Genomic DNA, 121,896 nt, shown 5'->3' on the forward strand with positions numbered 1-121,896 from the left:
CTCTGCTGAGCTAGACCTCGCCTCCCGACGGTGTAGACCTGTGGGGCCCCTCCCCACATGTAGCAACAACGCACACCTCGGGCCAAGGGCCCACATACCCACAAACTGTAACACCTATATTATTCACTTAACCTAGGTCTTTGGAAGAATTATTTAAGAAGGAAACATCCTAGGGGTAGAGGGGAGAGTAGGAGGAATAAACAGCCTCTCTTTTGATCTGTAGCTCTACCTGGATTTTATTATTTCCTTGTTTCAATACCCTTTGCTGTGCAATTGATTACACACCATACCCAAGTGTATCACAACAGCTGACTCCTCCCCGGTACTGTCTAAAATCTTATCTAGGTGGTGTGTGAGGCTCAATACATCACACCAGGCAAGAAAATTATCAAGTGATCCTCACACCCACTGGTCACCCACCTATCTACATTCTTAATTATGGAATCACCAATTATAATAGCAGTCCTATCTGTGACAGAGTGAGGTCCCACTTTCAACCCATAATACAGAAATACATGCAGAAACATAGGGCCAGACTCAAGAAAAGGGAATGCAGGGTGAGGCTCCAACACAAAAGACCAGTAGAATCTAAGGCACTGAGGCTGTATCTAGGAGCAATCTGATCACCTAGTTAACCCTCCTGAAGCAGCAGACAAGGAATTAGGGCCCATCCAATCCTGGGATAAGCCCTTCCTTGAAACCAAGGCTTATAAACCCCTACAGCAGCAGGTCGAGCTCTCTATGGAGGTGGATCTGACATTATCACAGACCTACACACAGGAAAACTGTGAGATGGACATTGACTAAGGTCAGTCTTTTGAAGAACTTGGTTATCTGGGAATGAGAGTAATTCCCGGGCAAACTGTTATATACCCCCAAGCATAGGAGTGTGTTTGAGTTTTTGTTTTCTTTTTCTTTCCTGTTAAGCTGGAATTGAGGAAAAGTTGTTATACAGCCTCTGGCCTGGTATAAACAATTTGTGGGGGAGAGTGTTGTTCTGGGCATCTTCCCAGTAACAGTAGCTGGGAGTTCACAATGTGATCCAGGATCAGGACCTTTTCCTTGTCCTGTTTTGTTAGTGTGCGTTTTGACTGGACAAATTCTCCCCTGGAAGTGGGAGGGGAACACTATCTCTTCTTATGCATGTGGTCTTGTGCTGCGGTGACTGTACAGAAGACAATTTAGCCTTCTTGTGTTTTTTCCTTTTCTTTGCTCGTCCTGTTTTTTTTCCCCTATTTGGAGCAGGGCTAGAGCTGCCACGATTTACACAAACAACCACTGTGCTATCAAACCAGGACATTCGGTTAAGATGAAATGAGACACTACTGGATACTGAGAGCACTCGTATCTGCTAACAGATACCCCTACGCTCCTGAGGCCTTCCGACACTACCCATCCTTCCTGGGATATGGAAACATATCCTCGGTGTGAGAGGATAAGACTTTACCAAGAAAGCAGATCCTAGCTATAGGATCATTTCCTGCCATACCAAGCTGATTGTGTCCTTCTAGGTGACCTTGGTAATCCAAAGCAGCACAAGGGCTTCTAGAATGGAATTGGGAATGCTCTACTATGTCTCTGAAGGTCTCCTCTATATACCTCTCTGTCTGCCTCAGCTCCTCTAGGTCTGTCAATCTGGCCTCCAGAGATCAGACTCGTTCTCTGAGGGCCAGGAGCTCTTTGCACCAGATGCACACATACAACCTCTCACCAATGATAGATAATCAATACATGTGGCACTTGGTGCAAAAGACAACCTCTCACTGTTGGACTTCTGTCTGCATCTTAATTTTTGTTGTTAAAATTTGTTAAACTATTTAAGGAGTGAGTATGTCTAAATCTAAGGGTTTTTCAATTTTAAATTAAATTCCTTTGTAAACCTAAGGTTTTTAAATTTGGTTAATGTTTTTAAATGTATTTGTCTTTTAAATCTGAGATTTTAAAATTTGATTATTAGTTGTCTAATAGTTTGTGAATGATCAGGAGTAGGACTAAAATTAATCAATCACTAAAATCAAGGTTAATTGTACATTATTCTAAATAACTAATTGACTCTTATTTTGAAGATTTTCCTTCTAATGGTAGTATGCAACATCCTGTTTACTTTTTCCTTCTGTTTGGTTTTAAGGTGACCAGTAGGGATGTGAATCGTTTTTTTACCGATTTAAAATATCGTCCGATATATTTTAAATCGTCAAAAATCGTTAGGGCCACGATACAATACCAATTCCCCCGATTTATCGTCAAAAAATCGTAAATCGGGGGAAGGGGGAGGGCAGGAAAACCGGCACACTAAAACACCCTAAACCCACCCCCGACCCTTTAAATTAAATCCCCCACCCTCCCGAACCCCCCCCCCCAAATGCCTTAACTTACCTGGGGGTCCAGCGGCACACTAAAACACGGCACACTAAAACCCCCTAAAACCCACCCCGACCCTTTAAATTAAATCCCCCCCCTCCCGAACCCCCCCCCAATGCCTTAAATTACCTGGGGGTCCGTAGCGGCGGTCCATAGCTTAAATTACCTCCGTAGCGGTGGTCCGTAGCTAAATCGGGGGAAGGGGGAGAGCAGGAAAACCGGCACACTAAATCGTGTCATCTTCAGCCGGCGCCATTTTGCAAAATGGCCGCCGCAAAATGGCGGCGGCCATAGACCAAATGGCGCCTGCAGGAGGTCGTTCAGCGGGGGTCAGGAACCCTCGCTGAACGACCTCCTGCAGTCGATCTCCTGCCGGCGCCATTTTCCGTACGGAAAACGATTCGCGGCAGGAAATCGCTCCTTGACCCCCGCTGGACCCCCAGGAACTTCTGGCCAGCTTGGGGGGGCCTCCTGACCCCCACAAGACTTGCCAAAAGTCCAGCAGGGGTCCGGAACGACCTCCTGCGTCGAATCGTTTTGGTCTATGGCCGCCGCCATTTTGCGGCGGCCATTTTGCAAAATGGTGCCGGCTGAAGACTACACGATTTAGTGTGCCAGTTTTCCTGCTCTCCCCCTTCCCCCGATTTAGCTACGGACCGCCGCTATGGAGGTAATTTAAGCTATGGACCGCCGCTACGGACCCCCAGGTAATTTAAGGCATTTGGGGGGGGTTCGGGAGGGTGGGGGATTTAATTTAAAGGGTCGGGGTGGGTTTTAGGGGGTTTTAGTGTGCCATGTTTTAGTGTGCCGCTGGACCCCCAGGTAATTTAAGGCATTTGGGGGGGGTTCGGGAGGGTGGGGGATTTAATTTATAGGGTCGGGGGTGGGTTTTAGGGGGTTTTAGTGTGCCGGCTCACGATTTTAACAATTTTCACGATACTTTACACACCCATACGGCAACAATACGATTCCCTCCCTCTCCCAGCCGAAATCGATCGTTAAGACGATCGAGGACACAATTCACATCTCTAGTGACCAGTCTAATTCATCTTGAGTGTTTTAAGATGAATGTATCTTTCTATACCTTTTGTCCCTTACAGGGTAATAATCTATATATATATATATATACTGTACAGCAATAAACACGACTAAGGTGGATGGTAGATAGAGAGGAGAGAAAATCAAATTAGTGACTACTTGCCCAGAAACTAATGCTCTCACCTTCTGAGATCTATTAAATGACCTTTGCAAATTCACAATTATAAAACTTACTATCAAATGCTAACCTTAAACTAGCTCACAGAATTCAATGTTTATTTTCCCAGCAAAAACACAATTATACAATTTACAATTAAATGCTTATCTTAATCTAGCACACAGTAAACACAGCCAATAATAGTTTAAACCTCTAACAAATATTTTGTTTGAAAGATTTAAGCTTTCTTTCCCAGCTGTCCGGCTTACCACCAACAGATAATGGTTCTGCTGTCAGCACTCCCTCAGGACTGAGGTTTACTTGATTCTTGCCTTCCTACATATCTGTGCTTCTGAGGCAATTACTTCAAACAAAAATACTTCAAACCTATCTCTTCTGAGGGATTCACACTGCAAGTAGTTTAACAATTGACCCTCTCCGCTAATCTCCCTTCTTGTTCCTAGCAATGTGTGCCCTTAACACCTTTTCATATCAAACGCTAGCGACTGCTTGCTGAGGAACCAGGGCTCTCACCGTCTCAGATCAAGAAAGTGATTTTTGCACATCAGTGGGGATGCGTATTAATACAGTATTAGAATCAGTGGCAACATAGATGCAATTGAATTTTCTGAAGTTCAATGCAAGAGAGGACAGGGATTTTTTTTAGGTAGTATCTTCTCCTTTGCCTGAGGAGTTTTCTACGATACGGTCTGGTGAAGCTCAGGTCAGTCTGTCTACCAAAGTAAGAAATTTGGAAGTCATTCTCCATCCTAAATTATCTATGGAAAGTCAGATTAGGGCAGTCACTGAGAAGGCTTTTCTCAGGATTGCAGTTACTCAAGCAGCTTTGACCATACCTTCAAGCTCAGGGTTTGTGAACTGTCATGCAGGCAGTTGTGTTATCCCACTTAGACTTCTGCAATTCTATTTATGCAAATCTTCCAGAAGGACACTGGGAAGATTGCAAATATTGCAAAATGCTGCTGTAAGGAATTTAACAGACAGCAGCTGGTGGGAGCGACCCTCTCCATAGTTAAAGGTTCTTCATTGGTTCCGATTTAAGATACTGCCCTTTACCGTTCATGCTCTTACAGGGTTCAAGCCCAGCTATCTGGCATTCAAAAGTAATTTGTTACATGCTATTTTCTATCCAGGAAGTACGGTTGGAGGGGTGCTTTGTTAAAAACCATTTGTAAAGTCAGAACCAGTAGAGGTCCTTTACTGGATTGGCTCCTATTCTATGGAATTCATTGTCTGGGGCTATTAGGAATATTCTGAATTATCTTAGTTGTCCAGTTCAGCTGAAGTCTGAACTGGGAGTAAAACATAAGAACTGCCATACTGGAACAGAATAAGGGTCCATCCAGCCCAGTATTCTGTTAAACAGTTGCCAATCCTGGTCACAAATACCTGATAGGATCCCAGATAGTTGATAGATCCTATGCTGCTAACGCTCAGGGATAAGTAGAGGCTTTTCCCAAGTCTGCCTGGATAATAATAGTTTAAGTACTTTTCCTTTAAGAACTTATCCATACTTTCTTTATTTTTTTTACTTTATTTTTATTATGCATTTTAATTATCTATGTGGCCAGCCCCTCCAGTCCACCACTAGATGTCCCTAGATCCTAGTCAGATATTTTAACTCTCATGAGCCTTCCATCCTTCTTGCCCTCCTCCCCCTTTGGAGAGCTGGGATTGGTTACTTTTGCATTTGGAACTCAGTCATTTTGTGATTCAGAGTTTGATTAGTTCAGGACAGACACAAGGCAGTACAGATGTCTGTTTTCTCCTTCCTGGTGAGGCCTTCCTATCTCATCAGGCTTTTACTTCTTGAAGAGGACCCACACTGTGCACTCCCTGCCAGAGGCTCTCTCTGTTCTTAGCTGCAGTAAGAGAGACGCTTTGCCGGAACCCTTTCGGGACTCCTGTGAGCCCATTCACTCCCTGAATGTGGCAAGCACCTGTGACAGGCTTGGTAGCATGAGACAATTGATGGCCAGAAGAAACCTATTTTGAAAGGGAGTGTGTTTAAAATGTGCTCTTTTGGGGAAGGCCATCCTTGCTGGCCAGATCCAAAGGGTAGGGGCTGAAGATCAGTGAGCCCATTCACCCCATGAATGTGGCAGGCACCTGTGACAGCAAAACACAACCCAAGCAAGCTTTTGGAATCAAAGAAGTATTTTTCCTCTTTTGTTGGAGGAGGTTATTTAACCACCCCTTCTCACTGGGAGCCAGGTTGGAATAGAAGCTTCCTGATCCTAAAGACGTTTCAACCCAAGGAGTCACCATCTAAACCATTTAAGGGAGACAAGTAAGATCTGGAGAGGCCATTTGGATCTCCACCTATATGAGACCACGACACAGGGTTGGGTGTTCGAGAATGATCTGGAGACTCAGGTAGGACTTTGTTTATTCTGTGTTAAAAGGGGAACCCTGTTATAAGAATGCTGATAGGCCACTGGGAGAGCTTTTGTTCACATTTTCATCATCATGGGAAGCTCAGTTCAGATTGTTGCAGCAAAAGACACTTACCCAGATGGAATACCCATATCTGTCCCAAATTCATCTGAACTTCATATTTATGGATAAAATAGACTTTAACAAATCAGTAAACTTATTATTTAATACCTAGTGCCACCTTGTCCTGCTTGGTTTGTCCCAGCATCTCCCTCCAAGGGACGCCGCACCTCTCACCCCACCCAGGGATCATCACACCACTGTCTGGACCATAAACAAAAGATTTTACCCATAAAAAGAATCCATCTCTGGGAGATACAGTGCAAACCAAGGGAGAAACCCTAGCCAAAGCAGCCCAGAAGAATACATTAGTTTATGTGCCCTGGGACTTAAAATGCCCCATTAAGAGTTACATTATCCGGAGTTAATTAACTCTGGTGCATTCACCCTAGTGGTCGGCATCAGCAGACAAGAAGAGGATTACACAGGAGCAGCTGCAAGTCCTGGGCTCCAGGCCTGAGTCCAGTCCGAGGCAGAGGCTCAGGTGGCAGTACCCAACTTCCAAGCCAGGCCCAGGTGTCCGGCCTGGGCCAAGGCCCCTGTGTTGGGACTTGGCCTCTAGGCCGGGCCATGGCATCGGGCCTGAGCATCAGCTGAAGCCCCAAAGTTGGGAGCCGATCTCCAGGCCAGATTACATCATCAGGCCTGGGTCCGGACCTAGGATCTGGGTCAGGTTATGGCGTCGGGCCTGGGTCTGGGCGAGGCAAAGACACTGGGACCTGACTTCCTGGTTGGATCGCAGCTTCGGGCCTGCTTCTGGGCCAAGGCCCCAGCATTGGGACCCTGCCTCTGGGTCAGGTCGCTGCTTTGGGCCTGGGTCTGGGCAAGGCAAAGACACTGGGACCTGGCTTCCTGGTTGGATCGCAGCTTCGGGCCTGCTTCTGGGCCAAGGCCCCAGCATTGGGACCCTGCCTCTGGGTCAGGTCGCTGCTTTGGGCCTGGGTCTGGGCAAGGCAAAGACACTGGGACCTGGCTTCCTGGCTCAAGCACAGCTTTGGGCCTGCTTCTGGGCCAAGGCCCCAGCATTGGGACCCTGCCTCTAGGTCAGGTCGCAGCTTCGGGCCTGGGTCTGGGCGAGGCAAAGACACTGGGACCTGACTTCCTGGTTGGATCGCAGCTTCGGGCCTGCTTCTGGGCCAAGGCCCCAGCATTGGGACCCTGCCTCTGGGTCAGGTCGCTGCTTTGGGCCTGGGTCTGGGCAAGGCAAAGACACTGGGACCTGGCTTCCTGGTTGGATCGCAGCTTCGGGCCTGCTTCTGGGCCAAGGCCCCAGCATTGGGACCCTGCCTCTGGGTCAGGTCGCTGCTTTGGGCCTGGGTCTGGGCAAGGCAAAGACATTGGGACCTGGCTTCCTGGCTCAAGCACAGCTTCGGGCCTGCTTCTGGGCCAAGGCCCCAGCGACGGGACCCTGCCTTTGGGTCAGGTCACGGTGTTGGATCTGGGTCTGGGTCAAGACCCAGCCTTGCCATCAAATACTCAACAGATCAGTTGAGTATTTGATGGAGTATTTTTGGGTCTCAGCCGAAGCCCCGGCGTCAGGCTGCACTAGGCTGAGACCCTGCATCAAGCTCGAGCCTAGGGCGCGACCCCTGCTTTGGGCTTTGGCCTATGCCCTAGGCAAGGTCCCAGTTTCGGGCTTAGGCTTAAGCCCGATGCATTCTTTTCAAACACATGCAATGAATAAAGTTCATTTCATTCAGAGGGAGGCTCCTGATTCTTTTGGGGGGGGCCCCAAATGAAAGAAATTGCCCTTATTCATCGTATTTTTTTAAATTAATTTGAAACAAATGCACATTCCTACTGTTTTTGAGGAATTGCTCGAATTGCACAGGGCCACAGAATGTATATTTATTTTTATGCCAAACTAATGTGACATTTGCATGGGAACCTTAGCAAAACTTTGGCACCCAATGCAAGTACTTCATTTTGAAGAAAAGGTTTACGTCTTTGCTGGGTAGCCCTGGATACATTAGGAAATATAGCCACCCTGTGACCAAGAAAAGACCTCTCTCTAAGTAGAACAATTGTTTTTAAGTGTCCAGTTTTTGGTCAGCTTCTGAGCCAAAAATTACAAGTAAAGCAGCAGTACCCAAAGGAGAAACCCTTGAGAATCTTGAGAAAGAGGGAGGTTGCTATCTCCAGTGGTGAAATCATTCCCTGCTGAAGTATCTGACACGACGTTTGGCGTCACGGCATGTGACGTCACGTCTTGAGCGGCCCAATTTCACGCACAAGGGCCGCTTTCGCCCGTGCGATGCGTCCATCTTCGCGGGCAGCTGGAGGCAGGGGAGCCGCGGTTGTCTTCGCCGATGTCTGTCTCCGGAGGGGGGCTGCAAAAAAAGTAAGTCGCTTCATTGCTTTACACTGCCAGTCCTCTCTCCCCTCCTCCTGAAGCAAGCCTGCTTTTCGCGCCTTGCTCCGGGAGGAGGGGAGAAAGGACTGGCAATCCCGAGCGTAGGATTGCCCGTCCTCTCTCCCCTCTCTCGCTACTTTTTTTTTTTTTGCTTTTTCGATTTTTTCCGCTTTCGTTGCTTGCTTCTGGAGGAGGGGAGAGAGGACGGGCAATCCCGAGCGTCGGAGAACCGTCCACTTCCTGGTACCTGTCATTTCAAATGTCATTTGAAATGACATTTGAAATGACAGATACCAGCGTGTCCGTGAAGCATTAGGCCAGCGCACCCAGGATACTGTATAGCGCTCTATACAGTAAAATGGGTTGCGCGGGCCTAACGCTTCACGGACGCTTCTTAGATGCAGCTTGCATTTGCAAGCTATTTACATACAGTATCGAGCGGTAGGTGAGCTGGACTGTGCGTGCGGCAACCGCGGGTGCGCCCGGCACTAACGCAGCTCTTCCTACCGCTCCTTTCTGTATCGGCCTGTAAGGAACTAAAGCTCTCTTAACAGGGAGATGCAAAAAGAAGGAATAATCTCCAAAGATTATTCAACATAAATTTTTTTTAACACTTCCAAAGCAAAACTGAAATATCAGAATGAAAACTTAAAAATCGCAGATAAATCGAAGAGAAGAATGTTCCCTGTTCTCTATTTTGCGATGAAGAATCTCATTGTCCCTTATCAAAGCTAAAGAGGAATTTTCTAAAGTAGTAAAATAAAACTTCAGATTAGCTATCTTACTCCTAGATTTATCAAAATGCTATAAATATAGCAGAAGTAGCACCCGCAATAAAAAAGGGGCATGGTTAGGGAAATTTCCTAGCTCGCCATCGCGTAGCTATTTTTCTCCGCATCACGTAGCTATTTTTTGCATCGCAAGCAACATTATCACGTTGCGCACTACGTCAGTGTGCTCCATGGTGCATCAGCATGTTCTGCAATGCGTTGCACGTCATTAACATGGTGTGCACTAGTAGTCGCGTCTTGCATTGTAGGGACAGGCACAGGAGGGGAAGGAGGATGACAGGCTAGGGTTAGAGAGAGAGGGCAGAGGGGAAGGGAGTTTGCAGGCTAGGGACAGAAGGGGAGATGGGAGTGGGTGTAAGGACACCTCTCCGGAAAGGGAAGTGGCACTCCGACAACAGGATGCCCTCAGCTGAGGGCTCTCAAATTCTGCATCGAGGAAGGGTCAGATCTGGCACAGCATTTTACAGGCAATATCCAGGTGGAGTGGTGTCAAGTGCAGTGCTGAGCAGGTGGCCCACAGATTTTTATATTCCACTTGTCACACTTTTTTTCAGCACTTCAAAGCAGATTACATTCAGACACTGTAGGCATTTCCCTATCCCCAGAGTGCTTACAATCTAACAGGCTGATTCAGTAAAGTCCGCGGGAGAGCGGGTGCACAGGCCACTCGCCTGTGCACACAATGCAGTATTTAAATTAGGTCCGGCGGTAGAAATGGGCAAAAGGAGGCGCTAGGGACACTAGCGCATCCCTAGCGCCTCCTTTTGGCCTGGAGCGGCAGCTGTCAGCGGGTTTGACAGCTGACGCTCAATTTTGCCGGCGTCGGTTCTCGAGCCCGCTGACAGCTACGGGCTCGGAAACTGGACACCGGCAAAATTGAGCGTCTGGTTTTCGACCCGACAGCCGCCGGCCAACTTCAAATTTTTTTATTTTTTTTTTACTTTTTTTACCCTTCAAGACCTCCGACTTAATATCGCCAAGATATTAAGTCGGAGGGTGCACAGAAAAGCAGTTTTTACTGCTTTTCTGTGCACTTTCCCAGTGCCCGAAGAAATTAGCGCCTACCTTTGGGTAGGCGCCAATTTCTGAAAGTAAAATGTACGGCTTGGCTGCACATTTTACTTACTGAATCGCGTGGGCATACCTAATAGGGCCCTCAACATGCATTTGCATGTTGAGGGCGCTATTAGGTTCGGCGCGTTGGAAGCACGTTTTCCGCCCCTTACTGAATAAGGGGTAAGGGAAAACACGCGTCCAATGACAGGTTAACAGTGTGCTCCATCGGAGCGCACTGTACTGTATCAGCCTGTAAGTTTGTACCTGAGATAATGGAGGGTAAAGTGACTTACCCAAGGTCACAAGGAGTGACAGTGGGTTCAAGACCCCTCATCTTCTGCTTTGTAGCCCACTGTTCTAACCACTAGGCTACTCCTCCACTGGCTCTGGTGCGCGTGGTGTCTAGCTGCTCAGCTATGCTGAACAAGTACTTCTGGCAGACTGGCGGAGGAGCCCCATGCCCAATAGTGCTCACACCCATGGAAGAGCGCCTCATCCAGCGGCTGGAACCAGATTTGTTCAAAGGCATAGCTGAGCAGCACCAGAGCCGGTAAGTTCACCTCAACTGTTAATGGCAAGGGTGCTACATTTGTGCACATAATTTGGCATAATGTGCTCACGTTGTTTAAGATGTAATGATAGCCAATAGGAGGTGGAGATGATGAGCAGTATACGCTAGAAGTGATTAACCATAAGTAGAAATGGTATAGCGCTGGAGAATCACGGATCCTTGTGGTGAGTTAATCAAAAAACTGAGAACTTAAGGCAGGCGATTCTACCTTTCATTCAGGGATACGTAAAGCAAGGTTTCGGTCCCCCGACATGGGCCGTGTTTTGCCACAAGGGCTGCGTCGAGAGGGACAGAGGCCCAGAGGACACTGATGTTAATAGAGTAAAAAATTTGATTCAGTAAATCGGTCAGAGGAAACGCCAAAGGATTGAAAACAGGCGCCTAGCGGAGAGTTATTCAAGTAAACTGCTTCCAAGTGGCCACAACCAGTGGGGGCCCAATCGGTGGTGGGGCTATGCAACCAGCATAGTGCAGCTACAACAAATAAGTTCCCTCTTCCATTGTCAAGATATATCACCTATGACCTTGCAATGGGCCTTCTCTCTAGCTCTGGGCCCAAATGCTCTCATGACATCACTCTTTTTTCAGAGGCCTACTTGAACGCTTACTAAATTCCAAAGTTTGGTTCTTCAGTAGTAAGCTGGAAGGTGCAGCTACAGGGGCCAGGGCCAGAGAGTACATCCTGAACATGTCAAGCTTGTGTGGTATAACTTTACCTTGGCTTTCCTTACTTGTTTCCTCAGTCTAGTAAAAATGCTATATGTCCTCAACCCTTTGTATGGTTCACACTACACCAAATGGATCAGCAACTTGCAGGCTGCAGGAACATGGTGCCATCTGTCATGTGACAACTGAGGAGGGGTGAGGGAATTGTGTCATGTACAGAATGGGCACAGGCAAAGAGCAGATGGTCTAGAGGGCTGCAGCTGCTGCTGTTTGGGACAAGGCAGAATGGCACAGACCGGCTGCCACCCCCGTACTGACCTCACCTGTGGATCCATCTAATACCTGTTAGTACTATAATAAAACTCTCCACTTTTTGGTAATATCTGTTAGTAACATAGTAACATAGCAATGATGGCAGAAAAAGACCAAAATGGTCCATCTAGTCTGCCCAGCAAGCTTCCCAAGGTAGTAACTGCTGCACGGTGCAGGTTACCCCCTCATTTCTGTTAAGGGTAGTAACCGCTGCTCCGTGCCCGTTAAGCTTTTTTATTTATTCCCATCCTCTAGCCTTTAGGGATCCACAGTGTTTATCCCATGCCCCTTTGAAATCTTTCACAGTTTTAGCCTTCACCACTTCCTCTGGAAGGGCATTCCAGGCATCCACCACCCTCTCATTGAAGAAATATTTCCTGACATTGGTTCTAAGTCTTCCTCCCTACAGTTTCAATTTGTGACCCCTGGTTCTACTAAATTGTTTCCAATGGAAAAGGTTTGTTGATGACCATGGATCATTAAAACCATTCAAGTACCTGAAGGCCTGCATCATATCACCCCTGCTCCTCCTCTCCTCCAGGGTATACATATTCAGGTTCTTCAACCTCTCCTCATAAGTCATTCGATGGAGACCACCCACCATTTTGGTCGCCCTTCTCTGGATTGCCTCCATCCTGTCTCTGTCTCCTTTGAAATACGGTCTCCAGAACTGAACACAGTACTCCAGGTAAAGCCTCTCCAAGCACCTGTACAAGAGGATTATCACTTCCCTTTTCTTACTAGATATTCCTTTATGCAGCCTAGCATTCTTCTGGCTTTGGCTATCGCCATGTAGGGATGTACAGCAGGGACGGATTCGTCCCATTCGGTATTCATATTTGTGGGGAGCCAAATCCGTTGCATCCATTCTCGGGGGACCCCGATCCGTTCATTAGTTATGAATGTATTCGTTTCCCAAAAAAAAAACCCATCCCAACCCTTTAAATTTAATTAACTACAACCCCCCACCCTACTGACCCCCCCAAGACTTACCAAAAGTCCCTGGTGGTCCAGCAGGGGTCCTGGTGTGATCTCCTGCACTCAGGCTGTTGGCTGCCGGTATTCAAAATGGTGCCGATAGCCTTTGCCCTTATTATGTCACAGGGGCTACCGGTGCCATTGGTCGGCCCCTGTCACATGGTAGGAGCAATGGATGGCCGGCGCCAAAAGATCTTCATTCAAAAATTGGAAGAAGTCTCCAACAGAAGAAAATAGGATAATGCATAAGCGTTGGCAAGTTAAATGTAAGACATTGATAAGACAGGCTAAGAGAGAATTTGAAAAGAAGTTGGCTGCAGAGGCAAAAACTCACAGTAAAAACTTTTTTAAATATATCCGAAGCAGAAAGCCTGTGAGGGAGTCAGTTGGACCGTTAGATGATCGAGGGGTTAAAGGGGCTCTTAGGGAAGATAAGGCCATTGCAGAAAGACTAAATGAATTCTTTGCCTCTGTGTTTACTAATGAGGATGTTGGGGAGATACCAGTTCCGGAGATGGTTTTCAGGGGTGATGACTCAGACGAACTGAACGAAATCACTGTGAACCTGGAAGATGTAGTAGGCCAGATTGACAAACTGAAGAGTAGTAAATCACCTGGACCGGATGGTATACACCCCAGAGTTCTGAAGGAACTAAAAAATGAAATTTCAGACCTATTAGTAAAAATTTGTAACTTATCATTAAAATCATCCATTGTACCTGAAGACTGGAGGACAGCAAATGTAACCCCAATATTTAAAAAGGGCTCCAGGGGCGATCCGGGAAACTACAGACCGGTTAGCCTGACTTCAGTGCCAGGAAAAATAGTGGAAAGTGTTCTAAACATCAAAATCACAGAACATATAGAAAGACATGGTTTAATGGAACAAAGTCAGCATGGCTTTACCCAGGGCAAGTCTTGCCTCACAAATCTGCTTCACTTTTTTGAAGGAGTTAATAAACATGTGGATAAAGGTGAACCAATAGATATAGTATACTTGGATTTTCAGAAGGCGTTTTACAAAGTTCCTCATGAGAGGCTTCTAGGAAAAGTAAAACTTCATGGGATAGGTGGCGATGTCCTTTCGTGGATTGCAAACTGGCTAAAAGACAGGAAACAGAGAGAAGGATTAAATGGGCAATTTTCTCAGTGGAAGGGAGTGGACAGTGGAGTGCCTCAGGGATCTGTATTGGGACCCTTACTTTTCAATATATTTATAAATGATCTGGAAAGAAATACAACGAGTGAGATAATCAAATTTGCAGATGACACAAAATTGTTCAGAGTAGTTAAATCACAAGCAGATTGCGATAAATTGCAGGAAGACCTTGTGAAACTGGAAAATTGGGCATCCAAATGGCAGATGAAATTTAATGTGGATAAGTGCAAGGTGATGCATATAGGGAAAAATAACCCATGCTATAATTACACAATGTTGGGTTCCATATTAGGTGCTACAACCCAAGAAAGAGATCTAGGTGTCATAGTGGATAACACATTGAAATCGTCGGTACAGTGTGCTGCAGCAGTCAAAAAAGCAAACAGAATGTTGGGAATTATTAGAAAGGGAATTGTGAATAAAACGGAAAATGTCATAATGCCTCTGTATTGCTCCATGGTGAGACCGCACCTTGAATACTGTGTACAATTCTGGTCGCCGCATCTCAAAAAAGATATAATTGCGATGGAGAAGGTACAGAGAAGGGCTACCAAAATGATAAGGGGAATGGAACAACTCCCTATGAGGAAAGACTAAAGAGGTTAGGACTTTTCAGCTTGGAGAAGAGACGACTGAGGGGGGATATGATAGAGGTGTTTAAAATCATGAGAGGTCTAGAACGGGTAGATGTGAATCGGTTATTTACTCTTTCGGATAGTAGAAAGACTAGGGGGCACTCCATGAAGTTAGCATGGGGCACATTTAAAACTAATCGGAGAAAGTTCTTTTTTACTCAACGCACAATTAAACTCTGGAATTTGTTGCCAGAGGATGTGGTTAGTGCAGTTAGTATAGCTGTGTTTAAAAAAGGATTGGATAAGTTCTTGGCGGAGAAGTCCATTACCTGCAATTAAGTTCACTTAGAGAATAGCCACTGCCATTAGCAATGGTTACATGGAATAGACTTAGTTTTTGGGTACTTGCCAGGTTCTTATGGCCTGGATTGGCCACTGTTGGAAACAGGATGCTGGGCTTGATGGACCCTTGGTCTGACCCAGTATGGCATTTTCTTATGTTCTTATGTTTTTAGTGAATGGCTACTTCTAAGCACCTTGGGAACCCCAATAGCAAACACCTGGTTACCCTGGGGAAGGGAAGAACAGCCCTTAGGAGGACTGTCATCCCAGAAAATGCTAAGGAAAGTGACCCTAGGGCAGACTGTTGCCCCGAAGCCTCTCATTTCTGTTCTATGTAGCTGTAGCACCAGACCATCTGTCTGCACATCAGCTGAGGAAGAGACCACACTGAGGAACTGTGACAGCATCACAGCCTTATACAGAGAAGGGGCTCAATGATGAGCTTTTGGTCTCTGCTGCCATCTGCTGGCCGGAGGATAATCCACTTGCACAGATTCGTTTGGCAGGATGATCAGGAAATAATAAACATAATAAATAATAAACATCAAGAAAACCAAATTAATCATCCTAGACAAAAAAGTCAATGACTCACCCATTCAAAACAGAAAACCCCAAAACACTAATCTCTCCTGTAAAACATGCTAGAAACCTAGGAATCACCATAGACAAAGGATTATCATACAAAACCCACATAACAAATAAAATAAAAGAAGGATATCACAAATTACTTACACTCAGACTTCTTAAGCCTTTCCTTCCACAGAATGATTTCAGAACAGTCCTGCAACTACTAATATTTTCCAGCATAGACTATTGCAATACCCTACTCCTCGGCCTACCATTTGCTACCATCCGTCCACTCCAAATACTACAGAACGCAGCCGCCAGAATTCTATCTGGAACTAAGAAACGCGAACATATTTATCCAACCCTCATCTCTTTACATTGGCTCCCAATAAAATACAGAATTGACTACAACGTTTTAAAAATCCTCCACAAAATAATCACAGGACAGCAAAACTACTGGCTAAGCAAACACATTGAACTACACACTCCTAAAAGGAACCTTCACTCAACGAATAAAGGACTCCTCAAAATCCCTCACGTTAAAACCACTCATCTGATCTCAACCCATGGCAGAGCTGTATCCATCGCCAGCCCTGCACTATGGAACTCTTTACCATCCAATTTAAGAACACAATTAAAAACCAGAACGTTTAAAAAAAAGAGTTAAAAACCTGGCTATTCACCAGAGCCTACTCAGATGCTCTCAAACATCAACACCAACAGTCTCCCACCCAATATAACATCAAGAAAACAGAGATACCATCGTGTCCACCCATATACTCTCATCAGAACCACTAAACCCACTATACACTGTTCAAGAACCTTTTTTATCTTTCAGTATGTATTAACCAACACTTATTGATGCTTTTATTTTACCCAACTTTTTTCATCTTATATACTCACTGTAGAAACCCTGATGTAACTTTGTCTACCTATTAAGATTACTGTAAATCGTTATGATGGCGAAACCGAATGACAGTCTACAAAACATGATAGATAGATAAATAAATAAATAAATAAAGGGGGCTTTACCTAAAAATTGCTAAACCTTGCCCCTGTGCCCTTAAATCAGTTTCTCAAACTGTGGGTCACAAAACTTTCAGCTGGGGAAGTCACAAATGCCTCAAATGGCATTCTTCAGGCAGCAGCAGCATTAGTAATGGAAGTCAGAGTGGAGCCTGTGAGCCAGCACGTGCTCACACGCCCTGCAGTAGACTGCCCTTGCATGACTTCCTGTGATAATAGGAAGCACTGCACGAGGAGGCATCAAGTCCACTGGGGGGGCTTGCAAGCTTGCACTAGTCCAAAGGTCCCATGCTGACTATTGTTAGTAATGATGTTGTCGCTTGCAGATCAATTGGGCTTGGGACCAGCCATGAGGGGAGGAGAGGGAAGGGCTAAGTGTGCATGGCCAGGGGAGAATGACTCCCATGGCTCCTTGCTTCTCACCCACCACTGAACCTACCCAAGAGAAAAATGCTGCCCCTGTCATCAGCCTGCCCTCTCTTCCCACCAGTTATCATCCACCTTTGGCTCAGGACCCAAACAAAAATGTTGCCGCTAACCATGTGTAGGGAGGGGGGGCTGTAGAAGGGAGGGATGAGAGGCAGGAAGGGTTTGAAGGTTAGATAAGGTAGAGAGGGATTGATTATGGAAGATGAGTGTGGAGAATGTGGAGAAGGGATGGAGGGGAGGAGAGGAGGCTGGGAAGGGAGAGAGGAGAAGGAGGATGAGAGTGAGGAGGGAATTGGGTGAGAGAAAGGATGATAAAGGAGCAGCTAGGGGTCACAAGAAAGTCTTGGGTTAAGAGAGAATCATCTGGGGATGCAAAAAGTGCTGGAGGAGGTGAGAGTGAGGGAACGGTCTTGGGAGAGAGGAGCAGAGTTCAAGAGAGTGGGTACGCTCAGGGCCAGTGCAAGAGTATTTGATACCTTAGGCAAACCTTTGGAATGCACCCCCATTTCATAACTTACCTATTGGCAACAGCTCCAGCACAGCGCTTCCTCTTAATTTTGTATTTCTATTCTAACTTTCATAACACTCAAAGCAGATTACACTCCGGTACTGTCAATGTTCCCTATCCCCAAAGGATTTACTACCAGCAGCAGTGGCTCCAGCACAGCGCTCTGTTCTTTGGCAGTATTGGCTTTGGCACAATACTCCTCTAGGCATTGTCCTGACAGGTTTTTGCTGTCCCCAAATTTTGGAGCTCTAGGCAACCACCTACTTTGCCTAATGGAAACAAGGCATGATTGGTACTGGGTACCCTGGAGGGGAAGAGGCTGAAAAGAGGTCCTCTGGGGGGAGGGGAATGAGAGAGGGGATCACCTGGAGTGCAGGAGAGTGAGGAGTGATGCTAGAGGGAGACCACAACCCTGTTTTGGTTTTGCCTCTGGGAGTCATATGAATTTTCAAGGGCTAACATTGGGACACCCTGGCTAAAAGTTTGGGATGCCTTATTTTAAGGGGTCTGTTCACAGAGTACTGCTGCGCCAATTAAGCAGTACTTGTAAGCAAGCACTGCCGGGATATATTGCAAATGTGAAAAGTCCCCACCGCCTGCCACTGTTCCTACACCACTGACAGACACCGTCATTCCGTTTTTGGAATAGGACCACAACGCCCCACCCTTCTTCCTGAGCCTAGGCTTGAAGGATAAAGCCGACCCTGTTCCATGACCATTTCATTTGCAACCACCAATAGCCATGGAGTGCCTGTCCCGCAGCCTCCCTTCCCTCCAGCAGCTTGATCCTTACTCCTTCCCTGCCGCGCCCCCTACGGCGGCAGGAACGCCCTCAATCCCAGGAGGTCGGCGCGCGCGCCCGCCCAGGCAACGCTCCTGTGCACGCGTTTCCCAGCAGCGGACAGCGCTGCGCGCGCCCGGAGGGTGGCGCCATTGCTGGGCCTGGGAGCTCGCGGCCTGACGGCGCAGCGCTCGTGGATTGTCGTTGTCGTCGCCGTATCCGTTGGGGTCGAGCGGAGAAGAAGTAAGGGGCCGAGGGGAAAGAGAGGAAGCTTACGGAGAGGAGTTGAGTCCCGCAGTGCAACTGAGTACCGGCGCCATGCTGTAAGTTTTAGGTGCCCTGCGGCCGCCGCCTCCTCCTCCTCCTGCTCCCGGGCTGGTTGGCCAGCCCAAATAATCGGGAAGAGAGGGTTTTCCAGGTCTGGCCTAAATGTTTGTATACATTAACGTACAGAAAAAATGTTGGCAGCTTTTCTTAGTCAAATAATGGTTTAGCAAGAACTGGGCATTTTCGTATTCTCCTGTACTCTTGACACCCGTGCAGCTCATATATTTTCTAATGGTAAAATGTCATTTACTATTTACATGGTTGTTGCAGCTTTTAACCTGCCACTTCTGATGTTTAATATGGTTTTCTAATTGTTTTTAAGGACCTTGAGCGTAAGTCGGTAAGCTGCAAAGAAGACTGTTACCTGCAGCATGAGGGGTGTTCTGAAGAGTCGGCGATCTGAGTCTCTTCTCATAGCCAGAGTATCCTCTGAAAATGGCACAAGGATGAACATATGTGTCCGGGCAAAAATCACATCCCCATAGTTGTGGTCCTTGTTCACCTTGTGCTGAAGGCCTATCATGCTACTGAGGAGAATGGGAGCGTTGGAACTCTTTGTCTTTTGCGGCTTAGCCTTTTCCCATGTCCAGGGACACAGTCAGTTCACATGTGAACCGATCATGGTTCCCAGATGTATGGGCATGGCCTACAACATGACATTTTTTCCCAATATGATGGACCATTATGACCAATACATTGCTGCTGTCAGACTGGAGGTAAGTGGTTTTCTCGCTAACACTTGTTGCAACCAGAAGATCTGCACCAGTCATTTAAATGGCTTTTAGGCATGCACTCACTACAGATGTATAATGCTGTTTCATGTAACTGTGGAGGGAAAATAACACATTAATGCTATGTTATAAGGGTTTGGAGGAATAATAGTACCCTTTAAACAAATCCAGAAGTTTGTGTTTTTCTGTATTTGTGGAGTAACATTTATAAGAAAATACTCATCCGGGGGCAATGTAATAAACCACTCAATCATCCATGTTATTTGACACTGATCTTTGCCCAGGTTTTTCTGTGCTCACCCTATTCATGTATGTAATACAGATTTTAATGCCAACAAAACATGCAAAAATCAGTAAAAACACACAGTTGGTTTAGCACGAGCCCATGCAATTACCATGTAAACAAAGCAGTTAACTATAAGTAATGCAGAGAGCCCTATTAGCTGAGAGAACTGTTAGTGTCTGTCTTTTTTGGCTGTTTTTAGTGCCTGTATCAGGGCAGGAGTAAAAGTTAAAGCACATGTCTGAAGTACACAAAACACTCCAGGAATAAGCCTTGCCAAATGTAAATAATTCTGAATGCATATTTGAGTGCATATACCTGAGAATAAACCATGCCAACTGTAATTGTACATTTTCCAGAATGTCTGTGTATCTGAAGCTGAAACAATATTGCAGAACAGTAACTTGAGATTGAAATGAGATTTGAGAGATATGTACTTATCTAATTCAAGAGCATTTTACCGGAAAATTTATAATGTTTTGCAGACTGATATCTTTTATTGGTAAGAGTAATCATTTTGGCTCATGTCACATTACACAGCCAATAAAGGAACTCTCAAGCATTTTCTACATTAGTGTGGATTTCTACATAAGGGCTTTCATGTGGGTTTTGGTGTGTATCTTTTACCTAGCGTGGATTTTTAGCACAGGTCTTATTTGTATACTTTTATTTTATTACATCCTGCAGCGCCGCACTTATAACACAAATCGACACAAAATATAATGCCAATTTTAGTGCGGATTTTATTACATTGACTCTTTCTTTTTTTTTTTTTTTTTTTTTTTAAGCAACACCAGTAGGATCCAGGCTACTGGGGCTACTCTCTAATATTCCTGATACAGACAAGTAATATAAGACCTGCAAGATACTTTCAGGCTGATGCAATAATCTATATGTTAAGGCACCATGCACTGCATTTCAGCGCACAGCTACAAACAATTTTTTTTGACTCCTGATGCAGTAAGCTAATGATATGCTAATGCATCTAGAGTTAAAAAAAAATAGATTGGAAAATGTGCATTCAGCATAAGCTGAATGCACGTTTTACTCAAGGAAAGGGGTGCTTTCTTTGAAACATGTATCGCTGAGAGAGAGAGACTACTTATCTGGCTAAATGGCAACTTAGCCGGATAAATCTATATTTATCTGACTAAGTGGCAGCAGTTGCTGTCATTTAGCTAGATAAGTATGGACTTAACCGGCTATTTGGCCAGTTAGCCACTGCCACTTAGATAAATCCATACTTATCCTGCTATCTGGCCAGAGCAGGAAAACCTTTATTGTTTTCCCCTGTCCCTTTGTTTAAAGTGCCAGCGCAGCAATGCTGGAAACATTACTCTACCTCAGACCAGAAGTAAAGTTTCCAGCTTTAACAAAACCTGGATTAGGGCCAGCGTACCTCTCTGCCTCAGAGAATACTGTTTAATGCTCTCATTTGCATGGGATTTCCATGCAGGGGCACTAAGCAATACTCACATTTTGAATAAACATTTGGTGAGCATAAAACTCATTGCTGTATCACCAGTAAGGGATATGCTCACAAAATGTGTGCTGAAATGCAGGTAAAGCTGTGCATTCAGCAAACGCACCTTTCTGCATCAGCCTGTGAGGTAAGGGTACAGTCTTAAAAAAATTGTCATCTAAAACTCTGTTTAGATCTGGGAATTTGCCTTTAGTGGGTGAGTGTTATCATTTATAATTTCAAATCATGATAGTCAAGAAGAATTGGATGGTGTGTCAAGGGGAATGGCAAACTCTGAGACTGAGGACTGACATTTCCACAACTCCCCCCTTCCACTTTCCCCCAAAAGTTTACTTTGACCAGATTATTGCAGTCTGGGATTTGTTGGTCAGTCAGCCCTGCTCTAGTGAAAAAAAATTCCCAGAATTGGGGCAGGGTTTTGGATCATAAATTTTCCTCCCTATTTTTTATACTGTTTCCCTGAACTTTGCAAAAGGAGAAATAGTCTGTCAAAAAATTAGTGAAAAAAACAAAATCTGAAAGATGAATGTCTGGTTTTTGCCATATTTGGTGAAGTAGAGAAAAGGAACATTTGAATTGAATAGGAGTCTCATTAATGTATGTTACAGCCTCCAGTCTTCTTGTAAATAGCATTTGTGCTCCTTCAAAGTGCAAGTATAAAGAAGTTTGCAGTATTTATCATATGTCGTTGGTGTGACACCAGGATCCCAGAAGCAGGCAGAGCTCTGGAGTCCCAGTGCATAAATGAGACAATGGTGCAGGGAAGAGGGATTTAGATTTGGTAGGAACTGGGCAACATTTTGGGGAAGGGGGGGCGGGGAGGCTTTTCCAAAAGATGGGCTTCCCTTTAAGGTGGAACCAGGTTGCTGGCACTAACCTTTAAAAAGGAGATTTACTAGCTTTTAAACTAGGTGATGGGGGGAAAGCCGACAGTTGCTCAGGAGCACACATCAGGGAAGTTAAGGCTTCCCGATAGAGAGGTTGCAGTAAATGCAAAAGTGGCCCAGGTGCTGTTAAGTAATGAGATAGACGGAGTTGAAAGAATCCAAATTACCCTTCTCAACTAATAAGCAAACAAAAAACGTACTTTCAAATGTCTGTATACAAATGCTAGAAATCTAAAATATAATATGGGAGAGTTAAGAATGTATTGCCCTGAATGAAGATGTAGATATAATTGGCATCTCAGAGACTTGGTGGAAGGAGGATAACCAATGGGTCAGTGTGATAGGGTTCAAATTATATCTCAGTGTTAGAATGGATCAAATTGGTGGAGGGGTGTCACAATATATTAAAGAGGGCATTAAGTCAAACAGGATAAAGGTTCTTAAGAAACAAAATGCACTGTAGAATCTTTATGAATAGAAATTCCATGTTAAAAGGGGGATAAAATAGCATTAACATAAGATTTGCTGTATTGGGTCAGACTAAAGGTCCATCAAGCCCAGTATCTGGTTTCCAACAGTGGCCAATCCAGATCACAAGGGGTAGGTAGATTCCATGTTGCTTATCCCAGGGATAAGAAATTGATTTCTGCAACTCCAACTTAATAATGTTTTATGAACTTTTCCTCCAGGAGCTTGTCCAAACTTTTTCTAAATGCAGCTATACAACTAGCTTTCACCATACCCTCAGGCAAAGAATTCCAGAGTTTATGCGTTCAGTAAAAATAAAAGTATTAGCTTAAAATGTATCATTTTTATATGCTTTGAAAGAGTAAACAACTAACTAAAATTTATTCATTCTACTCCACTCATTATTTTATAGTCCTCTATTGTATCTCTCCTCAGCCGTCTCTTCTCCAGTTTGAAGAGTCCTGACCTCTTTAGTCTTTCCTCATAGGGGAATCGTTCCATCCTCTTTATCATTTTGGTTGCCCTTCTCTATACCTTTTCTAATTCTGCTCTATCATTTTTTGAGATGCGATAACCAGAACTGCACACAATACGCAAGATGAGGTCGCACCATGGAGCAATATAGAAGCACTATGATATTCTCTGTTTTATTCTCCATTCCTTTCTTAATAAGTCTTTGTATTCGATTTGCTTTTTTGGCTGCACACTGCACACTGAGCAGAAGATTTCAACGTGTTATGTGCCTAGATCCTTTTCCTGAATGGTAAACCCCTAATGTGGAATCTTCCATTGGGAGTGAATTACCTTCTGCCTGGCAAGAATGAATAGGCACAGAATGAAATGCTAACAGAAATTGGGGAAGCTAACAAAATCACCAGCATACTGATAAAGGGGGATTTCAATTACCCCATTATTGACTGGGTAAATGGGACATATTAAGGAGTTGAAGTTTTTAGATGAAATAAATGACTGCTTCATAGAGTAGCTGGTACAAGAATCAATAAGAGGGGGAACTATTTTAGTGTGAAAGGTAATGGTTTTGGGGCCACTTGGCAATATTGAATGTAACATGATCAAATTTGACTTAACTGGAGGAAGGAAATTAAAATAAGGAAAACGGTTAGGAAAAATCTGAAAGGAGCAACTGCCAAGATTAAGAGTTAACAGTAGGCATGGACCTTGTTTAAAAATATATAATTTTGAAGCCCAGACCAGATTCAGTACATGCATCACAAAAGTTGGAAAGAAGGCTAAACGATTATGTGCATGGTTAAAAGGTAAGGTGAGAGAGGTTATTATAGCTAAAAGAACATTTTTTTCAAAAAAATGTGAAAGGGATCTGAATGAAGAAAACAGTATAAGCACTGGCAAACATTGGTAAGAAAGGCAAAGAGAGAATTTGAAAAGATGCATGCCAGGAAGTTGAAACTCATAATAAAAACGTTTTCAGGTACATTTAAAGCAAAATGTCTGCGAGGAAGGCAGTTGGACCATTAAATGATCAAGGGGTAAATGGGGCACTTAGGGAAGACAAGGCCATAGCAGCAAGACTAAACTAATTCTTTACTTCAGTCATTACTGAGAGAGACATAAAGGAGATACTCATGCCAAAAATGATTTTTAAAGGTGACAGTTGAGAGGAACTGAAACAAATCTCAGTGAACCTGGAAATAGGGCAGATTGACAAATTAAAGTGAGGCAAATCACCTGAATTAGATGGCATACATCCCAGAGTGTTGAAAGAACCGAAAAATGAAATTGCAGGCATACTGTTAGTCATTTGTAAACTATCTTTAGAATCATCTATAGTAGCTGAAGATTGGAGGGTTGCCAACATAATGCCTGTTTTTAAAAAGGGTTCCAGGGGTGATCAAGGAAACGTCGGGCTCACTGTTCTCTAATTAGTGCTGGACAAAATGGTAGAAATTATAAATAGAGAACAAAATTACTAAATATATAGATGGCCATAATTTACTTAACATAGTAAAGATGGCAGAAAAAGACCAAATGGACCAACCAGTCTGCCCAATAAGTTTCTTAAGGTAGTAGCTACTGCTCTGTGCAGGTTATCCCCAAGCCTTATGTTAAGGGTAGTAATAATAACAATCAAAACCAAGCAACTGATATACCTATAACAAAATTACTGCTAGTAACATTTTTTTACAGGGTGAGCCATCTTCTTGATAATTCAGACAATGCTGCTTGAATGTGCATTGCTTTTGGATTTGGCAGTAGAAGCAGTCCTGATCTTTTCCCCTAAAGTCAGGGTCCAGCGTTTGCAATCATCTGAATCTAGTTCCTCTTTTTTTCTCTCTGCTATTGAAGTGAAGAGTGATATTGCATTTGCGTCAAAATCATGAAAGCTAATTAGTTAAAGATAGCAATCCTCATGCCTTTTGTTAGGGGTAGTAGCTGCCTCTCCATGCAGGTTACTCCCATGCACTTTTTTTTTTCTTCATTTCCACCTCTAGACTTTAGAGATCCACAGTATTTATCCAATGCCCTCTTCAATTCATTCACCATTTTCAACTTCACATCTTCCAGAAGCACTTGTCAGGCATCCACCAACCTCTTCGTGAAGAAATATTTCCTGATGAAGGGCCGTGTGGCTATAACCAAAATGAATGTTCTCCCGCGGTTATTATATTTATTCCAATCCTTACCAGTTCCGATTCCGCCAGAGTTATTAAAGCAATGGCAGAGTAAGTTGCTGGGTTTTTTGTGGAAAAGGAGGCCACCTAGGGTGCCTCGTAGGGTGTTATACCAAACCAAGATGGAAGGTGGTCTTGGAGTGCCTAATCTTACCTGGTACTATGTGGCAGTGCAGCTGCGTCCCTTGATAATTTGGCATCAGTCCGACGCTCCTAAACACTGGGCGATAATAGAGCAATCCCAAATTCCAGTGATGCCTTTAGCAGCCATGGCGTGGCAGGATCCCAAGTCTTGGCGACCCACGAGCCACATGCTACCTACCACTAGGCATACGCTAAATATATGGAAACTTTGGAGGTTTAAACTAGTGGGTGATAAGTCCTGTTATTATCTTACACACCTGTTCCATAATACTACTTTCCAGCCGGGACTACCTCTATCCTCCTTCACCCTATGGAAAACTAAAAAAATTATCAAATTCGAAGATGTATGGAGTGGAGAGGGAATCCTATCCTTTGAATCGCTTAGAGATAAATATTCCATACCCCCTACTGAGTACCTGGCCTACTTACAGCTCTGGCATTTTTGCCACAGTGTTCAGGTTAAGGAACACTTATTGAAGGGGAAATCATTGTTTGAAGGCTATTGTTCTGTTCCAAACCAGTATAAAGGTTTTATTGCTAAAGTATATAAGTTGTTGAATGCGAAACTCTCAGATGTTGCTACACATATATTGGCTTGGAAGAAGGACTTACCCAGAGAGTATTCGGACTCCGACTGGGAGGCTCTCTTTGGATACCTGAGTAAAGCCTCCATCTCCTCGGCACTGGTGGAAAATGGATTCAAACAGCTGTACCGCTGGTATCTCACACCGGAACGCATGGCCAAAATTTCAAAGAGCACGTCTAATCTATGTTGGAGAGGGTGTGCCTCTATAGGAACCTATATTCATATGTGGTGGTCGGGAGACTGCATAAAACCCTTATGGACACAGATTGAGGAACATTTATCCAAGATATTGCATACCCCGATCCACCTACAATTGGACACAGCCCTACTGAATGCGCCAGACGGTGCGCAACCCCACACTCATCATGCACTGGTAGTCCAGGCCTGTATTGCGACACGGCTGGAAATAGCAAAGGAATGGAAGGCACGACAGAGTCCGACCCTGGCCGCTGTCCTGTTACGACTGGACAATGTCTGTACATTAAGTCGACTAACAGCAGCAAAACATCATACCTTACAACGTTTTCAGAAGACATGGGCGCCCCATCTTCACTGGCTTAATCGACTAATTACTTAATTGACAATGCTTCCATCATTACCACTTTCCCGCTAAAGGATCTGATGCTACGCTCCCGCTTCTACCGATACTCACTGATACTCATAAGGATAAATTCGAACACGATAACATTCAGTATAAGTAGTCGTGAATGGGACTTTTATTGATCATCTCTCATTGCTTTTCATACCTATTGGGGACATGGGTGACTTTTGCTCTCCAGCTGTGTATACCTTTTGGGGATGGGGGGAGGGTGGGATGAGAGGGGGGGGAAAAAAACTTACAAAAGTTTGTGTTTTCACACAGTGTTATGTGCTTAAATATCTTTAATTGTATTTGAATTCTTGTCAATAAAGTTATAAATATAAAAAAAAGAAATATTTCCTGATGTTGGTTCTGAGTCATCCCCTATGGAGTTTCTTTTTGTGACCCCTAGTTCTATTATTTGCTTTCCAACAGAAAAGGTTTGAAGAGTATACATCATTAAAACATTTCAGGTATCTGAAGGTCTGTATCATATCTCCCCTGCACCTCCTCTCTTCTAGGATACACATATTTAGGTCCTTTAGCCTCCTCATAAGTCTTCTGATAAAGACCCCACCCCATTTTGGTCACCCTCATCAAGTAAGGCCACATCAGAGAACCATCACGGTCTGCAAGAGGAAGCTGCCAAACTACTCATCTTCTATCCAGCGAGTTCCCAGCAGTCAGCTGAATCGGAGCTTGTACTCCCAATACATCCTCATGCCCAAAAGATTGAGAGGACTCCGCCCAATCTTGGCCTTATGAGTTCTCAGCAAATTCCTGAAAAGGGAAAAATTCAAGATGACATCTCAAGTCCATCCTTCCCTTTCTACAACCCAACGATTGGATGTGTTTGCTGGACCTCAAGGATGCGTACTCTCACATCCCAATGCACCATTCCTCCTGGCATTACCTGTGTTTTCAAGTCAACAAGCGTCACTTCCAGTACAAGGTGCTCCCATTTGGTCTCTCGTCTGCCTTGAGTCTTCACCAAGTGTCTAGCCGTAGCAGTGGCCCATCTCAGGAAGCAGGGGATCCAGTTGTTCCCTTACCTCGACGACTGGTTGATAGTGGCACCGCCACTGGCAACTCTTCAGCGCAGCTTAGAAGCAACGATCCAATGCCTGGAGGGGCTTGGCTGGGTTATCAATTATGAGAAGTCCAGTCTTCAGCCAACCCAGAAACTGCAGTTCATGGGGGCCCGTAGAAATACTGCACAGGGCAGAGCATTCCTTCCGGCGGACAGGACCTGCATGCTGCACACCCTGGCCATTCAATTGAGAGACTAGCTACACCTCGGCCCTCCAGATCTTAACCCTGCTGGGCCAAATGGCAGCAGCCATCTATGTGGTGCTGCATACCAGTTTACACATTCGGTGAATGCAGTTAGGGCTAAAGGCGCAACGGACACAGCTCTCACATCCACTGTCCTGGTGAGTAAGTCTGACCAGGAGCATGAGAGCAGCTTTTTCAGTCGGTGCTCCACTTCACCCTCCGACTCATCAGCTGATGCTCACTAGAGACTCCTCAAACAAAGGGTGGGGAGCCCATTTGGATCAAGTACGGACTCAAGGACTCTGGTCCAGCTGGGAGAGAGTCCAACAGGTAAACCTCCTAGAGCTCCAAGCAATTGGGAATGCCATACACATGTTCAAGGATCCTATAAGGAAGAACCGTCATGGTTCACACAGACAATCAGGTCGCGATGTCCTACATAAACAAGGAAGAAGGGTCCATTTCCTGGATGTTGTGCAAGAAAGCGGTGTGCATCCTGGAATGGGCGGAGGAGTCTTCTTCAGATGACCTACCTGCTCCAAAACAGACAAGCTAAGCAGGATCTTTCATCCACATGAATGGGAATTTCGCCAGGACATGGCGGAAGACCTCTTCCAAGCTTGGAGCCTTCCCCACATGGATCTGTTCACTACAGAACGCAACAGGAAGGTACAGGCATTCTGCTCTGTCTACCCCAGCAAGAAGCAACTCGCGCAGAACGCATTTTTCATATCATGGATGGGGAGGGCTTCTCTATGCTAAACCCCCGGTCCCGCTCATCTCAAGAACAATACAGAAATGTATCATGGACGTTGCTGACCTCATCCTGAAAGCTACAGCTTGGCCCAGACAGCTGTGATACACACATCTAGAGCATCTTTCCATCCAACCACCTATTCTTCTCGGCCACAATGCCAATCTGCTGATGCAGGACGGCAGCACCCTTCTTCATCCCATGCACTCTTTGCTGCGTCTCATAGCATGGAGGTTGAAAGGACAGTATTAAGTCACCTATACTTGTTTTCGGAGATTAAGGAGGTCCTGGTGTCATCCAGGAAATCTTCTACCAGAAGGAACTATCAGGGCACGTGGCTTAGATACTCTGCTTGGTGCGACATCAAGGGTATACGCCCCTTCTCCTGCTAACCGGAACTCCTTTTAGAGTACCTCCATTCCCTTTATCAAGAAGGACTGGCGACAGCGTTGGTGAGGGTACACATCACTGCCATTGCAGCCTACCATCATCCCTACAATGGTCTACCGGTGTCCAAGCACCTACTAGTCTCCCGGTTCATGAAGGGCAATTTTAAAGCTGCAATCACCCATTCACAGGCCACCTGTTTCGTGGGACCTCAACCTAGTTCTGAAACAGCTGACGCTTGCCCCTTCGAACCTCTGGAAAGTAGTCATATGAGATATCAATCTTGGAAAGTTCTGTTTTTGGTCGCAAGAAGAGTCAGCGAGTTGCAGGCTGGTTCACTATTCACCATACCTTGAATTTCATCATGACAAGGTGACTTTGCGGACACACCCCTCATTCTTACCTAAGGTAGTTTAGGCTTTACACATCAACCAAATCATTACCCTGCCAACCTTCTTTCCGAAGCCACCACAGATACGAGGGTGAAAGGCGGTTCCACAGGCTGGACTGCAAGTGAGCCTTGGCCTATTATAAGCGTAGAACATACTCCGAATCTAGAACTTCACAACTATTTGTTTCCTTCAACCCGAATGCCCCAGGTCTGCCAGTCTCCAAGACGACTCTCTTGACTTGGATTTCGCAGTGCATTCAGTTCTGTTACAATAGAAGATCAGAGACCCTAACCAGTTTTCCAAAGGCCCATCAGGTGAGAGTGATGGCAGCGTTGGTAGCTCACCTACGGGAGGTTCCTATAATGGACATATGTAAAGCCATTTCGTGGTCCTCACTCCATACTTTAATTTCCCATCAACCAGCAAGCCGATGCGGTGATGGGCAGATCCATACTCCAATCAGGTATCGTAAATGGTGTTTTCCGTAGATAGTGGGATGAATTAGCCATGCTGACCTGCCACTGTCCCAGAACATCTCCACTTCACACTTTGTAGACATGCTTTGGAATAGACTGAGGAGAAAATGGAGCAGTGCAGGAAAGGACGCACAGCCGCACACAGAGCAAAGCTCTGTCATCTTTGAGAAGCTCCACCTAGCCGCCCCGGAGGGATGTTCCCAGACAGCATGACTAATTCATCCTACTATCTATGGAAGATGCTGTTTACGGAAAGCAAACTTGCTTTTATGTGCAAAAAATCATGGAAAAGGTAGTATTGAAAAATATTGAACTCAAAAAGTCAAGCATACTCATCATTGATACAGTGATGTAGCCATGGGTGGGCCATGGCCCACCCACTTTGGGCTCAGACCGACCCAACCAGGACCGTCTGACCCGGAAGAGGGCCGGAGCAGCAATGCTGTCGCGGGATCCCATCCCCGTGGCAGCGGAAGTAGGAGTTTGGCTTTGCCTAATGAAAAGCCCCTTTGTGTGTAGATGTGAGAATGGGAGCCTGAATGTGTGTGTGTGGGGGGGGGGAAGGATTAGAATGGGAGCCCGAGGGGTGTGTATGTGAATGAGAATGGGAGCCTGAGTGTGCATCTGTGTGTATACAAGAATGGGAACCTAGGTGTACATTTCTGTATGTATAAGAATGGGAATCTGTGTGTGTGAGAATAGGAGTCAGGGGGAACAGAATGAGAGCTTGTTGTGGTAGAGCATGTTAGAGTTTGTATGTGTGTGTATATGTAGAGAATGTGAGTGTGAGAAATTGTGTTTGTGAGGGAGTCTGTGAGAGAAATCATGAGCCTGTGTATAGGGGGTGTCTGTGTGTGTGTGAGGGAAGTAGGAGAAGAAACAGAGCGAGAAGAGAGATCCTAAAAAGGAATGAGAAAATAACCAACAAGGGGAATGTGGGAAAAAGACTAGGACCAACTGATTAGAAAAATATAAAGATCAGATGACAAAGGTAAAAAAAATATATATTTTGGGATTCTAGCAATTGGAATATGACATTTTTGGGAATATGCATTTCTTATTTTTCTGTATTTTGCTTTTTCTTCAGTATTCCACTGTTCAGAGTCTAGTTTCTCAGACTTTCTATTTTATTTTGTCTGCATGTTTATGTTAGTAATTTGTAGTCTTATTTTTATCAGGTCAATTCAGTAAAAGTCGCAGGTGAGCGGGTTTGACAGCCGACGCTCAATTTTTCCGACGTCGGTTCTTGAGCCCGTTGACTGCTACGGGTTCGGAAAACGGACGCCGGCTAAATTGAGCATCCGTCTACCAACCCGCGGGCTGCCGGGCGATTTAAATTTTTTAATTATTTATTTTAAATTTTGGGGCCTCCGACTTAATATCGCTATGAGAGTAAGTCGGAGGGTGTACAGAAAAGCATTTTTTTCTGTTTTTCTGTACACTTCCCCGGTGCTGGCCAAAACTAGTATCGTGCAGTAATAACTAATAGGGCCATCAACATGCATTTGCATGTTGCAGACGCTATTAGTTTCGGGGGGGTTGGACGCACGTTTTTGACGCGCTATTACCCCTTACTGTAAGAGGGGTAAAGTTAGCGCGTCAAAACCGGGCTAACAATGCGCTCCACCGGAGTGCACTATACTGTATCGGCCAGTATATTAGGTAAGGGTCGGTCTCTGTTTTGCCTGTGTGTGTCTGAAATGGCAAGGTTCTAGATGTCGGGGTTGTTTTTTTTTTTTGGCAGGAGTTATTGTTACTTCACAAAATGTTTAGCAGTGGAGGGATATTTTTGCTGAGGTGACACCAGAATTTGAATTTTTTTTTCATGTTAGTTGTAATGTGAATTGTCCTAGCTCTGCTCTGCACCTTTTCTAATGATTAATTTGTATTTTATTGTAGTTATGATGATTTCTGGCTTTCTGCATTGATTTTTTGTTTATTTCATGATTGGATCCATTTTGTTTTCTTTGCTTTTTACATGATATACTTATGCATTTATAAACTACTATTTATTTAAAACTTTTTATAAACCGACATTCATATGCATATCACATCGGTTTACAAGCAACAAGGAGCATAATAAATTGAGAAATATATAAATTAATACAGATTAATAAGGAATTTTTAATGCTGGTAAGGGCTTGAAATAATTGAGGTAAAATGTTTGTTTCACACATGATGCATAATGGCTGTTGCAAGCTACTTAGAAAGCCACTGTAGGGTGCACTATATAGCATTATTTATCAATAAGAATACAACTAGTAGGTCTCAGACCTGCATGCCTACAGCCCACCTAGGTTAACCTTGTGCCCGCCCAGAAAGTCAGTTCTGGCTACGCCACTGCATTAATGTACCAATTGCAAAGTTCTGTATATCTCTTGATGTGCTGTTCGTACTAGTCCATGGTAGTGTTTTTATTTTATTTGGAATTGTTTTAGTTTATTTAATACTATTGTAACTTGTAATTTGAATGGGAGTTATTTTATTTTGATATATTTTATTTTTGGGCAATGTATATTAGGCTTTTAATTCTGTAGCTAATTTTACATTTCTTGAAGAACTATTTTTAGGATTTATTTATGAATTGTTTAAAAACATTTGTAAACCGGCTCGAAGTTATTGCAAAAGTTTCGGTATATAACAATGGTTAAATTAAATAAATGTGAAACAAATGCACAGTTCTCTGCATCTTGATGTGAGATCTAAGTCTACTTAAAAAATGATGTAAAATCTCATTAAGCTCATTTACCTAAGAATATTTTGCGATGTGCCCATAACTGACTTACATTCTAACTATCCAGTTCTTTGCATATATCTTTAAGTGCTTTTATTCTATATATCAGCCACAGTTTTCTGAATCCCTCTGTGACTTATGTTAAATCTACCAACTGCGCAGTTTCTGCATGCTTCTTGTTATGCTATTATCTCAAAAGCAGTGTCCCATTTGCAAAGTTCTTGGCTTTGGGAATGCTTCCTAACAGATTTGTAGATGGGGTGATGGGGTTCTTACGTTACATGGTTGAGTTCATGCTATACACTTCAATGTGATTTTGCCACTTGTTTCAACATGCTTCACTTGTTGCAAACATAATACTACTACTATTTATCATCTTTAAAGTGTTATTAGACACATACAGTGCTGTACAAACACATAAGAGACTCTAAGCTCCATGGAGCAGGGACTATCTAGTCAAGACCAAACATACATGACAAACAAAAACATAGGGGAACAGCTTGAAAGGCACCTATGTTTGTGTGTGTATATGGTCTTAGAAAGGACTGTAGTGCTTATGGAAGATAATTGGAGCCTGTAAACTATTGGCAGGCATCTCATCCCTCAAGCACTCCCCTCAGCATTTTGGTGCAAGGGAAAACTGAAGCAGTATCCAAATGGTGTTTCTCTTAATGTACTTCTCTAGTACATCATGAGAACAGTGCAGTTGGGAGACTGTTTCTTACAAGAGACACAGAACTGTGCAGTTGGGATCTGTGACGTAGTGGGGAGGGGGGTCCAAAGCTGCCGGGCTGTAGGGGGCATCCAGGAGCCTCTTTTTGTATTATTTCTCAGCTGCACGCAGGTTGAAGGCACGAAGAGGCTGTTTTAAATGTCTGCTGTTTCTGTGACTTTAAGTACTTCTACCAGGAGGATGGTGATGGTGGTGAGGAGGGAGGGGGCGGCACAAGGGAGACAACACAAATGTATTGGCCCCTGGACGCCAGAGACCCTTGCTACATCACTGATTTGGGATGTGTGATAAATAGAATCGATTTTGTGTAGGAGTATTTCATCAAAAGAATTGTGCAGGTGGGCCATTGCTTGTGAGATAATAGCATATCAAGAGACACGTGAAGCACTGTGAAGTTGGGATGACTTCTGCGATGTTTCCTCAGGGGGAGATCAATTTTCAAAGCAAATTTTAGACATGTAAAAAGCGTTTTACCCAGGTTCATCAGGTATCTGAAAATTTCTCTTCCTCAGTGTGGCTAAAAATGTACATGTATCCAGAAATCAGGAAAATACCAGTATCAAGCATCAATCGAAATAAATTAGCTGGTATAACTAATAAACAAATTAATGTTGCTATTATTCAAACTCAATCGTGGGAAGACTTATGTGACTGAAAAATTAATTTAAAATTCTCTCTATATTGAGTAATTTTCTCCTATATTATATTTGTTTATATATAAGAGAGGAAAAGACCTCAGCACTGGTTCCAACTATGTATTTCACGAAGTCTAACACCAGTTGTTACAATCGTAGATCTGCAAAAACCTTTTTTTTTTTTTTTTTTTTAACTATAAAATCTGTTTTATTTTGTTAAATCCTTGGAAAACATCTTCAAGAATCTGCACTGTCCTCTGTATAAAGCCAAATATATATAGACCTACGATAAACACACAAAATCTCTCTCTCTCTCTCTCTGTGAGAGAGAGAGATTGTGTGTTTGTGAGGAAAGACTTATATTTGGTTTTTACTGGAAAAGCAGTATTGTTTCTCCAGATACCTGCTGTCACAATTGTGGAATAGTTGTGTGAGTAATTGACTCTTGTTACTGTATGCTCATGATGTATCCTTTGGCAGCTAGCTTGCAGGCTTCTTTTGTTCAGTGTGCAGAAAGGTTAGTTACCCCTTGCAGTGTAATCCCACATTGTTTGTGCATACCTCTCTCTGCTGTATGGCACACACATCTCTTTTTATTTTGGATTCTGAATGTGAACAAAGACAAATACTGTTCAGTCACATCAGGCTTCTGAGATCTTTTAAGTGCTGTTGCTAAATAGGATATCTGTATCTTTTAACTTGAGTAACGTTCTTTACACAGAGCAAGCAAATCTGCTCCTGAGGTTTGTTTGTTCACCCACGCAGGAATGTAGATGGTTCACTTTCCCTTGAGTCATACTATGGAAGCACTCAGCCATGCAGATCACTTCTGCTGTGTAATAAGTTGTAGAAACTACCGTAGTGCACTATTGAAATGGAAAAGAGATTTTAAACTCCTACATACAACATGAAAAACAGAATAGATGGAAACCCTAATAGCATTTAATGTAGTTTGAATTATATACAGAATTTGCATATTCACTCTAAAATAGTGTTAAAGTTTATTCATCCTTTCAACATTCTGTGCTGTATGGCGAAGAGGAAAATATTCCATTTTGATGTCCAAAAAATAAATGAATAAGTATTAGAATTTTATTTTATTAAGTGGATTTATAATCTCCAGTTGTTTTTGCATTTTTGATGCTTTGAATGCCGTTTGGTCCATCTGTCCATTCAGCGATGTGTGTTTGTAATTTCATAGTGGAACATGAAACCTCGCTGAATGTTGGTGGTAGACAGGGATGGCAGAACCCATGTGTGTTTTTTGTTTTTTTTTAATTCGTTTAGTTAATTTTAATATTAACATATCTGAAAGATCTTTACATTCAAGAATCACTTCCATAAGAAATAAAGGAAACAATGCGATACACTCAAATGCAAAATCAATGGAAACAGACCACAAAGAAGGGGGGCATTATCAAAATAAAATAAATGTACAATTACTACGGTATGTACCCAACAGATATATCTTATCAATTTAAGCTGCCAAATCTAACTATCATGGGTTTTAACTATCAGCTTGTGGTACCTCTCTATTTGATAAGAAAACTTCCAGCTTACTAAAATCATAAAAGGCATGTTTGTTGCCATTCAACCTAGCATGACACTTACAGGAAAAATGTAAATCAAACATGTTTTTTTTTTAAATTCGTTTTTGTTTTTTTAATGGCTGCTGTGGCCTACTGGACGTTTGTTGGCATCATCTTGCAAGTTTACTGATCATCTGGCCACCTAGTGATGGCAGTATGAGGTGAAATGTATTTTATACTTGCAAACAGGCACTATGTGGTGTCTTATGTCTTTAGGTAAGATATGTGTTGTGTACACTGTTAAGAATAAGGAGTCTAAACATAGACACATGGGTCCTTCATCTATGCTGTAGATTTGGAGGAGGAGATAGGAGATTGGGGTAGTGTGATATAAGAGTGGTAATTGTCGGGGTTTTTTTTTAAAATAGTTTAATAAATTAAAGAAAATTGTCCTGTCAGGTAAATGGGCTAACAATATATTAAACAATGAATAAAGACAAATTCACAGGCCAATCTACCTTATAAATGGGCTTTGACAGACGGCCCGCAAATGCGCAGTAGAGAGCAGCTCTACTGCGCATGCGCGGGCGAGCATGTCGGCCAGAGTTTGCCTGTTGACAAAAATGGCGCTGGGAGGACCCGTAGCAGCGGCGGCGCACGCGCCATCCGAAAGGGTTGCGAATGAGCTGGGAGAGGAGGGGAGTGACTGAGGGGAGGGGGAGGGAGGAGAGAGTGAGATGAGAAGGAGTGGGAGGGGGAAGTGGGGGGGGGGGGGAGGTGGAAGGGAGAATGAAGGGGGGGAGAATGAGGGGAAGGGGAAAGGGAGAATGAGGGGGAGGTGGAAGGGAGAGAAGGGGGAGGGAGAATGAGGGGGGGGAGGTAGGAGAGGGAGAATGAGGGGAAGGAAATGGACCGAAAAAAAAATTAATGTAGCCCGTTGTTACGGGCTTAACGGCTAGTGTTACTATAAAATCACAATATACGGTATATACAAAATCTCAGTGTAGCAGACTTGAATAAGTAATTCACTGCATTTCATGTTCCTGTCATCATTAAATATGTTGTCTATTACATTCAAATTCACTTGTACATGTGTCTGCTATATTAAGAACTATTTTATATATACTCTTTACTGTTTTAAATTGTTTTACAAGCAAATGCAGACTATATAGGGTCTTTTGAATTAAGAGTGACTTGAATGAGTCAGTCACATTGAGAATTATTGTATGCATGTAATTAGAATTGCTCTCAGAGTTTGCTGTACGTTATTTAATATATGTCTGCCACTTATTCAGTAGGATCATTTCCTTTGTTAAATGTTCTTGACTGTAAGTAGTATGGAATGCATTATGTCCCTGTTGATTTCCATCTGCGTCCTTTTGCACTTTATGCGCATTGGAGGTTATTTTGAAAAAGGATTTACGTGCGTAAAAGTGACATATATCATAGCAGTTTTCAAAAGGCTCATTTACTCATGTAAAACCTTTTGAAAATGACTTTCATTAAGTTTTGCAGCATCTGAGAAAAAAGGCACCTGTGTAAAGAACATCTTTGAAAAGAATTTTGTATTCCATGGAGTACACCTTCCTTTTCTAATCTCGTTTGATTTATTAAATCAGTTCAAAAAGACTTTGTTGAGGCCAGCCCGGTAGATCAGTGACAGTGCTGCGCATTTGCCGGATGGAAGAACTGGTTTTAATTCCTAGACCTGTGTGTTTTTTTGTTTTGTTTTTTTTTTTGATCCATGGGTTGCCTGGGGTTGGGGATGCCACAGAGTCAGAATTCACGGTCTGGGGGAAGGGTAGAGTTTTGGGCATTACTCAGTGGCAACACCTAGAGATCAAACTTCTCATCTATGTTAGCCAGAGAGCTGCAGTTTGTGACCTTTTGGAAAGGACTGTTGCTATGAGGGGTGGGCTGATTTGGAAAGGAAATGTAAAAATAGAGGAAATTTCCTGGCATTTTTTGTGCGTGAATGTTCATGGCGCCATATCCCAACAGAGGCCCAAGTTCATTTGAGCTGGAATTCTAAAGGATGATCAGGAAACCAAGTACCAAAAAGAAACGTGTTACCTCAGTCTCTTGATGATTTCACATTGATATTTGTATTTTCTCCCTGTTCTGATTTGCAGGCATGTACAGATTTATTGTTTATTGGACAGTAATTTTAATCCTCCTACTTTGGATGATCATGACACAATTATTGTACATATTTCTCAATCTCGGCGAAAGGCCAAAAAAGGATTTCACTCAGCTCAAGGATCATACCGTACACTTGAACTGAACTCAGAATGGTTTGACCCCCACATCCCAATCTCCTCATCTTTTCCTCATCTCCTGAGGTTTAACCTGTTGCAAGCTATTTCAGAACCAGCCTTTCATCTCCACACTAAGCAGGGTGTTATGGTTTTGAGGTGTTGGAGTGGATTCTTGGGTACTGTGGTGATGGCCACTCCCATGGGGAGGAGCCCCGTGAGGAACCACAGTACTAGGCTAGACTCTAGACTCGCAAACACTGAGATTTGTCTTTTATTGTACAGCAGAATGATACCACCAGAGGTGGCAGTAGTGAGGTGATCCAGAGGTAGCAGTCCAGGGGCCCTCAGCAGAGGAGGCCTGTCTCGCAATGATAGTATAGGGCATGCAGGTTCCCAGTGCTGATCTGTAGATGAGACAGACTGACAATGTTAGATTACTCACTAAGTTGGTAGTTGTATAGATGGAGATCCCAGCAGGCAGAAGTAGTTGAATACAGGCACCGAGGCAGGGAGAGCAGGCCCTCGAGGAGCGATTAGCCTGATCCTGATGGGCACCTGAAAGAAAGTAAAGGGCCTCCAAGGAGCGAGTACCCAGGTTAGAGAATTACCCCAAAGGGCAGAGAGCTTCCAGCGGCAGCAAGGAAGCGGCAGAGTAGCTTAGACCGGAAAAGTCCAATCCTTGCTAACTCGATTTGTTAGCAAACGAAGGGCAGGGTAGATACCCGGATGGCGTGACGTCACTCAAAGGGGATGCCCCCGAGGTTCCTGCCATGATGTGGATAAAGACGTGGGTGGCGTGCGCACCCTATGAGGCCCTCAAGAGAAACATGGCATGAGGCTGTTCCGGGGACGCTGGAGAGAGCGGCATGCAGACGCGGTGGTAGCCATCTTCCCAAGGCTAGCGGGGAGAGCAAAGAAAGGTGAGGCACCGGGGTCGAAGCCATCTGAGACCGGAAGCAACATAGGGGAACCCTCTGCCTCCTTAAGCTTAGTCTCCAACACACCCAGCTGCCTTCTCTCTGTTCTGATTTGTGTTTGTGTGGGACAGAAGTGGAGACTAAATACTGCTGAGAAGTGAGTGACTGGGGCAGCATCAGGAGCTGAAGCCTTCATGATGGTGTTACTGTTTACAAGTTCCAAACCTGCTAAGTTCAACCATTTTTTTTTCTGTTTATAGTCCTCTGTACCGTATTATAAAATTCATTTGTTTTCTGCTGGGACATTAGAAATCTCTGAATGCTTTTCAGTAGGGCTGTTGGAAAAATGCCACTGGAAAATTTGTGGAGCCATTTCACTCCTGCAGTCTTTTTTTGAGATCAATGGGAGGAGCAACCTAGCGAGAGAGAAATGGAGAGCTGAGTGGGACAGGGAGAACCAGCGGGGGGGGGGGGGGGGGGGGGGGGGGGGGGGGCGGGGAGTGAGATGGTGAAAAGAAAAGAGGTGAAGGAAAGAGGGGTAAGATCCTAGGTGTGAGTGGATGGAGTGCAGAAGTGATTTAAGGGATAGATTTACAGGTAGGGAAGAAAGAAATGGTAGCAAATGAAAAGATTGATGTCAGAGAGTGGGGTATCAAAAGACACGATGAAGACAGGCAAGAGAATAAAGGTAAAATGGCAAGGAGAGCTTGGGGGAAAAAAGAGTTTAAAACAGGCAAGAAGAAAAATTGAAAAAAGAGACTGGAACCAACATGATTAGAAAAACTACACCCAGTCAACAAAGATAGAGAAATAAATTCATTTTCAATTTGATTGGAATATTTAATGCTAGAGTAAACTAGATTCTCTGAAACACAATTCAAATTCAACGGCCTGGATGTATCTCCAACATAGAATTTACATGTTGGAAATAATTTGGTTTTGTTGGCCGATTTGATTTTCTCTGGTGCATAATTAATTCTCTTGCATTTGGGACATCCCTGCCAGCCCTGAGGCTTTTCTGTTAGGCCCAAAAAATATTTTTGGTAACAAAACTTTAAAAGAATGCCCTTCAGGTATATTTTGAAAAATAGATTACTATATGGGGACTTCCTCCTCCCAGAATAATTGAACTTCTCGCTCTCCCTACTAGCGCCACAAGCGTTTCAGGTTCACTAACCAGAAATCTGGTAACCGTACCCTCCCCTCTTCCAGCTGCCAAGAGAGCAGCACCTCTTTCCTGTATGGGCCTCCTCGGCCCGCTCTGACCTGACATCTGAATGTGAGGGTCGTCGTAATCATCAGAACGTGCGGGCCTTGTATCATATTGAGGCGAACACAGGTGAAAAAAAGTGCTGTTCCCCCCTCTCCTGTCGATGGGAAGGAGGGGGGGGGTGAAGACTGTGTGCAGAAAATGGGTTGCTGCGCCACGCGGACTGAGCAAACTCGAAAGTGTGCCATGAAATAAGACTTGAGAAGCCCTGCTCTACATGGTAGGTGAGAGTCATTGAAGGCACTAATTAACACCTCAGACTGCTGTAAGAGGAGAAAGGAAAAATGTCTGTTGGAAAGGTTTGCCAGACTCATTAAAACTGCAGATGCATGACAGTGCATTTCAGTATAGCTAACTTCTGATAGATTTATGCTGAATTTTTTTTTTTTTTTTTAAGGGTATATTGACTTAGAAATAAACTGTTTGAAATAAATGAAAAGAGACTTTAAGGCCATCAGGGTAATTTGTTCTCCATACATGTTCTTCCCAGACACCCACAAACACGAAACAATCGTATCACTGGTCAATAATTCATGAAAATCAATCTAGCCAAGTATATGTAGGCCCCTCACTCTGAGGGTCTGTCAAAACATACAGACTCCTAAATAGGTATGGGGCCACCTTGCTTTAATTATAACATCATTGAAACTTTTTTTGAAATTTTTTGCCTTTTTTCTAAAATGGCAAGCAGGCTAAACAATGGTCAGCATTCAATCACCGCTTTTTATAACGCAAAGGTTTCAAAAGATACGAGAGGAACCATCAATACTCATCTGTTCCCATATTTTGGTTGGTCTCCCTCTCCCCGACACGCGCGTGTTTCGAACCCGAAGTTCTGCCTCAGGGGGATATCCTTCTGTATCTGTTAATAAACGATTTGCCCAGCTTCAAAGTCGCGATTTGCTTCCTTCATTTTCTTCTTGCTCCTTATAATTTCTTGGCATCTTTTGAAGTGTCTTAATTTTTCAGCGGCTGCGTCCCGCCGCCCTTGTATTTAAATGGCATCCCGCTGAAAGTGAGACTCTTATAACCTGGACCGGAACTTACGTCATCACAAACAGTTTCCCTTCACGTCCAAGGTGCCTTATCCATCTATACGATCCTCAAAGAATGTTCCCATTCAATCACATCACGTATTCACGATTCTTAATGTTAATGCTCCACGGAGCATTTATTTATATAGCACAACGGGCGTTAGTTCTACTCAATCCTCGTCTCAAAATTAGAGATCGGGTCTGGCAGGCAACTAAGTGTCCTCTATCACGTCCGCTTATGACGTCACCGGGTATTGTCACAAGAGTCCTTACTCTTCAGAGTATTAGTCTTCATCAGGATTGTCCTAAATCTCCGGGCCATGCCTGTTGCCCTTCTATTTAAAATGCAATGTTTTGATAGCCCTCCTTCATTTGGGATATTAGCTTCGAAAACTCTAACTACACAACTTTTATAGGATAAGCACACCATTATCACTCCAGAGTTTTTCAATCACTATAAACTGCACATCCTTTTAGGAGAAAACTGGCATAGGTTATCAGTAGGAACCGGCGGGGTCTAAATCAAGGAATACCAGTTTATCTTTTCATTAAAACCTGCCGGATCTATTGTGTTTAGCCAGTAAATCCAAAACTGTTCCCGCATATTTAAGCGGGCTTGAATATCCCCACCTCGTGGGCCACAATGCACCTGTTCCACAACTAGCCATTTCAAATCAACAAACTTATGTTGAGCATTAATGCAATGCTGTACCAATGGCGCCGTAATTTTCCCAGTTTTGATACAACTTCTGTGCTCTATGAGCCTGGTTCTGATCTTCCGTTTGGTACGGCCAATATACAGCAAATTGCATGGGCACTGTATAGCATATATGACTTTCTCTGATTCACAATCTGTGAGTGTATTTAATTTCAGAACCTTGTCTGAATTTGGTACTTGCCACTGGTTACCTTTCCAAGCCAGGGTGCACATATCACAGTGGCCACACTCACGGTGGCCACCTGTTAGCAGGGGTGGACTGGTAGATGTAAAGGTGGATTTTACCACCATGTCTCTAATATTTTGACCCCTGAAAAATGCGAATCTTGGTCCTGTGTGAAAAATCGAATGTAAAGTCAGTATATGCCAGTGTGACCTGATAATGTTCATGACTATGTTGGCTTGTTTGCAGTGTTGAAGGGTGCATGTGGTCTTCTGTGAGAGAGGACGTTGTTGATACTGTAGCAGTAAGGATCTATTTGCGTATAGCGCCCTCTTGTAAGCTTTTTTCACAATTGTGTTAGGGTACCCGCGCTGGGCGAATCTCGCTATTAAATCTGGTGCTTGTGCCTTAAACTCAGCTATTGATGAGCAAATACGTCGCAACCGCAAAAACTGGGAAATAGGAAGTCCATTCTTCAAGCCCAAGGGGTGATCACTGGAATATCTTAGATAGTTGTTTTGATCTATTTTCTTCCTGTATAAGGTGGTTTTTATGCGGTCCTCGTCACGTTGGATCAAAATATCCAAGAAAGCAATGGATTGTTGGTCTATATGTGCTGTAAATTGTAAATTGTTATCGATTGTATTAATCCATGATAGAAACAATTGCAATTTAGCTTCCGATGCCCCCCAGATGCAAAATATATCATCTATGTACCTCCCAGACACCCAACACCTTCCTGCTGTTGCTGCTGTTTGGATTTTTAAAGGTTCTGTGCGCTAATGTTGAGGGCAGGCAATTGGAGAGAACATTTATACTAAGCTTTAGGAGGTAAGGCAGTCTAAAATGTGATCAGATAAGCTTACTAACCAAAGAGAAAACAGCAACAGAAGTTTTAAAAAGTGAAAAAATTGATTACTCTGAAAAATGTAGAATTTGCGCTTTTTTTTGTTTTGTTTTTTGTTTTGTTTTGTTTTTTGCATCTTTCCAAAGACAGTGAGATTTATGCAATCATCTTGTGTATGTCTCTGTTTCCCTTTAATAACTTTCGTATTCGTTGTCCTACCCACAACAGATTGTATGGGCAGGTCTGGCGGGGACATGATTCTCACGAATACTCCATGAATATGCATTTACAAACTCCTAATACGTTTTTTTGCATTTTGCGGCACTAAATATCAGGGAGTCCACAAAGACCATGAAAGGGTATTTTTGAAGCAATCCACATATTCTGTGAATACATATACGTGATTGTCACCCCTAAATGGCTTTTTGATTTGACATCCAATCTGCACTAGATTTTCTGGACGTGTCAGGATCACGCCGAGTCTATTCTGCAGATCTACATATTCCACAAATACACCCTTCAAAGTTATGGCACATGCATTTTTGGTTTTATGTCCAATCCACAACTCCCTTTCAGAAAACATGAGGGTTCTGCAAGAACCATGACAGGGGAATTTTGGGGGGAGGATCTGCATATTCTACAAATAAGTGCACTCAGTGACACTTCCTAATAACTTTTGGTTTTCTGTCCAATTCACACCAAATTTGCTGGATATTTCATGGGGTCTATGAAGATCATGAGAGGGGTATTTTTGCCAATACCCTGTATTCCATGAATACACATGCAGTTATGCTACTTTTAGTTTTTGCATCTGATCCACACCAAATTGTTTGCAAGTGTCGGGGGCCAAAAGGAGTTGGACATGGTTATTTTTTTCTGTATCCACGAATGTGCACACCCGAAAGGCTCAGTTAACTCTATGTGGAACTTCTAGTGTAAAAATGGCATTAGATATCTTGTGGTTTCACTGTATTTGGATAGTTCACATCATAACTATTTTCCTAACACATTAATGGGAAAGTGCAATCACATATTTTTTCAAGATTTAAGTAGCTGGTTGACTACCTTTGAATCTGTGTTCTTTAAAACTTTTTGTATTTTTGATTTGCTAGGGTTTGTCCAGGGTTAGTGCTTTTGGAGCAATTTCCTATTTTATTGTGCATTGCCATCTTAGTTTCATTGTGTTTGCTGTTGCTTGTATTGCTGGGTAAAAGTGATATCACGGTGCTCTGGGAGTTCATGCACGTTTGTTTTGCTGTATTGGAGAAGCTTACTGCAGGAAAAAAAAGATTGTAATATGCTTTAGGTAGGCAGTCGGGTTTCCTTTCGGAGACTCCAGTATACAGATTTGTTCTCCAGCTTTGCACTTTGCAGTGCACCTAGTATTATATATGTAGTAATGGGCAATTTTTGCATCCATCTAGGAAGATGTACGTGTTTGGCTAGACATTGTTTAAAAGGAATAAGAGTTAAGGAATGGATCTACCCTTTGGGATCTGCCGAATACTTCTAAGTAGCCCAGATTAGCCACCATCAGAGACATTCTGCTGGGTTTTTTGGACTTTTTGTCTGACCTACCGGTAGCATGGCACTTTTTATGTCATTTTATAATTTGACAGTAATTTTCAGTGTTTAGCTGGTTTATCTTTTAGTAAAGTTTTTGCCTTAGGTAAGGTAAAATGAAAACTTCAAAAAGGACATTCAGTTTGAAATGGTAATGCATCAGTAGTGCCATTCTCTACTTAGAGAAGAAACATTGTGTGAATCCGGGGTAGCCAAAAGAAAGCAGACTTTGTGAGGGATTAGGTTGAAAGGTAAGATTGTAGTGTAAAGATTTTGGCAGTTTAAAGACCAAGCCATACATCAAATGATTTTAATATATATTATTGGCCCAGTTACACTGTTTTTCTTACCGATTTTTTTTTTTCACTGTTTTTCAAATTCATAGCACTGCAGAATCACAAATACAAGCCTTAAAAATAGCAAGGAGGACTGAGCTTTTTAAAAGTAAATGTAAAAAACACAATTTTGGTTTGCAGGCTAGTTAGGGAGAATCAGAAAAGTTGAAGGAGCAGGATCACAGCAAGAGGAGCTTAGACAATAACACAAGTGTACTTTTCAGATTGTCGGAGCATTAAATATTAAGTCCAGTTCCTCATTGTCACTGCCAGACCAGTCCAGACAAGTGGGATTTATCCCTCTTACTAGCAGATAGAGGTTTTTTGTTCTGACATCACGCCCTATATAGCCTGGTACAGCAGGGAAGGCATCGGTAGTCTTTTTTGCCTCCAGCTAATGTTAGGTTGTCTGGTCCAGCAGGAAGTAGGAATCAAAACCTCCAGGAGCAAAAGTTTGATGTCTCCCTTAGGTGTCCAGGGCTAAGTCAGGGGTCTTCCTTAGAGTGACTGCCAGGATGAGATAGTCTTCCTCTCCCGGGGCACTCATTGGGCTGAGCTCTCCTGCATTTCCCATGCTAGCTAAAGTGCTGCAGCAGCACTTTTAAAACAAACAAAAAAAAAAGAATGCCATCACACCTGGGGCCTACCCCTGAGAAGGAAGGAGGCTAGGCCTGACTTCCTCCAGTGGCCAGCCTCCCCTGCAGAAGCTTGTCACGGGGGAGGCTGATTGGAGGGTAAGCAGAATGGATTTAATTTGCTAGGGCCTTATATTCCCTTAGCGTCCCTTTTACTCCATGCTCCTCTAATGATTCAACTGACTCTCTGACTTGGACTTGTTTATGTTCTTGAAAAAGATTTTGTTTTTGCTTCTTTGGCAAGTTACTCCTCAAATTTTCTCTTGACTTGTGTTAATGTTTTATATTTAGTGCTTAATGTTCTTTTCTGTTTTCCTTATTAGTATTTAATTTCTGTTTTTTTTGAAGGATGCCTTTTTGTCTTTAACATTCTGCTTCATAGCACCATACTGCCAGATGTTTGGTCAACTTTCTACCCTTTTCAACTTGTGGAATATATTTAGGGTTTCTGATTTTTTTGTTACAACCAATAAACCCCAATACAACACCCCCCATGTCAAAATTGGGTTTATTGGTTCTTGTTACGAATATATAAACCCACCAGTCACCTCGGATCACAAGAAAGGGGTTGTCCTGAAGTGCCTACCGTACAAGCAGCAAGACTGTCAACTGCTAGAGATTGTGCTTTTTTCAGTGGTGGCACCTGCCATGTGGAATACCATATCTGCAACTTTGAGACTTGTGGAGTGCTCTGAAACATTTAAATCAGCACTAAGAGCTTTTCTGATGAACCAAGCATTTATTAAATAATGCCCTAATTTGAAGATCTAGTTTCCTAGTCAGACCTTGGATACTTAAATTGTCTAATACTTTGTCTGTGAAGTTATGCTGTGTATGTTTATGGTAATTTTATGTATGTGTTATTTTGTAAATCGCTTAGGGCGTGTGCATGAAGCGATCAAGACATTTTAGTAAACAAACTGATGCTACCCTAATCTTCAACTTCCGGTGCTCTGCAGTCCTTTTTATTTACAGCAACTGAGGCTGGTCCAAGGCTCGATTGCAGCCTTAGCAGCAGCATCCTTTGCAGAGGCACGGACTGGGGACTGAGCTAGGAGGTAGCAGGGCCACCGCAAGTCCTGGTAGTGTAGTGGCTACATTAGCTCACTCCCCAGTCCGTGTCTCTTCAAAGGATGTTGCAGCTGCTGTTGTGATTGGATCTTAGATTGGCCCCAGCAATTGGAGAAAAGATCTGTTGGTTTGGGGGTTGTGCTTGGGGGAGGGGGGTGGTAATGAGCATAGGGGCTGTGCTGGATGTGTGAGGGGGAAGTTATGAAGAGTGTTTAGTGGGAGGGGGGGATGAAAGAGTGCTGTGACTGTACAGAACTGTGCTGGTATTATTGAGGGAGGGAGGGGAACTGGGAAAACATTTTAAGTAGGGCTTCTAATAGTTTACAGAATGTATCATTAATTTGAAATGACTGAAAAAGTAACCCAGTAAATGTTAGCGCAATGAAAAAACACCAATTATATGTATATTCTAAAACATGGAAATTTACATTTTTATAAATTCCTAAAATCAGAAACTCTATATTTTATCAGGGCTTCCAATATAGTATTTTTAAATACTTTCCAAACCTCAAATAGACTTAAGTCCTTGAAGCTTTTAGTTTCCTTTGTACAAATTCTATGATTTTATCATGGTCTTAAAGTTAATTGGTACTGTAGTGATTTTATTTATCATTCTCCTTCTGGTAATTATGTCAAATTTGATTGTATTGTGATCATTGTTTCCAGTGGCTTCATCATTGTTATTCTTGCATTAGGTCCTGTGTACCACTGAAAACAAGATTTAAAATAGCTCTAGGAGCAGTTGCCTCAAAGAAGCAGCCATTTATGGTATTTCGAAATTTGACCTCCATAGAATGCCCTGAGGAGATATTCACCCAGTAGGTATTAGGATAAAAGAGGAAGATATACAGGTTTCTTATAAGAGTGTACTTGGAAGTTCTTTTTAATCAAGCTGGTAACGCCCAAGATAACTGAGGCTATTTTTCCTTTCCTGCTACATTTTCCTAATCTCTGGTTGCATCTCATGGTACTGCATAATCTTTTGATTCTGTACTTATTACACTTTTTTGATTTTCAGAGAATAAACATGAGCTGCTTACACTTTTTTGATTTATTATCCTCACATTGTGCTTCTCGTACTATTTTTACAATGTGCTCCTGTCGACTTCTCCTTCTTCCGCCCCGATTGAGGAAACGTCATCCCCTGTAAATAGTTACCCAGTTTCCATTTGTTCATGTGTTTTTCTTGTATGCATCGTTTAACTGTTCTATGTAATGACACTGCCAAAAAGTTTTAAGTTATCTGTAAACCGACACGATGTGCAAACGGTTGTTGGTATATAAAAACCTACAAATAAATAAATAAACAAACAGTGGATTTCTGCAACTCTGCCATTAATAATGGTTAATGGACATTTCCTCCAGAAACATGTCCAAACCTTTTTTAAATGAAGATACACTAATAGCTTTCACCACATCCTCTGGCAACAAATTCTAGAGCTTAATTATGTGCTGTGTAAAAAAAATTTCTCTTATTTTAAATGTATTACCTAGTAACTTCATTGTGTGTCCCCTGGTCTTTGTACTTTTCGAAAGAGAAACATGATTAACATTTATTCATTCCATTCAACTCATTTTATAGACCTCTATCATATCTCCCCTCAGTCACCTCCAAACTGAAGAGTCCTAACCTCTTTAGACTTTCTTCATAGAGGAATTGTTCCATCCCCTTTATCGTTTTGGTTGCCCTTCTGTGTACCTTTTCTAATTCTGCTATATCTTTTTTGAGATATGGTGACCAGAACAGTAACATGGTATTCAAGATGAGGTCGCACCATGGAATGATACAGAGGCATTATGAGATTCTCTGTTTTATTCTCCATTCCTTTACTAATAATCCCTAGCATTCTCTTTGCTTTCTTGGCTATTACTGCACACTGAGCAGAAGATTTCAATTTATTCTCAACAATGACACCTAGATTCTTTTCCTGAGTGGAAACTTCTAATCCTAATGTGGAACCTTGCATTACATAAGTGCATCACTTTGCACTTGTCCACATTAAATTTCATTTGCCATTTGTGTTACATTGGCAACTCTCCAGTCTTCAGGTACCATAAATGATGATACTGATAGTTTACAAATTTCCAATAGCAGGTCCACAATTTCATTTCTTAGTTCTTTTAGCATTCTGGGATGTATACCATCTGGTCCAGGTGATTTGCTACTCTTTAGTTTGTCAATTTGCCCTAGTACATCTTCCAGGTTCACTGAGATTTGATTAATTTCCTCTGAATCATCACCTTTTAATATCATTTTTGGCATGGGTATATCTCTTAGTTCTTCCTCAGTGAATACCAAAGCAAAGAATTCTGCTATGACTTGTCATCCTTAAGTGCCCCCTTTACTTCTTGATCATCTAGTTGTCTAATTGATTCCCTTGCAGGATTTTTACCTGGAATGTACTTGAAAAAGTTTTTATTATGCGTGTTTGCTTCCACGTCAAGCTTCTTTGCCTTCCTTATCAATGCTTTGCATCTTACTTGCCAGTGCTTATGCTGTTTCCTGTTTTCTTCATTTGGATCCAATTTCCATTTCTTGAAAGATGTTCCTTTAGATAGTATAGTCTCTTTCACCTCACGTTTTAACCCAACTGTTAGTCGTTTAGCCTTCTTTCCACCTTTTCTAATGCGTGGAATCCAAGATGGTATTTTTAAATAACATCCATACCTGGGCTAAACTCTTAACCTTTATAGTCACTTCTTCAAGTTTTTTCCTTACCATTTTCCTCATTTTAGCATAGTCACCTTTTTGAAAGTTAAATGCTACCACAGTACATTTCTTTTTTGCCTTTTTCCCTTAGGGTGTGAATTTCTTTTGTGAATTCTTAGTTTCATTTTCCTGAATTGCCCTGCTGAGGGACAGCCTTGCTTGTACATTTCCTCTTTTTTTTTTGTTTTTTTTTTGTTTGTTTTTGGAGAAAAGAGCTCTGAGGTTCAGCTTCATGGAGACCTGGATAAATAGAGTTGGAAATAGAATACCTTAAACCTGTTCTTGGTCCAGAGTTTTGAAGATTTTTGTTGCTTGCGAGGGAAGATTTTTCCACCCTTCCTTTCTCTCATTTATTTTCCCCTTTTTGTAAGATTTTTGTCTTTGAGTGAGAACCCTAGGGCCCAGAGTCTCAGTTCTATTTTGGGATCCAGAGGTGTATAGTCTTTCACTCAAAACCCCCCCCCAAAACCCTGAGGAATAGCTGTATCGTCAAGGAGAAAAGGATTCCTATCCATTGCTAGCGAGAAGATCATTTTCTAAGACTTTCCATTGTGGTCCCAGGTGAGACATATTGTGAAAGAGAGGAGCCAAATCCGTAGCATACTTGAAGCAGACTGAAGGGAAAGAGAATGTTGAAGACCACTGGAGAGATATGAGGTAATTGGGATTTTTCATTCAATTAAGTAATGGGGGACAACTAATCTGACTATTTCACAGTGGGAAGAATCTGATATAAATTTGAGAAATTGAGAGAAGGCTTACACTCTCTCTTCAAATTGATTAATAGTTAAAGTGAAGGAGCTGAATCATTAAGGAATTGGCTATTACAAATTCTAAAGACTTTGATTGGAAGAATGAGGTCACAAATGTATTACTGTATTTTTCACTCCATAAGACGCACTTTTTTTTCCCCAAAAGTGGGGGGAAAATGTCCATGCGTCTTATAGAGCGAATAAAAAAACCCCAACTAACTACAACCCCTCCCCCCCCTCCCCCAAGACTTGCCAAAAGTCCCTGGTGGTCCAGTGGGGGTCCGGGAGCGATCTCCTGCACTCGGGCTGTCTGCTGCCAGTATTCAAAATGGCGCCGATAGCCTTTGCCCTTACTATGTCACAAGGGCTACCAGTGCCATTGGTCGGCCCCTGTCACATGGGGCCATGTATTGCTCCTACCATGTGACAGGGGCTGACCAATGACACTGGTAGACCCTGTGATATAGAAAGGGCAAAGGCTATCGGCGCCATTTTGAATACTGGCAGCCGACGGCCCAAGTGCAGGAGATCGCTCCCGAACCCCTGCTGGACCACCTGGGACTTTTGGCAAGTCTTGGGGGGGTCAGGAGGGTGGGTGGTTGTAGTTAATTAAATTTAAAGGGTTGGGATGGGGTTTTGGGGTTTTTTTTTTGTTTTTCCAACAAAGAGAATGATAAAAGTTTTCTGATCCCGGAGTGGACAGAAATGGCCCTTCCCAGACCCGAAAATGAAATGGGGACAAAAAAAAACATTTTATGCCCTCCCTTATTTGTTCCATAAGACGCTCAGACGCCCGGGAACAGAGCTGGTTTAGCACACCATTTTTATTTTTTTTTATTTATTTTTTTTTTAATTTTCCCGCTCTGAATCCTAGGTGCGTCTTATGGTCAGGTGCGTCTTATGAAGCGAAAAATACGGTAATTTCAACTTGTAAATCAATTGGATTTAACACCAAAATTTTTGTAAACACCATTTTCACCCATTTGATCAACTATCAGTAAAAGAAGTTAGAAACCATTCAGCTTCCACTTTGTTTATTGCTGTCATACTGGCCGATACAGTAAAAGTCGCGGGAGAGCAGACAATTCTGTATTCAAATGAGGGCCCACGGCAAAAAGAGGTGCTAGGGACACCAGTGCGTCTCTAGCACCTCTTTTTGGACAGGAGCAGCGGCTGTCAGCAGGTTTGACAGCCGATGCTCAATTTTGCTGCGTCTGTTCTCAAACCCGCTGACAGCCACGGGTTCGGAAACCGGACGCCGGCAAAATTGAGCGTCCGGTTTTCAACCCGCGAGCCAATTTCAATTTTTTTTTTTTTAACTTTTTTTTAACTTTCGGGACCTCCTTAATATTGCCATGATGTTAAGTCAGAGGGTGCACAGAAAAGCAGTTTTTACTGCTTTTCTGTGCACTTTCCCAGTGCCCAGAGAAACTAACGCCTACCTTTTGGGTAGGCGCTAATTTCTGAAAGTAAAATGTGCGGCCTGGCTGCACATTTTGCTTTCTGAATCGCGCGGGAATACCTAACAGGGCCATCAATGTGCATTTGCATGTTGCAGGTGCTATTAGGTTCGGGGGGATTGGATGCGCGTTTTCGACGTGCTATTACCCCTTACTGAATAAGGGGTAAAGTTAGCGTGTCAAACTCTCGTCCAATCGCGGGTACTGTATCGGCCTGATAGTCTTTAGAAGATTATTTGTGCTATATGCCAAGGGACCTATGGGGCCGTATAGCTGTGATATATGCAAAAGAGCCTTGAAACTAAGCTTCCCACCCCCCACAGGAGCCCTGGACCACTCAGAAGTATAAGCCATCCTAGAGAACTGTTCCATGTAGGGGCAAATCCTTGATTGTGTGACTTTGGGTCCAGTATCCGGGTTTTATCACACCCAGAAGTGTTACATAAAAGTTCATATGAACTTTTCAAACTTTCTGCAAAAACAGGCCTACATGGTCTCAAGGTTCATGTGTTATAGCATCTTGGAACCATTCTAATGTTGGTCTAGTAAAAGATACCACAACCTGGAGAGAATCCAGTTTTCTGCAGGAGCAGTGCAGCTCTGAACTGTACAGTACTATATCATAAATTATAAAATGAATTGAAACAATTGACAGCCAGTTTTTCTAGCCCTGTTTGTGCAGTATATGCAAAGAGAGAGATATTTATAAGTATCAGATTACCTTGTATGTGACAGAAGTGAATAGGTGACCTTGTACAATAAGACTGAGTCATGGCGTTAGACTCTCAGGAAGAAAGGAGCCATAGTTTCTGTAGCCAGCAGTGTTTTAAACAACAGTAGATCTCATATAAAATTTTGTATGGTGTGTCAGCTTTCTGTACATCCATTGTCTAAGTTTCCTTTAAGAGAAATAACTCAAGGTTTAAAACAATGTTTGAAAAAAAGTGTAGGGTGGGGAAAAGGCAAGCACTGCATGAAAAGCTTGTTATGAAAAGGACCTTACAAACATTGACATCAAAGTTTCATACAATAAAGAAACGTGTAACTTCAAGTACCTGATTTTGAAAAGCATTTATATGCATAGAACACACACATGGGCTTTTTAAAAAAAAAAATTTGCCTTGGGGTTGTCCTCTTAAAAGTAAGCACGTAAACTATTTTGCACCTACTGTTTTCTTTTTGCTCACTCGAAAGAGGCATTCCTGAGAGCAGAGTTGGGGCAGGGGGGGGAATCATTTATGCACTTCCTTGCAATTTTTGAACATAGGTGCATAAATGTACATGCATGCTTTTATGCCTGCTCGTGCCGTGCTGGGTTCCATTCCATCCGCTAATTTCCAAAGCAGACTTAAGCATGCAAGCCCACTTTGAAATTCGGGGCTAAAGTCTGCACGTAGTTGCTATACATGGACGTCAGCCCTGCACGGGCAGTTATAAAATTGTCCTGAAAAGTTAAAGGGGTGTCCGATACCAGTGTTATGCTATGCCATGTAGCTGTTCCTCAGTATCAATCATTTACCCCTTAAGTGAATAATTATTTTCTAATTATCTGCATACAGAAAACGTGACCAAAAATGTTCATCACAAAACAAATTCAAACAAAAGTCTTAAGGAAAGATTAGCAGGCCAATACAGAACTGTGCGCTCGGCCGTGATTTTCCGACCAGTATCTATTACCCCTTATACTGTAAAGGGGTAAAAGCGTGTCGAAAACACACGGCCAACCCCCCCCCCCCGAAAACTAATAGCACTCATCACATGCAAATGAATGTTGATTAGCCTATTAGTTAGTCACTCGGAATGCTAAAATTAAAATTTGCAGCCAAGTCGGGGGCAGGCGTTTAAATTCTAAGCAACCCGGAAAAGTGTACAGAAAAGCAGAAAATACTGCTTTTCTGTTCACCCTCCGACTTAGTATCCTAGCGATATTAAGCCGGAGGAACCAAAAGTTTAAAAAAGAAATCTGCCCACCAGTCAGGGGTTTAGAAAAATGGACGCTCAATTTTACCGGCATCCGTTTTCCTAGCCCGTCAACAGGTTTGGAAACCAACGCCGGTAATAAGAGAGTCTGTTGTCGGGACTCGCTGACAATCACCTGTTTGCTAATAAGGAGGAGTAGGGACTCGTTGTGGTCCCTAGCGCCTCCTTATTAGCACGACACCTCATTTAAATAGAGACTCGTGTGTCAGGAGAGTGGATGCTCAACATGTAGCTTCCTTGAAGGATAGGACCAGAACGTTCAATACTCCTCTGGTGAGCTGTGATAATGTGATGGGTTTTCTGGCTGCGGCAACACACGTAAAATTCCCATATAATTCACTAAACTGTGGAACTCGAGTACTGCACAGGAAACAACTTGTGATTAAAATATTATGGGAATGTTCTGTTTTACCAAGGGTTTATAAACAAGCCCCAAAGAGAGAAATCCTGGAGCTCAAAACTCCTCTAGTGAAAAAGGAATCCTGACTTCGGCAGATGTGTTTAAAGTTATGTACCTCAGGCACTAGGATGAGCTTTTCGCCTTTCTTGTTGGCAGTAAATTACTGGGGGCCATCCTGGTCCGAGAAATTGGAGTTCAAGACAAGCGTTCTCCTCTGGGATAGCTTCCAGTATCACACATTTATATGTAGGACATGTTGAGCTGTAGCTTAATTCTAAGCTATATAAAGTTGAATTTTAAGACCTGCAAGCGGGAGTACATGTATGCACGTGGACATGGCAATTTAAAACATGCCCACGTGCGCACGGTTTTACATTAATGCGCATCCGCGTGCAAATGCCGCCTCGATCGCGCAAATTGGGGGGAGGGGGGGATTTTAGTAGATAAGCGTGCCGACATCATTACCTGTTTCCCCAGTTGGCCCCAGTAAAGGAGAGGACTTCCTAAACCCCCTAGCTTAACTTGCCTGTCTTTTTACCCTATTAGCCCCGACCCTTAAATCCCCGCTGACTAGCCTAGTATTTTTTTGTTTGTTTCATGACTCACATGCCGGCCACAGCAGAAGTAAAATTAGACAGATAGGGACCCCAGCGCACTGATGTGCGTAAATACTTGCGGGCTGGTTTCATTCGTATTTCCTGGAATGTCCATGGCCCTGCCTCTTTTATGGAAAAAATTGTACCTGCGTACCGGGCGTAATGCGCATACCCGGGCACCTCTTAAAATCCGTGCAGCACTCGCTGGGCCAATATACGCACGTATCTCCCGGCTTTGGTGTGTCTAGGGCTTTTAAATTCACCCTGGAAGAAGGCCCTTTTCCTTACTTAAATATTTTCTGCCGTACTCCTTATTTTTCCACTTTAAGTAGTTGTGGGGTTTTGTCCTTTTTTTATTTTCTGAAAGGCTGCTGTTCTTATTATCTATACCCAAAGGGTTTGAATTTGACCCAAATTTGCACATCTTTGAAACCTGCGAAGCAGTACTGCTAGTCAAGGATTTAACTGTAGTTACTGTCCATTTGTGTACCTTTTTGTAAACATTTATAATTCATTTACCTTAAAGTACAAAGACATCTGTCACAAGTAAATCGTTCAGTTGACTCGTGCTTGGATCATTAAGAGGAGCTGGGCATGAGCTGGGTATATACTGTCTCTGAGCTCATTAAGGGCTCCCATTAAAACAACGTAAATATCATTAGGGAAGGTTGGTGGAATATGATCCGCTTTATAGGAGAGGAGGAGGAATGGGGGGATTTCTCAATTATATAGGAGGATAACATCACCTCAATTATATAGGAGGATAACATCACCTCCTCCTCCTCTGTCGGGGCTCCCGAGGCCCAATCGGGGCAAGAGCCCGCTCGTTCCCACCGCGAGCCGTGCAGAGGAGGCCACCGAATCAAACGAAAGCAAAACTAAAAAAAAAAACAGAACGGAAAACAGAAAAAAAAGCCGAAGGAAGCTCCTGCTCTGAGCACACCCGGTGAGTCAGCCGCGCCCCTCCAAAGGCATTAGGCCAATCAGAAGGCGGCACTAAGCCCTTTATATCGCGGCGACTCCCGCCGGCAGCCCTCTCCTCCTCGTCGAACTCCGGCACCCGCTTACCTCCTCCTCCTCTGTCGGGGCTCCCGAGGCCCAATCGGGGCAAGAGCCCGCTCGTTCCCACCGCGAGCCGTGCAGAGGAGGCCACCGAATCAAACGAATGCAAAACTAAAAAAAAACAGAACGGAAAACAGAACGGAAAACAGAAAAAAAAGCCGAAGGAAGCTCCTGCTCTGAGCACACCCGGTGAGTCAGCCGCGCCCCTCCAAAGGCATTAGGCCAATCAGAAGGCGGCACTAAGCCCTTTAAATCGCGGCGACTACCACCGGGCGTCGCGCTCCCGAAGGGGCGCGACCTAAGGGGCCTGCCCCTTAGCGAGCCCCTTGGAGAGACCCAGGAGCCAGAACTAAGGCCCGTGCAGCAATATACTTGCCCTCACTTTGGTAGCTCATCAACCAGCACGCAGACAAACTTCAGCAGCACTCAACCAGCACGCAGACAAACTTCAGCAGCATTCAACCAGCACGCAGACAAACTTCAGCAGCATTCAACCAGCACGCAGACAAACCTCAGCAGCATTCAACCAGCACGCAGACAAACTTCAGCAGCATTCAACCAGCACGCAGACAAACTTCAGCAGCATTCAACTAGCACCAAACCAGCTCACTACAACGTACATCCAACTCTTATCTGACCTTCAACAGCATTCATCCAACACCAATCCAACCCACAACAGCATTCATACTGCCATTACATCCCTGTTATCTATAACAAGCCTTCATTCAACCGACAATGCTCTACCGCCCAAGCTCCTACAAATCCCTCATCCCAATCATGATTTCCCCTACCACACAGTTTCTAGGTCTCACCTTATTTACCATCTTCCTATTTAACGCACAATCACTTACCAACAAAACTTTAATACTTAATGACCTACTGCTGGACTCAACACCGGATTTTTGCGCCATAACAGAAACTTGGCTCAACCCCACTGACATCGCACTCATTAACCAACTACCAACACAGATCTACGACTTCTTCTCTATCCCAAGACAAAAAAAAAGAGGAGGGGGTATCTTTCTAGCTGCCAAAAAATCCCTGAGGTTCACACTCTATCCTATCAACACAAATACCAAATTAGAACTAGGATTGTTCAAATCAGAAGATCTGCAAATCCTTCTAGTCTACGCCCCTCCAGGCCTTCTAGAATCAGACACCTCTCCCATTCTAGAAACTATAACTTTACACCTAAACCTTGACTCCCCAGCTATAATCTTGGGCGACTTCAACTTACATGTTGACAAAGTTCCCCTTTCAACGAACTGCGAAGCCTTCCTCACCGCAATGTCCGCTATGGGTTTCAAACAACAAATCAACAAACCCACTCACAAAGCAGGACACACTCTCGATCTCTTCTTTACAAACGCCGGCATTTCTCAAACAACTCAACCTGAATGTCAACAAGTCCCATGGTCAGACCACTCCTTAATCTCCACCAGCTTTTCCCTACCACAACCAGATCTCAAACCTGACACAAGACCCTCCTTTCTCTACAGAAAAACATGTAACTCTGAACTCCTCAGCAAAGTTTTAGCCCCAGAACTACCGTCCATCGATGTTTCTACACCGAATTCCGCTCTTCAATCTTGGTCCAAAATAACAAAATCAGTAGCAAACACTCTTTGCCCACTGACCACCAAAAAACACTCTACAAAAGCATCCAAAAGACAACCCTGGTTTAATGATGAACTGCGAAATCTCAAACAACTACTTCGGCAGAAAGAAAGAAAATGGCGCAAAGCCCCCTCACCGGCCTCAGTCTCTGACTACAAACGTACACTCCACCAATACAAAAACAGTATACAGAAAACAAAAAGAGACTTCTATGCCCGTCAGGTTCATCACCTCATCTTTGACTCAAAAGCTTTATTCGCCTTCGTCTCTAATCTCACTAAACCTATCACTCCGGATATACCACCAGAACTTTCTCAGACCAAAGCAGACGAACTGGCTCTTCATTTCAGCAAAAAAATCTCTGACCTCATCAATCAATTGCCACCAACCACTAGCTCTCAAGATTTCACACACATTCTCCCTAACAAAGATATCCAACTTAACGCATTCGAACCCATCACTGTCACAGAAATACAATCGGTGTTGAAGAAAATGAAACCTTCATCACACCCCTTCGATCAAATTCCTTCCAAAATGCTACTTCTCATTCCTGATACTATATCAAAATCACTAGCCGAAATTATAAACTGTTCACTGTCCCAGGGTATCTACCCAGATGAACTAAAAACAGCTTCAATCAAACCCCTCTTAAAAAAACCGAATCTAAATCCAAGCGATCCCAATAACTTCCGCCCTATTTCCAACCTTCCATTCATAGCCAAAATAATGGAAAAATTGGTGAATACACAACTCTCCAACTACTTGGAAGATCACGGAATTCTATCTCCAAACCAATATGGCTTTCGTAAAGCTGCAAGCACAGAAACATTACTTCTTTCACTCTCAGACTTCCTCCTCGCCGGAATAGACAAAGGCAAAGCATTTTTACTAATCCTCCTCGACTTCTTGGCGGCCTTTGACACCGTCAACCATCACCTCCTTCTAAAACAACTAGCTAATATCGGAGTTACAGATACTTCACTAACATGGTTCAAAACCTTCCTGGAAAACAGAGGATATAGGGTTAAAATTCATAATACAGAATCACAATATCACCCCTCCACCAGAGGGGTGCCACAAGGTTCATCCCTTTCACCCACTCTATTCAATGTATACCTGCTACCTCTTTGTCAACTATTAACAAAATTAAAACTGAAACACTTCCTCTTCGCTGACGACGTACAGATTGTGATCCCTATAAAAGAATCTATCAAGATAACAATGGAATACTGGGATAGTTGCCTATTAGAAATCAAACACCTCCTTAACAGCCTTAACCTAATCCTTAATGCGTCGAAAACGGAATATCTCCTTATAGCACCTGAAAACAACAACACACTTTCAAAGCCTCCAACCATTCTACAAACCACACATGTAAGAGATCTAGGAGCCATCTTAGACAACCGTCTTAGCCTCAAACCATTCATTAACAAAACTACCAAAGACTGCTTCCACAAATTACATATTCTGAAAAGAATAAAGCCACTTTTCCACGCGCATGACTTTAGATCAATCCTACAAGCAATAATCTTCTCCAAACTAGATTATTGCAATTCTTTACTACTAGGCCTCCCAGCTTCCTACACCAAACCTCTACAAATGGTACAGAACACTGCAGCCAGAATCCTCACAAACTCCAGGAGAATTGACCACATCTCCCCCATCCTCAAAGACCTTCATTGGTTACCGATCCACTTCAGAATTATGTACAAAACCATCATGATTATCTACAAAAACATCCATCAACACACTCAACTCGACCTACAAATCCCTTTTAAAAAACACACATCTGCCAGACCCATCAGGGAACACTACAAAGAATCACTACAGGTTCCACATGCCAAAACCTACCACCACAAATCCTACAGTTCAAGAGCTCTCTCATCTGCAGGTCCAATCCTTTGGAACTCCATCCCCCCGGACTTAAGACAAGAACCATGCGCTCTAACTTTTAGGAAAAGACTAAAAACTTGGCTTTTTAAAAAAGCATTCCCAGATCTGGATTAAATTCTCCACCCATCAGCATAAACACAAAAGTTAGTGAACTGTAACAAAAACCCACTAACTTCACACGCAGTGACAACAACATATTATTATACTTCACTACAATTCATATTTGGTCAATCTTTCCTACCCATCTATATTTTATAATTTTATACATATTTATTAATTGATACAGTTGGCTAAAATGTTAATATTCTTTCTTTAATTTCCTCCCCTTTCAGATCCTAGTTATTTTTCCTTGTTTTTTGTAACTTCCTCACATCCTAAATATTGTTACAATGTTTTTATTTGTTAAGTTTCTTATTATATTTGATGTCGAATTGGGAAATGTTTCTACCATGTTACTCTCTGCAGTTATTCACATTGTTAATTGTAAACCGGGTTGATGTGATTCATATCATGAAACTCGGTATAATAAAAATAATAAATAAATAAAGTGGGGTGTTGAAATGTGTGAAGAAAGGGAATGGGGAAGATTTGCGATTAGACAGAGGAATGTGAGGTAGAGGAGGTGAATATTTAGCTAAAAAAAAAAGTCAGATCTGTGTGGGAAAAGAGGGTCAGAACGAAAGTGTACTCAAGGATGCAAAATCATGGGCTGACCCGCTGACTCAGTTGCTGTGCTGTGCAAGGGAGACTTGGATTCAATTCCCAAGCCCAGATTTTGGTCTTTGGGCGGTTGCAACTGAGGCAGAAGTTTATAGCCTCTGGAGGGAGGAGAGAGTCTCAGGTTTCGTACAATAGTGACATATGTTGGCCAGACTCTCTATATGCATGTGCACCAGGTTTTGGAAGGAGTAATGGTTTGTGGTCTCTGGTTAAGGACTGTCATTGTGATGACTGAGATAGATGGTGGAATTTCTAGAATACAGGAGAGGACCCTCAATAGTTGTGAATGAAAGCTCATGGTCAGTAGCTACATGTAAGACCTGCTTCCAGTTTGAGCTGAAAGCCCAAAGGAGCAGGAGGAAAACATAAGAACATAAGTTGCCATACTAGGTCATACCAAGGGTTCATCAAGCCCAGTATCCTGTCTCCAACAATGGCCAATCCAAGTCACAAGTACCTGCAAGCACTCAGACATTAAATAGATCCCATGCTACTAATGCTGGCAAAAAACATTGGCTATTCCATATTTTTATTATTTTTTTTATTTAACAATTTTTATATACCGGCATTCGTAGGACACATCATGTCGGTTCACATTTAACTGAGAAAGGAAATTACTTATGGATTACTTTATGGACTTCTCCTCCAGGAACTTATTCAAACCTTTTTTTAAGCCCAGCTATATTAGTTGCACTGCTGAAAATAAATTAAAAAAATTAACCCCTTGCCCACAAAATAAAACAGATAAAGTTGAAACATTCTTTTCAATCCAGTTATGATCTTTTTGGAAAAATGAGAGGTTTTTGTATTGTTGTAAATCTAGTATCTTGACTTCATTAGATTATTTTCTATTGACCCAGATGGGCCATTGCTGGGCTCGATGGACCTTTAGTTTTAACCTAGCATGGCACTTACTATTTTTTGAAGTCAGTACATTTTTTGTGTAGCCAGTTTCTCATGTTTTTCTGTTTTATATGCTTTAAAAGAATTCTTCCAGTATCACTACTGGTAGGTCAGAGAGGAAGTGGTTGGTCTGGGAGAAGTGCTGTGGTTTGTGGGTTTGCTATCGTGCGTCTGTGGTGGTTCATCTTACATAGGTTTGTTGGGACTTGCCCACAAAGCTGAAAGTAAATCATTAATGTAATTTGTATACCTTTGGTGTTTGGGCTGTGTGCAAAAAATACTCCTGTACTACCTGTTATATCTTCTAAATAGGAATTTTCTTTTTCAGTTTTTATTTTATTTTGCCCAGGAAATTATCATTGTTCATTACAACAAGAACAAAATCAGGAGAAATTGATGGGGAAAAAAAGACTCATTTTTTTAGGTAAATGCCATTTTTTTGTTCTTGTTGTAATAAACACTGAGAAATTCGTAGGGAAAATAAAAAGTGAAAACAAAGGTCCCTACCTATAAATAAACTTTTCATTAGGTGCAAGGACCATAGAGACTATTTCCCTGCAACAGCTATGGTAAAAAAAAAAAAAGAAGCAACTATATATTTCCATGAACCCTTACCCAAATACCACAGCCAGCAAAGTATTCAGTGTTTATGCCAAGAAAACTGTATCTCTGATATGCTTATATTTTTTTGCACATTTTTTAAGAATAAATATTTTATTATGGCTACCCTCCCTATCTTGAAAAAAAAATACTTCCATGAGGTTGCTCTTCATATTTTTTACTTGTGAATAAAGGGGCAGATTTTAAAAGCCCTGCATGCCGGCACGCCTATGTTGCATAGGCCGCCGGCGCACGCAAAGGCCCGGGATGCGTGTAAGTCCCGGGACTTTGCTTGGGAGGGCGTTGCGGGGTCCTGGGCGTGGTGCCGGCCCGGGGCCCCGCAACGCCCCCGGGCCGGCACCACCTCAGGCAGGCGTAACTTTCTGCACAAAGGTAGGGGGGGATTTAGTTAGAGGTGGGTTAGGGAGGAGGGAAGGGAGGGGAAGGTGAGGGGAGCCGGAAAAAAAGTTCCCTCCAAGGCCGCTCCAATTTTGGAGCGGCCTCGGAGGAAATGGAGGAAGGCTGCTCTGCGCGCACAGGTTGCACAATTGTGCAGCCCCCTGCGCGCGCCGACCCTGGATTTTATAACATGCGCGTGGCAGAGCGCGCATGTTATAAAAGCGGGTGTAGATTTGTTCGCACTGGGCGGGAACAAATCTACGCCCATGCATAACTTTAAAAATCTATCCCAAAATGAACTGGGATTAGATTAGTGTATCTTTCTAATGACAGTCAACACACAAGCACCCAGATTCTCTAAATCTATATTGTTATTGACAACAGCTAGAACAGGGGTCGGGAACCTTTTTGGCTGAGAGAGCCATGAACGCCACATATTTTAAAATGTAATTCCGTGAGAGCCATACAAACTACAACCCCCCACCCTCCTGAACCCCCCAAGACCTGCCAAATTAATTTACTACAAACCCCCCCCCCAGACCTGCCAAAAGTCCCTGGTGGTCCAGCGGGAGTCCAGGGCTCGCAGACAAATCTTTAATAAAAAAGTAGAAATCTAACAAAAACCCCCACCCTCCTGACGCCCCCCAAGACCTCCAAAATTAATTTACTACAACCCCCCACCCTCCTGACCCCCTAAAACTTGCCAAAAGTCCCTGGTGGTCCAGCGGGGGTCCGGGAGCGATCTCCTGGGCTTGGGCTGTCGGCTGCCAGTAGTCAAAATGGCGCCGACGGCCCTTTGCCCTTACTATGTCACAGGGGCTACCGCCGCCATTGGTGGACCCCAGTGACATAGTGAGGGCAAAGGGCCGTCGGCGCCATTTTGACTACTGGCAGCCGACAGCCCAAGCCCAGGAGATCGCTCCTGGACCCCCGCTGGACCACCAGGGTCTTTTGGCAGGTCTTGGGGGGGGGGGGGGTCAGGAGGGTGGGGGGTTTTGTTAGATTTTTACTTTTTTTTTTATTAAAGATTTGTCTGCGAGCCAGATGCAGCCATCAAAAGAGCCACATCTGGCTTGGAGCCATAGGTTCCTGACCCCTGAGCTAGAGTATTATTTCTTAGCTATGAAATAAACATAGATGACGCAGGAGTCTTCAGTATAAGGAGGTGATTCTGACAAACATGGTATATACTTTTTTCTACAGGGCTCATTTATAAAGGAAGAGCATAGCCTGGTCTTTTTGAGGTCATGCTGTTGACTCTCCCTAGTTCGCACTCATGGGGCCGATTTCAACCCCATGCAAAGATGCAACAGCTAAACAAAGCAGATCACAGTCACAGGTACCCAGAACCAGGAGCTGTGCTTTTTGTGGCCCTCATCCTGTATCATTCTGCCAAGTGTCCTGCTGCAGTATGCTGAGAATTGATCTCCACCCCCTACCATGCAGCTCTCCTTGCCAAATAGGTATGCCTCACTCAGCCTCTTCACTCCCTGACCCCTCCACTCTCAGCTGAACACTCATCACCTGCAAATACCTAATGCAGAGCCAACAGAAGAAAAGGAAGCCACTTACTGCATGTCCCAGCAGCACAGCACAAACTTGGCCGTGGCCTGCAGCCAGTATACAGCCGGAGCCCCAAAGGCTGCACCCATAATAGGCTTTCATTAGCTGGTGGTGCTCACTCTTTGTGCCTGCCCATAAAAGCACCACAGTTTTCTTGATCTAGTCCACTGTTGCTTGCCATGCTGCATTGCCTTATAAAGCCCATGGCAGCCTCAAGGAGTGCGTCTCTCCTTGTACAATCAGCCATGTCTTCTGCATTTGGTGCTGTTTCTAATTTTATTATAAAGCAGTAGTAGGTACCTTTTTATGGGCAGAAGCTGGTTAGAGAGATGTGACCACTAGTTCCAGATAAATGGCAAAGTAAACGTCTCTGATTGCCCTCGCTTTTTTTATTCTCTTCAGCAACTGGCATTATGGGTTCTCCCAGCCCCCTGTCCCCCCCCCCCCCCCCCCCATTACCCAGTTTCACTTGATGCCTGTTTTTTGTTTTGTTTTATAATGCTTGGGGAATCAGGCTGGGGCTTCAGGCATGTTATTTATGGAGGCTTGACCTTCCCTAGCTTTTTGAGCTCTGTGACCTTAGAAATAAAAAGGAATATCTCAGTGACAGATTTAAAAAAAAAAATTTATTTATTTTTTCTTAAAAAATATTCATATACAAACAAATGAATATCTGAACAGGATAAATTCATACATTTTTTATGCATAAGTATATTGAAACATTTTTAAAAACTGAGTTTTTATCCTTTATCAGTGAAATAATTAATATATATTTAATTTATTATCAACATTTTGGCACTTCAAAGAGGATTACATTCAGGTATTGTGATTGCATGTGTATACATATATATATATACACACACACCTGTGTGTGTCTAGTAAGTCCAAAACGTGTGTAAATCTGTGCTCTAGGTTGGGCGTAATTTATTGCATTAGCCCGAGTATGTTTATTCCAAACCAGTATGCTCTTAAAGTAAATTTTCAAAGTCACAATTCATTTATTTCTCTGCATTTTTTTGTAAACTAAAAATAAAAACTGAAAAATGGTGCTTGCATAAGTATTCAACTCCTGTGCTGTGAAAGCTCCAAGTTTACACAGAAAAAAAGATATTGCCCTTACAATTGGCCTCTACCTGTGAATTATTAAAAAGGTCAGCTTTTCTGGATAAGAGACCCCCTAATTCCAGTACCATTGGTCAGATTGTGAATTTGAAGGAAAGCTGTGAAAATGAAGACCAAAGAGTATTCTAAGGAAATTAAAGGTAAATTGTTAGACATGCACAAGATAGGAGAGGGCTACAAAATAATATCCAAGTGAGCACTGTTGGAACAATTGTCACCCAGACCCTGACTAGACTAGGCCATCCCTCAAAACTCAGCGTCTGAGCAAGAAAGAGACTTGTGCGGGAAGCCACAGAGAGGCCAACAATCCCTTTGAAGGAGCTACAGAGTTCAGCGGCTGAGACTGGAGTAGAGGTGCACCAGTTAACCATATCAAGAGCTCTGCATACAACTGGCCTGCATGGGAGAGTGGCTAGAAAGAAGCCATTACTGAAGAAAAAACAAATCAAAGTATGCCTGGAGTTTGCCAAAAAGCATTAGAGAGACCCACCTAAAATGTGGGATAAGGTTTTGTGGTCAGATGAGACAAAAACGGAGCTTTTCGGCCAAAATTCAAAACGCTATGGGATAAATGTTGCGAGCTTGGAGCACACCAAAGCTGGGAGATATGTGTGTGTCTCTCAGGCCGGTGCGAGCTGTGTGGATTTTTAAAAATGCGCAAGTAAGCGCATATCTCCTGGTACGCGCCCAAACATTTTGGGGGAAAAGGGCTATGGGCAGGGCATGGGCATTCCTGGATTTTAGCATTAAAACAGAGTGTAACTATTTACATGCACAGGCGTGTGCTGGGATCCCTATCTGTGCATCTTTACTTCTGCTATGGATGGTGTGTGTCTAGCCTCTCTTTTTTATTTTTTTTTATTATACTAGTTAGTGAGGATTGAAGGGTTGAGGCTAAATGGGTAGAAGGGAAGCAGATAAATTAGGGGGGTTAGGAAGTCCTAGCCTTTTTCCTAGGTGAACTGGGAGCAGACTGGGGAAACTGGTAATTGCGTCGGCGTGCATATGTAATAACATCCCCTCACTTACTCAGTAGAGCTGGCATTTGCGCGCACATATAAAATTGTGCATACATGTACAAGCATACTTACGAGTTTATCCCATGCACGCATATACGCGTGTATATTATAAAATGGCTGCTTCATTTGCGCTGGCTGGCATACTCATGTACATATACACCCGCCTGACGGTCTGCAGGTTACTGTGTATATATGGTGCTATGCTAACACTGCCCATTCCTCAGCAAACACCATACCAACAGTAAAGTATGGGGGTGGCAGCATCATGTTGTGGAGATGCTTTTTCTCAGCGGTGACTGGGCAGACAACCTGCTTCAGTCTGCTAAAACACTAAAACTTGAAATCAAGTTCACATTTCAGCAGGACAATGATCCCAAGTGCAAGGCCAAAGCAACACAAGAGTAGATGAACAACAAAAAGGTGAATGTTTTACAATGGCTGAGTGAAAATCCAGATCTCAGTCCAATCGAGAATCTGTGACACTGTTTGAAAATTGTGGTCCATAAGTGTCATCTAACCAATCTGAACAACCTGGAGCAAATGTGCCAGGAAGATTGAGCAAAAATCACTCCCAAACAAGTGTGCAAAGCTGAAAGAAACTTAGCCTAACAGACTTAAAGCTGTTATTGCAGCAAAAGGTGGCTCTAGCAAGTACTAGTCTGAAGGGAGTGAATACTTATGCAAGCAGAATTTTAACATTTTTAATTTTATTTTGCAAAAAGTGCAGAGAAATTTATTATGACTTTGAAAATTTACTTTAAAAGCATACTGGTTTGCAATAAACATACTGTCTGGAACAATCTGTGTAAGTAATTTGTAATCCACACAAATCTGCTGACTTTTTTTTTTTTTTTAGGAGGTCAAATACTTTTGCAAGCCACTGTATATATCATACATGTTATATATTTTCTTCTTGTACGTCTGTACAAATATACAGCCATACAAGAAAATGGCACTGGCCAGCCTTGAGAAGGGACCAGTGGTGCTGGTCTTAGGACTGACCCGCAGAGCCTTTTTCATGCAAACTATCTCAGGGCAGGAGGCAAGAGGGCACTCCTCCTGTCCATCTGAACCCCTGCAGATAGGGTAAGTGGGAGCTGGGGTTGGTTCCCACCCTAGGAGGCCTGGAGGAAGTTCCTGTTCTTCCCTGGAGGGCTTTTTCTGTTTTTTCAGTATTTATTTGACTTATATTCTGCTTTTTAGGCACTTCAGAGTGGATTACGTTCAGGTACTGTAAGTATGGCCAAGCTTGATTCTCATGGGAAGAAATACTTACAACATACAGTCCACAGTGTGCTCTGTTTCAATTTGGCATTTTAGGCTGTGAAATTGAACGGCAGGCTGACTGGCTTATACTCATGACATAAAGCAAATTTATTGTTCAATGAAAAGCTTAGCGAATACAGTGTTTGGTCTTGGAACATATTGCTCCTAGGATTATAACAAATCATTTATGTGCATGCATAAAGATTGTATACTTGAGTTCTGCTTAATGAAAGGCATATGTGTGTAGAGATTTGTCTGACACACAATGAGGGCTTTTCAAATCAGGGTTGGGGTTTTTTTTTTTTTCTAATTTCCCTTACCTGCCTTCTGCATTTCATTCCCCAGTGTTCTGTACCTCCCCTGTCACCGATCTGCAGACACTGATCTTACAGAGTAAGGAAACAGGGCTGCATTCAGGACCTTGAAGAAACTGTTATTCCACATATTCCTTAAGTAGAGACTAAACATTCAGAGTGCTATATAATAAAAATGTTTCAGAATTTTATAGTCACTTTTAGCTGTTTTGGTCAAGTTTCTAGAAAGGAAATCTCTGCCATATCCTTATTAGATGACTTGTATTGTGGCAGTTTCTTCTTTCTGGTGAAAAATAGGACAAGCCTGCAAGTCAATTTGCTTCTGTCACGATGGAATCCACTGTCTCGGAACTACGCTGTCCATCTATCACTCCCGGGCAGAGTCCGGACCCAGTTACGGTGGTGGCTGCAGGGCAGGCACCTGAACTAGGAGACGAGGCTATCTTCACCAACCTGGACTCTGCTCACCACAGACGCCAGCCTACGCGGATGGGGAGCACACTGTGAGGAGTTAACTGCCTGAGGGCAGTGGAACGCAGAAGAGTCGGGATGGAACATCAACCACCTAGAAGCGCGGGCAGTCAGACTTGCCTGCTTACGATTCGCTCACAGGCTCCGAGACAAAGCAGTCAGAGTAATGTCGGACAACGCCACAACAGTGGCCTACATAACCGTCAGGGAGGAACCAGAAGCCAACAGGTGTCTCTGGAAATCGACCCGCTAATGTCGTGGGCGGAAATAAACTTCCAGGAGATCTCAGCCGCCCACATCGCCGGGAAAGACAACATCACGGCGGACTACCTCAGCAGAGAAAGTCTAGACCCAGGAGAATGGAAGCTGTTGCCCGCAGCGTTCCAAATGATAGTGAACCGGTGGGGGACACCAGACATGGACCTTCTGGCAAGCCGGTCCAACGCCCAAGTACCCAGGTACTTCAGACGCAGGCAGGAACCTCAGTCCCAGGGGACCTATGCCCTGGTACAGACCTGGCCACAGGGGACCCTATTATATGCCTTCCCGCCGTATTGGGCGCAATCATTCACAAGATACAGCTTCACAGGGGACTAATACTTCTAGTGGCCCCGGACTGGCCAAGAAGACCGTGGTACGCGGACATAATTGAGAGGGCTCGCCAGAGAAAGAGCGGATACTCGGGGGCTGTAATCGACACCATACTCCGAGCATAGATGTTCTCCACATCTTTAACGTACATAAGGATCTGGAGAATATTCGAAGCCTGGTGCGAAGACCACGACATCATACCACGCTCAATTAAAGTTCCCGTGATCCTGGAATTCCTGCAGAATTGTCTACAGAAGGGTCTGTCCCTCAACTCCATCAAGGTACAGGTAGCCGCATTGTCATGCTACAGCTCCAAGAGTGAGGGCGACAGCATTGCTTCTCACCCGGACGTCTCACGCTTCCTGAAAGGAGTTAAACACATCCGCCCACCACTAAAGTGGCCGGTACCTCTTTGGAATCTCAACCTGGTCTTGGATTTTCTAGCACGAACCTCCTTCAGGCCTCTCCGAGGTCTGTCCCTCTGCCTGTTAACATTAAAGACAGCATTCCTCCTGGCGGTTTGTTCAGCCCGGCACATCTCCTCAGGCTCACCACAGGAACCATCCAGCTATGCACAGTCCCTTCGTTCCTTCCCAAAGTGGTGTCACACTTCCATCTTAACCAAACCATCTCGCTACCATCGCCGGATGAGTTGAAGAATTCGGAAGAGGCTCGTAGCCTATGCCACCTCAACATTGGCAGACTCCTATCCAGATACCTGGAAATGTCGGAACCCGTACAAAAAACGGACCACCTATTAGTCCTTCACAGCGGGAAGAGACAAGGGGAAGCAGCCTCGCGGGCAACCATAGCCCGCTGGATCAAGGAAGTCATCAAGGCGGCCTACGTAGAAGAGGGCAAGCCACCACCTTTACAGGTCAAGGCCCATTCTACTAGAGCCCAGGCAGTGTCCTGGGCAGAAACCAGAATGCTGTCGCCCGCCGAGATTTGCAGGGTGGAAACATGGTCCTCCATTTACACCTTCTCCAGATTCTACCGCCTGGATGTTCAGGCTTGGGAGGACACGGCATTTGCAAGGGCAGTACTAAGTGGGTCACACCCGGTTTGGGAGTATCTTTTGTACATCCCATTGGTCCTGAGTCCATCTGTTACACGCTAGGAAATGGAGAAATTACTTACCTGATAATTTTGTTTTCCTTAGTGTAGACAGATGGACTCAGCATCCCACCCTTGGCTGCCGTTACGCATGAAACTTCGAATGATTCAAGGGTAAGCCATGTTTTCATTCACCTAGGACACTCACCCTACCGGGTGTCGACGCTTTCCAGTTAAGTATTCTGGCAGTCTCCAGCTATAGCCAATTCAACCAGATCAAGTTTATCAAGTTAATCAAGTTACTCAAATTAGTCAGTCACACATATATCCACAATGCTTTTCGAGGAGAATACTGAAGAGCTGCACTTCCTGCAGGGGTATATGTACTAGGGGCTGACGTCAGATTGAAATCTGATCCATCTCCAACTGCTATCAGGAGCACACTATACCCATTGGTCCTGAGTCCATCTGTCTACACTAAGGAAAACAAAATTATCATTTAAGTAATTTCTCCATTTATAGGGCTACCAGAGTCCATTGTGGACCGTGATCTTTGTACCATTCTGGAGACCTGGCTACCTCAGGCTTTAGAACTGCCAGCCACGCTGGGGCCTATAACAATTGAGCGCGCACATCGTTTAGGGGGAAGGCCTTCTGATTCAGGCCAACCTCGACCTGTAATAGCAAAGTTCTTAAACTTCCTCCATAAGGATGAACTCTTAAGCTGCTATCACAAACGGAGAACCCTGCAATATGAAAACCATTTGATCCTTCTGTTTGCTGCCTACTCTGCTGCAGTCTCTGCGAAACGGAGGGAGTTTGCCCCAGTGTGTCCGATGCTCATAAAACACCATATTCAATTTACTCTTCAATTTCCTGCAAAGCTGCAGGTGATTTTCCAGAATACCTCCCATACTTTCGACTCTGCAGCAGAAGCCCAAACGTTTTTCCGCCCCTGTTTACAGGACTTGAGCTCACCCACAGATGCTGTTAAATGATTTGACTGATTTATCCTTTGGTTTCAGAGCCATTTATTGGCTTAAATGCCATGAAGGTATATACTGCCATGAAGGCATATACTGTGTATATTTATGACAGCTGACATGTCTTTATACATTTCGTTTGTGTCTTTTGAGACCACTTACCAATTATTTTGCACTATTGGGAAGGGGAGGGGGCCCGCCACATGTTTCACATGGCCTCTCTAGCTTGATAGCTAGCATGTGGGTTGAGAACTGTTTCATAGTAGGATTTTTGTTGAGTATAGGGGGTTGGGAAGGGGTTCTTTATTTAGAGTTAAGGCTCCGGAAGGCATGTGAGGCATTTCTGTGTTCCTTAATTTCTCATTATTATGCTGGGCTAAGTTGGTCGGGCCTAGGCTGGGGGGCCCAACCCTGTTATAAGATACCGTATTGGCTTTTGCAGCGTACTCCCTCTCAGTTCTTATTATAACAACTTCTGCTATTCGTTGTATTACTTGGAATGTTGTAGGCTTGGGCTGTGTAAGCAAATGCTATAAATGCCTCCAATCCCTGTGACGATGGGGAGCTCAGATAGCCATGTTACAAGAGACACACTTAGATATCAATGAACATGCTAAGCTGAAGAAACAGTGGGTAGGGATGGTATACTCGGCCCAGTCTGGCACTCGCAAAGCAGGGATCACTTGATTAGTTGGGAAACAAGTCCCCTTCGTCGATTCTAAGATAATTTCAGACCCTGGGGAGGGGGGGGGGGGGGGCGCTGTTTGATAGTTGAAGGTACGATATATGGGCACTCTATCGTGTTTTGTAATATCTATGCTCCTAATACCTATGATCACCCCTTTTTTGTTAAGCTGGTAACCTTGCTTTTAGCATATAATGATACATCATTAGTACTGGGTGTGGACTTTAGTTATGTTCATGACAGACAACTAGATCGTTCTTCTGTTAGAGATGGCCCTGCCATGAAATCAGGTAGGGGGATTGACTACTTTTGTAAGAACTTGGACTTAGTTGACATTTGGTGAGTACTACATCCAGGTGCTCGAGAATACACGTGTCCCTAGCCCATCATACATGTTCCTCTGATTATCTTTTGCTCAGTGCAAGCTTAGTTACTCAGATCCAGGATGCTCAAATAGGTCCCCTTATAGTCTCGGACCATGCCACCCGTATGGGTGGACATAGTGGGGATTTGGCCCATAGATGGTAATCGGCTCTGGCGGTTTCCCAAATATTTGTATTCCAACTTGGGATTCCACGATTATCTCAGGAAGAAGTGGGACCTTTTTGCAGATAATGCATGCCATCAGGAATCTCCTATTTTATTTTGGGAAACTGCCAAAGTCGTACTGCGGGGTGACATAATTTCATCTGTGGCTGCACGTAAGAAAACCTTAGCCAAAGAGATACTCGCGCTTGAAAAACAACTCATCCATGCGAAACAGAGAATGGAGACAGACCCTACTCCTGCACATATCCTTGCTTTTTCCTCAGTTAGGGATTTGTTAAACACATTACTGCATCAGTGGGCAAAGAAAGGCACTATGTATTATAAATTTAAGTTATACCATTTTGGTATTAAGGTTGGGAAACCCCTGGTTAATTTGATAAAACATTGGACAGGTACTAGATTCATTCCAGCTGTGAGGGATGCAAAAGGGAAGCTGGTAAACTCCGGTAAAGCAATCTGCCAGGTTTTCTGGGAATACTATCAGACCCTATATAATATGCAACAGGTTGATATTTCACAGATTCAGGCCTTTCTACAATCTATTTCTCTCTCTAATATATCTGCTGACCAATTGGCTCAATTGAATCAGCCTATATAGCTGCAAGAGATTTTAGATTCTATTAAAGCTACTAAATGATCTAAGACACCCAGACTAGATAGCTTTCCCTCTGAATTTTATAAAATCCTAGCTCGGCAGGTATCTTTACCACTGGGGAAATGTTTAAGACGCTGATAGGGTTAGAACTATTTCCGTTAGCTCCAAATAGGGCAATGATTACGGTGTTACCCAAGGAAGGAAGAGATCCGCTTCTACCTGGCTCATACTGCCCAATCTCCCTTTTAAACTTTGATGTTAAACTTCTAGCCAAGGTCTTGGCCACCCAATTGGCCAAGTATATCCCTGATCTTGTTGGGTCAGATCAGGTTGGCTTTGTTCCTGGACAATATAGCATCACCAACATCCGTAGGCTTCTGGCTTCTATGGAGTGGAGCCGTCACCAAAAGATGCAGTCGATGGTGCTGAGTTTAGATGCAGAAAAGGCCTTTGATAGGCTGGAATGGCCATTTTTGTTGCATATTTTACAGGCCTATGGTATTGGTGGTTTTTTTGTGAAAGTGGTCTGTACCCTTTATAAAAATCCTAGGGTGACCCTATATGTAAATGGCTTCCTGTCTGATGATATTCTCTTGGGTCGCGGTACGACACAAGGCTGCCCTGTGTCCCTGTTACTTTTTATATTGGCCCTAGAACCTTTCTTGTGTAGTCTCCAGGACAACAGTACCATTCAGGGAGTTGTTATAGGGGCGCAGGAAGGGTATGCTTCCGAATTTAAACTTGCTGCCATTGCAGATCATATCCTTCTGCATCTCACTAGCCCCATGCGTTCCCTTGAAGAGTTACTTAAGGAAATATCCAGTTATGGCTCATTAGCTGGGATGAAATTGAATCTTGATAAATCTGAATCATTACCACTTTCTCCAGTTACGCAGCAATTATGGGGGGCAAATTTTCCTATGCGCTGGGTTACAGGGTGCATGAGGTATTTGGGGATTCTTCTGCATGCTGATCCAAATTGCATCTATCAAATCAATTTCAATAAGCTACTCCGGACCCATGCAATCACTTTTGCGAACTTGGCAGGACTTCCCAGTATCTTTTGCAGATGTTTTTCCAAATGTTTATTTTACCTAAATAGCTTTTATTTTTTTCAAACCTTTCCATGTGTGTTAACAATTACAGATCCCCAGAAGCTCCACTGGGTGCTTAGGCATTTCCTTTTTGGAGGGGGAAGAAACCTTGTATAGCACTATCTAAGTTAATGGGTAAGTGGGACACTGGCGGGATGGGGCTCACTGATGTTAGGGCCTATAATCTTGCTTCTAATTACGTCTTGTGGCAGATTGGCTCCACAATACTAGCTATTTTGTTCCACTATCCCTGGAACGCAGTTATTTAAGAACCCTAAGCCCAGGAACAGTGCTGCACTCATCTCGATTGGTTCTGCCAAACCTCCTTATGGCACCAATTATGCACTTTGTTAGGTCTTAGGCTTTCTGTATTTCAGTTCCTACCGCTTACAAGAAATGTACATTTTCCACCCGGCCTTAATTCCCAGGTATTCTCAACCTGGGCTACACTAGATGTTTCTTTGCTAGCCCACTTTTTAGATGATATGGGTCAGATAAAGTCATTCCCCAATCTTCAGGCAGAATGTTCCTTTGTCTTTTTGAGAAGTATGTTGAACATGGGGGTACAACCAAGAAGACCAAGACTTTCTTGCTGATTTGGGATAAAAAGTTTTTAAAAATTGTGCAAGTAAACTAATTTGTAGGCTTTTTGCAGTGTTTGTGGTTTGTGTGTTTTTTGTTGGGGGAGGGTTTAAAATGTTTTGTCCTATTTTTGCCAAAATGAAATGAAATGGAGCCCTTAACTTATTTACATTGATGACCTGGATTAGGGATGGCCAGCCTGAGGCTCTTGTTCTCCTGTCCCCATGTTGTCTTGGGCAGCACTGCAGAGGACAGGAGGGGAGAGGCTGGAACGGGGAGCAGGTACAGCATAACAGCCATTCTGGCTCTGTTACTCTCCCTCTTCACTTCACCACCTCTGGTTCTGTCACCCTCCTTCCCCCTTCACTACCTATGGCTCTCTGTCATCTTATCTCCCCCTCTTCAGAGCCTCCTGCTCTCTCTTATACCTACACTCCATCACCTCTGCGCCACTCTACCCTGACACCATTTCTGGTTCTTTCCCCAGCACCATCTCTGGCTTTCTTTCACACGCACCCTTGCCCCCAGATTTTCCTGCATCCTTGTACTGACTTTTTTTCTCCAGTTCTTCTAAACCCCTTTTACCCCCCCCCCCCCCCCATCCCTAGCTCTCTTGTGCCTACTCCACTCCCTCAAATTATTTCACACATAACACTCCTCCCACATGTCTCTCATGCAACTCTATCCTGGGCCTCTCTCTCTACCATTATTCCTCCCACCCCAGTCCTGATCCCTTCACACCTGCTGCAAAACACTTGGCAGCATAGACCTTGAAGAATAAGGTGCCAAATAGCCCAATATCCATTGCTGACTTTAGGGAGATGGGAAGGGAGATATCATTCACTCCCTCCTCAGATCTTCTCAGCATTTATCCCTTCCTCCTCCAGTTTCCCAGTATTCAACACCTCAAAAGCATTCACCCCCTTGCATTGTGCTCTCTTCCAAGCATTTATCCCCTTTTGCTCTGCTCCTTCCCCAGTCATTCACACCCTAACCTCCCTCAACATTCACCACTTCTTGCACTGCTCTTCCAAACATACACCACCTGCAATCACCCCCTTGTAACAAATCATTCAAACTTGACTGGAGCTATAGGTGACTCCCCTCTTCCCTCAGCTGTGATCCAGGATCATAGTGATCTGCTGGGACTGGGACAGTGTTATTTCCAGCCTCTCCCCTCCGGGCAGCACAGCAGAGAAGAGCCCTCTATTCCAGGCAGCAGGAGGAAGGGGGGAGTGCTGGAACGTAGTGCTGACTGGCTCTTCTCTGCTGTCCTGTCAGCTTCAGCCTTGCCCCCTCCCCGCCTCTCATCCAGTGCTTCTGGTTCCAGACAGCAGAGGAGGGGGAATAGCAGGGAAGAACAGAGAAAGACACTGCTCCCTTCTCCAGCCCCTCCTTCCCCCCATCTCCACAGCGTCAAGCAGCACTGAGAGGTCAGGAGTGGAGGGGCTAGAGCAGGGAACAGGAGTGGTAATGCGGCGGAAGAGGGGGAGGGAAGAAAGAATGAGATCTAGCAGTATAAATTAGATGAAGGGGTGAGACAGAGCCAGAGATGGTGATTAGGAGGGGCAAAAAGGGTTTGAGAGAGATGCACATGCCAAGGAGCGATGAAGGGGGTGAGAGAGAACCAGAGAGACTACTAGGGTGGGGTAGAAAGAGAGAGAGAAGAGGGTGTAATCAGGGAGGGACAGGGAATGGGGGCAGAGGGAGAAAAAGAGAGAGAATAGGGCGGGACACATGGTCACTGCTGCTGAGGCTGGGAAGGGGAGAGTACCATAAAGGACCAGGTATGGGAAGTGTTATGCTGGGGATGTTGAGTTGTCATTCTTGTGGGGGCAGGGGATGTTATGCTGGAGCAGCAGAAAGAGAGAGACTGGTGGGGACAGGGTGGAGGAATTGAGAGAGATATCGGTGGGCGGATTGAGAGATGGTAGGGGGGATAGAGTGAGGGCAATTGAGAGAGCCTGAGACTCCGTGTGAATGGATGGGATTAGATTGAGATTGGTGGGGACGTGGTGGAGAAATGGAAGAAAGAGAAGACTGGTTGGAAGATTGAGAGAGGCCGGTGTGATCGGGATAGGATTTAAAGAGAGAGAGACTGATGGGGGGGTCAGGGTGGGGGAGGATTGAAAGACTGGTTAGGATAAGATGAAGGAACTGAGAGTGAGGGACTGGTGGAACAACTGAGAGAAACGGGATGGGGGGAATGGGATAATGATGGATTCTGGTGGAAATATCGGGTAAGGGGAGGTGCGCAACAGTGTGAATGCTTACCCCCCCCCCCCCCCTCCTCGAAGGACCCCTTTCCTTTCCCACACCCCTCATTTCTTGACTAACTGAGGCTTTTTTGGTACTGTGCATTCTGGCTCTTGGTGCACCCCTGATCTGGATCCTTGCAGAGATGTCTTCTAGACGCACCATCGGATCGTCGGGCGCGATGTGCTGAATCACGGGAGCACGCCTTTTCTGTTGCTGCTCCTGAGCTCTGGAATTCTATCCCAAACGAATTGTGGCTAATGAACTGTACAGAGATATTTACGGTTATGCTCGAAACGTATCTTTTTCAGGCTGGCCTTTGAGTTAAGCGCTAGCTTGTGTGTGTGTGTGACGCTGTTGTTTCATTTCTTCTATTGTTTTTGTCCTGTTATATTGACTGAATTGTGTATCTTTTCTTGTTCACTGCCTAGGGCCATGGTATTGCTGGTATACAAATTAAAAAAAAAAAAAATACTGTAGATCCTTCTGGACTGAAAGTAACTTTGCAGTACAGTTCCTGTTGCTGCCAGTAAGCATAATTAAACAGATATCTCAAATGTAGCTATAGCAGAAAATACAAGGTTCTGCGTGCTGCAATGGTGGTGACTTACTCTGACTAGGAAGGAATTTAATTAAAACCTGTGTAAATCAGTTTTATACCTCCTTAGTTTTACAAAGCAGCTGGAAATCACCGCGATACTGCTGCAGTGCAAAAATTCAGAGGAGCAGCCTTCTGAGACCTAAAGCGCTGCTCCCCGATTCTGTACAAAAAAAAACCCCCTAAACTGCAACGTTTTATTAAAGTAAACCTTAATGTGAGGGTGTATGCTGGCTTAGGTCTTTCACTACTCGTTTGTTCATATATTTTTATCACTACTTTATGTAATTTAGGACTTTGAAAAACCAAAGCCAGTAATAATGCTTCTCTGTTCTTTTGAAGAGATGGCTGTGGCTGCACTTAAGACCTTGGCATTGGCTGGGTCGTGTTCCTCACTGGATTATTATTTGTAAGAAAGCAAACATTTCCTCATTCTGTTCTGTGTGTCCCGTCAGAATTCTTTGTAATTCTTCGTAGACCTATTGATGGAACGTTGGCCATTTTGACAGCTGCTTTGACCAGTAGGGATTTTTTTCCCCCTAAATGTGTGACTATAACGGGCACCAAAATATGTCTGAACTGTGGGGGTTCATAAGAATTTGTACACATGTCTAGAAAGTGCTCTCAGCTAATCAACATACTCTGTCCTACTCAGTATAAAATGCCTTTTTTAAATTTTTTTTTATTAACTATACAGTCTGGGATAGTCTTAACTCCTTTGTCATCTCATTGCTAAAAGAGTTTAATTGTGCTTTGCAGTGTGGTTTTCTGATGTGAACATAGTTCACTGGGACTGACATTGAGCAATGAGGATTCCCATTTAATTATCAAGGCCTTTTATTGTAGATGGACTACAGTTGGGCCAGCCTGGTAGATCAATGGCAGTGCTGTGCACTGCCAGGCAGGATCCTGAGCCTACCTTCTGCTCCTCGGGCCAGCAATGCAGTGGAGGCAGTATTTGACCCCTGGTTGAGGGAGGGAAACTAAGCCACTGCATTACAGTGACACCTAGTGTGGTGGCTGAGACTGGGTTAGTCTGTGGCCCCCATTCCATGGACAGTCACTGCGATGGCTGGGCTAGAAGGGACTTGTGAATGAAGGTTCCGGAGAATGTTGCTCAATTAAAGGCCCTTTTGGATTGATCTGGAGGCCCAAGGGACTAGAAGGAAACAGCAGGGCCCCCCCCCCAAAAAACTACAGTTAACCACAGGGTGCCCACAGGTTGTTGCCAGGACAGTGCAAGAAAAGCCGATCATTAATTCAAGATTTTTTAAGACATTTATCTCACACTGTTTCATTGGCAGCTCAAAGTGAGTCACATACATGTAGAGTGAGTATTTTCCTGGCCCTAGAAGGCTTACAGTTTGTACCTGAGACAATGGAGGATGAAGGGACTTGTCCAAGGTCACAAGAAGTGTCATCAGGATTTGACCCCTGGCTTGTTTGCAGCCTGCTGTCCTAGGCCAATGGATTGATTGTTGTGTTTTGAAAACTGCATTTAAAAGCTACTAGATTACAAAATTGTACAAATGTATCATCAATCATAAAATAAACAATATCAATAATACAATAAACAGTTCAAACTTGGTACAATAACATGTAAACCAGGAGTGGCCAACTCAGGTCTCGAGCCACAAACAGGTCAGGTTTTCAGGATATCCACAATGAATATGCATGATAGATTTGCATGTATCAATTGACAGGAGTCGCTGTGGTGAACGCTTTGAACATGTTATGCCGACCCTTGTACAGTTACACTGGCTACCTCGTATTGACAACGTATTGAATACAAAATTGGACTGGGTTCAAACTCCTTAATTTGGGATCCTGTCCATGGCTTAATGCCCTCTTGAAATTGTATCAGCCTTAAACGTCGGCTAAGATCTTCGCAACGAGGCTTTCTGGACGTTCCATCTTTAAAAAGTGTTCACTTATGTCTTACAAGGGAATCTGCGTTCTCTGTTGCAGGTCCAGTTCTATGGAATTCTTTTCCCATGGAACTAAGACTCTGCGTTTGTTTGAAAATATTGGGAAGTTTGTTAAAAACCTTCATGTTTTAAAAAAAAAAAAAAAAAAAAAAAAAAAAAAAAGGTCATTACTGAAAGGGGTCAGTTTTAGCTTCCTCTCACTATTACAGGATTGTTCAGTAAGCTACCTTTATTTATGTTATTGTCTAAGTTTGTTTTGTTTTATTTGAATTTTATGAATGTTTTTTGTATGTCGCCTAGGCCTTAATAAATGTAAAATGTAGCAGCTCTTTTTCCATCCCTCCACAGACCTGAGTGCATCACATTAGAGGGCTGGGGGATATGAACTTGAATCTCCTATGTTGCAGCCTAGGCAGCAGAGCCAGCCTCGTTCATATGTTTTCTCTTGTGATGGATTCTGAAAGGATAAGCGCTAAGTCCTAAATCATGACATTTACTTCCCTAGTGTGCATCTTATATCCAGTTGCACCTTTTAGTAGGAGCATCCCATTGAGGTGAAGTTTTTGAATATGCCTTTGAGCCTACCTGATTGATCAGGTGGGTGTGGGAGAGAAGAGCAAGAATTGCTAATGCAAAGTTCTTGTTTGGGCAGAATGCATGTATGATTCAGATGCAAAGCTCCATATTCATAGACTGTGTTCAGATGGCAGGGATTGCTTTTCTGTGGGAATTTAATAGAAAATTGTTGGTTGTACATCAGTTAAACCGATGTTCTCTTGTGGAGAATATTAGGGGTTTTTCCACTAGGGTTTTATAGTGGTGTTGTATCCATAATTTGGATCAAAAGATTGTATCAGTGAAATACTTGGGACCAGAGTTTAAGTATTGGACAGAACCATTGCACAAAACTCCCCAAAAATTGAGTATTTTGCTTGCACGATGAACTTGGCATTTGTGCCGTATTTAAAGTTTAAACAAAATTCCTGTTGCTTCCACCACTAATGCAAAACTGAAAATTATTTAGCTTACATCATTTTAAAATGGTGCAAATTAGGTGCAAGACAAATACTGGCACAAAAATGAAGACGTGGCTGAATTATTAGAGCAATGGGCTGAGAACCAGCAAAATCAGGGTATAAAATAAATCCCACTGACACTCTTGTGTCCTTGGGTAAGTCACTTTATCTCCCATAGGTTTAGGTACCCACTTAAATTGTAAGCACAATGGGGCAAGGACTTACTAAGAAAATGCCATACTGGGTCAGACCAAGGGTCCATCAAGCCCAGCATCCTGTTTCCAACAGTGGCCAATCCAGGCCATAAGAACCTGTAAGCTGCCTTGAGTATTTGGAAAGATAAACTAAAAACAGAAATCCAAGCAGCTAACAGATGCACAAATAGCACTCTAGGCTTTTTAACCAGTTCGTAAATAGGATAGTGAGTAGCTTGAATCAGAGCAGGGTCCCTGTATTACCTGTGAGTCATTATTAAACATTTTGGCTTTATTTATTAGCATCATATTTTCTAAATGTGAATTTTTCTTTTTTTTTTTTCCCCTCAGCCTTTTCTCCCTCTCCTCAATCTTAACTGCTCACCAGATGTTCACAGGTTTCTCTGCAGAGCATTTGTGCCTCCTTGTACTGAGCAGGTACATGTAATCCCACCCTGCCGAAGACTTTGTAAGAAAGTATTCATGGACTGTGAACAGCTGATGGAAACTTTTGGGATCACCTGGCCTGAAGAGCTGAACTGTGAACGGTATGATATTTGTACTTTGGGGAGGGGGGGTGTTCACAAAAAGTAATTTGATTCCTAGAATATTTGACAGCTTGAGCTGCATAACAGATTGTGTTCAGTAGAAACAAAATATCTCTATGGAATTTTATAGGGAGAATGAACAGTCTGTAAGTAATGGAGAGCAATATGTAAGAAGGGGTACTTTTGCCATCGTTCCATCCTCTTGCACCAAAAATGCTGGACAGAAAGGTATCTGTGGCCCAGGATTGATCCAGCTTAATTTTGAACTAATGCATCCTTTCTGCTGCTGTTACATACTTCCAAGGGATGGTTATGTTTGCTAGCCTAGCTAATTTTGGTGTAAACAGATTGGACTGGACTTGCTTTTATTCTGTTCTTTCATTCAACATCCATGCCTGAAGTCTTGTTTAGTTTTATAGTAGAGATGTGTGAGGCCCATATCGGGAGGAGTTTACCTTATCACAGAACTTTGTGGTTAGCCGTGGGAAGGGAGGGGAGTTGTGTGTGGTGGGAAAAAAACAGGATTTTGTATGCTCCTCTGCTCTAAAAGATAGATGACAAAGGATGATGAAGGCATCAAACTGTCCTGAATAAGGGGAGATATCTTAGGCTTGGTCATGCTCTGTGTCTGGCAGCTGGGTTATATCCTTTGCAGTACAGACAGAATAACTGGGAAGATTGGATGTGCTGCTAGTCTTTTTTTTTTTTTTTTTTTCTGCCATCACAGACTGTGTGGTGTGGTTCAGAAAGATGAGAGCTGCTTGTGTCACAGAGCTGTCAGCTGCCCTTAGCAGCATGTACTAAGAAGTGACTGATTTTTTTTTTTTTTTTTTTTACATGCATCAGTTTCTGATTCCAATTGACATGCACTTCTCCCCACCTAAATATGCTGCAATTCCAGTCTTCACTTGAGTTGCGCTATTAAAGGATAAAAATTGCTAAAAGTAATATTCCATAACCTAATAAAGGAGGTGATTTGGGTACGATCAGTGCATTATGTTTCATAGTTTTTTGTTTTATGTTTTTTTTTACTTGATGGAAATAAATACTTGCATACAAATTTCCTCTGGATTTGGACTTTAGCATATTTAAAAAAAAAAAAAAAGCTCAGGTAGAATACAGTTCTTTATGGTAAATTTTATTATGCTAAATTTCCAGATATAGTGAATTGTGTGGCAGGGCACTATAATTAATTTCCCTGCCTCCATGAGCTCGAAATTGTGTTGGGACTGGGCAGTTCAAGTACAATGATCACTAGTGAATTGCTGAACTGTAAGTTATGGTGTCTAATAAAGTTATGCACTCAAAATCTGCTAGCAGTCTCTTGTGGTAAGAAGAAAAAAGAAACTGTATGTGCTAAACACTGGAGTGCACTGCTGATGGTTCTTGAGGAAGCATCAGTCTATTTGTGTGGCAGCATTTGCTGACTTGTTCGAAAGCTGGATAGAACTTGTGCTTGCTGCCTGATGTAGCTCAAAAGAAAGTGCCTGATTCTAAAAGACTGCATAATTCTGGACATTGAGTTTCTCTACGGCAGTTCATCTGTGAAAAGGGCAAGCCATGAATGATCAAATCTAATTTAAACTCAATTACTTCAAGCCTTTTTTACAGGAAACCTTCATTCAACACACGTTACAAAACATAAGTAGAACATAATGCATAACAAAGCAACATCATATAAAATGTAGCATAGCAAATAACTTCATAAAATACAATAGAATAACAAATAATCATAATTTCTAACCTGATAATACATCATAAAATGTCCCTAAGTAACTGTGACCCAACTCCCACCACCACCAACTCTCAATAAGAAGGAGAAAATCAGAGTTTAACTAAAACAATTGCCCATCCCACTTAAATCTCATCCTCATCCCCACATAACTACCCATTGACACCAAAGTCCTCGATGTTCCCAATTGTTCCCAAAGGAGCGACCAACCCCCACTCCCACAGCAGGGGAGATACCTAAATGCCCTGGATAATGTCATTGGGTAGGCGGCATGGACACACTGGGTCAGTGGTACATCAGCTGCAGGGCTTCTGTGGACTGGAGCAAGGCTAGTCCTGAGGCACAAAACAGGTCCCTCCATTGGCCCCCTCTGGATGGAAAGTGTGAGCATTGTCTGTTGTCAGGTAGTTGATCTGACTAGCATGACCAGAGAAGTAGAAAGGGTAAGAAAGTAACTGGTCCATGCAAATAAGTCTTTAATAGTATAAGTAAAAAAAAGTATAAGGAAGCAAAATGTGTTTTCAGTTGTCTTGATATTAATTTAAATATTTTTTCTCTCTCTGTAGCCTGGAGGATTGTGATGATGCTCTACTTTCCGTGTCTAGTCTAATACCAGAAGTGGAGGAGAAACAGAAACTATCAGAGCAGGTTCAGAGAGACTACGGATTTTGGTGTCCACAGCACCTGAAGACCCCCAATAGGCAACATTATAAGTTTTTGGGTGTCAATCAGTGTGCACCACCGTGTCCCAATATGTACCTCAGCAAGGATGAATTAGACCTTGCAAAAAGTGTCATTGGAATAGTTTCAATAATTTGTCTTTGTGCAACTCTCTTCACGTTTCTGACTTTCCTGATTGATGTCCGAAGGTTCCGATACCCGGAAAGACCAATCATCTTCTATTCTGTCTGTTACAGCATGGTGGCCCTCATATACTTCATTGGCTTTTTACTCGGTAACAGCACAGCTTGTAATAAGGCCGATGAAAAGCTGGAAATTGGCGACACAGTTGTTCTTGGCTCACAAAACAAGGCTTGTACTGTCCTCTTCATGCTGCTTTATTTTTCCACGATAGCAGGAACAGTATGGTGGGTGATTCTCACCATAACCTGGTTCCTAGCAGCTGGTCAGAAATGGAGCTGTGAGGCTATTGAACAGAAGTCAATGTGGTTTCATTCTGTTGCCTGGGGCATTCCAGGAATTCTCACAGTTATGCTTCTGGCCCTCAGTAAAGTCGAAGGGGACAATATCAGTGGAGTTTGCTTTGTCGGTTTTTATGACCTGGATGCAGCTCGCTATTTTGTTCTTGTACCATTGTGCCTGTGCGTTATTATTGGGCTCTCTCTTCTTTTAGCTGGAATTATTTCTTTAAATCATGTGCGGCAAGTCATACAACATGATGAAAGGAACCAAGAGAAACTGAAGAAGTTTATGATACGAATCGGAGTCTTTAGCTGCTTGTACCTTGTACCACTGGTCATACTTCTTGGATGCTATGTCTTTGAGCAGGTTTATAGGACAACTTGGGAGATCACATGGTTCTCTGATCATTGTGAAGAATATCACATACCATGTCCTTATCAGGTAGACAGCACAATTTCATATAATGTATTTACATGATTAATTGCAATTCGTCATCAAATTTATGAGAACTTTTTTTTTTTTACTTAAGAATTTCATGGGCCAAATACTAGATTAACGGATTCAAAATAAAATCACATTTTACTCTAACAATATGAGGGTGACTGTGATAATCTGTAATGGTTCAGGCAGCAGCAAGAATGCTAGACACTCAGCTGTTAAAGGAGGATTATTTTGTAACAACACAAAGTGACGGAAGACTAGGCATTAATTTTAAGACCTTATGTACTGTAAATGTATACAATTAACACTTGCGTCTCAGTTCTATAAAAATTGGTAGCTTTGGGGGATACGATGCTGCACAACAAAATAAACTCTCTGAGGAAATTGTCTGATAACTTTTCCCTCAATGCAAGTGGGTTTGATACTGCTGAAATGTGGTCCAGGTTGGGTCGTGAATTGCAGAGATATGATTTGAACATGTTTCCTAGCGTGTAGCCAGATGAACGTAGGACCAATGGGTTGTGCTCCCCTGCCAGCAGATGGAGACTGAGTCAGGTTTCAAAGCTGACATCACCCTAGATACACCCCTGCAGTGACCTCAGCTCTCCAGTATTTCTCCGGCTCCAGCAGATGTAGACATGCTTTCCCTATGGGGATTGCTGTACCTTTTGGAAGAAGAAATTCTACTTTTAAATTGGAGAAAAGATTGAGCCCCGCTCTCCTGTGGTGATAACTAAAAGTCCCTCCCCCAGTTGAGAATTCCTGAGGCAATTTCCGAGATCCCTCAGAAGTGTGCCTTGGTCCAGTAGCCAGTTCCCAGCGTGGACTTTGCTGCTCAAGCACCCGAAAGGCAGCGGGTGCAGGAAGCTGAATGCAGCAGTGAAGGCCAAAGCCCTCTCCCCCTGCAGCTGGAGACCGTTTCAGTACTCAGCCAGTAAGCACTGAGCCCAGGCAAGTTTAAAAAAAAAAAAAGGAAGATTTACAAAACTTTACCTTCAAAGAAGAGGGATTTCGGTAAGACTTCCTCTAGACTCCTTGCTCAGTGCGCCATACCGAAGTCATTCCCAATCCCGTTGGGGCATAGGGAAGTGGGCTTTCGAGCATGTTGAGCGGGGCCCCCTCCCCCCCCCCCCCCATGGGCTAGACCCCGCTTTAAACTTGGTTGGATCACCACATGGTAGGCCGCAGCGGTGCCATTTCACGCGTATCTTTGTGTGTCTCGTATTGCCCCCCATAAGACATCGGTACGCCCAGTATGTTGACTGTGCACACACGCCGCGTACATAATGTGCACATACTTAACATGCTCAATAAAGTAAGCGCGGGATACAGGAAAATCCGGGAGCACGGGCTGTGCATGCTCCTCGCTGCGCCCCACCTAGGGCCTCAAAATTTGTGCACATAAATTTTTAAGTGCAAGCCAATCGAATGCACAGTTTCTGCCGTCAATGGCGCTGGCAGCCAAGAAACATAAGCGCCTTGCTCTCTGCGCTGCTTGTCGTATTAGGGCTTTCCAACCTGACCTGGATTCCAACTTGTCAGCACTGTGAGGAAGCCCAAGGGAATTTGGCCTTCCCGGACCTTGCTGAGCCCAGCTTCTCCCATTCAGATGATGGATTGGCAGCCATAACTGGAAGTACTCCAGATCTCAGTAACCCCTTGGCTAGGTCTTCCATTGGAGAGGGAAACTGGGCTGGGCCCACCCCAGTTCCCCCCAGGCTAGGCATGGACCCGGCAGCCTTTTCTTGGGTGGAATTTTTCCAGGGACTGCCTTTGTACAGGCACAGTCTACTTTCTCGCTTGCCCCTGTCCAGACAGAACTCCAGCCAGCCCCCTCTCCCTCTCTCATTCCTGTTGGCAGACTTCGAGGCATGCCCTGCCTGACCAAGGGTATCCCTGGTGGGGACCCTGATGGCACAGTCGAAGAGCAAGATCCCTTGGAAGAAGGGAAAATTCCCCTGGGATTAGAACTTTATCGAACCATGTTACTGTTCTTTCATAGAGATGAATTGCCAACCTTTGGTTTCCCAGACCCTGAAAATGCTGGAATTTCCTGCAGCGGAATCTATAATAGAACCAAAGAAGAACCCCATTCTGATTTTGTTGCGCAAAGTCTCTTGCTACTTCCCAGTACTGGAAGCCATCCAGGAGTTGATTGACCTGGAATGGGAAGCCCTAGAAGCAAGTTTTAAAGAGGGCTGGGCGTTAGAAGCTCTCGACCTGCTTGATCCAGCAGTGAGAGAACATTTGCATTTCCCTAAAGTGGATGCACCTGTCTGCATTGTCTCTAAGCGAACAACTATCCCAGTGGAGGGAGGAGTGGCCTTAAAGGATGCGCACAATAGATGTTTGGAGTCTATCCTTAAACAAGCCTTTGACACAGTAGCAATGACCTTACAGATTGCTTCTTGTTATGCCCTGGTAGCGTATTCGTGCCTACTTCTCTCAGGAGGTGGATGACTCTGGGGTGAACCCCAGAGTGGCTACAAAACCCGCTACCGCCTTTTTAGCAGACACGGGCTCGAATTTAGTGTGTACGTCAGCCAGAGGAGTGGCCTCGGGTAGAATCCAGAAGACAGCTATGGCTGCGGAATTGGTCAGCCGACGCAACCTCCAAGGCCAACCTTACAAAGGATGCCCTTTAAAAGATCACTCCTATTCAGAAACAAAATGGAAAAACTGGCCAGTAAATGGGGTGAATCTAAGGTCCCCTGGCTACCAGAAGATAAGAGGAAGCAGTTGCAGTGCCCCTCGCCTATGAGGGGCTGGTCCAGGGGCTCTCAATGTTTCTGCCCTTACAGAAACTTGACATTTCAGAGGTCTCTGTCCTTTCATAGTCAACAGCTCAAGAGAGTGGCAGATTCGGGTTCAGGATTGTCCCGAACCTCCCAATGAAATTTTACCGACCCATATTCAGAGTGAGGAGATAGGGGGTCGACTGTCTCTTTTACTAAAGGTGAGTCGAGATCACTTCGGACAAGTGGGCACTGGAAGTCATACGAGAAGGATATGCGTTGGAATTTCGCAGCACTCCTCGGGACATATTCATGATGTCTCCTTGCCACTCCCAGCACAAAAAGCAGACAGTGGATATTACTCTTTTAAGGCTCTTCAGGATGAGGGCTGTAATCCCAGAACCTATGCCCCAGGAAAATACAGGGCGTTATGCCATCTATTTCATCATACCCAAGAAAGAAGGTTCCTTTCGCCCCATCCTGGACCTCGAGGGTCAACCTTCACTTAAGAGTGAGTCATTTCCTCATGGAAACCTTTCGCTCCATGATAATGGCCGTATAGCTGGGAGAGTTCCTAACCTCCCTGGACGTATCCAAGGCCTACCTACATATTCCAATCCATCAAGAACACCAACGCTTCCTATGCTTTGCCGTACTAGGTCGCCATTACCAGCTCCGGGCACTGCCCTTTGGCCTACCCACCGCCCCAAGAAGATTTTCCAAGATTATGGTGGCCGTGGCGGCAGCGTTGAGAAGAGAAGGAACCCTGGTACACCCGTACTTGAGCGACTGATTGATCCGTGCCAAGTCCATGGAAGAAAATCTCCGGGTGACCAACAGGGTGACCTCCTTGCTTCAGGAACTCAGTTGGGTAGTAAACCTGGACAAGAGTAGTCTCAAGCCTTCCCAGTCATTGGAGTCCAGTTCTACGCCAGGCAGGGCAAGGTCTTCCTCCCGACCACACGGATTCGGAAGTTGATGTCCTAGGTGCATCAGTTGATGAACCCAATACGCCTGACTGTGTGGAGCTCTCTCCAAGTTCTCTGTTTGATGGCAGCAATCTTGGAAGTAATGCACCTACTTCAACACTCTCTGCTGTCATGTTGGAACACGCAGTCTCAAGACTTTTCGATTTGGCTCCACTTACCAATGGGAGTCTGCTCTCACCTCAAGTGGTGGTTGCAGGAGGCTCATCTGAGCAGGAGGTGTCCCTGTCCTTGAACTGGCTGGTTCTTACAACGAACGCGAGTCTCTAGGGCTGGGGAGCTCACTGTCAGGAACTCACGGCCCATGGACGTTGGGCGGAGGAAGAGGCCCTCTGGAACATCAATCACTTGGAAGCCCGAGCAGTGAGGCTGGCGTGCTTGCAACTCAGCCAGACTCCAGGGTCAAGCGGTCCGCATAATTTCGGACAATACAATGATGGTAGCCTACATCAACCGCCAGAGAGGAGCAAAGAGCCAGCAGGTATCTCAGGAGATAGACCTCTTTATGGAATGGATGGAAATACATCTACAGACAATCTCAGCCTCACGCACAGACATAAGCAGGGAGAGTCTGGATCCAGGAGAGTGGGTGTTGTCAGCTGAAGCCTTTCAACTAATAGTAGATCGCTGGGGTCTCCCATCCATCGAGCTACTGGCCGCATCTCACAATGCAAAGGTTCCCTGATTTTTCAGTTGCAGAAGAGATCCGTGGTCCCTGGGGATCTACGCTCTTGCTCAGACCTGGCCGGAAGAAGAGTTGCTATACGCCCTCCCTCCATGGCCCCTGCTGGGCAGGATCATTCACAGAATCTAGCACCACAGGGGATTAGTCCTATTAGTAGCTCCAGATTGGCCCAGGCGTCCGTGTATGCGGACATATGGACAGTCCTGATGGAGACCCCCCCCCCCTGTGCTTCCCACCGCACAGGGACCTGTTACTGCAGGAACCGGTCCTTCATGAGGATCCGAGTCAATTTTGTCTTACGGTCTGGGCCCTTAAGAGGGCTCGCCTGATGAAGCGAGGATATTCTGCGGTGGTAATTGACACCACTCCACACTTGAAAGTTCTCTATGTCCCTAGCGTATGTGGGAGTCTGGAGAGTATTTGAGGCCTGGTGTGAGGAATGCGGTGTCCCCCCTTGGGCAGTCAAAACCTCAGTTATTCTAGAACTTTTACAGAATGGCTTGAATAAAGGTTTGGCCCTTAACTCCTTGAAGGTGCAGGTAGTGGCTTTCTCCTGTTTCAGGGGCGAGGTAAACAGAATCTCCCTGTCGGCTTATCCAGACGTGGCCCATTTTCTGAAAGGGATGAAGCACCTTCAACCACCCCTAAGGTGTCAGATTCTCTTGTGGAATCTTAATCTAGTATTGGAAGTTTTAGCAGGGTCCTCCTTTCGGCCGCTGCATGGTCTTTCCTTGCGTTTGACCTTGAAAACAGTGTTCCTGGTGGCAATTGCTCAGCGTATTGCATCTCTGAAATGCAGGTATTGTCGTGTCAGGAGCCATTCCTCCAAATGACTCCAGGAGCGTTATAGCTTCATACCGTTCCATCCTTCTTGCCCTAGGTTGTCTCGGAGTTTCATTTGAATCAGTCCATTTCGTTGCCTTCCCGAGATAAGCACAGGGACGTGAAGGAATACCACCTCCTCTGTCATTTGAATGTCTGTAGACCTTTGGTGCGGTATCTGGAAGTTTCAGAACCAGCCCAAAAGACAGACTGCCTGTTTATCCTTCATGGTGGCAGGAAGCCGGCCGAACCAGCTTCACGGGCTCCCATAGCTCGCTGGATCAAGGAGGTGTACACGGGAGCCTATGTGGAGGCAGGAAAGCCATTACCTTCTCAGGTTAAAGCTCATTCCACCAGGGTTCAGGCAGTCTCATGGGCGGAAGTTAGACTGCTGTCCCCTGTCGATATTTGCCAAGCGGCAACGTGGTCCTTCTTGCATATCTTCTCCAGGTTCTATCGCCTGGACATACAAACCCGAGAAGACGCAGCCTTTGCAAGGGCGGTATTAACCGGACCTCGGGCAGCCTCCTGCTCCGATCGGGAGTAGCTTTTGTACATCCCATAGGTCCTGACTCCATCTGGCTACACACTAGGAAATGGAGAAATTACTTACCTGATAATTTCATTTTTCCTAGTGTAGACAGATGGACTCTGCATCCCGCCCCCAGCTGCCCAAGAACGGTGCCAAGGATTCGCCCATGGAGTGGATATCGATACCAAGAGATTACGGGTAAATCGTCATCCACTCCCTAGATCAGAGCATCTACAGGGTGGCCCATGGAAAGGTTGCCCGCCTCCAATACCAGTGCCTTGGAGGCAGGTTACTTTTCCATGGGCCACCCTGTATAATCTTACTGGGGTTCAAGTGTTTGTTTGAGAAAAGTTACGGTTATCCATTTATAATTAAGGTTTTTAACAAGCTTTTTTAATAGTATGTCCACAGTGGCTTTTGAAGAGAATACTGAAGGGCTGAGGTCACTGCAGGGGTGTATCTAGAGTGACGACAGCTTTGAAACCTGGCTCCGTCTCCATCTGCTGGCAGGGGAGCACATCCTATTGGTCCTGAGTCCATCTGTCTGCACTAAGGAAAATGAAATTATCAGGTAAGAAATTTCTCCATTATTTATAACAAAAAATACAAGCTACTTATGAGAGAAATGTCTGTTTTTTTAATTATCATTTTTAAGACTGAGGCACTGTGTTAAAATTATTTCAATTTCTAGTAGCACTATCAGTTTTTGTAGAACATGTATGGAGCGTTTATTGTTGCTTTCTTGTAACAGGTGTTCTCAGAAGATAGGATGTCAGTCCTCACAAAACCCGCCTGCCACCCTGCAGAATTGGGTTTCCACTATGTGGGTTTCTTCTCCTTTATTTTTTCTTCGTATATTCTGTATATTCCCGTGTGGATGCGTGGTATAATGCATGCTGAGCATGCTCAATGAGGCTCAGTCAAAGTTCTAGAAACATTGACATAAGTTGTATGTGCCGGGCTGCATCCGATGATGTCACCCATGTGTGAGGACTGACATCCTGCTGTCCTCAGAGAACACCTATTACAGGTAAGCAAATCTACTTTATACAGGTACAAGAAAGAGATGACAACAGAAGTAGCAGCCGTTATTGGCTTGTATGTTTCTTACCTTGCTTTCTTTACCTGAAAGGAGAGTTCTCTGTCTTCTTTCTCTGCTGCTAACACTGGTCTGTCCTTTATTACAGTAAAAAATAAACAGGTATTACTGATGTGCCTATCATTTTCTGAATGGACTGAGTGAAAGCAAATCCAATTCAGTTCAGTATTGCTATTTTTACGAAAAGGTGCAACGCCTGCTCTCCTCCAGACTTCTAAACCATGTCTGCCTTTAAGACAAATTGAACAGAATTGTCAGTGTGGCTCCCAAGAATCTTGAGTTCACGTAATATCCTGCCTGGCCCCATTGTATTACCTGCTTCAGTTTTGCTAGTGTAACACGCTCTTAGGGGACCTCCTAGAATGCAGGGAAACACAGTTGTCCCCAGGACCAGTCTTACTTCCAGTTCTCCTTCTCCACAGATTTTTTACACAGTCCACAAGGCCACTGGGATGCTGGAGTTCTTTCGGGGGGGAGGAGGATAAACCTCCAGGGCCCTAGGCTCACAAGGGTGGGGAGCAGTTCACACAGCTTCTCACTCATCCTGAGGTATTCTCCCTTGCACTCACTATTAGTTATCCTGCCTGAGGGCTTCTTTGATTCAGAAGAAACATACTAGGCACATGAACTGGGTGGTCAACATAAAAATTTACTATAACCAATCCAATCCATAAAAATAAAGGTCCAGAAAACAAAATCTGAACTGTTTTGTTTTGTTTTTTGGGGGAAAAAAAAATTCACTCACCCACTTTACTGTTGCTCCTCCTTGGGCCCTGCAACGAGGAGCAATAGTTCCTTATCCTGCCTTCACTCAAACCGGGGTTACTTTCCTCCTGAGCAAGTATAGGTTAAAAAAAAAAAATCCTCTTACCAAAGAACAAAATCTTCACAAATCCTTTCTCAAGCCCCTCCAGATCCGTGAGGCTGCCGACTGGAGCAATGTACTATTCCCCTCAATTAAGCTATGGGTCCTAAAAGATAGGAATCTCTGGCAAACTCCTCCTTCCACTCCTCACTAAAACAACCACCATCACCTCTCCAGGTACACTGCGTGTTTTTATATGCAAAGCTATCCAGTCAAATAAACCCTAGTGAGGGAATCCTTCAAGGGAGGATCTGAAAAATGCAAAATTCTACTTTAACAGGTAGATTTTAAAAGCATTGGCTAGCACAAAATGGCCCCATACACATGTATGTGGGTTGCACACGAGCAATGTGAATTTTAAGAAGCTAGGAAGTACGCGCGTACAAACCTGTGCACGCGTCAAGAATAAGGAGGCAGAAAAGGGGCAGAGCATGGGTGTTCTGGGATGGGTGCCAAGACTTTTGCACGTAACCTCTGAATTTTCAAGGCTGAACATGGCAACACTCGCCGGGTTACCTGCTGAGGCACAAGTCTGGAGATTTTGGGCCAGAGGGATCCTGAACACAGAGGATTGGGGGGGGGGGGGAAGAAGAAAGTAAGAGAGAGTGTTTCTGTTAGAAAGACAATCTGACACTCTATCTCCCTCTGTAAGAGGGCTTCTCTCTGTGTCATTCCCGTAGTGCTCCTAGTCAGGGTTTTCAGGCATTCGGGTAAGTTTCCTTTTGTGGTCAATTTCCCCATGGCGGCAGTGCATCGGTGCCTGCCGGTCATCACCACCCCTCTGCCATTGTTTTTGGTTTGTACCACTTTGTTTTGTCTGGCATGGCCACTTCTGGTTTTCAGTGATACACCCAGTGCCTGAGAACCATGTTCATCATGGATCCGCATGAGATATGCGTCCTCTGCCTGGGGGCATTGCATGACATCCAGGGTTGCCGCTTTTGCACCTAGATGACTTGACAAGATGAAACAACTCTTTGGGTTGAAGAAGTCCAAGTCATCAGCATCGGCGTCAGCGACATCGGCATTAAAGGACCAGTGAACCGCACAGATAGACACCGATGCATCAACATCGACTGGACTGTCTGTTTCATCAATGCCATCAGCGGATAGGGGCATCGGAGACCGATCACCATCGATCTCAGTCAGGCCAAGGATGTTGGGTTCCTAGGCATCGGCCTCTGCACTGGGGAAAGGCCGGGCTGGGTGTCGCGAGAAGCCGAAGAAGCATTGGCGCAGATCCCCATTGGTGCATGGTGCCGTGCATGGGGATGCACAGACTCATGTTGCGATGCCCCCCAAAGTGATCCCAAGGAGTCCCGGGGGTCCACAGTGGTCTCCACAGGTCCTGATGCCAGTCAACAATCCACCTCGAGAGTCCGAAGGTCTGGCCACTCCTCCTTCCTCCCCGTCGGTGTTGGCATCAGCAGCGATCGAGGAGGAGCTGCAGTGCTGAATCCAGCTAGCAGTGGACCTGGCACTGCAGGGCTTCGGTCCTGTGGCACCAGACATGGGGCCGCCCATCCTCATACCGCTTCTGGAGAAGCTCAGCTGGCATCTGTTCCCACCACAGCATCGGTGTCTGGCGAAGTACTGAGGCCTCCCCCTACCAATATGGTGGTAGTTGCCAGTTCCGAGAGGGAGGAAGCTCCACTAAGGCCAGCAGAAATGCAGAGGCCTGCTGCCCCCTGTCCAGTTTTACCAGTGCCAGCACCTCTTCATCCAGAGGTGCTGGGTCCCCTGTTGCTTACATTGAGGATGGGGAACCTTATGACCTGAGGAGCTGATGCTTCAGGGTCTTCCCCTGAGGGCTCTGAACATTTCCCGTCAGACCCTTCTCCTCCAGAGGAATGAAGGAAGTCTCCACCTGAGGACTTGACCTTCACAAGGTTTGTGAGGGTGCTGGCAGAGGCCATGCCATGTCCGTTATTAACTGAAGAGAATGCCAGGCACAGAATGCTTGAAATCCTCCAGTTCGTGGAGCTTCCTAAGGAGATTGTGGCAGTCCTGGTGCACAAGATTCTTGAGCTGCTGCTGAGAATGGGAACATTTCTTTACGGTGCCTCCCATTAATAAGAAGGCGGACTGGGTCAAGGCTGCCGGATTTGATGAACGTCATTTTGCCCCATTATTCTGTGGGGGTTGAATCCGCCTATAAGAGAACCAAGCGCTCTTGGATTCTTTCCTCGGTGCTCTGGGGAAGGATTGTAGATCAACGGACACTCTTGGGAGGAAGGGATTTCAAGGTGCAATGCTCATTGCCCGCATTGTTGCCTATCAGCTCTACGTGAGCCAATACTCGCGGGACATCTGGAAGCAGGTGCAGGAGGTGGCAGAGTAGCTGCCTCAATAGCAGCAGGACACCCTCAAGACGCTGGTGCATAAGGGCCTGGAGTGCAGAAAACACGAAGTCCAAGCAACCTACAGTGTCTTTAAGATGGCACTGAGAGTCTCTGTAGAGGGAATCGGCACCCGCAGAATGGCATGGCTGAGGGTCTTGGATCTCCAGTCAGAGATATAGGAATGACTTGCTGACATGCCGTGTACTGAGGAGAATCTCTTTGGAGATAGGGTGAGGAACGTCGTGGCTCAACTTCAAGACCACCATGAAGACCCTCCGACAGCTCTCTGCCAGCACTCTGGACCCGTTCTCTTCCTCTTTGAGGCCGGTGAGATGGGGCCAAGGAAGTCTTTCTTTCACCAAAGGAAGTACTGTCCTTCACCCCCTCACTCCGTTAACACTGTCATGGCTCCCGTGGCCGTCCCGAGAGCCCCCAAGCTCCAGCTGGCACTTCAGTCAACACCAGGGACAGGGTTTTGACTGGGTTGTAGGGAGCGTAGACCAGTCACCCATACCCAGGCCATTGGACCCTCTGGTAAGGGGCAGGCTGCAGTTCTTTGCGAACCAGTGGCCCAGAATAACCTTGGACTAGTGGATTCTTTCCATCGTCTGTCAAGGGTATCAACTGAACCTATTGGGTGTCCCACCAAATTGTCCTCTATGCCCATTTTGGGGGCCAGTAGCACATCAAGAGGTACTGCTAGGGGAGTGCTCCTTCTTCTTAATGGCCAGGACGGTCAAGCTCATACCACTAGGGCAAAGAGAATGGGAATTCTACTCCAGGTACTTCCTGATTCCAAAGAAAACAGGAGGACTCCATCCCACCTTATACCTATGGGCCTGTTTTCTAAAAAAGAAAAATTCAAGATAGTTTCCCTGGGCACCTTGATCCCCTTTTACAAAAAGGAGACTGGTTGTGCTCCCTCGATCTAAAGGACGCATACACTCATATCGAGATCTTTCCCGGTCACAGGAAATATCTCTGATTTGTGGTGTGAGAACTGCACTTCCAGTACCGGGTGTTGCCGTTCAGGTTAGTGTCAGCCCCACGAATCTTCACAAAATGCCTGACCACGATGGCGGAGCACTTCTGCAGGCTAGGAGTGCATGTTTTCCCTTATCTAGACAATTGGATGGTCAAAAACACTTCTCAGGCAGTGACAGTCAAGTCCATGCAATTGATCATCTGAGTGTTGGAGTCAGTAGGGTTCGTTTTCAACTACCCAAAATCCCATTTCAGCCCGTCGCTTCAATTGGACTTCATAGGAGCCCTGCTAGACACAGCTCAGGCCAAAGAGCTGTCACCTTGACTACCATTGTGGCAGAGTTTCAGCAGAGTCAGCAGGTGTCAGCCTGGCACATGTTGAGGCTGTTGGGCTATGTAGCCTCCGTCCATGTCCAATGGACCCTGAGATTACAGAGGCTTCAGGCCACTCGGAGCCTCCAGGATTGCATCCAAGTCACTCCGTCTCTCCGGGACTCATTGTCCTGGTGGCAGGTACTTTCAAATCTGGAATGGGGGATCTGTTTTTGAAGTCCCCCTACCCAAATTGTCCTAACCATGGATGCGTCCTACCTGGGGAAGGGAGCTCATGTAGATGGTCTCAGCACCCGGGGTCTCTGGTTCGCTCAGGAACGCTCTTGTCAAATCAACTTCCTGGAACTTCAGGCAATCAGGTACATGCTATGGGCTTTCAGAGATCAGCTGTCGAACAAAGTTGTACTGATCCAGACTGACAACCAGGTAATCATGTGGTATGTCAGCAAGCACTGAGACACGGGATCATACCTCCTGTATCAGGAAGCAGTCCAGATCTGGTCATGGGACTTCTCCCACGGGATAGTGCTCAGGGCCATGTACTTGGCTGGGATGGAGAACATGGTGGCGGATAGATTGAGTTGAGCCTTCAGACCCCATGAGTGGCCCCTGGACCTCGGGGTAGAGAATCAGATATTCAGTCCTGGGGGAGCCCAGACGTAGATCTGTTCGTGTCCCACTGCATCAGGAAGGTGCCTCGTTTCTGCTCCCTGTATAGGTCAGATGGCAAACCAGCCTCGGACACCTTTGCCCGTCATTGGGGCAAGAGTCTTCTGTATGCGTATCCCTCAATTCCCTTAGTGGTGAAGACTCTCTTGAAGCTTCACAAGGACAAGGGGATTATCATCCTCATAGTCCCTCATTAGCCGAGACAGGTCTGGTTTCCACTCCTACAGGAGTTGTCCATCCGAAGACCGATCAGTCTAGGGACTACCTCAGGTCTCATCACACAAGATTGAGGCAGGTTGCAACATCCCAACCTCCAGGCCCTGTTGCTCACAGCCTGGATGTTAAGAGGTTAATCCTGCAACCGCTCAATCTCTCAGAGGATGTCTCTCAGGTCCTGGTGGCCTCTAGAAAGCTTTTCAATAGAAAATCCTATGGACTTAAGTGGAGGAGGTTTCCATGTGGTGTGAGCAGAAGGCTTTAGATCTGTCCTTCTCTCCCACACAAAAACTGCTTGATTACCTTTTACACCTATCAGAAGCGGGCTTAAAAACCCACTCCGTAAGAGTTCATCTCAGTGCAGTTGGCACATAGCACCAAAGTGTAGATGGTACACCCATCTCTGTATAGCCTTTAGTTGTACGATTCATACGGGGCCTGCTCAAATTGAAGCCTCCCCTAAGGCCTCCCGCTATGTCTTGAGACCTCAATGTGATGTTAGCTCAGCTGATGAAAGCTCCTTTTGAGCCGCTGCACTCCTGTGACCTGAAGTATCTGACCTCGATATTTTTGGTGGCGGCCACCTCAGCGCGCAGAATCACCAAATTCCAGGCCTTACACCTTTCACTAAGTTTTATCATGACAGGGTGGTTTTGTATACACAGCTTAAGTTCCTACCTAAGATGGTGACGGACTTCCATCTTAACCAGTCCATTGTCCTGCCAACATTCTTTCCCAGGCCCCATTCGCACCAAAGTGAACGAGCAGTGCACAGTTTAGATTGCAAGCGAGCCTTGGCCTTCTATCTGGACTAGACAGAAGCCCATAGACCGTTCATTCAACCTTTTATTTCTTTTGATAGGAATAGTTTGGATGTTGCCGTTACCAAACAGACACTGTTCAATTGGCTAAAAGATTGCATCTCTTTCTGTTATTCCCTGGCAGGACTGCATCTTGGAGTTCATGTCAAGGATCATTCTGTCAGCCATTGTAATGTCGGTGGCCTACATGCAAGTAGTTCCCATGGAGGAGATCTGCAAGGCTGTGACATGGAGATGTCTCCACATGTTCACATCTCATTGTTGTTTGGATAGGGATGGCAGATGCGATGATAGGTTTGGCCAGTCTGTCCTTTGGAACCGACCTCTCTCTGCCGTTGATTGTTGTTGTGCCGGTTGGCACCTGGTTGGGTGTCTGTTGATCCCCTTTTGTGTTAGGAAGCAGCCTGTAGCTAGGGATTCACCCTTGTGTGAGGACTACCATCCTGCTTGTCCTCAAAGAAAGCAGAGTTGCATACCTGTAACAGATGTTTTCCGAGAACAGCAGGATGTTAGTCGTCCTCACGAAACTCGCCAGCCACCCCGCGGAGTTGGGTTTCTCCTATTTTTTATTTTAATTATAATTCTATGTTACAAGACTGGAGAGGGACCCCGCGTAGACGTGTGGTATAGGGCATGCTTAGTGTGCCTAGTCAAAGTTCTAGAAACTTTGACGTGAGTTTTCCGCATCGGGGTTCCATCTAATGATGTGTGAGGACTAACATCCTGCTGCCTTCTGAGAACACCTGTTACAGGTAAGCAACTCTGCTTTCTCTTACTTTTATTTCCTTTTCTTATTTTTGGCCCGATAGTTTACTCATTCTTTACACTGCCAGCTCAGTCTCTTTCCAAGATAACCCACATTGTTACCTCCCTTTATCACACTGCCTGCATTTCAGTTGTAAATATTTTTTTAAATATTTTACACAGTATAGAGTGGTTTTTTTTTCATTGCTCGCTCTCCCATTCTCCCCTATCATAACATAATTATCCAGGTCTTCTGTGTTTCCCTGACAGTCTCCTGTGTTTCACAACTCCTTGCTGATTTCTCTTCTGGGCCCTCCTTCCTTCCTCCCTCCCTCTCTGCTCTCCCATCCCTCTTGTCCATCTTTCCTCTCCCTGCCATGATGCATTGCTCTATCACTGTAAGTATGAGTAGTGTGAGCTGCACCTGTACAGTGCTAGATCTGTGCACTTGAGTGGATGTGCAATTTTAGGTGAACTCAGCTCTGTATCTCTGGCACGGAAATCTTTTGATTGAAAGGTATTACAAAGCCAGCCAGTTCGCCAAATGATACATTTGTATATAGATATCCTTTTTGCTTAAAATAGTATTTTAGAACAACCATTTCTTTATTAGGCAACTGAAAAAGCTAGTACCATATTTATACATTTACCAGATTTTATAGAAAGAAATGGTAGGAACCAGCAAATGCATGCATTTGTAAATATGCCTTGCAGTAATTACAAGTGCAAAGATAAAATGAGCTGAAGTAAATAATGAATACTGTCTTTAATACAGTCCAATCAGTTCTGGCTAATTGGAAAATGTTTGCATGTCTCATTCATTAAGATTTACAGATGATGACAAATGACTCATAACACATACAGTGTCCTCAAATTTTTTGTGTTGTGGGAGCTTTAGTGTTGTACTGTTCATCAAGTAGTTTAATAGTGGACACAATATGGGAAGAATCCCTAACAAAATTGTGTTCTTAAGGTGAAATTCAGGCTTCAGAATTAATAGAATTCTAGGTTAATCATATCTGGCATTTTTATTGTAGTGTTAGCAAACTGCACATACATACTGTGATGATGATTATTGCTAGTTATCATAACATTTCTTAGCACTTTAAGGGTTTTAGAATGTTTTATTGCATTGCTCAATAGTCAAACTTTGTAGGTTTTTGAAACCAGCATTTCTTTTCTAAACTGTAAGTTGTCACATGACTCCAGCCTGCACTCTCATTTTCAATAATGGTCCATTCCACTGCAGTCTTCTATGGGTTTTGGATAAGGAAGGATTGTAGCTTAGCAGCTCCCAAATAACTACTTCTGTTTCTTAACATGGAGAAAGAAACTAGGCAAAAGCTCCGTCCTAAGCACCAGAAAGGCGCAGGAAACTGGTTTCTTTCAACAGAAAGGAGGCTGTGGGAAATTAGCGAAAAGGGGGTAGATGGAGGAGTAATTTAAGGAAATATTTAGTTACAGAGAGGATGGTGGATGAATGGAACAGCCTGTGGAGATAAGGACAGTATCTGCATTCAAGAATGCATGGGACAAACACAGGGGATCTTGTGGAGTTGAGCAGTTGGTATGGATAAGCAGACTAGATAGGCCATATGGTCTTTTTTTTTGCCATCACATTTCTGTGTTAATGTAGGACTCTGGTCCATTTGGGTTGCTTCTTTTAGGTATGCAGGATTGGGAGGTGTGCAGCATGATCCATTTGGGAATTAGCATCCATGGCAAGCATTGCAGCATTTGCTTTAGAAGGTCCCGGGAATATGGAGCACGTTGGGTTGTAGGGCTTCATATAACTGCTAGACAAGGAGTATGGAATTTTTACAATACCCACACTGATTATTCAAGAGATTCATTTTTATGCATCACCTCCATTGCATGTAATTGCATTTCAAGCGTATTTATTTTGGATAGTCTGAAGCCCTGACTATTTTGTGGAGCACCAGGACTGGAATCGTCTACCTCTGAAGTGGACCAGCCAGGATGCATCCTTCTACTAGACAGACTTTTCCTTTAAAATGTAAGGAACTGAGCTGTGGTAGTGTGAAGAGTAAGTGTATCTTCCCCTAACCCCAAAGAGATGCTGCATTGTATGTAACATAATAAATGATGGCAATGAAAGATCACATTGGCCCTTCCCATCTGCCCAGTTGTGATTTTTCACTTTGGATAAATGAGCATATAACCTCGTACCGAAGTCGTCACCTTTAAGACAAGGAAATGGAATCATACTCTGCATCCACTAGGAACTTGGCTACCATACCCTTAGCAAATAAATGCCAAGAAATAATGTTAGGCTGGCTGGTTCCACATTTGATTTACTTGTCTGGGGCACTCATCAGTCTGACATCACTTAAATCACAAAGTAGCAGAAACATACACTGAACACACATTAACCAGCAAAACCAGGGTTTAAAATAAATCCCACTGACACTCCTTGTGACCATGGATAAGTCACTATCTCCCATTGTTTGCAAGTACACACTTAAATTGTAAGCACTATGGGACAAGGACTTATTGTATCCGATTTACTAATACTTTAGCTGCTTTCCAAATACTCAAAGCAGCTAGTAAATAATTGTAAATAAATAAATAAATAAATTGATTAGCCGGCATTCAGAGTTAGGGAGGCCATTCTGACTTCTAGGACATTCAAATACAGGAAACCTTTCCTCCAGGGAAGTTTGAAAAGCTGCTTCCTAACTTGGGGAAAAACTTTCAGCTATATAAATGTTGGACATCCTGCAACAGGCCTATCTGATAGAGCTTTTCAGTCTCCCAAGGAATGTCTTTATGAGCACCATATTTCTCAGGGAAGGAGCAGTGGTCTCTGCAGTGTGACGTATACTGGAATAGTTGCTTGGTATGATTGCAGTTATCCTAAGGGCAAAGCAGAAAGTTTTGCTGGAGTCTGCTCCAATTACTTTCTGGTCATGCATAAGTTCAGGAGATTCAGGCCAGACCTGAACCTGAGGAGGCTGACTATGTTTCAGGGTCTCTCACTTCAAAATGGTATCTCTTGTTTCTCTCATTCAGGCTGTCTGACCAGGGAATTTTCTATACTGCCTGAATCTGTAGGATGCCCATCTGCATATCTCAGGTTTCCTATAGCAGCAGAGGTTTCTGTGGTTCACCTTGGACAAACGAACAAAACATTGTAAATTGGTCTTGCCTTGGCTCCCAGGATATTCACAAGATATCAGGGTGTTGGTAACCCTGATATCTTATTTTGGGTTGCAATTTCTTTGTCTTTCCATATCTGGGGGCAGAATGTTACTGTAATCCTGTAAGGTCCACAACAAAATGTTCCCCAAGATTCTGAAGTATGGCTGTATTATCAAGTGAAACAAAAGTTATCTGGCACCATCTCAGGATCTCTCTCACTTAAGGGCCAGGTTCTATGCCAATTCAGGACTTCTCAGCCTTCCAGGGAACATTTTTTTCTGGTACCTTCTGGATTGTGGGGTTTTTCTTTTTTAGAATTCATAGTCTTGACCATAGTTGTCCTGTGGGCCAGGTTTTATGTGAAAACTGAGAGGTGTTGGCCAATAGACAGATGTCCTGCTCACAGACTGTATCTCCATTTTCAGTTGACCTTGATTCAAGAGAGGAATTCTCTGTACTGAATCTGAACAAGACTAGATACTCCACAGAAGGTTAAGATCACAACAGATGTATGTCTCATGAGTTAGCCTCCTACACCAGTCTGTCCAGGGACTTTGGACCACAGGGGGTAAATCCCCTGCATATGAATGTCCGGAAAATCAGAATGGCCTTCATAATCTTGAAGGCCTGCCAAGACCAGATTAATCACAGGTCTGAGAGAATAAGGTCAGACAATCTTGTAACAGTTACTTGAACAAGGAGGGAAACACAAGGAATACCAGTACGATGCAGGAAACATCCACCATGCTGTTGAGGGCACAATATTATTTGGAAACCCTGTCAGTTATCCATATTATGGGATGCTTGAATGTGTTTGCAGACTGATTTAGCAAATAGCTTTCAGGGGAATGGAAATTCAAGTCAAAGATCTTTTTGATGTGATGTGGGGCATACGCATCATGGGTCTGATAGCATCATTTGTTAACATGAGGCTTCCAAGATACTTTAGTCACTTTAGGAATGACAGTGAAAGCTGCAAGTGCTTTTTACCCACTACTGGAAAATATCACTTCTCTATATTTTTCCTCAAGTGCTAGCAAAGCCAAAATTTTCCAAGACAATAGTAATTCTTGTCCACTTTCTTTTGATTAAGAAGGCCTTGATTTCCAGAGCTAAGGGATATGAAGGTGTCTGAGTCATTCAGATTACCAAATGTGCCAGAAACTCATACTTTATCCTGTTTTTTTAGTAACTGAAATTGACATGATAGAAGTCTATAAAATGATGAGTGTAGTGGAATGAGTAAATGCAGATTGGTTGTTTACTCTTTCAAAAAGTAAAAAGACTAGGGGACATGCAATGAAGTTACTAGATAATATATTTAAGACAAATCGGAGAAAATATTTTTTTAACTCAATGCATAATTAAACTCCGGAATTCATTTCCAGAAGATATGGTAAAATATGTGCAGCTGGGTTTAAAAAAATTTGGATAAGTTCCTGAAAGAAAAATCTGTTAACTGTTATTAAGGCGGACTTAGGGATATCCACTGCTTTATCCACTGCTTATCCCTGAAGTAAGCAGTAAGGAAACTCTCAACCTTTTGGGATCCTGCCAAGTATTTATGACCTGGATTGGCCATCTTTGGTAAAAGAATACTTGGCTTGATGGACCTTGGTTTGACACAGTATGGTAAATCTTATGTTCTTATGTTTTTTCACATAGTATTATTGAAATGTTTAGGGGCCAGAAATCTTCTGCTGATGAAGCTTACTATGCTATCTGAAGATGGTTTGCCTTGTGATACAAGGATCCAAAACTTTGAGTAATGGATTCTTGGTTTCAAGGCCAAGACGTAGGCCTTTATGTGAATAGACAAAAGGGGTTCATGTGTCATTTCAAATATCTTGAGATATGACTGGGGTTATCCCCCTAGCTTTTCATCCAGATGTGATAAGAATTATCAGACATGGTGTTTGTTACTACCTTCTTGGAGTTTGAATGTTGAATAAACTCAAAAGCATACAAAAGAAAACTCCACTTGGTGTTGAAGGCACTTATAGCAGCACTGTTTAATCATTTTGTTTAAACCTACCTTTATTTTTCTTATCCTCCATATCTCCTTTTCTGCAGTTCCTTCCAGATAGATATATATTAAGAATTGTTCCTTAGGTTTACTTTTCATTTTTTGTTAATCAGGAAATTGTTTTGCCTACTGAGCAATGACCAGCATCTTAAGCGGGCATTGAAATAATATTTGGAAGAGACTAAGTATTTCAGTCTGTTTGGTGCTGGTAGGAAAGACCAACATCTTAAACATCCATTTTCAGATGGATTAATTCTTGTACTACTGAGTTTTACAGGAAATCCCATAAGACTGCTCAAGTGTGTAGTGTCTTGCAAGTGTGTAGTGTCTTGCATCAAGTCATGACATGCCCATTAACATTGTTCGCTGTTACATGTAACATTCAGATTTGTTCCTTTTAATTCTTTGGTTACGTCTAGCTATCCTGTTTGTTTATTAACGTTGTTCGATTCATTCATTTACAACTTCTTAACAGTTACGTTCTATTGTTCGGACACCTTGTTTTAATGTAACGCCTTAGCCGCGCCTGTTTTGTTATAATGGAAACCGATCTGATTTGATATTTGTATCAAGAATGTCGGTATACAAAAATTCTAAATAAATAAATAAATAAGGGCCCCCCCTACTCAGTACTTTTGATGTTCTAAAATTCATATAGGCAGAGTGCTAGTGTTAGTAGCAAGCATCCTGGTGTTCAGCTCCCTCTTGTGGGTCATTGCCATGGTAACAGCTCCCTGATACAAATGGCAGAGCCTGTTGCAGTCAGTGTGGATTTTTAGTTTCAGTTTGGAGAAGGCAAAAGCGTTTTTTAAGTTCCTATTTCTTTCTCCTTTCCCCTATTTCTGTTGGGCAAGATTTTTATTTACCCTTCTCTTATTTTATTGGCTTCTAGTAGTGTCCTATTTTTTTGTTTTGTCCCTCTGAATTCCTTCAGCTGGGGAATTCAGATCCACAACCACAGAACTGTTGAGGAGTCAGAAACATTCACTCTGTGTTCTAGTAGAAGATGAGAGCTGTAAAGGAGAACAGTGGTACTAATCTGGTGTTAACCACTTGAAGTATCACAAAGATATTTGGAAGAAGAGTTGCAAGGAGTCAGGTACAAAACGTGTTGTCTGCAGTTTCTCCAAACCCCTCCATCTATTCAAGACATCTAAAGTGTAAGGTATGAGGAAACTGGGAATTGAATTGGTTTTACAATGGCAGCCAAGCAGCCCACCCTAAGGCTGGAGAGAGACTTGAAAGCTACCTTTTGTGATTGGGAAAGGATGTGGATGGGAAACTACTTGAAAAGAGACAGATCTGTGCAGAACACTTTGATGTGAAGAACTGCTTCTCGATTGGACTTGCTAATGATGTTCACTTTATGCTTGAATCTATCTCAGTAAAGCTATGTTGGAACCTCAGCTGAGCCTCCACTGTGATTTTTTTTGTTAATGCAATCGGTGACTGTGACCCAGCACCCAGGAGAGTAATTCTCTTCCCCGCCCCCTTCGCCACCAGCTCCTCAAGGAGAAATCCTGAAATAGAATGATGATGGGAAGACAAGAGACAGAGGACATTCTGCATCCCTGCACTGAATGGCGAGCCCGTGGACTCCTGGAGATGAATATCAGCCCAGGGGGTTTCACAATTTCCTCAGGGTTTTCTCCATTAAAGCAATGTCTAGCTCGTGTAGAGAAGGAATATGCTTCTGTGGAAGAGGGATGCAAAGCAGCTACATGGGGTTTTCCAGTCATTTCTTCATGATCCATCACAGGAAAGACAAATGGGCATCCGTCGGTGCTGCTCTATGAGGTGCTGTTGTGCCACAACCCACACATTCTGACTACTGGGGAATATAACAGTTATTTACTCTTTCGGATAATAGACTAGGGGGCCCTCCATGAAGTTAGCATGTGGCACATTTAAAACTAATCTGAGAGAGTTCTTTTTCACTCAACGCACAATTAGACTCTGGAATTTGTTACCAGAGGATGCAGTTAGTGTAGCTGTGTTTAAAAAAGGATTGGATAAGTTCTTGCAGGAGAAGTCCTTTACCTGCTATTAATTAAGTTGACTTAGAAAGTAGCCACTGCTATTACTAGCAACAGGAGCATGGAATAGACTTAGTTTTTGGGTACTTGCCAGGTACTTGTGGCCTGGATTGGCCACTGTTGGAAACAGGATGCTGGGCTTGATGGACCCTTGGTCTGACCCAGTATAGGCATGTTACTATAGGAATATTCCTGGTCATCCAGCTGTCAGGACCAGCCATCCCAAAATCTCTCTGCAACTGCTTATCTATACAGTCAGCATGGTGTTAATTTATTTTCTTTGTGGGGTTTTTTTTTTAATGTATGGTATAAATACTATTCATTAAAATTGTATTCCTTACTACATATTCTCATTTTGTATCTTATTGTATTCCAGATTTACAAAACATAAATATTACTTTCTCTTTAATCTAAATCTGGAGTGCGTTGAATGAGAATGTGTAGTAATGAATACATTTTGATGAATATTGTCGTACCATCCATAATTTGTTTTCTTTGACTTTTGATGTATGGAAATCTTAAAAAAAAAAAAAAAAGCAAGCAAACATGTTACTGTTTTGAGAGGTATTGTTACATTATCTCGACTGTAGTGGAAAGGAGCATTTGCTGAGGAGATGATGAAACTGGAGTCATGTGATCTGTGACAACTTCTGTTTTGAAAATTATTCTGCTGGTCTCACCAGTCCTTGAGCAGTAGTTAATAGGACAGGAAATGATGGTAAGGAACATTTCCAGAGATGTCTTAATATTTTTTTTTAATTTGTCAATTTTTGTGAAATATGCATTTTATTATTTTTAAGGTTAAAACGTTAGCAAGACCTGGACTCTCCTTGTTTCTGATCAAGTACATGATGACACTAATTGTTGGCATCTCGGCTGTCTTCTGGGTAGGAAGTAGGAAGACTTGTTCAGAGTGGGCAAACTTCTTCAACAGGAGTCGCAAAAGAGAGTAAGAGATTTTTCTGTTGATGGTACAGATATGCAAGAAGAGAGAGATGATATAATTTTTAGTTTTCGGTGTTTGTGCATTTTGGCTTTAGCAACTGCCGATTCTTTAACAGTAACATACAGTGCATTCAGAAAATATTCAGACCCTTTCACGTTTTCCACATTGTTACATTACAGCCTTATTCTAATATGGATAATATGCATTTTTTTCATCCTCAGTCTACACACAATACCCCATAATGACAAAGCGAAATCAGGTTTGTAGAAATTTGTGCAAATTAATTAAAAAAACAAAAAAACCTGAAATATCACATTTACATAAGTATTCAGACCCTTTGCTGTGACACTCAAAGTTAAGCTCAGGTGCATCCTCTTTCCATTGATCATCCTTGAGATGTTTCTTCATCTTGATTGGAGTCCACCTGTGGTAAATTCAATTGATTGGATGTGATTTATAAAGGCACACACTTGTCTACATTAGGCCGTACAGTTGACAATGCATGTCAGAGCAAAATCAAAGCCATGAAGCCGAAAGAATTGTTTGTAGACATCTGGACAGGATTGTGTTGAGGCACAGATCTAGGGAAGGGTACAAAAAAATTGCTGCAGCATTGAAGGTCCCAAAGAACACAGTGGCCTCCATCATACTTAAATGGAAGAAATTCGAAACCACCAAGAGGCTATCTAGAGCTGGCTGCCTACCCAAACTGAGCAATCGGGGGAGAAGGGCTTTGGTCAGAGAGGTGACCCAAGAATCCTATGGTCACTCTTGACAGAGCTCCAGAGTTATGCTGTGAAGATGGGAGAACGTTCCAGAAGAACAACCATCTCTGCAGCACTTCACTAATCATGGTCTTTATGGTAGAGTGTCCAGACGGAAGCCACCACTTAATAAAATGCACATAATAGCCCACTTGGAGTTTGCCAAAAGGCACTTAAAAGATTCTCAAGAGTATGAGAAACAAGATTCTCTGGTCTGATGAAACCAAGATTGAACTCTTTGCCTGAAAGTCAAGTGTCATGTCTGGGGGAAACCAGGCGCTGCTCATTACCTAGCAAATATTATCCCTATGGTGAAGCATGATGGTGGCAGCATCATGCTATGGGGATGCTTTTTAACTTCAGGAACTTGGAGACTAGTCATGATTGAGGAAAAGATGAACAGAGCAAAGTATAGAGAGATCCTTGATGAAAATCTGCTCCAGAGTGCTCTGGACCTCATACTGGGGCAAAGAGTCACCTTCCAACAAGACAATGACCCTAAGCACGCAGCCAAGACAACACAGGAGTGGCCTCAGAACAAGCCTGTGAATGTCCTTGACTGGCCCAGCCAGAACCCGGACTTGAACCCGATCGAATATCTCTGGAGAGACCTAAAGATAGCTGTGCATCGATACTCCCCATTCAACCTGACAGAGCTTGAGAGGATCTGCAGAGAAGAATAGCAGAAAATCCCCAAATCCAGGTGTGCCAAGATTGTAGCATCATACTCAAGAAGGCTTGAGGCTGTAATCACTGCAAAAGGTGCCTCAACAAAGTACTGAGTAAAGGATCTGAATACTTACGTAAATATATTTCACATTGTTTTTCAAATTAATTTGCACAAATTTCTTCAAACCTGATTTTGCTTTGTCATTATGGGGTATTTTGTATAGATTGAGGAGAGAAAAATGCATATTATCCATTTTAGATTAAGGCTGTAATGTAACAAAATGTAGAAAAAGTGACGGGATATGAATATTTTCTGAATGCACTGTATGCACAAAAAATATTGCCTATGCAGATATGAGCCTTGTCAAAGAGAATAGCTGATGAGCATTCACAAAATTAATGGGGTTATGAATATTTTGCCTATCAAGTTTTCATTGTTTGAGCATGCTTAAGCACTTTATTGTAGAGAACATTTGCTATACCTGCTTATTAAAAAATATAAACCTACTATTGTATTTGTCTCCTAGCCCAATCAAAGAGAGCAGAAGGGTACTTCAGGAATCGTGTGAATTCTTTTTAAAGCATAATTCTCAAATGAAACACAAGAAGCACCACAAATCAAGCTCACACAAACTGAAGGTTATTTCCAAGTCAATGGGGACCAGTACCGGTGTCAAGGCAAATCATGGAATTTCAGCAGTGACGATCACTAATCATGATTTTTTAAGCCAAGAAGCATGTGTGGAGATGAAAAACACCCCAGAAACATCAGTAAGAGACATGAAAAACCTTGAAACCTGCAGCCAGAATGTAAATGATGACAGAGGAGAACATTCATCACAAGCACCATCTGCTTCTGAGGTGCCCACTCTACAGACAGAAAATAAAAGTAAGACTGGGAATGCCAACAAATTAAGCAGCTTATCTGGCAGTGTGCAACTAATGGCTGAAGCAAGGTGAGACATTCTACTAGATTCAAACAGCCAAAAATGAATCCGTTTTCTTGGATGCTTTTGTCTGGATGGTTTTCCTGACTTAGGGGGCCGATGCAATAAATTTTGTGGAAAGCAAGTGCTGACTTTTCAGCGCCCGCTTTCATAGCGTACGCATGGCGCCCGCAAGGGGGGGGCACCATGCAATATGCAAATTAGGGGGTTGCGCTGCCGGTTATGAAGACCGATGCCGAGTTTACTGGCATCGATCTTCATAACTCGACAGTCTGCCGAGGTGGGGTTTTTTGTTTTGTTTTGTTTTTTTATTGAAGTACCGAAAATCAGTTTTTTCTGCACATTTATTTTTTTGAATGCGGAGTGAATGGGTAATAGCCTCATTCACATGCATTTACATGTGATGAGTGCTAACTCATTCACTCCGCATTGGACGCGCGTTAAATGGGCGCTATTCTCCCTATTGCATTAGGGGGTGGATTAGCGCCTATTTAACCCGCGTCCGACAGCGGGTCAAACAATGCGCTCGTGTGAGCACGCTGTATTGCATCGGCCCCTTGGCATGCTATTTGGGAAGCCAAAACACTTGTACTGTGTGTGAGATTTTAAGCATGTTTCCCTGGCAGCTCATGGGCAGATTCTGCTGCACCTTTTTTTGGGGGGGGGGGGAGGGGAGGTTTGTGAAGATTCCGTGATACATTTGTATAATGCTTAGTGTCACTTGACATGCACAATTTTTAATGTAATATGTCTTTTTTGTTTACGATATTTTTCTTTCAAAAGCAATATTTGTTTTCTTTTTGATCTGCAGTTTAGCTCTTTTTATGATAGAAAATGCTCTTATATTTTCCATTTGTCCATCCTTCTAAGACACGTGACTTCACAGATGTGGGTGTTTTGGGGGCAAATGGACAAACCCATAACCTAAGCATGCTGGCAGGTTTCAATGCTCAGATGGGAGGGGGAGGAAGAAGTTACAGTATCTTGCCTCCTCCTCCCGCCATATTTGCTGAGCCGCTGATGCTGCTGTTGTGGGGCCTGGACTGAGAGGGGAAGAATTTTAGCTGGTGCTTTGGCATGAGCTGTGTGCCGGCCAGGCCAAACCCGTCCCACCTGTCGTGACATAAAGATGAATCATCTCCTCTTGTGGCAGTCCAGCGGCAGGCAAAGGGGGGAATGGTGGGGGTTCCCTAGTCTTAGGAACTACTGCCACTGATGGCTCGGTGCCACAGAGGCTCTTCCCCCCTCATTCTTGGCCCTGTGACAGCAGCAAGGGCTAGTCCATGTTTGGCTCGAGGTGTAGCAGATCCTCTGCTGCGGCCTCTTCTCTAGCAGCCATGACTTGGGTTGATGGGTGGGGAGCACTAATTTGTAAATGTGCTTTAATAGAAATGCATGTCAGTTGCTAGTCTTACAGGCTGAAACAAGAACTGCCTGCATGAAATTTGTAGGCAATTAATTACATGTATTTAACTTTCTTAATTTCAGAGTACCAGTTGCAAGTGAATTTACTGAAACTCCTCATCTACATGCCAGCCTTTCTCTTCTCCCCACATTCTCGCGACCAGGCAGCAGCAAGGGCTCTGTATCCATGCCGGGCAAGTTTGCTTCAGCTACAGGAAAAAATCAAGATCCTGGGAACAATGCTTCAAGTGCTTGAGTAAATAGAAAGTAAAAATCTGCACATGAATGGTTTCAGTTTTTAAAACCGCACACTCACGCTGTTCTAAACCAAACGTTCCATTTCCATTCATGGCAAGAATGACGTGGACAGAGTCCAGAGAGTATACAGGACAGATCTGTATTTTAGAAGTAATCTTGTCCCATGCACCAGCGCCTTTTGCTTGATTTCTTTATAGTCCTTAGTAGGAGAGTGGCATAATAAGATATGCTTGGCCCTTGTGATACTGTATCCTGGTATCTTCCAGTCTCTTCAGGCGTTGTCCTGGTTGATGCCATGTGAACAACTTCATATGACGAGGAAAAGAGTGAAGCTTTCATTTTTTTTTAATCCTTAGTGCACCAGTATACAGGGAAAAAGTACTCTTCACAGGAAAGCCCAGCAAAGAAAACCAGCCACAACTCAGGGTAGTAGCCTGTAAGCTCTCACACTGTTGGGTTCCTGGTTCCACTGGATAGCCTTGAACAGACTTCAGGACCTGACCTCATTAGCCTTTAACAGGCATGACTTCAAGCTCCTGGAACATGTGTTGCCCTTATTCCTCTCTCAAACCCACAGTTCCAGTTTACGGAGCATCAAGGCATTCCTAAACCAGGTGCAGGAGGCATATACATGCATGCTGGCATATCTTCTCTGCCATAGCCAAGCGACCTCTTGTACTGAACTCTGCCAAGCTACTAGAGTTCCTAGCAGCAGGCTGCCCAGCCCTCTTAGACAGATATCCCCACCAGCATGATGGGTCTCAGGTTGTCCTGGCCCCATCTGTTCAGGCCACTGCCCCCCCCCCCCCCGCTCCCCCAAGGTAGTCTCTGGGTCCTTTGCCTTCCCAGGAGGTTCCTGAGAAATTCTGTGCTCTCTTAAGTAGGATTCTAATTATTCTGTGTCTTAAAGCAATCACCTGTCTTTCCACTCTCTCAATGCATCCTCTACTGGTAGTCTTAGGGGAAGGGCAATGCACTCCCTTAAGATACCATAGTTTTTGAACACATGCTTCACACTAAACCCTTTTCCGGCTATTTTCCGGCTTTTTATGTTTAAACCAGACTAAAAGGTCATTACTACATTCGTTTTATAATTTAACCAACCAGAAACATGAAATCTAATATACAGTCGCAAGAAAAGATAGTAGTGATCCTGCTTTCCCTCCCTGTCAAGGACAGAAAAAAACACCAAATACTAGCGTCTCCTTTGGTATTCAAAAGTACAACAGACATCCATTCAGGTAATAATATAAGACAGAAGAACTAAAACCAAAAACATTCTTCTTTCAAAAGGATTCATAACAAAACCAATAAGTAAATAAACAGCCTCAAGGATAGTCAATGACCATACTTTGTCATCTCTTCTTTTAAAACTCCAATCCACACATATCAGTTCCTAGAAGACAGCTCTATGCCATTTAATATATGGTGTTATATCCATCTTACTTACCCTACTAAATACTAAGACCCCTGTCTTGTGTTATCTTAAAAATCCCTATGTCTGTCCTGACTATATTAGACCTCATAACCTGTCTGCCCCTATATAACTTTAGGATTAGTTATAAGAACATTTTCTAAATCTGAGATATTCATGGAAAATATCTTCTGGTAATCTAGTTTATTCCACCTGCTACTCTTTGTCATGGGAATTCGTAGAAGAACCTTATAACCGTAGTTTTCCGATTCTCTCTTCACTGGTGTTTCTTAGAAGTCAAAGTTTCCATACTGACACTGTTGTACTTTCCAACATCTTTTCTTTGCTTCCCTGACTGCCGCCGTGCACTGAACTGTGAGAATTTCAATGTATTGTCCACAAGAGCTCCAAGGTGGTGACTCCTAATGCAGAACCCAACATTGTGTCTCTTTAGTTGTGATTATTTTCCTTTTATCCATATTAAATTTCATCTGCTATTCAGCTACCCACTCTCCTAGTCTCACAAGGTCCTTCTGCAGTTCTTCGCAAAGCACTTGGAGCTTGTGCAATCTGTCACTGTCCTTCCTTCAGGTGGGCTGGTTTTGGAGCTCAATCTGATCGTTGAGGTGTGTGGAGTCTCCTCCAGACATCTGCCAAGTCTTTTCCCACTCATCATTCCTCCTCTTCTTGCCACAGGTGCTCCTTGAGATCTGTGGTCCTGACCTAATATTTATCCTTCAGCTTGGCTAAACTCTTGAGCATTTTCACTGGGTGAATGGTATATTCTGCTACTCTGTCCTCAAACAGTAACTTCTCTTGCTCCATTTCACTGTTCTGGTCTTTCAGCAAAGTCCCATTCTCAACCAGCAGCTTTAGTTCAGCTTTTGTGTTGGTCTCCCGGGTGATATCTGTGATGGCATAATCCCATTTGTCCCCAGGGGCATTCATAATGATTGGCAACATCGCGTTCCTGTTTGTGGTGAGTAGTACTGAGCTCATGTTAAATCAATGAAAAAGTTATTGTTGCCAAATGGTTCCCCCACAGCTCTGAATCGGTGATAAGGCTGCCCAGCCCTCTTAAATGGATATCCCCCTCAGAGTGGAATGGCTCTCTGATTATCCTAGTCCCATTCATTCAGGGCAGTTTCTAGATCTTTTGCCTTCCTGGTAGCTTCTGGCCCAGGCAGCTCTGAGAACCTTCTTGCTCTCTAAATAGGACTCTTAATTAATTAGCCTCACTTCCTGACAAGCTCCAGACCACAATCTGCCTCCTGACAGCTCCTGGCCACAGCTTGTGGGACTACACCTCCCAAGAGTGTGTGTCTTAAAGTGACCTCAATTCTTTTTTTTTTCCCCCTTCTCTTTTTCAGTGCATCCTCTGGTGCCTGGCTGCCACAATTTCAGGGAAGGGCTGAACACTCCCTTACAGCCCCACTCTTGCAGTGAATATTCCCATAATGTTATGGTACTAGTGCTGTCTCACATATCGGTTCCCTCTAGCAGAATGTGAAGAAACCTGGTGGCAAGAGTAGGCACCATTAAATAAACATACAAAAAACAAGATTATTTTTGGCCACTCCTAATTTGGGGAAGCTTTAAACTTACTGTGGTTGTCCAATAGCACTGAGAATAACAAAACTTTATTTTATAAACACAAATATAAACATAATAGCTAAATTGCGCTTACTATAGAAATGGCAATAGAAAAACTTTCCACAGTAGTAATATGATTATAATAAGCAAATATCCATGAGGCTTTACTTGGTTAATGGAAATTTAGCAAATGTCGAATTTCACTGAGAATGTTGTAAAGGAACCATGTGTGACAGTGTTCACAAACTCCACTAGGAACCATCAAAGATGGGTTTTTAGTTTCCTCAGTTTTTTTGGGACTTTATTTCTTTAAAAAGTCAAATAACTTAGAGTATTAGCAAAGTTATTGTACATAAACTATTTATATAGAACTTTAGCCAAATGTACCAATTTTTTTACAACTGTTAGAGTAGTTTTTACACTGAATTTAAAAAAAAAAAAGGGGAAAAAATTGAATTTTTTTCCAGTGTTTGTACTTTTGAACTGAATTTTTTTCTACTTGTTTTTATAAGCAGAAAGATACTAAACATTTCAGAATGTTGATTTGCAGCAGAGTTTATGACATGGTGTCCAAGGCCATAGTGCCAAACCCCGAGTAGTGTTTTGCTGCACAAATACAAAAATGCTGTATGATGGAATGTAGAAACTCGGATATACTGCGGCCACATAATGTCTCCATATTTAATTATTACTAGCTACTGAAACCTTGTTTTTTCTTTGTGTTTTGACTAAAACCGTAAGCTCCATGGAACAAGGATCATCTCTTATGTGTGTCTGTACAGCGATTCATCTCTTTGGTAGCGCCAGAGAAACGATTAACAGAAGCTCAGTTTGGTTTATTCTGTTTGTGTACATGTACCTGAAAAAGCAGGGGGAAATCATCCATCCCAGAATATGTTTTGGGATGGTTTGTATTTTTAGACCTCATGTATTGTTTTCTGAATCATAAATGTAAATACTATCCTGCACCGTACACCTAGTGATTCAAATTGGCTCCTGATCGGTAAACTGAATATGATTAGCCTATATATTCATGAGGCAAGAGGATGACAATTATATTATCTGACTGGTGCTGAGTGGAGTTAATTGGGTGTTAGTTGTATGCAATGGCAGCTAAAACTAATTACTTGATCCAAAATGCAAAAGTAATAACAAAGAGTGGGAGTTTATTTTCGGTGTTCACAAAACAGGAACATATACACATGGAACTGGAAGTATATGACATGTGAACCATATTTAGGTTTAGTATTAAATTTGAGGAAAAAAATTATAATCATCCATATTTTCAAAACAGCTTTATTTTAGATTGAGAAAGCTTGTTGCAAGCTGTTTTTTGTTGGGGTTTTTTTTTTTTTTCAGTAAATGGTCAGCATTTAGCTCAGGGTTCAATTTTTTTCGAAAGACTTACCCATCTAAACTCAGGTTTAAGCCAGGTAAATCTGCCCATTTAAAAACTCTTCTTCTCTTCCCCTCCCTACTGGCTAAATGTATGCTAATAGAATTACATTCCACACAATTTTAGTCAGGGGAAAAAAAAAAAAAAAGCAAGGTTGAAGGCATTTCCCGGGCAGGTGTTTGAATTTAGCCAGTTAGCACAATATTCCACATTAAGCAGCTAAATTTACTGCACAAATGACTGCCCTAAATCTAACCACTTAAATTTTGTATATTCAGCTGAGAAATCTTGCAGTGAATCCTCCTGTTTTGAACCCACAAATTAACAATGAGAAATGACTCCTAACTTTTTTTGCAGGTTAAGATTTTTGCATTTCTAATTAATGCTCTAAACTAAGTTCTGAATCTCTTTTGCAGTGAACCTCAGTAAAAATACTAAGTTACATTTCTAAGCAAAGGAGTAGCATTCTGGTGACTTAATGTGTTAAGTGCTCACAAACTGAGATAAGTAATGATATTGGTGTGACATCACAGTTTTTTTTACTTGTTTAGATTTGTAAATAATGATTTATGAACGATGTGGACTGATTTTTATATGCATTCTAAAAAAAAAAATTACAAAAAATCATTGTTCAATATTGATGGTCCAACAAAATGTTTTCATATACTTTGTTTAAGTTTAATACCAAGAACTTTTTACATTTTTAGACTTAATGTGTTAGACCGTGTGTTGCACTACCCTTTTCAATATCCGTGATGTACATTATTATAGTAAGGCACACTGGGGTAGATTTTTAAAGAAGCACGCGCACGTCCATGTGCATGGACTACCCGGCGCGCACAGATGGACACGCCAATTTTATAACATGTGCGCACCGCACGCGTAAGGTGGGGGTAGACTTAAGCAAATTTCGCATGGCGACGCATCCCGGCCTTCCTCAGTTCCCTCCTGGTCCACTCCAATTAAGAGAATGGACTGGGAAGAAACTTCCCTACCCACTACCCTAACCTCCCTTCCCCTCTCCTCCCAACCCACTAAACCCTTTCTCCTAACTTTTTTAAATTTTATTTTGTTGCTTACTGCTCCATTGGAGCAGTAGCAACTTGCGTGCGCCAGCAGTCCCTTCCCCAGTTCGGCAGCAAATGGCCGCTGTTCTGGCCGCCTCCTGCCCCGCCCCCAGACCGCCCCTTTATCTGGGCCCGGCCCTTCGTCGCATAACAGGGTCTCTTTGAAGATGCGCAAGGCCCAGCCACATGCGTAACCCCCATTTTTAACGCGTGCAACTTTTTGAAAATCTACCCAATAATTTCTCAGTATGTTTTTGCTTTTGGGGGGGGTTTTTTTGTTGTTTTGTTTTTTTTTTAACACAAGCCTGTCTACAGCAGAGGAAAACAAAAATTCTTGAAACAAGTTTTTCTGTATAAAAGCTGCTGTAAATATTCCTGAGTCTTTTTCATACTTGTACATGTTAAGTACTAATTTTCTGAGTTTTGGAAAGTATTATACATGCATTTTCAATGATTGTTATTCTTTAGTTTTAGTCTAAAATAAAGCATTCTGTTCTGTAAAATGTACTTAATTATTTAGTTCCTATAAAATAGACCAAAAGACCTTCAGAATTATTGCTTTTTTTCAAGGTTTTCAAAATTCTGTACTAGCTTGAAGCATCTATCCAATAAAACGATGATTGTAAACCTCAGCAAAAACCAGACTATTATCTTCTGTCTCTTCCATGTCATTTTTGTCTGGTTTGCTCATTAGGTTTTTCTGTGCAGAGATATTAAAGGAGACATGCCCCAAAACTGTAGCATGTTTTCTCACAGGACAAGCAAGATGGTAGTCCTCACATATGGGTGACTCCAAAGGATGGAGCCCAGTCACAGAACACTTTTGTCAAAGTTTCCAGAACTTTGACTGACCCCTACTGGGCAATGCCCAGCATGGCACTAACCCTGCAGCCAGCAGGGGTCCCCCTTCAGTCTTATTTAAAAGCTACAGGCAGTGCCAAAAAAGAAAATAATAAAACGTTACGAACCCAACAACGCGGGGCGGGTTTCGTGAGGACTAACATCCTGCTGTCCTGTGAGAACACCTGTTACAATTAAGCAACATTTGCTTTCTCACAGGACAAGCAGGGTGAGTACCGAGCTGAGGATGTCCAAGCATGCACCAAAGGTACCCAAAGGCATGCAACAGGCACAACAACCTGGGTGGAATTTGGCCAAGGGCATCCTGTACCACATCGGGCAGGCAGAAGGGTGTTGGTATGTCACAATGTAAACAGGTTACGAAGGCAGACTGGCCAAAGATGGAATCTTGTCTTCCGGCTTTGTCCACACCTTTGCAGCAATAGTGGGCTGCAAAGGTGTGGAGAGAATTCCAGGTGACAGCCCTGCAAATGTCAGGAAGCGACACCGATCGTAGGTGTGCTACTGAAGTCGCCATGGCCCTCACAGAGTGTGCTTTAACACGGTCTTGAAATGGAGTGCCCACTTGCTGATAGCAAAAGGATATGCAGTCCGCCAACCAGGAGGAGAGAGTCTGCTTACCCACAGGCTGCCCTAATTTGTTAGGATGGAAAGAGACTAACAATTGAGTGCTTTCCTGTGGGCAGCTGTACGGTCTAGGTAGAACGCTAGAGCCTGTTTACAGTTAAAGGGTATGCAGAGCCTGCTCTCCTGGATTGGAATGGGGCCTGGGAAAAAACAAGTAGGTAGTATGATGGATTGATTTAGATGAAAATCTGAAACTACCTTGGGTAAGAATTTAGGGTGAGTGCGGAGTAAGGCCAGGTCTTGCAGAAGTTTAGTGTAAGGCGGATAGGTAACTAGGGCCTGTAATTCACTAACTCTGCGAGCTGACGTGATTGCCAAAAAGAAAATCACTTTCCATGTGAGATATCGAAGTTCACAAGAGTGAAGAGGCTCGAATGGTGGTTTCATGAGCCGACCCAAAACTAGGTTAAAGTCCCAAGAAGGGGCCGGAGGATGCAGTGGAGACTTGAGGTGAAGCAAGCCTTTCAAAAAACGTGTTACAAGGGGTTGTACTGATATAGGAACATCCCCGACACCTTTATGGAAGGCGGCTACTGCACTGACATACATATGTGAGGACTAACATCCTGCTGTCCTGTGAGAACACCTGTTACAGGTAAGCAACATTTGCTTTCTTTTCATGAATTGCCAGCAATAGCAATTGTAGAATTGGCGCAAAGATGATTATGTATATTAATGTTATTGCATAGTCATTCATACATCTATCAGATCTGAAATGTATTTTTTTGTTTCAGTACACAACACAGCATTCAAGATCAGCTTTCATCTAGTGGCTCGCAGCACGCACTAATCTCGGTAAAATTTACAAGGAATGCTGGCTATAGGTCATTGTAACATAAGAAATGCCATACTGGGTCAGTCCAAAGGTCCATCAAGCTGAGTATCCTGTCTCCAGCATTATCCAGTACAGGTTACAAGTAGCCAGAGATAATCGGTGGCTTTCCCAGGTCTACATGGTTAATGGTTTTTGAACTTTACCTCAAACCACAATGTGTCACTCAGTAGTCTATATACGCAAATAATCCACCGCTCTAGCACACTTTTATTATTTATTTATTTATTTTGTTTAATTTTTGTAGGACCTTCAAGTATTCAGAATGTCCACAACATCCTGTTTTTTACTCACAAGTCCGATTTTATATTTTATTCATCATTGCCTTTTTCTTAAAAATCTGAAAACTTAAACATAACTTCAAAAAGCTTTTCTATTTTTATTAAAGGCCCTTTAATAAAGCAGTCACTGTTTCTTTTATCGAAGTCAATCTATTTTTTTCATGAAGACACATAAAAAACGGCACTTATCTTACTCCTCAATTCTCTTCCCCAGACCTAGATCCAAGTTTTGAAAACTGCCTCAGGGGGGTTTCTCTTTTTCTCTTTTCAACATATTTCTTCTCCTTTGAAACTTCAGACTGCTCAGTCAGACTTTTTACCGCGGTATTTTCTGATTTTTAAGAAAAAGGCAATGATGAATAAAATATAAAAGCGGACTTGTGAATAAAAAACAGGATGATGTGGACATTCTGAATACTTGAAGGTCCTACAAAAATTAAATAAATAATAAGTGTGCTAGAGCGATGGATTATTTAACTATATAGACTACTGAGTGACACGTTGTGGTTTGATTTGAATATTTGGTCCTCAGATTATATAAAATTTGGGCTTTGGTATTTCGATTTATGAACTTTACCTCCAGGAACTTGTCTAAACTCTTTTTAAACCCAACTATGCTAACTGCTTTTATCACATCCTCTGACAAAAGTTCCAGTTTAATTGTAGAAAAATTGATAGAAAAAAATACTTCCTGCGATTTGTTTTAAATGTGCCACCTATTATCTTCATGGAGTGTCCCCTAGTCTTAATACTATTTGTAAGGGTAAATAGCTGTTACCTGTTAACCCATTCCATCTCACACATGATTTTATAGACCAGTGTAGTGCAGTGCTCTTTTTACTACTTATCCATAGGCTTCATCCTTTTTCAGATCTCTGTGATTTAAAGATACCTTCCCATTCTGTAGTTATTAGTCGTTTAGACTGTTGCAATTCGCTAGATCAAATTCTTCCTTTAAATTCAATAAAGAGGTTGCAGGTTGTTCAGAACACTTCAGCTAAGTTGATCTTTGGAAAAAGGAAATTTGATCATGTGTCTCCACTGTTTCACAGTTTCATCAGCTTCCAGTTGTTTCTAGAATCAGAATTAAAATCGTATGTTTAACCTGTAAAACTTTAAGAGGCAGATTTTAAAAGGTGCAGATTCTATAACATGCGCGAGCATGTTATAAAATCCATGGGCTGTGCGCACATGCACGCCTGATTTTAAAGTCCACACGCTCGTGTGCGAGCAGCGCGCACAGGGTGGGGAATTTTAGTAATTTATGTGCGGCGACACAATTGGGCCTTCAGCCATTCCCTCCCAGTCCGCTCCTTAACTGGTGGGAAGGTAGGGAACTTCCCTAACCCATACCTATACTCCCTCCCTCTTCCCCTCTCCTCCGTAACCCCTAAACCCTTCGTTAAAACTTAATTTTTTTTTGTTTTCTTACTTACTGCTCCTCTGGAGCAGAAGTAAGTTACATGTGCTTCCCTGGGACAGTGGCTGATGGCCGCTGCCCCGGTCGACCTCCATCCCACCCAGACCATGCCCTCAGGCCCTCCCCTTTTTCAGGGCCCAGCACTTGTGCGCATCTCAGCACTTATAGGGACGTGGCCGGGCACTTTTAAAAATGTGCACGATGCTCGTAGGGACTGGCCACGTGCATAAGTACCGATATTTGCGCGCTTGGCCGCTTTAAAATTCGGCTGTTAATCACTGCACTTTGGTTTGCCTCATCTTTCCAATCTCTTAATCTCTTACCAGTCCTTCCGGACATTAAATTCCTCATAACAAGAGTTTTTGAGGCTACCCTCCCTTAGGAGATTAGATTGGAGGGAACTCAGGAATTCAGTTTCTCTTACTGTATGCCCCTTTTTAGGAATTCCCTGCCTCTTAACTGTCCATTTGGAGAAAGACTATTTTAAATTCAGAAAGGTGAAATCTTGGTTGTTTTCTCAATCTCTTAATGTTTAGCCAGATTCTGTATTTTATATTTTACTATTCAAAAATGTATTTATGCTTTGAGGTATGTTGTATTTTGTGCATGTAATATTTTATATATACCGGTATGTATGTATGTATGTATATGTGTATATATATATATATATATATATATATCTTTTGTATATTATGCAACTGATTTTGTATGTTTATTTTTTTTTTTTTACTATACATCATTTTGATTAATCAAAATAATAAACTAAATTAAAACTCTTTCATATTTTCTCTTAGCCATCTCTTCTCCAGTTTGAAGAGCCCTAACCTATTTAGCCTTTACTCAGAGGGGAACCTTCCATCTCCTTTATCAGTTTGGTCACCCTTTTCTGTACCTTCTCTAGTTCTGCTATATCTTTTTTTTTTAGATAAGGCAACCAGAACTGTACTCAGTACTCAAGCTGTGGTCGCACTATGGATCAACACAGAGAGATTACAATATCCTCTTATTTTGAATTCCTTTCCTAGTAATACCTAACATACTATTTGCTTTTTTTGACCGCTGCCGTGCACTGGGCTGAGGATTTCAAAGTATTATCCACAATGGATTCCAAGATCCTTTTACTAGCTGGTGATGCCTAATTTGAAACTCAACATTGTATGTAGTACCTATATTTTGGATTATTCTTCCCTATATGCATCACTTTGCACTTAATCTACATTCAATTTCATCTGCCATTTAGATGCCCAGTCTCCTAGATCATCTTGCAATTCTTTACAATTGGCTTGTGATCTAACAATTTGAATAATTTAGTGTCTTCTGAGAATTTGATCACTCACTAGTCACTCCCTTTTCCAGATTCATTTATAAATATATTAAAAAGTGCCAGTCCCAGGACAGACCCTTGAGGCACACTATTATTTCCCTTTATTGAGAAGAATGATTATTTTGTTATACTTTGATTTGTCTTTTAGCCAGTTACCAATCCACAATAGGACATTGCCTCCTATCCCATGAATTTTTAATTTCCTGAAGTTTCCCATGAAGGACTTTGTTAACCGTCCTCAGGGTAGACTATATCATCTGTCTCGCCCTTGTCAACATGTGTGTTAACTCCTTCAAAAATATTTAACACTGTAGTTCCCAGACCTGTACTCTAGATGTCCAAGGGGTTAAAGGGGAGCTCAGGGAAGACAAGCCTGTAGCAGAAAAACTAAATTAATTCACTGAAGAGAGTGATACCTATGCCAGAAAAATTCTTTTGAAGGTGATAATTCAGAGGAGCAATCAAATCATGGTGAACCTGGAAGATGTAATATAGCAAATCGATACCCTAAAGCAGAGCTTTCCAAACTGTGTGTCGCAACATGTTAGTGTGTCGCCTGCAGTGTGCAAGTGTGTCGCGCAAGCCCGGTTCACATAGCTGCCCCCCTCCAGGTATTCACTTTTTTTTTTTTTTCAGTTTGTGGGTTGTTTATTATTGGGCGATTTTTGCTGTCAATCACAGGCTTTTTGGGCTTGGTGGGTGGGACTTGAGCCCAGCTGTGTCTGTCATTGGCTGCTGCTGCTGATGAGGCCTGGCCACAAGGCGTACTGACTGCAAGCAGCATGAGGGTGTGGGGGCCAGACATGTGCTTGGGCTTGTTTTTTTGGAAAATAGTGCTTGTTTTTTCATGAAACACTGGCAACAATCAAAAAGAAGAGGTACATGAGTGTGGGGGACAGACGTGTGCTTGGGGGGGGGAGAGAGATGAGTGTGTGGGGGACAGATGTGCTGGGGGGAAAAGATGAGTGTGTGGGGGACAGACATGCTTGGGGGGGAGAGAGATGAGTGTGTGGGGTACAGACAATTTGTATTATTATTGTTACTCATAAATTATAACAACATTAATCTTGGAATATTATATATTTTTAATATAAATGAAAGGTTTTCATGAGAGGTTGTGTCGTGAAATTTTATTTATGTATTTATTACAGAAACATACATAAATTGTCAAAATACATTTCGTTCGTTTAACCTTTAACCTCTGGTTTGCTAGTAGACTGAATTACTGTCGTGAAATTGTTGGTCTAAAAAGTGTTGTCACCAACATGTAAAGTTGGGAAAGCTCTGCCCTAAAGAGTAACAAATCAGCAGAAATCAGATGGTATACATCAGAGTTTTTCTAAGAACTCAAAAATGAAATTTCAGATATATTACTAGTAATATCTAACTTCTCATTTCAATCAGCCAAGGTACCTGAGGACTGGAGGGTGGCCATCATAATGCCCATTTTTAAAAAGAGCTCCTCACATTGTGATCTGTAAAGCTACAGACTGGTGAGCCTGATGTCAGTGTAGGGCAAAATGAAGAAGCTATTCTGAAGAACAAAATTACTGGTCATCTGGATAGACACAGACTAATAAGAACATGCCATACTGGGCCAGACCAAGGGTCCATCAAGCCCAGCATCCTGTTTCCAACAGTGGCCAATCCAGGCCATAAGAACCTGGCAAGTACCCAAAAACGAAGTCTATTCCATGTTACCATTGCTAATGGCAGTGGCTATTCTCTAAGTGAACTTAATAGCAGGTAATGGACTTCTCCTCCAAGAAGTTATCCAATCCTTTTTTAAACACCGCTATACTAACTGCACTAACCACATCCTCTGGCAACAAATTCCAGAGTTTAATTGTGCGTTGAGTAAAAAAGAACTTTCTCTGATTAGTTTTAAATGTGCCCAATGCTAACTTCATGGAGTGCCCCCTAGTCTTTCTACTATCCGAAAGAGTAAATAACCGATTCACATCTACCCGTTCTAGACCTCTCATAATTTTAAACATCTCTATCATATCCCCCCTCAGCCGTCTCTTCTCCAAGCTGAAAAGTCCTAACCTCTTTAGTCTTTCCTCTAGGGGAGCTGTTCCATTCCCCTTATCATTTTGGTAGCCCTTCTCTGTACCTTCTCCATCGCAATTATATCTTTTTTTC

General features: G+C 43.4%; 1 protein-coding gene across 2 annotated transcripts; it reads left to right on the plus strand.

The window, feature by feature from the left end:
- Nucleotides 1-18,161: 18,161 nt before the first annotated feature.
- Nucleotides 18,162-113,515, plus strand: FZD6 (frizzled class receptor 6). Of its 2 annotated transcripts, none has more exons than XM_029591853.1 (7): nucleotides 18,162-18,510; nucleotides 18,837-19,230; nucleotides 79,379-79,575; nucleotides 81,874-82,891; nucleotides 104,749-104,897; nucleotides 106,855-107,283; nucleotides 108,763-113,515. In XM_029591853.1, the coding sequence occupies exons 2-7, from the start codon at nucleotides 19,036-19,038 to the stop codon at nucleotides 108,932-108,934; spliced, it is 2,160 nt and encodes a 719-aa protein (XP_029447713.1). In that variant the 5' UTR covers nucleotides 18,162-18,510; nucleotides 18,837-19,035; the 3' UTR covers nucleotides 108,935-113,515. The 2 variants fall into 2 exon arrangements, with proteins under 2 accessions (XP_029447713.1, XP_029447714.1); XM_029591854.1 differs by having other exon boundaries at nucleotides 18,162-18,430.
- The last annotated feature ends 8,381 nt before the right edge of the window (nucleotides 113,516-121,896 follow it).

The sequence above is a fragment of the Rhinatrema bivittatum genome, chromosome 2 (genome assembly GCF_901001135.1).
Source record: "Rhinatrema bivittatum chromosome 2, aRhiBiv1.1, whole genome shotgun sequence".
Taxonomy (NCBI): Eukaryota; Metazoa; Chordata; class Amphibia; order Gymnophiona; family Rhinatrematidae; genus Rhinatrema; species Rhinatrema bivittatum.

Excerpts from the sequence above, each read along its gene's own strand:
- FZD6 (XM_029591853.1), top strand. The coding sequence starts at position 19,036 with ATGCTACTGAGGAGAATGGGAGCGTTGGAACTCTTTGTCTTTTGCGGC. Across the intron at positions 19,231-79,378 it reads TTGCTGCTGTCAGACTGGAG|CCTTTTCTCCCTCTCCTCAA; the intron begins GTAAGTGGTTTT and ends TTTTCCCCTCAG. Across the intron at positions 104,898-106,854 it reads AACAGGAGTCGCAAAAGAGA|CCCAATCAAAGAGAGCAGAA; the intron begins GTAAGAGATTTT and ends TTTGTCTCCTAG.